Raw genomic sequence first — 132,427 nt, 5'->3', positions numbered from 1 at the left:
CAGCGGTCCCTAGTGGCAGCCAGCAATTCTGCAGCCCCAATTCTGTGGGGGAAACAGGGAATTCTGTGAAATTCTGCATTATGCAGTAGCGCAGAATTCCCCCAGAAGTAAAATGTATGCCTTGATCCTAAAAGTGGAGCTTTGTGGACAGTTCCTTGTACCTGCACATAGTCCATGGGAGTTGACTGTACGCAGCTCCTAAATATTCACTGTAACTAATATGAAGACGTATTCTTAACTTATTTGTATTATCATAGCACCTAGGAACCTTAATCATGGACCAGGCCCCCATTGTGCTTGGTGCTGTACATACACACAACAAAAAGACAGTCCCTGCCCCAAAGAGGTTACAACCTAAGTATAAAACAAGAGACAACAGATGGCTGCAGATTGACTCACTGATGGGAGTTTACAAGGAACAGAGTCAATATTAGCATGATAGGCACATTTTGTAGGCCAGCAGAAGCCACCTTTAAAGTTTTTATTATGATTAAACCTTAGGATCAGCTCAATTTCATATGTAACCATAAATTCTGTAATCCCTTATTCGCTACCCTTTGTTAGTTTCCTTATCCCTGTTCTGACTTCCACCTTTATCTGTGCCCAGTAAAGAATATTTGCTTGTTCACTTTAAACAAGAGCCCATGGAAAAACCAAAAGGGTGAGATTTTCACACTGTTACCATAACTCTGCTCCTGCTGAAGTCAATGGGAATAGTGTTAGGGCCAATCCCACCTCACAGCTACAAATATATGTTGGCACTTGTCTATTGCTGTCAATCTTAATTACAATTTCAACATTTTTAGCTTCACTGATTGCAGTTGACCCTTCTTGAAACATTCTGGACATATACTGTATACCCTTAAAACTTTTTATTTTGCTAAATACTTTGACTATAATTAGAACTTATTTTTACAACACATACAGAGATCAAATAATGAGGGCGGTTTGGAAACAGGTACGCTGTAGTGTGGTTTAAAATGAACGATACCTTTTTAAAATGCACAATAGACTTGGAAAATTGTCAATTATCTGAATTTCCGTTTGTTTCTGCACTTCATTTATTTCCTACTAAATTTTTGTTGAATTAAAAAGTATATGTAAGACTCACATCCACAAAAAACTCTGGCACCTAAAGTCCAGATTTAGGTGCCACTGTGGCCCACAGAATTCCTGCACAGTTGCCACAGAACCCTCTAAGGTGCCTAAACTCACTCCTCACCTAAATTTAATTGTGACAGTCCCCAATGTGTATAAGTTTCTGCCTCTGCCTGTGCATGCACATTACTGCTTCTAGCAGGCATGTGGATGCTTACTCACCTCTTAAGCCCTACCACCATCTTCAAACCAGGTGAAGGTAGGCAGGGCAATGCCTACCTTGCCTTTGAGATGCAATCCAGCTCTACAGAAAACAGATATGCTGGTTTGGGTCATTCTCGGTCTCTAATGTGGAAGCTGTTCCATTTTGTTTAAATATGTATTGGGCTAGAGACAGAATGATTCTAGTCCAATGGTTAGGCCACTCACCGGAGGTGGGAAACTTTTTCAAATTCCTTCTCCTCATCAGGCAGAGGGGAGAAAGTGAACTGGGCCCTCCTACATCCTGGGTGAGGACCCTAACATTGAGCTAAAAATTAAAGAGGCCTCTTTCTAGGCCCCCCAATCTCTTTTGTGTGGAGTTAGGCATGCACTGCCGCTGTTCTTGAAAGAAACGCTTTACGTGCCCAACGTCAGGAATGGGTGACAGTTCATGGCTGTGGATCCTAAGAAGAGATAGGTGCCTCCCTGCAGCCCAGACTTAGGGCTAGTCTACACTTGAAATACTACAGCACAACAGTAAAGCTGTAGCACTTCTGTGTAAACACTCATTACAGCCACGGGTGCGGTCTTCCTATCGGTGTAGTTAATTCACCTGCCCAAGAGGCGGTAGCTAGGCCAATGGAAGAATTCTTCTGTCGACTTAGGGCTTGGCTACACTTGCAAGTTAGAGCACATTAAATCAGCCCCGGGCACCCCAACTCCTGAGGTGTCCACACTGGCAAAGCACTTAGAGCGCCTGGACTCTGCAGCTGAAGCACTTACACAAGAGGAAAGTGATCAGGAACAGTCAGCATGGATTCACCAAGGGAAGGTCATGCCTGACTAATCTAATCGCCTTCTATGATGAGATTACTGATTCTGTGGGTGAAGGGAAAGCAGTGGATGTATTGTTTCTTGACTTTAGCAAAGCTTTTGACACGGTCTCCCACAGTATTCTTGTCAGCAAGTTAAAGAAGTATGGGCTGGATGAATGTACTATAAGGTGGGTAGAAAGTTGGCTAGATTGTCGGGCTCAGCAGGTGGTGATCAATGGCTCCATGTCTAGTTGGCAGCCGGTGTCAAGTGGAGTGCCCCAGGGGTCGGTCCTGGGGCCGGTTTTGTTCAATATCTTCATAAATGATCTGGAGGATGGTGTGGATTGCACTCTCAGCAAATTTGCGGATGATACTAAACTGGGAGGAGTGGTAGATATGCTGGAGGGCAGAGATAGGATACAGAGGGACCTAGACAAATTGGAGGATTGGGCCAAAAGAAACCTGATGAGGTTCAATAAGTGCAGGGTCCTGCACTTAGGACGGAAGAACCCAATGCACAGCTACAGACTAGGGACCGAATGGCTCGGCAGCAGTTCTGCGGAAAAGGACCTAGGGGTTACAGTGGACGAGAAGCTGGATATGAGTCAGCAGTGTGCCCTTGTTGCCAAGAAGGCCAAAGGCATTTTGGGATGTATAAGTAGGGGCATAGCGAGCAGATCGAGGGACGTGATCGTTCCCCTCTATTCGACATTGGTGAGGCCTCATCTGGAGTACTGTGTCCAGTTTTGGGCCCCACACTACAAGAAGAATGTGGATAAATTGGAGAGAGTCCAGCGAAGGGCAATAAAAATGATTAGGGGTCTGGAACACATGACTTATGAGGAGAGGCTGATGGAACTGGGATTGTTTAGTCTGCAGAAGAGAAGAATGAGGGGGGATTTGATAGCTGCTTTCAACTACCTGAGAGGTGGTTCCAGAGAGGATGGTTCTAGACTATTCTCAGTGGTAGAAGAGGACAGGACAAGGAGTAATGGTCTCAAGTTGCAGTGGGGGAGGTTTAGGTTGGATATTAGGAAAAACTTTTTTCACCAGGAGGGTGGTGAAAAACTGGAATGCATTACCTAGGGAGGTGGTAGAATCTCCTTCCTTGGAAGTTTTTAAGGTCAGGCTTGACAAAGCCTTGGCTGGGATGATTTGATTGGGGATTGGTCCTGCTTTGAGCAGGGGGTTGGACTAGATGACCTCCTGAGGTCCCTTCCAACCCTGATATTCTATGGAGTGCTCCTGGTAATTCACCTCCGCGAGAAGCATAGAGCTTGCTGCGCCCCGGCTGAAACGCCCAGGTGTCAGTGTGGACGATGTGTTGCATTACTGCGCTGTGATTGGCCTCTGGAAACATCCCATAATCCCCTGAAGTCAAGTGGCCGCTCTCGTCATTGTTTTGAACTCAGCTGCAGGCATGCGGATATCCCCTTTCAAAGCTCCGTTTCTGACAGCTGGCTGCTTCTCTGCCCCGGGACAAAGCAAACCGTTACTGTGGAATGCTGCTGCTGTGAGTGTGTGAGAGAGAGAGAGAGAGAGAGAGGTGGAGGGAGGGGAGTCTGCTGCTGTCTGAACTTACAAGACAGCATGCTGATACACTCTGCCCCCCAAAACACACTGTCTCGCCCCCCACATACACACAACACGCTCCCTGTCACACTCCACTGCCCCCCATTTCAAAAGCACGTTGCAGCCCCTTGCACACTGGGATAGCTACTACAGTGCACTGCTCTTTGTGGCATTGCAAGAGCTGCTAATGTGGCCACGCCAGTGCGCTTGCAGCTGACTGTAAACACACGGCAGCGTTTTCCTTGCTGCGGTCTCCAAAGGCGGGTTTAACTCCCAGTGCTCTACAGCTGCAAGTGTAGCCAAGCCCTTAGTGCTGTCTACGCTGCGGGCTAAATCTGTTTAACTGTCACTCAGAGGTGTGGATTTTTTACACCCCTGATCAACATAGCTGGGTTGATTTAACTTTTGAGCGTAGATCTGGCCTTAGACACCTAATTCCCTGCGAGAGGCAGGGCTTAGGACACACCCCACACTTCAGCATCTGCTGTTGGTTAGCTTAGGTGCCTCCTTGCCTAGCGTGCTGGCTTTTGTGGATTCTGTTCTCAGACCTCTATCTCTTCCCACTGTGTTTAGAGAGCACTTAACGCAGGGTTTGTGGATTCCACTGGCACCCAAAAGTTACACATTACAACACTGAGTGTGGATCCATCCAGGCCTAGTCTTTTTTCAAATACAGCAAAGTTGTTTTTTATTACTGTCTCGGTTTAATAAACCATTTGCTTCCGATAAGTGAACTGGATTCACATACTGAAACTTAGATTTGGTCCCTGAATGTCCATATCTTGTTATACTGTATTGTTGTACGAGGAGCTGAAAGCCCATGCTGTCAGAAGGGTGTGGCGGTTGAGCCAAGCAATCAGCCATCTGTGCAGTCTTTCATACAACTAATGAAAGTGTTGCATGCATATTAGCTGTAGAGTAAGCGTGGTGATTGAGTTACGTCTGATGTAAGGGTAGACCTATGCCTGGCTGAAGCTGTACACCACAAAGGTGTAATTCGTTAAATCAAAATGGCTGAGGATTTAAAATGTTGGCTGGTAACAGACCATGAATCTCAGTGATGATTGAACCTGGTGATCATTTAAACAGAGTTCTCAGCCATTCCTGTAGCTGTTTCCATCATTTCACACTGACTCAACAGCCATGCTAGGCTTCAGAGTGACACACAGTGACACTTCTGGAATCTTCTTATGTAGGTTCTTTCACTTTCTTTTGAAAGGAGGAAAAATGTAAGTATTTCAAAAGCTTAGCGACCAAGTGAGAAATTAATTTTTCCTCATCTGGCCTCATTATTTTTTCTTAACACATGGCCTGCGCCATCTCAGAAGTTAAGTCAGGGTTTCTGCTGCCCTCAAATGGAATAATTAGTGAATTGGAAAACACATCTGCCCTAGTCTCTTGTTCCTAATTGCGCAGGTATCCAAATCCAGACTGACAATTGTGGAAGTACAGAACACTTTTCTGTCATCAGATTAATCTTTGGAAAGAGTAAATTAAATTGTATCCAGGATTATCGGCAGTAGTTGTGCTGGCAGAAGGTACAAGGTCACTCTTCTTAAAAAAGCAAAATAGTTTTCAAAAATTGTATATTGTACTTGAGCAGCATTTGTTTGGCAGAGATGTCCTTGAAATGCAGTCCATAAATCTCTAGAGGGACTTTGCAACTAATTTATACTTTCCTCTCTCTTTTCTTCTTACTCAGTTGGTGTGCTCGTAATAGCTTGGCTCCATCACTGCACTCTTCTCCGAAATTGCAGCTGCTAAACAGCCTTTGGCAAAGATATTCAAAAATAGGAGCACAAAGTTAGGCCCCAGAATTGATAGACTCAAGGCCAGAAGGGATCATCTAGTCTGATCTCCTGCACATTGCACACTACAAACCTCACCCACTCCCTGCTGTAATAGGCTCATAACCTCTGGCTAAGTAATGAAGTCCCCAAATCTTGATTTAAAGTCTTACAGAGAATCCACCATTTACTCCAATTCAAACCAACAAGTGACCCATGGCCACTGGAGATATTTGCTTATAGCAGTCCCATATGGGCCACTTGCCATTGTAGGCAACCTCATCATACCATCCCCCCATAAACTTATCAAGTTCATTCTTAAGACAAATTAAGTTTTTTGCTCCCACTGTTCCCCTTGGAAGGCTGTTCCAGAACTTCACTCCTCTGATGGTAAAAAATCTTTGTCTAATTTCATGCCTGAACTTATTGATGGCCAGTTTATATCCACTTGTTCTTATGCCAGCACTGGCCCTTAACTTAAATAACTACTCTCCCTCCCTAGTGTTTATCTCCGACGTATTTATAGAGAGCAATCATATCGCCCTTCATCCTTCATTTGGTTAGGCTAAACAAGCCAAGCTCCTTATGTCTCCTCTTGTAAGGTAGGTTCTCCAGTCCTCTGATCATCCTAGTAGCCCTTCTCTGCATCAGTTCCCGTTTGAATTCATATTTCTTAAACATGGGAGACCAGTATTGCACAAAGTATTCCAGATGAGGTCTCACCTTGTATAATGGCAATAACTCTTCCTTCTCTCTGTTGGAAATACCTTGCCTGACACACTTAGGATTGCATTAGCCTTTTTCACAGCCATGTCACATTGCTGGCTCATAATCACCCTGTGATCAACCAGTACACCCTGGTCTTTCTCCTCCTCTGTACCTTCCAACTGATATGTCCCCAACTTATAGCAAATATTCTTGCTGTTAGCCCCAAAGTGCATGACTTTGCACTATTAAATTTCATCCCATTTCTATTACAAATAAGATTGGTCCCAAGATGGATCCCTGTGGAACTCCAGTACCCACCTTTCAGCATGACCCATTGTAGTCTCCCTTTCAAACAGTTCCTTACCCTCCTTTTCAATTCTCATATTAATCTCATCTTCTCCAATTTAACTAATTTCCCATGTGGAACTGTATCAAATGCTTTACTGAAGTCCAGGTAGGTTAAATCTACTGCATTTCCTTTGTCCAGAAAATCAAGTATCTTTTCGAAGAAAGAGATCAGGTTGGTCAGGCACTATGTACCTCTGGTAAAACCATGTCATATTTTATCCCAGTTACAGTTTACCTCTGCCAGTAACTACTCTCTCTTTCAAAACTTGTTCTAAGTCCTTGTGTACAATTGAGGTCAAACTAATGGGCCTGCTGGTTCCCAGATCACTTTTTTGTCCTTTCTTAAATATAGATACCATATTAGTAATTCTCCAGTCATAGGGTACAACCCCTGATTGTATGGATTCATTAAAAATCCTTGCTATCGGGCTTTCAATTTCATGTGCCAGTTCCTTTAATATCCTTGGATGGATATTGTATGGGCCTCCCGATTTGGTCCCATTAAGTTGTTTGAGTTTGGCTTCCACCTTGGATATGTCATTCCTACTTCCACCCTGCCACTGCCCCCAACCTTCTCACTAAAAAAAGTAGGCAAAGTATTTGTTTAGGTGTTGGGCCACACCAAGGTTATCTTTAATCTCCATTCCATCCTGAGTGCTTAGCGGTCCCACTTCATTTCCCCCTGTTTTCTTTTTATTTGTATGACTAAAGAACCTTTTATTTTAATTTCCTTTGCAAGATCCAGCTCTGCTTGGCTTTTGGCAGTTCTCACTTTCCCCCTACACTTTAACCTCCAAGAGGAAAGTTTCTTGCTGATCCATCCTTTCTTCCATTCCTTGTAGGCTTTCTGCTTTCTCTTAATAACTTGTTTGAGATGCTTGTTCATCCAGCTTGGTCTGCAACCCTTCCCTATGAATTTTTCCCCCTTGCTTGGTGTGACAGGTTGGATCACAGAAACCCCCTGGGAGCTGCCACCTGATGTGCCAAGACTACTTCTGCCCCTGCTTTCCTGCCCAGACAGCTTAGGACTTCAGTGCCCTGCCTGGTTTGAGCCAGACCCGCTAGCCTGCTGCAAACCCAGACCCAAGTCTGAACCATGTCCCCTAACAGCTGTAGGCTTAACTGAAAGCAGCTTACAAAAGTGTGCCTGTCTTTAACACTCAGATGCCCAACTCCCAATGGGGTCCAGACCCCAAATATATCTGTTTTAGCTTTATACAGGGTAAACTCATAAATTGTTCGCCCTCTATAACACTGATAGATATGCACAGCTGTTTGCCCCCCCTCAAGTATTAATACATACTCTGAGAATCTGAGTATACATACTCTGAGTTAATTAATAAGTAAAAAGTGATTTTATTAAATACAGAAAGTGGAATTTAAGTGGTTCCAAGTAGTAACAGACAGAACAAAGTGAATTACCAAGCAAAATAAAATAAAACCCGCCAGTCTGAGTCTAGTACAGTAATAAAAACTGAATACAGATAAAATCTCACCCTTAGAGATGTTTCAATAAGTTTCTTTCACAGACTGGAGCTGGACACCTTCCTAGTCTGGGCACAATCCTTTCCCCTGGTACAGCCCTTGTTCAACCTCAGGTGGTAGCTAGGGGATTCCTCATGATGGCTGCCTCCCTTGTTCTGTTCCATCCACTTATATATCTTTTGCCTAAGGTGGGAATCCTTTGTCCCTCTGGGTTCCCACCCCTCCTTCTCAGTGGAAAAGCACCAGGTTAAAGATGGATTCCAGTTCAGGTGACATGATCACATGTCCTGTGAGACTCCCAGCTGGACTCACAGGAAGGCTTGCCTGCAAACAGCCATCCGCAGTCAATTGCCTGGTTGATGGGAGCCATCAAGATTCCAAACCACCATTAATGGCCTACACTTTGCATAATTACAATAGGCCCTCAGAGTTATATTTAATATTTCTAGTTTCAAACACAAGAGTGATACATTTATATAAATAGGATGACCACACTCAGTAGATTATAAGCTTTGTAATGATACCTTACAAGAGACCTTTTGCATGAAGCATATTTTAGTTACATTATATTCACACTCATCAGCATACTTTAATAAAATCATATAGAGTGCAACGTCACACTTGGGTCGCAGGCTTCAGATAGTTTCTGCCTCTTTGACTTAAAGTAATTCCAAGCCTCTTCCACACTGAGATCCTTGAGTTCTTCAATCCAGTCCACTTCTCTAACAGATTCTCTTAACTTTTTAAAGCATGTATTTTGAAATCAAGAACCTTAGTTGCAGACCTATTTCTGTTTATCCTTCCATTTAGTTTAAACTAAATTAACTCATGATCACATAAACTATGGTTGTCCTTTACAACCAGTTCTTCTATGAGATCCTCACTACTTACCAATACTAAATCTAAAATGGCATCACCTCTCGTTGATTCGGTGACTGGTGAAGAAATCTGTCAACTATCACATCCAGGAACATCTGGCCCTACCATTATTAGTAGCACTTGTTCTCCAATCTGTATCTGGGAAATCTCCCATCATCACGTTCCCACTACTATTTATTTCATCAAAAATATTCTCTATCCATATCCAGATAGGCTCCTCAGGGTCTATAGCAGACCCCAAGCACTATACCAGTGGTTATAAAGATAACCTCTGTTACCTTTCTTCCCCAAAGTGATTTTAATCACAAGAAATTCTGTTTTATCCACTCCATCATTTCTAAGTTCTTTACAATCTACCTTGTCATTACAATACAATGCTACTACTCCACCTTTTACTTGTCTTTCCTGAACAGCATATAGCCTTCAATACTTGTATTGCAGTCGTGACTACCATTCCACCATGACCCTGTTATCCCTACTATCCCGCCTGAACCAGTAGTTCTAGTTCCTTCATTTTGTTACCTACGCTCCTGGCACTGGTGCACAGACATCTTAGTTGTTTCTGCTTGGTTTCACCTAGATTCCTTTCCTGATTAGGTACAGTCATTTATCTGCCAGTATCGCCTGTTACTGTCAGTGGGATTGGCACTATCTTCTAGTTGTCCATTCTCTTACATTCCATTGTTCCTTTCTCCATTGCTGTGTCCTCTCTTACTTGATTTTTCTCCTGCTCTCTATTAGAATCAGGTGTGGAGACTGAATGTGCATCTCCCAACTGTCTCCCCCAAATTCCTAGCTTAAAGCTCTTTTAATCAGTTGTGCCAAATTCTATCCCAGACGTCTATTGCCCTCCCTACTCATGTGAAGTCCCATCTCACGAGAACAGTTCTCTGTCCATGAATGTCTCCAGGAGTTGAACATCCCAAAGCCCTCTTTAGAGCACCCTTTGCCTGAGTCATCTGTTGATCTTGTCTTGCCTTCATTGTCCTCCACTAGGTAGAATCCCACTGAAGATCACCTGAGCCTCCATTTTTATTTAAGCATCTTCCCTAGCCTGGTGTAGCCTTCCTTGGTGCATCCCAATAAGAATCTAGCAGTTATAATTTGTCCCCATGTGAAGGGCAATCTGGATTCTTTCCTGCTCCCATGAGGGTCCTCTTCAGCCTTCGGTCTACACTGTGCATCTTCACTCGCAGCAGACCCTTCTGTTCTCTGGGGCTATGTCTACACTGGCAATTGAACGACAAAACTTTTGTCTTTCAGAGGTGTTTAAAAAAACAAACAAACCCTGAAAGACAAAAGTTTTGCCGCAACAAGCGCTAGTGTGAACAGGAGAGCTCTCCTGCGGACAATGCAAATGCCACTCGTTGGGGTGGAGGTTTTTTGTCGGCAAGAGAGCCAATAAACAGCGGCTACACTGCACAACTTTTAGCAGCACGTCTTTGGCGACGCAGCCACGTCGCTAAAGGCTGTGTCACATAGACATAGCCTGGGTCAGTTCTGGTGACAGGCCGGTCTGTTCTTATAGGGGGTCTCTAACACATAGACCTTCCTCTTCCCGGGGTTTGTGTGATTCTCTGGCCTTCCCCCTTCTGTTCTTTTTGGCTGCAAGTCTTCTTGTCTTCTGCTCATGTTTAAGTATCTATAGAAGTAGCCTGACTTTTGAGGAATTCTGAGCCAGAAGGGTGCAGTATCTTTGCAAATCTACATACCTAAATATAGATGTAGGAGCCTCACTTTTTAAATTTTCTTCTCGCTTGTTTTAATCTATCCCACTTTTCTTCATACTGTTCATGTTGCTTCTCCTTCACAAATGTGTCTGTATCTCTGCCTTTACCCACCGCAGCCCCATTTGTCTGTTTTGCCTTATCTGCTCACTGTGGCTTCTTTCATTCTATCTCATCCTCTGCTTGCTACAATACACTCTAGTCCCTCTGCATTGTGAGGCTGCTTAGGATGTTCTAGGTTACCCTTATTAATCCATCCATTAACCTGAGGAGTCAGAGAAAAAGACACCCTCTTGATCTGGCTTGCATAGCTGCATGCCACCCAGTGAGAAAAAGCAATTCACTACCATTCTGTTGGGAACAATTCCTGGCTAACTGATGTTCATTGATGCAAAGGCACCCGGCTACCTCCCTTGTACATCACAAAGGAAAGATGCATGTCGCTATGGAAACTAAAAAGGAAGGGCACCAGCTATGAAGCATACTTATGTATAACAACAGAAACATTCAGTGTGCAAAACAAATGCCTGGGCAGTAAGGGCGCAGACTCCCATGATTAAGCAACGGAAAGCATAAGTGATAACAGGCTGGCATAAGGGCATGGAATTTCGGAACCAACTTTCAGACCTACACTTCTGAGTGTAATTAATAAAAGGAAGTGCCCAAGTATCCATGATTTGATAACAAAGAAATAAGAATTGCTAATGAGCATTGTTAGGGACTGAGAGGGTTTTTGGTGGGCGCGTGTGGTGGGGAAGGTGCTGGCTAAGGAGAGAACTATTATGGGAATACTAATCAAGCTACAGCAATCTCTGACTGTTCCCTTCCCCCCTCTCAAAGTAGTATGAAGAGATAACAGTATCATTTTCATAAGCCTGATAGGTTAGTTAATCCTCAAACAAGTAATTGCAAAGGAAATAAAATGTGGAGAAAGCACAAAGCTAATGGAAGTGATGAGTCTACTCAAAGCTGTGAGGAGATTGATTCAGGGCCTTGTGCAAGTACAGTTTGGAGTTAAGAGCATCATAACAATTGCTGTGATTATGTCCAACAGAATGTGATAAATGCAAAATTTCCCAATGAAATAACAGATTGGACTCAAGTTTATCAAGCCCCGGGCCTTTAGATTTCACCCTCTATCTTAACCTATCTCCCTTTCACTGGCATATTTAGGTACATTTAATACTGGGTGTGGTGTGCCACAATAATGAACAAACATGTTTGATTTCACGTTCAAATTTGACATTTAAGTCATATAGCAATAGTATTAAAAGGCCTGAGTTCTACCTATATTCAGCTTCCACTGTTTCCAACATTAGTGGCCCTATTTTTGGCAGGTTTGATAAGGCCCTATTAAATCTGTATGAGCTGTTAGTTGATCATCACTTTCATATCAAAGCTGCATCTCCTAACAGGCTTTCAACTGATGCATGAGCTTACCTTAGCAGGCAAAACCGGTTAGTCAACTGTAAACTCATTTGATGCATGCTGGAACAGGGACTGTCTTTTGGTTCTTTGCTTGTACAGCACCTAGCACAGTGGGGTCCTGGTTCAAGACAGACTCTTAAGCAATATAAATAATAAACCCAGCCATATAATAGTAGCAGAACTGTACCTCTGTAATGCTATTATGGCTCTTAATAGCAACAATATGGTTGACTTTTTATTCAATCTTTTTAATTTCTTTTGCAATGAGTAGAAAACAAATTTGTGAGGTTTCAGCTCCCCACCTAACATCAAAAAGCAAAACCAAGATTTGATCAATAAAACTTTGCATCAGGTGAGAACTGGCTGAATGCAGGGAAGTTCTGCAGGGGTCATGGGAAGAGTGAGGGAATTCTTTCCCCACAGCCTGCCAGGTGCTATGTTAAGAACAGTTGCTCTGCAAGCAACTGCAGCCAGGGTCCACCAACCAAGTGTCATGGCCAATATGAGGGACCCTAATTAGTCCCCGCCCTTTCTATGGGAAGTATTAGCCAATCAGCTCTGTTGCCAATCACCTTCAAATTTCCTGTGCATGCAGCCTGTCCCAGAGTACTTGCAAAGTGCAACTGCAATAGCATAGTAGGGCACCAGGCTTTTTTGCCTCCATGTTCAGACCTCCCATGTAAGACCATATGGGTTGTTCTATGCTCTCTGGCTGGGGAGAGCAGATTTGCCCCCAGTGTTTACAACTGAATTAGTAGATGTTACTTGTATGTAATCGGCATCCACCCAACACTGGCCTTTAAGGGGTTAATAAAGCCCTAAGGAGGCTGCAAGAAAAGCAGCCAATAGGAGAGGAGCTGTAAGGAGCAGCCAATCAGGGCCTAGCAGGACCATATAAGAAGAGCTGGTGGGCAGAGCAGTCTAAGTGGCTCCCTGGAGCTCAAGGAGGGAGGACTGGCTGCTTTTCAGGCAGAAGAAAGTTAGCACTCTGGACAGAGCAGTATTGGGGAGTGAGAGAGAGCTCCTGGTTGGCTGGCTGCTAAGCCTAGCATGCTGAGGTCCTGAGGTAAGGGTGAAGAAGATGCTGGAATTGCAGGGAAGTGGTCTGGGGAAATGCACTGAGAAGTTGGAGGGGATGCAGTATGTGGCTGTTATCTACAGGGTCCCTGGGTTGGGATCTGGAGTAGGAAGTGGCTGAACAGTTAGACTGTAGTGGTGGCCTCCAGAAGTGGGGAGCACAGATTGTGGCATGGCTGGAGGGCTGTGTCATGAAGAGGATGCTGTGATCCTTAGTGATGTGGATCCAGGAGTAGAATTGGTGGCAGATAAGACACCTCTGGGAGAGGGTGTACCAGCCTGATCCCTAAGATGACCAGCAGGTTGTGCTAGTGTGATGAATGGAGCCCTGTCACATTGTAGTAGAGGAATATCACTTCTATGGGATTTAGGAACTCTTTTTGATGGGTATATTCTCCATGTGTGTAGCTTCCAAAGCTCAGGCCTCCTGAACCACTTAAGTGGTACTGGAATAGTGAGCTGCCACCATGTGGCACCCAGAAGCACCCAGAAATGGTGCTTTCTGCCCCATACCACTGCCAACACTACTAGTATGGCAATTGAATCATGTTTCCTGCAGTCCTGAATTCCAAAGGAGGTTCCTCCCAATGCCTCCTGTGAGGGCAGCCATGTGGAGAACTCACTGAGCAACTTCATGGGGGGAGTGGGGTGCTGATGCAGAAAAACACATCTATGGACAAAAGGGCAAGTTGCAGGCAAGGAAATGATCATTTTTATAGAATTACTGAAGTCTTAGGTAGCATTTTGACAAAGAGGTAAACTTGGATTAAAGCATAACTGTATTTTTATATATAAAATATGATTATGCTTTAATCCAAATTTACCTCTGTCATAAATATAAAGGGAAGGGTAACCGACAAGGCAAAGTTTGTACCTTGGGGAAGTTTTTAACCTAAGTTGGTAAGAATAAGCTTAGGGCGTCTTTCATGGGGGGTCTCCACATCTGTACCCTTGAGTTCAGAGTGGGGAAGGAACCTTGACAACCTCTTTATAGGGACTTGACTAGCTACTGATTATAAAAATGTGGGGTTTTTTTGGGAGTGAGGGGGGAGGCTTTTTAAAATTGTATCCTGGCATTCCCAGTAATTGCCAGACTGTCAGAATTCCTTTTTGACTTGCAATCTCCCCATGAGGGGGTTCCTAGAACTGAAATATAAAGGTCAAATAACATGTGGTTTTCAATTATTTATTACAGAAGAGCACAAAAAATGAAGAGCTCTAATTTTTTTTAAAAATGACAAATTTTAGCTTGACCGACTGGAGCTTCAAGTCCACCTAACAATTACAATTGGAACAAATTTTTATAATTTTGAAGTATAAAAATAAATTATGGGTGCAGTATGTTAGTCAATGCAGAGAAAGAGTTATAGTACTCAGCAAGTAGTATGCATTAGTTACTACCTCAAATTTCTGCTATTTCTTGACTGGTTGAAAATACATACAATAATGGATCAAAGCCCCAGCTACATCAAAGACCAAATTTTGATCTATGAACAACTGTGACAGCTGTGCCACCTTAGACAGTGCAGATCACAAAACCCAGATGAAGATTCTGGGAGCTGCAGATAAAGCATTCTCAGTTGAAGGGATCTGGTTATGGAATAATCTCCCAGAGGAGATCACGGGAAGCTAGAGTCTGACCACTTGTGTGAAACATTGCAAACTTTCTCTTTGAGAAAGCCTCGCCACCATAAGTGACACTCACAATACAAACATCCCCTTTATTCCCAAACTCCTACCACTTCCAAGTAGAGTTTTGATTCCCAGAGAGGGAAAAATGCCAGAAACCCCATGAATTCCACTGGCTTTTGCTATTGATGTCACATGGAAGGTAGGGATGTAAATATCCATTTAAAAAGTTAACTGTTTAAACAATATAATTGTAATAGTTTAATCGGTTAACCAATTAAAGGGAGAGGGGCTGGGGTCAATGGGCTAGGGCTGCTCCGGCTGGCTGGGGTCACTGCAGCTGGGGCTGCTCTGAGTGGCTGGCTAGGGTTGCTCTGGCTGGACCCGGCTTTGGGGGTTAACTGTTAGGGGTGTTTAAGACTAATGCTTACCGGTTAACCATTTAATATTTTACATCCCTAATGGAAGGCGCTCAAGATCTCTAATCTATGGTGATGGGCAGCAGTATAAAACCCTATCATAGACAGATAAAATGCACATGCTGGATATGATTAACAATGCTAATTTAAGCCCTGAAGCCTTGTTTTGCAAGGAGTGACATTCCTGCAAAAAGAACAAGGAGTACTTGTGGCACCTTAGAGACTAACAAATTTATTTGGGCACAAGCTTTTGTGGGCTAAAACCCCCTTCATCGGATGCATGCAGTGGAAAATACAGTAGGAAGATATATATACACAGAGAACATGAAAAAATGTAAACATTGTTATGCTAATAGTGTACTTATGGTCCTATCATTTGTTTTGGGAAGTCATGTCAATGCAAAGGGTCTAAAGGTTGTAGCAGCATCCAGTTCCGCAATCCTTTTCATAAAAAACTGGAGATCCTTCTTCCAACACGGATGAAGAAGCTCTTTGTGGAAAGAGGTCCAGTTATTTATTTTAGAGAGCCAACACATAACGCAAAGCTTCTTCATTAAGGTCCTCAGTTCCTCATGCTCCTTATTCAAAACAAGGTTCACAGCACACACACAAAAAAAAAAAATACAGCATTTAAAGAGTAGCTGGGCTGGGCCTGTTAACAAAATATAGTAATGCATATCCTCTGGAGGCACAGCTATGTTAAAGCAGGATTATCCCAAGAATTAATACAACAGTCTGTGGTGACAGTCATCAAACCTCAAATAGGTTGTCAAGCATCTACCCTGAAGGCTGGTGATGTGGGAAGCGCTTTACTTGACACATTTCCCCTTTCCCACCTGAACCCAGCAAATAATAATCCAAAAGATGGTAACAGAGGAGAACAGCAGAGAGATGAGCACCCAGGAGAGATGGGAGGTGGAAGTTGGGAGAGAGGAGTTCAATGGCACCATCGGCAGAGCCCTTGATGCTCCTTACAGAACCCTGTACTAGAGCCCTGCAGCAGGCCTGTGATCCTACAGGACCTGCTACCATAATAGTGGGGTATGGGGGAGGTAAAAGGTAATTTGTTGCAGGTGGAATTGGGTGGGCAAAAAAACCCCAGACCACAGGTGCTGACTTATCAATGTGCAGGGGGTGCTCCACCCCTGGCTCGGCATCAGGCCCTGCCCCCACCCCACTCTTTCCCCCAGGGCCCTGCCCCTACCCCACCTCTTCCCACCCTGTTCTGCCACTTATCCCAAGTGGGCCGTGCCCTCGCTCCTCCCCCCTCCCATCCCTGCATGCCACAAAACAGCTGATGGCGGGAGTCGTGGGGAGAGGGGAAGGTCGGATTGGCAGGGCCAGCGGGCGGGAGGCGCTGTCGGGAAGAGGGGAACTGATGTGGGGGTTGCTGATGAGTGCTCAGCACCCACTTTTTCCCCATGGGTGCTCCAGCCCCAGAGCGCCCCCAGAGTTGGCGCCTATGCCCCAGAGTGCAATAATTAAATCATAGAATATCCGGGTTGGAAGGGACCTCAGGAGGTCATCTAGTCCAACCCCCAAATTACTGGGGAAACACTCGATCTCTCGCCAGTCTGTCATACATATGAGTTCGGCAACGTAAAGCGAGTTGTTCCAATATTTCGGTGTCCGAGGTGGCTAGGAAGGAGACGCAGTCCTGTGCAGGGCTCTGCCCTGTACCATATTTTCCATGGAGGCAGCACAGGCAGGGAGACAGCCCCTCCCCGGCTGGAAACCCAGCAGTGGGGGAGCATGGAGGCAGCACAGGCAGGGAGACAGCCCCTCCCCGGCTGGAAACCCAGCAGTGGGGGAGCATGGAGACAGCAGGCGGCTGGGAGCAGACCACCCCCCGCGTTCCCTCTGCAGCCCCCTACAGCGGCAGCGCCCCCAGCTCCGACTCCTCTCACTCTCCCAGCCCACCGCTGCGCCACGCCCACTAACACGAACCTGCCACGCCCACTCAGCTAAGCCCCACCCCTCTCCGGTCCCACCCTCCCCTGTCAGTCAAAGCGCTGCAGCCAATGGGCGCGAAGGGGAGGTGGGTTTCACGCTGACGCAGTGACGTAGGGATCGTGTGGCTCGGCGGAGGGAGGCCGCGCGGACGGAGGGCACGCAGCGCCGTCGGTTCCCCAAGATGGCGGCGGCCACCAGCGGCGAGATTTGTTGCGGCGAGGCGCCCGCGGGCGGAAAACGGGGCCACTTGGGCATCCCCGAGGCCGTGTTCGTGGTGAGAGCCGCTCCCGGCCCGCTAGGGGGGGCAGCGGGCGGAGCCGAGCCGGCGGCGCCGTGAGGGAGATGGGCCTGGGTCCGGTCCCGGGGTGGGAAGGCGGCACCTCGCCCATCCCTTCGGCCACGCCCTGGGGTCCCTGCCAGGGCGTGGTTGGCTCTCCCCCACCTGTGGCTCGGGACGGGGGGTCCTGGGGGTGGCCCGCAGCTCCCCCGGGCTCGCGGGTTCTTTTGCGCTGGGGCGCTGCTGGGCCCCGTTTCCGTGCGGCGGGGGTAGGGGTTGGTGATGAGCAGGGAGGCTGCGCTCGGCGGGGTCGGGAGGGTCGCTCCTGCTGTAACCGCCCGCTCGGCGCGGGCCTTGATCAAGGCGCGGGTCCTGCTCCCCCGGCTGCGCTGATAGCGGGCTGGGCTGCTGTGACTCACAACCGCAGTGGTGGGGGGCGCTTTGCGGGGCTGGGAGATAACCCTCGTGGATGCAGTTCTGGATTCAGCGCTGTCGCAACCTAGGTCGTGTCATCTGTGTGCCCCAGACTCGGATACTAATGCAGTTTATGGTGGATGTGAGTGTGCGTTTAGGGAGTGGGTCGGTATCCGAAATCTGAGGTTTTCTTTTGTGTAAAGTTCTGTGAGGTCAAACTGAGCAGACTAGAGTCTTGTATCGTACAACTCAGTGATCCTTGGTTAGCCTATTGTCATCTGCATCCAAAGCAGCAATACTCGGTGCGAAATGCTCTGTCTTTATCTATCTGAAACCTTGCTTTCCCTTAAGGTGTCTTGATATCTCCAGAGCTCTTGGGGAAAACTGGTGTTGTCCTGTACAGAGAAATTATTTTGACTCTAAGGTGGTGAGCCATCTTTTTTCCTCTCAGAAAATTAAACAGAATCATGTATCTTTGAAACAAAGTGTGCTTTTTTGCTATATTGAATTTCCTTCAAAAGTCTGAGGGGGGAAAAATAAATCTGCATTATGATCAACTTGCCTTGATGACAGAGTTTAGACTGAAAACTGACATGACCAATGACTATATGTTGTTTAGTTTAGTCAGTATACTAACGAACTTGTAAAGGCAACCCGGTATTTAAAAAAGGAAAAGTGAGTTTGAAAAACCTTACTGGAAGGACTGAATATTGTGTAATGTGATGTTGTTATAGGACATTTTTTTTAATAAATTCAAAATAATTTTAGGAAGAAGGAAGTTGCATTAATGGCTCCGAGAAGCATACTGTCTAGTTTGGTGTCTAGTCTTCAAGAGTGGCCACTACTAAATGTTTCACAGAAAATTGCTAGAATCCTTGTAATGGATATTTTATTTACAGAATAATCTACTTATTTGGGAAGCGTCTAGTCAGTTAATACTTGCAACCCAAAGCACGAGGGTTTATATTTATCATAACTTTCCTAGTTCTGTATAATTTTACTATGAATGTCCTTTGTATCCATACAAATGGCTAATCCTTTTTGACGCCTAAGACTGAGTTTGATATTGGGGCAAAAAGATTCACATGCATTTTATTTTTAAGTTTTAAACTTATCTTTCAAATTAATTGGCTGTCCCCTCATTCTTGTATTTTGAGAAACTTTGTTTATTAAGAGGGAATGCCTGAATGACCTTCTCTACCATTCATTAAATTAAGTCATATTCCTTCTTATTCACGTCCCTTTTAAAGTAAGCAGTGAGCTCTTTTCCATCTCTCCTCATATAGAGCTCTTCCCATGCCTCTAATCATTTTCCTTACCCCTTTGATTTTTTTATACATATAATTTTGTAGCGTGGGCAGAACTGAACACTGGTCAGGATTTTCAGAGGTGACTTTAGGTGCTCAGTTTGACACTTCTTAAGTGTGACTTGATTTTCAGAAAGTGCTGACAAGTTGGGTGCACGATCACTCAACAGTTTAAAAATTGTTGGCTGTTGTTCAAGAGAAGGTAGTCCATCAACTTGTATAAAGGCAGTACAATTTCAGAATTATTTCACGAACTAGTTCTTTCTATAGCTTGAGCATAAGCTTTCGTGAGCTACAGCTCACTTCATCGGATGCATGAGCTGTAGCTCACGAAAGCTTATGCTAAAATAAATTGGTTAGTCTCTAAGGTGCCACAAGTCCTCCTTTTCTTTTTGCGAATACAGACTAACACAGCTGCTACTCTGAAACCTTTCTGTAGCTTATCACTTTGATGTTTTGACTGCTACTGCACGTTGGACAGAAGTTTTTATTGAGCTGTTGGTGATGACATCTAGATCTCTTCTTGAGTGCTGTAGTTAATTTGAAACCCAGAATGTGTATATATATTTTAAGTTATTTTTCCCCATGTTATTGCCTTTCGTTTTCTAGCAATAAATTTCATTTGCCATTATCTATTCAACTGCCTAGCATTTAAGAAGAGACAAGCTTCTGAGATTCACAGAGCTTTTTTCAGACCTAAGGAAGAGCTCCAGGAAGCTCGAAAGCTTGTCCCTTCCACCAACAGAAATTGGTCCAATAAAAAGGTATTACCTTGCCTATCTTGTATTTCTTATGTCCTAAACAATGTCATTGGAAAATCTTAAACCATTTTGCTCTTTCTCTTGTCTCCCATTCCAATATTAATGAAAATATTAAACACCCCAGTATGGACCCTTAGGGTATATTTCATTATATAGCTTTTGCTACAATAAAAAGTTACTGTTTATTTTCCACTCTTTGCTTTTAGTCTCTTCCACACATTTTCAACGGTATTTAGGCTCCTAGAGATGTAGATAAGTGCCTAATGGGATTTTCAAAAGTACCTATGCACCAGACTCCCAATGATTTCATTAGTCACTTTCAAATATATGACAGAACGACCTCTATGCCATGATTACTTAGTTTAGGTTCCTTTAATCCTTACTACTTCTTGGTGAGGGATTTTGTGAAAGACTTCTTGAAAGTCCAAATCCATTATGTTCATCGGCTCTTTCCCCCAATATCTTGTTGCTTCACCAGAGAACTCTAGGAGACTGAAGAATCATAACTTTTTCCTTTACAGAAGCCATGCTGATCTGACTATTATATTATGTGAATTTAGGTGTTTTATAATTCTTGAATTATTGCCATCAATTCACTTGGCAGTAAAGTAAGGTGCTCACTTGGCAGTAAAGTAAGGTTTGCAATATCCAGGATCATTCTTGCAGCTTGCTAGTGTCTAGTCCTCTGGCATAGTAGCTGATCTTAATGAGAGATTGCCTATTTTGTCAGTAACTTTTCCACCTCCTTCTTGAGTTCCTTCAGAACTCCTGAATGAGTGCTATTGATCCTATTGACTAGTTGCTGTATAATTTGTTCAGCTCATTCTCTTTTGACACTTCAGTCTCTGAAAGAGTCTCCTTTTTATTACTTGAAGAGTAGTCAAGGTAGATATTGCCATGTAGTCTCTTAATTCTTTGCTTCTATTTTGACTTTTAGCTTTGTGTACCAGATCAAAAGTAGTGATTAGGTTTTACAAAGATTAAAAAGTTATGTTTCTCAGTGTGGGAAACTGACCTTTTCACGTACACCTACAGAACCGCTGCTACTTACAGTGTCATGCTACAGTACTTGGAAATTGATATTAACTTGGTACAGAAGGGATCTGGAGATATTTTTCCAAATGAATGAGGTGTCAAGTCTCATTGTATTACAAGTAGTTTTTAATGGTGTTCCATTGGGGGTCCCGTCTTGAGTCTTTCATGTTTTATGGCTATTCTTATTGTGAATTCTTCTTCTAATGATATATTCTTGAAGTGCCTTGAAATTATTGATGCGTCTGCAGTGTCTGGCAGACCATCTCATGTAGGCAACCAATTCTCTGATGTGTCGGTTGATTGAAAAGTGTTAATGAAGGTGTTGGTGACTTTGTACACTGTTGAGAATGTTGTGTATGAATCCATGTCTAAAAAGAGATTGATGTCACTCCTGTTCAATAGGTATGTTGGTAAGGATGATAAATGCACACGCTTTTTGACTTGACTGAATGTATAACACCTCATTGCCAATTAAAAGACCATCAGAGAGCCAAATTGTAACACAGTAGGGGATTGTTTGACAACTGGAAAAGCGATGATCATATTTTGTCATCTCCAGATGGAGAAGGTAAGATGCCTTTAGTGAGCTGCTGAAATTCGCAAGTGAAAGTAAGAGTAAGAACTAGCACAGTTAATGCAGCCCCATGAGTTGGGTGCCACAGCTGGAATCTTTTTGTAAACTATTTACCTGGGAAAGCTGCTTGAAGTCTGTTGTGGGGTTTTGTGAACCAGTTTTACAAGTTGGTCCTAATACGCTTTTGCAGGCTGTCTTCCAGAGGCAGGAATGTGTTTTCCTAGTTAAGGAATTAGTCTGGGAAGATGAAGTTTTTGTGATTATAGATCATGCTTATATGGTGCCTTGCATCCAAAAGGTGCTACATAAATAGAGTCTTTGAAATGCAGTCTCTTGACTCCTGGTCTAGTGTCTTGTCCACGAGACTTTGTAGATTATGTATCAGGAGGCAGCAATGTGAACTCCTACTTCAGATGAAGCTTGGAATTCACATTTGGTTGTTGGCTCTATGCTGAGAAAGCAGGTTGACTGCACTTGCCTATTTGGGCAAGTGCACGGTGAGTCTCGCTAGCCCAAGGGGATTTATGCTGTCAGTGGCATAGTAAACTATAATAAAACCAACCACTCACCTGCCTATTTAAATAAATATCACTGCAATAAAGCACCATAAACATACACAGTCTATATTAATGGAATTGTTGTGGTTTTTTTGCATTAGTAAAAAATGGAAGCCTCTAGATATAAAAGAGTAAATTGAGAACGGGCCTTTTTTTTGGGGGGGGGGGGGTCATCTAGCAGGATATATGTATAAACAAACGCTGTCAAACCAATAGCTTGTGAATGAACTGTAATCACATTTCTTTAACATGAATGTCACTACTTTCCTGACAAAATACTCAACAAGAAATCTAAAAGTAGTGGCCCTAGAAAGATTAATTCTTTGTATTGCAAAAGTGCGTAGAAGTCCCAACAAAGATCATGGCCCCTTTGCCCTAGGCACTTTATTTATATATAGTAAGATGGTCTCTGTCCCAAAGAGCTTACAATTTGAATAGCCAAAGACTGTGAAAAGGAAGTATGATCTGTATTTTACAGATGGGGAAACTGAAATACAAAGAGGTTAGGTGATACTACACTTTCGAATGGAAAAGAAGATACAGTTTCATGTTGCATGTGGCTGAAACTGTAAGGTATATGCACCAACAACTCTAGCATTGTGAAATACCTTCTGTGTCCACTGGACATGGTCTAGGTTCTAGGCAAGCAAAGATCTGAGTGATGTGTCAAGGGAAAATAACGAATGAAGGTATAAAATCACTTTTAGTGCAAAATAACTTTTGTCTACCTAATCTTTCTGATCACATAATTAGATCTTGTGTTTCTGTAAAATTCTTAATTTTATCTTTTTCTTAAAGGAGGATGTAGATTCTTTTATGAAACAGCCTGGAAATGAAACTGCAGATGTAGTGCTTAAGAAGCTGGATGAACAATATCAGAAATATAAATTTATGGAACTTAACCTTGCTCAGAAGAAAAGGAGGTGAGTTACAATTTTTTTCAAAGTTTGGAAATTGAAAATAAGACTTCAAAAAAAGGTTATATTTTGTTTAATATTTCCAACTGCCTTAAGAAGTGACAGGAAGTATTAGCAGTGCCAATAATGCAGTAAATTTAGAAAGGTGCAACTCCACGTTTTTTTTCCCACAGACTGATCAGCAGTGTCAGTAAGCCTGAGTTTATAGCTTGATAGACTTTAAGGCCAGAAATGACTACTGTGACTGTTTAGTCTGACCGCCTGCATAACACAGGTCATAAAATTTCACCAAGGCACTTTTACACCAAGCTGGTAACTTTTGTTTACTTTTTATTTTTATATAAAATATAAACACATAATAAGAAAAAACATATATAAATATAGGCTCAAGATAGAAATAGCATAAACATAACAAAATTTAACATTCATTGTTTGCAAAACCTGGAAAAAGCAAAGAAAAAACCCCAAACCTGCAGAGGTCATGCAAGGCATCAGTTATTAAAGTGACTAAATAGATAAGTGAGAACATAACCTACAAGTGTTGGGACTAGTATATACACTAAACTGCAAAAGTATGCAGTAGTTTCATGTATGATCAGACATCCTCAATTTTTCCAAGTGTTTCTATTACAGTCATTTTTTCCATTAATACAATAGTAGAGCGCTCACTATGCCAGTCTGTATATGAGGGAGGAATTGCAGATTTCCCATTTTTTCAAAATAAGTCTTGTGGCTACTAAAATAGTTACTGCAGTCCATTTCTTAATGTTAACTTGGTAGTACCAACTCATCCAGCACCCTTAAAATTCATAAGCTTGGAGAAGGAAAGAGAGCATCACTTAGTTTTTGAGAGCGCACTGACTATGGTGTTTCAGAACACATGCATTTTTTGACAGGTATAGAGAATGTGTGAAAGCCCATAACTTCTGCTTTAGCAAGTTATCTTTCTAAAAAGACATCAAGTCTTGATTTAAATACTTTCACAACTTTTTGGTGTTACTAAAATTAAATAAGATGCCCTAGGGTCTGGGAACTGCATTGTGGCAGCTTGCCTGCTTGGCTGCCCAGTTGCTTGTGAACCTAAGGAGTTGACTGAAATTGAAATGATTGTCAGATCCACTGCTCCCTGCCACTGAATAGCACTGTGAACTGACCAGGCTTTATTAATTTTACTCAGCTGCTACTTTTGGAGAAAGCTGTGAGCAATAACAGAGGCAGATACCGGGGCTTGCTTTTATTGAGGGGGATCCTTATCTATGAATAACTCCACTGCCTGCCTTTGCAGCCAACCTGGCAAGCTGCTGTGGAGTCTGGGTTGCCAAAGAGATGGAGGCACAAGCTGGGGAGCTGGCAGTAAACCAAGCAAGTTTCCATTAAAGGATTTGCCCAAATTGCCACATTCCCGCAGAACTTTTCAATTTTGATTAATCAGCATTTTCTGATGAATGTTCCATCAGAAAATTTCTGACCAGCTCTAATTTTAATTCTTTGCTCAGAGTAACATGCTTGTTCCATCAGAATTTTCCTTGTATTCATTGTATTGATTAGAATGTTGGAACATGCCAGGTACACCCAGCCTCCCTAGTTAAGTGTACTTGCTAGATATCTTATATATTCAGAAGTGAAGTATTTGTGTTAAATTCTAGGCCTAATTATGACTTTAACAGCTGATTAAAAAGAATAGAGAAGGTCTGTAGAACTTGAGTTTCTAAAATTTAAAAAGAAAAGGTGGATTATATAATAGCTAATTGTTTGGGGAATCTTATCTGTATGTGCAAAATACTAAATTATGACTCTTGTTAATTCACAGGCTAAAAAGTCAGATTCCTGAAATTAAACAGACATTAGACATTTTAAAATATATGCAGAAGAAAAAGGTAAACTATTTTGATTATTTAATGGGGTATGAATAAATAAAGCTAACAGCTTTTCCATACTAGCAGAAAACATTTCAATAAATGTTTTGGAGAGCATACATAATTCGCTTTTATAAGTTATAGTGGAATTATTTTAAGGCATATAACTTTATTTACTAGCTTTCAGAAAGTTAACATTCCCACTGTAAACTTCACTTTTAATAGCTGCAAATGATGCACTAAGCTTGGGCTCCATGGACTGTTAGTCTTTGTAGCCATTTCTAATTTGTGCACAAAATCACCACCTTATAACACGCTGTCCTCAAACTTGGGGTTTTAACTGCTATTTTGAAGTAAAAGTTTACAGTAGTCCCCCAAAAGTTTAATAGTCACATATTACTTAAAAAAAAAAAAAAAAAGGCTGAAAAGTATGTTCTTTACTCTAGTTTCTGTATGCTGTCTTAACCATTTGCAATGCAAATAGCAACTTCAAGTTCTGTGATCTATCTTAAGGAATCCACAAACCCAATGGAGACCAGATTTTTATTGGCAGATAACCTCTACTGTAAAGCATCAGTTCCTCCTACGGATAAAGTCTGTTTGTGGTTGGGGGTAAGTAACTACAGAATGCCTCTAAAATATTTTTAAATAATTGTTTATCTCTACCACTCACAGCAGGACAAAATTCTGTGCAATCATTGAGTTTAATGGAATTGTATGAAGTATAAGGAAAGTTAAGTACCTGGTGTAATTTCTAAAAGTGTAATTATGGTCAAAACTAGAAAAACAGCACATTTAGGTGATCAAGTAATTGGTCCCTACTCCAGCCTCCAGTGGGAGTTCAGTGCAAAAAGGTCTTCATGGAATAGTAGGTACTAGATTCTGGACAAGTAACTTGCATAACTATAGTCTTAATTTACAAGACACCACAAGGCTAAGAAAATGCTGTAAAATTTTCAGTACAATAATTTATGCAATTATACGCTGAAGGGAGACACTGTGGTGTTCGTTTTTGAAAAGCAGTGTCTTTGTTTCTTTTCCCATCTCTTCCATTTCTAACTTATGCCTTACCACTTGTAAGCTCTTTGGGGTATGGACAGGTTTTTTGTTCTGTGTTTATACAGCATCTAGCTCAATGGGGTTTTGGTTCATGACTGGGGCTCATAATCACTATGGTAATACAAATTAATACTGCAGTAATAGACATTTTAAAAATATCTGAGAGAACCCTTTAGATTCAACTTTGGGTCTGAAAATCAAGCTGTATTCTTTTTGGCTTTTGCATCAGTAATTAAGATTCTTCAGCTACCCCTGTGCAGCCCCATTGTCTTTGGAACTTAGCTAAGCTGTGCCAAGTCAGGTGGAGGGCCGACTGGTATGTCAAAGCACAAACCAGAACAGACTCCAACTCTCTCTCCTCCCTAGCTGGTGGCTCTGCAGGGGTAACGGGGAGACCCAAGTAGTTACACACTTTTTCGAGGGGTAAAGTCAAATGGGCTAAAACTGTTAAGGAAGAAGCTGGCATTTTTATATGGTGACTTTTTCTAACCATAATTGTACATTTTCAGTTTGCTTTTTCTTACTTTATGTATAATGACCAACAACTGTCAATAAATTCGGAGCAGTGAATATTTAACTCGCAATCTTGTTGATTATGCTTGCAGCAGAACATGATGTAGCTAGTCCGCAGTTTACATTGACTCTGCTGCTTGCAACAATAAAAACTGTTTTGTCTGTGAAGTAAACCTTACAGGGCAATTTCAACATGTTAGGGACTTAATTTAATCTGTTTTATTTAACGCTCGCACTTTTTTCTGATGAGCCGTAAATTCCAATTTGGCTTTTCTTTAAGATTAAATTAATCAGAATGATTAATTATAGGTATTTCATTATTGCGCTGTGGTTCTGAATACCACTCCACCACTGCCTTGAAGGCACATGCCAAGTAAAACAGTTTGTTTTGACAATTAGGTCTGCTAATATTTTTCTATTTGTCTTCTGTATGGTTAGCCATATATAGCCTCTTACTATCCTATTCACGAAGTATCTACATTGTATTTCAAATGAGGAAAGGATTTGTCTTGTATCTTACATATTTATAGGGCACTTATCAACTTTGTATCTAAGCCCAGATAACGGGTTGGCTGGGTCAAAGGTTTTAAACAAGAGAGACCTCTAAGTACTTAAGCGGTATCAAGCAGGGATATTCTGTGTTCATACCTTTCCTTAACTGCAAAGATAACTAACTTACTAATGTTTATTTTGAGACCACTAAGTCCCTGAACTCCCCATGCCAGAGCTGAGTCTCCTGGTTAGGACAAAAACATGGTCTGCACACAGAGCTATATGATGCTCTCTTACTCAACTTATCTGCACAAAGGCACTCTTAGTATGGAATAAGAGTGTCCACGGGGGCAGTTAGTGCACACTAGCTATTTTAGGCTTTATCCTTATGAAGACAAGCACTTAGTGAGGGCTTGAAGTACGGAAGTTTTGGAAACGTTTAGAACTTCATTCCAACCTGAGCATCCTTTATTAAATGTCAGCTTTTCTGAAGGATTTCTCCCTGGTCCCCATCAGTGTAAGAGCCTGCCTGCAGAATTCATATAGCTTTGGCTCCATGAAAGCTGTTGCAGGCTTTTGGGTGTGGTGTATTCACATTCATTTACAACTGTCAAAATATGGGGCCAGTGGCTTTTTTGCATTGAATATTTGTTGCCATTAACTTGTATTCACACAAAAATAAACTTGCCACAAAAAATTAGTCATGCTAACAATGCATTTTATGACAGGTTTTATGCGGTTTTTGGGCATGCCTTGACCTTACTGCCTCCTCATGGCTTACAGCATATATTGGTTTGTATTGGGCTGTGTATGCTCTGTTTCTAATTGCTTTCTTGAAAAGTTAAGGCTTTCTTTGTCAAGGAAAAAAGAATTACTAATATAGTGCATCCTCGGTCTCATGGGGGCTACCTGTAGGAGTTGTTATTCCAGAGTCATAAGAAGTAACATACACTGATCCAAACCAATGCTGACTTGTTTTTCTGTGGCATGTTTGCTCAATGTTGGTGGTTCCTTTTTTTGCCCCACAATCCTTCAAGAACGTATGTTAATGTTGTCTTCCACTACTAAGTGCCAACCTGCCATTTATGCCTTTGAAAATCACTCCAAGAATTAATTTAATAGTCTGGAAGATAGAAGAGCTCCGTTATATCTCTAACTCTGATTCTGTGAAATTCCACTGAATGACAATGCACTTGACGACTGATGCTAGTCGCTACATAGATGTGAAATTGTAAGCACCGATCTCCAAATAAAGAAAATAATGTTGAAAAACTGTATATAACTCTTACTCAGTACTCACAAAGGACAAAACTTCTCTGGGGTCTTCAGCACCTTCACTTGACATTGTTGGTCTTTCAACATGGGAACTCATGCACCGAGAGAACAACGTATTAGTGATAAGATCTGCCATGTATATGTCAAAAAAGAATTTTGTCCTAAATTGTGTTAGATGGTTTAGTTGATTTGTTGTTGGGGATACTAGGGTAAGAGCATTCTGCTGTTGAATCTGGATGTTTCCAGAAGACTTTATTAAAAGTAGTATATTTTTAACATTTTAAAGATATTTTGGAGAAACTCTTGCTGAGGGAGCCCTCTTCCATTTTGAAAAGAAATGTTAGAATTGTGTTAATTAAAATGTATGTAATTCTGAAAACAAAGTCTTGCTTTTGTTTTTGACTGCTGTCCACAATGCAGCAAGCATCCATTTGTTGCTTAAAATGACATGGGGAGAAATATTTGCAAGCCTTTTGAGGGTTTTACTTAAATACTGAGGTGATAAAGGCCACAAATAGATCCCTGCATTGCACTTCCTTTTTGTTTACATAGCTAGCTTTGTGTATCTGTGAGTGTCTATCTACATAGTAGGTTAGAATCAGTCTGAAACATTTGTAACATTCCCTTTGGAAAGAGTTAATGTTTTCCTTAAGATGTTCAACCTAGAGTAAAAGCTATATTAAAATTAAATATCTTTTCTTTTAGGCCAATGTGATGCTTGAATATGATATTGATGAAGCCCAGGCTCTGTTAGAAAAGAATCTGTCTACAGCCACAAGAAATCTTGAGTCTCTAGAGGAAGACCTGGATTTTCTTAGAGATCAGTTCACCACCACAGAAGTTAGTATCCTTTTGGAGGAAAAAAAAACAACTTTTTATTTAAACACTGGTACAAATTTTTCTCACCTTTCCACAGATAAATATATTTTTAGAAAGAGAGATGCATTATTCAGCTCTGTTTATTTGCTTTCCCTAACCACAGTAGTGGATGGAGGATTAGCAATTAGCTGTCTTGAATGGTAATGGTGAACTTTGTGTCTCAAATTCTGAGCAAGGGAAGGGACAGTTTAATGTAACACAGCTAGTCCCTGTTGCAATTCCATCTCTTAACAGACAGAGCTGGAAAATGGGCTACGAATGCAACTTGTTGTGATGGGCACTGCAGTTCTAAGTGGGTAACTTGAGGACATAGAGTTGGTAGCCAATTGGATTTATTGACGCTTCAGAGCAAAATGGTTCCTTGGCACGACTCTGGATAGTACACAAGTGGTGTTCTTTGTGTTCTCCACCAGCAGAATACCTAATTCAACTGCCACCTTGATGCTCTTGTGAGCAAGAAAGCCAGTGCTGGAACCATGTTAACGAACCTCTCTGGGGAGTCTTGATAGTATCACATTCATTTTGCATTATGTTTTTGGATTGTCTGCTTCAAACCTGCCTTTAGCAATGAGCACAGATTATTTACCTAGTTGAAGACTGATACTTTAGCTATTTATTAGTACTGGAGGGGAGCTATTAGGGTTTCAAATGTTGCCAATGTTAAAGGACATTCAGTGCTGAATAAAGTCATGAATGGCTGAAATAGGTAAACGTTGCAACCAAAAAGGGATAAGTTGTAACTGGAAGCAGTTTTAGCTTTGGCACATAGGAGTGGAAGTAAATATGAAGGGAGAAATGTATGTGCAAAAATATGTAATTGTTAGCATGTAGATCCTCTGAACAGGGGAGTGACCATGAGTAGTGACCATGTATAGCTGTCCTGTCAGTTGTCACAATTTCCACAGCATCAAGGTTCTGCACTGCAGTCAACTGTTCTGTTAATCGGTTTCTATATTGTCTGTCATGCATCAGTGAAACAAGCAAGATTAACTTGGATTGAACATACATGGGTGGTTCTGCAATTAGTTCTCTTTTTTTGCATTATAGCAGCTTCCTTAACTATACCCTCAGATATGGCTAGAGTTTATAATTGGGACGTAAAGAGAAGAAACAAGGATGACCCTTCCAAAAACAAAGCATAGTTCTAACAATTTTAAATGTGCTTACGATTTCCAAATATTTTTATTTTAAACACCCCCAAAATTCATCCTTAAGGGACTGAGTTAAGTTAATCATTTCGATAAATGATAAAAATATAAAATCAGTAATAATGGTGAGCGCCATTTTATTTATTTGTAAACTCACAATTTGGTTTCATGCATGCTTCATGAAATTATGAATTATTTGAAAGGATACCACGTGATCCAACAAAGGACATAGCATTTTTGACCAGTTCAATCTGTTTGTCATAAGTAAATTCTTTACCTGAAGGTTTGTCTAAAAATGTGAGGTGCATGTATGAAATTGAGTTTAGGACATTTTATAAGGTTATTGTAATGTAAGGGTTTACTTGTTTCATGTTTGCTGATGTGTTGTATACACTTGATGAGGTTAAAAATAACTTTAGGGTGGGGAAGACATGTGGCTGATATTTTAGCAAACAGAGAAAATACAGTGAAATCCTGGGTTTTGTTTCTTAGTCAATTATTGCTTTGGCAACATCAACCTATAAGCATTCCCAGAGATCCACTTTGGATAAACTTGATTTTAATCACGTTTGGGTTAGCCAACTGATAGCTACTGAATTTTCTGCACTTTACATACAACAGTTCATGATCTGTCTTCAGAAAAGAACAATTAATGGATTTCATTCAATAAACAGCACAAGCTATGTCAAGACTGCACATCGTCTCACCCCAGGCCCCTTCACATACACGCACACTGTTTATCTTTGCAAATATATAGAACTAGGACTTCAAAATGCTAATATCCTATAATACAAGAAAACCCCCACTTACAGCCCTGAGACAAGAAGATGACTAGTTCAAATGTCTTAACACTTTTGGAAAGCCTCCTAGGTGAAACCTGTATTAAATATGGATGGTCTGTTTGAGCACAGCTTCTGTTGTAAACGGGCTGAATATTTTTTTCAGTTATAATGAAGCCTCACAAGATTGTTGCCTTTACCTCTGCAGTTTCCTCCTAAAACAAAATGCACACATGGTGGTGAAATTAGTGGTTAGTATTTACACTGCTGAGTGACTGGTAATACAGGTTTTGCTAGAAAATAAATGCAAATGTTAACTGTTCTATCTTCATGTAATAAACAATATACCTGTAAAGTTTTTGTACTTTTATTTCATGATATTAAAATAGTGAAACTCAACACTTGTGGCAAACATCTCTTCTGTGAATCTTTCTTTTTCAGTTTAAGATTACAAGTCTTGCACCTAAACTTGTATAACTCTTCAGTCCCTTGGAGGGGGAAGAGAAACTTGGGTGAAGCAACAGGTAAAGAAATTGGCTAGACTGAAGAGGGGAGAGATGTCATAGAATACCAGGATCGGAAGGGACCTCAGGAGGTCATCTAGTCCAACCCCCTGCTCAAAACAGGAGCAATCCCCACTTTTCTGCCCCAGATCCCTAGATGGCCCTCTCAAGGATTGAACTCACAACCCTGGGTTTAGCAGGCCAATGCTCAAACCACTGAGCTATCCCTCCCCCTGACAGGAGGAGGTTACTTGTAGCCTTGAAGAGACACTTCCATGGTGGGAAGCAGGATTTGAGGACTGAATATGTAGAAGGGATAGGTATTAATGTTAGAGGTCCCAGCTACAATTTGGCAGTCTCCTGATTGGGAGTAGTCCAAGCTAATTCCATGATCTCAAGTTTGAGAGCTGGGGAGACAGATTAGGAGAAGGAAGTGAAGAGTTCAGTGTTTATCACATTTCAACAAATCAGTGGACCATCCACAAGGAGATGAGGATAGGCAAGTAGACTGCAATCTTAACAAAGAAGTGACACTCTCTAGGTCACTGACAAGAGACCCTACTTTCTTACTAAAAGAGCACAATAGAATACAGACTAACACGGCTGTTACTCTGAAACCTATATATACACAGGGTTTCCAGTGAGAGTCTGATTTAAATTATCTGCTAGTTCCTAACCTTTCTGAGATCAAGACCCATATTTATGATCTGTACCTGGGCATGCCATAGCTGTTGCAGTTGTTGCATCTTACCTGTTTCTTGTCCTTTTTTTCTTTTCTCTGTACCTGATGTTTTTTGCTTCACCTCAACTGATTTCCTTCTTCTGTACTGTAAAGGAAGCAGTTTCTCATTTCTCTTCCAGCTCCCTCCTAATTCCCTCCACTCCTTCCCTTTCTTCAGTTAACCTTTGGCTCTCGTTTCTCCCTTGGTGTTCCCCTTCCCCCCGGCTTCCTCTGTCATGCTTGGCCCATCATGGTGGCTGACTTTTTGTCCCCAGAATGCAGGCTTCTCTGCTGACTGCTAATTAACTTTCTCCAGTGCTCCCAGCTTCACGCTGCTGATAAGCTGAGTAGCCGGAGTGTGGCTCTAGAACAATCCGCAGAGGACCAGAGCTGGGAGCAAACTGCCTCTGATAGAGAGAAGCACTGGGACACAGTAGCAAGGATTTTGTGGTGGCCTGCACTACCTATGTGATCCTGGAGAAGAGCACGTGATGCCAAATGGTGCGGACAGCTTAGGAGCCACTGCCCTCACTCTGCTTCCTGACTCCAACCTCCTAGCAAGTGACTGCCTCTTCAGGGGCTGGGAGCGGGGGGAAGGAATCTTGTGGTTTACCCACCCTCCTTGACTCTCTCCCCAGGTGGATTTTATATACATGTCCATTCAGAACTACCCTCCTAGCGTGACTTGTGAATGCTTGTGCCAGGCTGGTCCCCTACAAGCCATCTCCCAAGAATTACCTGCAGGAATTTGGTGCACAGCATTTGCAGACTCTGTCTGTTGGGGCATGGTGATTTAATTAGCAGAGATGGGGCAAAATTCATTGGATAAACTGTTAAGAATTAATTGCCTACCTCTAGCTTTAAGAGGCTAGGAGATGCAAGAGAGGAAGTGAGTACGCAGAGTGGGAGTGTGTTGGCCATTGGAATGGGGTTATTATCGCTAATGGGATTAGGAAGCTTCTGCTGTTTGTTCTGCTTTCCTAGCCCCATTGCCCCCAGTCACTGCTAGCTGCAGCATGCTCAGGCTTGGCTCATCTCTCTGTGCCAGACTATGTTTGCTCCTTCTCTATGCTGAATGCAGCAGTAGACAAGAAAGGGGTTAGTGGATTGTTGCTTGAGCTGGCAGCCATAGGTAGTGGAACGGCCCAAACGATGAGAAGGAATCACATGATGTTTCTGGTGAAGTGAGGGGCAACTGCAGGCCCATGCAGTTTTCCACTGTTCTGCCCCGGCACCCTCTCCCACACAGTGGATTAGTATGAGTCTCACATCGGAATTTCTGCCTGTTGTAAAGCTGCTCTCTTTTTGGATGGCTTCAAGGCAGTGATTGCATTTCTCCACTGTGCCCAGTAAAAAGTCAAGCTAAACATTTACAAGCCAGCAAACCTATTATTAGCTAGTGCTTTGGAGTAGAGAGGGATCAGCAATAAAACCCAAACAGCATCCCCACCGGTTGCACCTAACACACAATCCTGAGGATTTGCTTTAAGTGTAAGGAGCAAGCAGAGCCATTCTGTTCATGGTGCAAGCAGTGGGGGCCACCCTGAAAAGAGATTGAAACCTTTACGTAAACTTATAAAATGTCTCTCCACTAAACACAGACCTGCTAAGGGGTTTCTGAACTGCTCCCCATTCCAGGCTAACTGGTCTCTGAACGGTGGAATATATCCTTATGCATACAGCCTACAGACAACGATAACCTTGCTCTGTTTTTTTGTTTTTAAACCGTTCTTTAGGATTTGATTGCAAATCCTAGATATTAAATAATGGTGCTTTGAAGGAAAATACCTACAGATGGTCTAACACTGCAGATTCTGGCTATTTAGTCTCATTCTTCTATCTATAGTCTCAAGTTCTCTTTGCTTTATATGGGGACAAATCAGCAGCTGGTAGAATGTGTTCTAGCTTCACTGAAGTCAGGGGAGCTAGGACAAGTTACACCAGCTGAGGATCTGGCATATGGTGCTTTAATATTGTGGATAACTACTGTAACTGTCACTGGCTGTGAACCAATGAATTATAAAAACCCAATGGATTTTTTTTTTTTAATAAATCCTGTAGAGCTGTATTGACTTTTGATAGACCCCTACTGACTTTTTTTCCACAAGGACAATGAGCGCATCTTAAATATTGGCTACCGAAAGACACATCGTTAAGAGAAAATGCATGGTAGATTTGTTGTAAACAGAGTGCATGTTGTTTATTATTTTGTATTGGATTTTCAGTCCTGGTTGCTGTGTAGAAGTACGGAGTTACTAGATGGCTTACTGATGAAGAATGGGAGTGCGGGGGAAGGAAAAAAACACAAGTTTTTCTTTACAAGATTTGAATTTCACATAATCACATTAACAATTTTGCTAAATACAAGCATGTTTCATTCACATACAGCTAAATACAGCGGGGCGGTTCCACATTTCATTACAGTGCATAACAGAAAGCAAGGAAAAGTGTACAGTATACTTTATTCTGGAGGTTCTGAGAAATTCCAGTCCAACATGCAGATTGTTTTTAATCTGTGACCTGTGCCACAAAAAGTTTTGTTTTTCTTTGTCCTAGAGTAAAAACTCCTGGATGTTTCTTTTGAATGATACCACCATCTGATTTCTCTAATGCCTCTTGCAGTAGTCAAAGCACTAAAACCAGTTGTTAGAAAAGAATGTTTATCAAAGCCTATAAGGTTTTTCATTTCAGAAAAAGAAAAAAACAGCCCAGACTTGTACACATGACTGTATTACGTTGTCTATTTGTTTTTATAAGCTGCCTAGAAAATGCAAGGAATTAGAAAATGGGTGAACACAATGCTCTTTTATTCAATATTAACCATTTCCTTTTGTTTCATTATTTTTAAGTAGTTAGTTTCAGATAGCACAGATTTTTGTCCTCAGACTGTACCTTTTTTGAACTATACTTACAATACAAATTCAAGGCTTACTCAAAGCCTGGACAAGCTTTTTTATGACTTTTCTAAATTTTATATTTAAATACTAAAAACCCAACCCCACTTACCGAAATGTAGATTTTTTTTATCATTTAAACAAAAAAAGAAAAGGAAATGCAGTGAAAAGCTCAATCATTTTCCCCATTAGTGAGATCCTGCTATGCTGGTTCATGAGACTTTGATACAGGAAACATGATAGGCCCCAAGAATTTTACTTCCTTCGATGTTCACAGAGTATTACTTGATTAAACCAAAGTCTCTACATTTAAGACAAGTTGTTGTTTAAACTAGAAAATCTGAGACCACTTTAGAGCTGACTCTGCCTTGAAAGGCTAAAATGGTAGCTTGGCATATTTTCCATTCAGTGAATAAAGGAACATAAATACATTGGACCCGTTTAAATATGTCTGCTCTTGTTCGTGCATGTGAGAGCCTGACCACTCTGGGTAAATGCTGTATGTGCCTCACCATGCTCCACCAATGCCCCTCAGTTCTCGCTGACATCAGTGCAAGCTGAGGGGGGATAGCCTGCAATACCCATGTTGTTGTAGGTCTCTCCTGAGCCAAGACTCCCGATCATGCCAAACTGGGCCATTCAAGAAAGAGGTTTTGTAATGCACGCTGCAGACTGAGGGCCAGATCTACCTTCTCTTGAAATCATTGGAAAGGCTTCCATGGACTTCAGTGGGAGTTGAATGGGGGTCTTAGAGTTAGGTCAGCAAACTGAGTACAGTTATGACCTAATCAAGATTGACCACTGGTATTCAGAAGTAAAAGGCTGTATCGTTTCCCGCAGCCAACCCCCATTTCAATATCCTCTAGATCTACATTCGCTGCCTATGAATTCACAGTGGCATACCATGTTGGCTCTCACCTGCTGAGCTCAAGGATTGCAAATGTTACTAGAAAATTTAAAGGTAAAATATTATTCATTTTAATTTGTTTACAGCTTTTATACTTAAGCAATGGTCTTGTTATTTTTATGATACCATTGGGCTCAAATGGTACAAACGACAAGAACGGATCTGAAGAGAGACAGATTCAACTTGTCAGAAATCATACTCTTATGGAACATGGTACCTTAGAGGAGCAATTAGAAGTACTTTATTCTTGTCTACCTGGAGGCCTGTATTCAAATGCTGGATCTCTTATGTGGTTTGCCTAATCCCTCATAACCAAATTAACATTTTGGCTTGTAAAACTCACAAACGTGAATAAATGTCACTTTACGTTTTTCTAACATGTTGATCCTCCTCGGCACAATGCAGGCGCATTGTTACCCTTCTGCATTCCAAAAGCTTTAGTTAATACAGTACTTACACGAAGCAAAGCTGAAATGGTAGATGGTGTTCCCAGAAAACAGACACTTAATTATAGCCTTTTAAAGTCAGCTACCTGCCCTGTGTAGGCCCCATCTTGGGTAGAATATAAATAAAACAAAGAGAAGACGTTTTCTCCTATGCTTCTCTCTTCTTCCCTTTTCACCCTCTCAGACACTTTAGCTCTATACCCCTCCTTCCACTTCCTATTTCTCTCCTTCCCCAGATGCCAGTAAAGAAAGCAACACAATAAGAGCAGAGACTGCTGCCCCTAGCCCCTGCTTTCAGTACTGGACCCAGCTCTTTCCCTTGTTCTTTAAAAGAAAACTCTACCTTCAGGGATGTATGATGCTCTTGCTTTAAATCTTTTTAGTTTTCTTTTGTTCTTTCCTTTTTTCCTAAGGAGCAATGTAAGTTTACACTGAAATGCTGCCAACATCACCCTACTTCTGACAGTAAGACAGAAATATCTGCATTCCCCACCTGGCTGCTAATCACTGGTTGCCTTGACCCAGCTGTGAGATACTGGATGTGAGGATACACTTAGGAAGCTTTATACTCATGATCTGTTAATTATATTGGAAATCCATATAGTTGAGGTACTTCTACTACAATCATGGAGAGAGATAATAAGTATTTATAAAGTCATCTGATAATTATAATTGGAGCTGTCATGCTGGACTTAGCCCTTAGTCTCAGCTAGGCAGGGCAAGGAAAACACCCCTCTTTAGGGGGATGGTGATGGTTAAGTTTTAGTTATCAATAAAATACCCCTTATTTTCCTGTTAAAGTACCATACTATAGTCTTAGTCTATGTTTTAACGAGGTACAAGAACATGAAGCCCCAAAAGTGTGCGTGCCATATCTGTAAAATATATTTCTTTTGAGTTAACCCTGGAAGTAACATTCATGAATGGCAACCACACTATATTCTAATCTTCCTGGAAATATATTGTTGATGCAAACCAAGATTTTCTCTCTCCTCTCATGTGTGTTGTATTAATAGACTTTTCAGACTGTGGCTTCAACACATGGCACACAACAACAGTACGTGTAAAATTCCCTGTTCTGTACCATCTCATTCAGATCCTCTCTTGTTCTTATGCCTCCTGTCCCCTACAACATAAACATGCACCTTTGTTCATTCTCACATAGGTTTGTAGCCACCCCAATTCTGAAAGAGGTTATTTGGAACGGACCATTGCTTTCCTGGTTCTGTTCCTCTGGTGTCCAAAACAACATGTGAGGCCATTCACCATGCTAGAGTTACAATCCCTTTCCGTCACACTGAGTTCACTTAGTAGAGTATGTTTGATTAGTAGAGTTCATCATAGCTTTTCTCACTAGAAGTGATTAGCACAAGCATCTCCTATCTGATTTCACCACCTCTTCTGAAGAGTGCACTACGTTCGGTACAAACCCACTCTTTACCCCTTCCCAGCCTTCCTGGATCGAAATTTCCCCCCTTTTAACAAGCTCATATATATCTCGAGTCAGGTCAGTGAAGGCCTTCTCCACGTTAATGGCATCCCGAGCAGATGTCTCAATGTACTTCATGCCGTATGCAGCAGCTAGTTTCTCAGCCTCGTGTCTAGTGACTTGCCGCTGTGTGTCAAGGTCGCATTTGTGACCTACCAAAACAAAGACAATCTGGTACGGCTGGACGTGCACCTTTGTCTCTTCGAGCCACTCATGGACGTTCTGGAAGGACCTGCGGTTTGTAATGTCAAATAAGAGGAGCCCGCCTACTGAGTTTCTGTAGTAGGCTCTGGTGATGGATCTGAAAAAGAACCCCCCCGCCCAACAAGAAAGTAAAGATCATTTTAGAAGTTGAACATTCTGGGGACAAGTTTTGTCCTTTTATTGGTGGTGGCTGAAATTTTCCTTTTCCCAAACGTTTTTGACCAGCTCTATTTGTTAGCAGGTAGTTGGGTTCGAAGATTTATAGTCAAAAAGGGGTCATTATGATCATGTAGTCTGACCTCCTGCATAACAGGCCAAAGAATTTCACCTGATAATTTCTGCTTCAAACCCACTTCTGTTTGAGCTACAGCATCTCTTTTAGAAAGACAGCCCATCTTGACTTAAAGACTTCAAATGACAGAGAATGCACCACTTCCTTTGATAGGTTGTTCCAATGGTTAGTCTCCCTCACCGTTAAAATTACTGCCTTATTTCTACTCTGAATTTGTCTAGCTTCAGCTTTCAGTCATTGGCTCATGCTGTGCCTTTGTCTGCCATCTCAGAAGTCTCTTCCCCAGCTACACCACGATCAAGTCACTTCATGTTAAGAGACACTGTACCATACACCATGTACCTTCCCTAAAAGGGGTCTTCTTGGAACCAAGCACTCAGCAGGTTATAGCTTTTTGTAAGGCAAAGAGGGCGTTTTCAATGGCCTGCAGTAGACTTGGAAGCCGGAGCCTAGAAACATTGTGAAAAATCAGAGGCATCATGTGCACGCACAGGCACGCTTTCGTTCTCTTACGGCTGCTGTAACCGCCAACACATTGCTAAGGAACATTCAAGCCGCTCTCTGGTGCCACATCTACTTGAAGCAGCTTGGGGACAGGGATATTATTGATGGTTAGCAATGACACAGTTTAATAATAACGCTGGTTGAAAATATGGGGAACAAATTCCACTGACAATGGGTTGTGCTTTTTTTTTTTTTTGGTCAAAAATGTTAATTTTTTCCGTATACTGGCACCAGCACTATTTGTTCGTTAGAATTTTTGTTGTCCTGCAAGACTTGAACTCACGGGGCTAGAGCCACAGAAGACTTTACACTCCTAACTGCCACTTTTGGCACCTAAGTTCAAAATGTAGCCCCTCAACCCCCTGCTCAGTTGTTGCCTAACCCTGGAGGCACCCAAAGTTCCCGGGCACCGAAGTTTCCACTGCTGAAGTCTCTGCCCGTAGGCATTTGCAAATCCATCGAAGCTCTGCCACTGCTGACAGAGATGGAGTGATTAGAGCACTCACCTGGGAGGTGGAAGACCTGAATAAAAATCCTCAGTCTGCCTAAGGGGGGAGCGAGTGCCCGAACGAAGGGGCTGTCGGATATTCTGGGGTGGGCTCACTCGATCTTTTGTGTTGCAGCTGTTTCACATTGTATAAAATACTTAAATAGTCATTGGGCCAGAGAATGAATGACTCTATAGCCGTGGGGTTGGTGCATTCTCCCCGTAGCCCCAGGTTCCAGTCCCCTGCTCCAAGGACTAGCTAGGTATTTTATACAATGCGGAACAGTTTCAACAGGAGAGACGTGTGATGTGTATGGCCCCTTCCTGCAATATCCTCAGCAAACCTTATTGAATTAAGTTTGTGTCTTTGGAGTCCATTGTATTACATGCAAAGGTTAAGTATTATTCGGGGCTACATTGAACAATGTGGCAGACAAGAATAGGCTTTTGGGACAATAGGTATGACATGGATTTCCTAGGGAATCACTAGGGGGAGGAGAAGGCAAAGTCCCCAGGTCCAGTTATGCAAAAACCCAGCCGTTTGAAGCTCTGCCCTGAGGAGAGGACCGTTGTCTGCTGATTACATGTTCCCAGATCAAAGGGCCAAGCTGGACACAGGAATGCTGGAACTATTCACGGTGGTTCTGGTTCTGAGCTAAGGTGGTTATGAACTTGTAACCAAAGAAAAACCCCTTGATGGGTTTGGAAGGACTGGCACCTACCAGTACCCTTGTTGGCATTGGGGTAGTGATCGTTAATAAAGAACCTACAAGCATGCTAATAAACTGTACTGTTGTTAATGTTTTCTCTGTAATGCTTTTACCTTAAGAATAAATGTGCTTGCTTAGAAAGAGCTATGGGGTAACTTGTAACTGCTGACCATTACAGCTGCTCATGGGCTTCGAAGACAATGGAATGTGCAGATGTTGGCCTGGTTAGGCAGTCTGGGGATATCACAGGGCAGATAGGGAACTGTGCAGCCTGGAAAAATCCCAGTCAGGAGGGCCATAGTCAGAGATGTGGTCTCTGCCCAAGAGAGGTGATGGCTGAGGAGCTGGAAGCCTACAGTGGGTGCCCTTGGTGCACCATGATGGGGAAATAGAGATGGAGTTGCCCTGAAGTGGGACAACCGCCCCCCAGAATACCTATAGCCTGGTGATTAGGGCACTCACCTGGGGTCAGGTCCCTGCTCTTGATCAGACAGAGTGGGGGCAGAAGCAGGGTTTCCCACACCCTGGCTGAGTGCTCTAACCAGTGGACTGTAGGGTAAAAGGCCACCTCCTTCCCCTCACATGTTCATGAGAAAGGACTAACCTGCTTTAAGCACTTACTGCAGGAGAGGGTTCCTGGCTGTGAATCGTGAGTGGAGGGAGGCACCTAGCCACCTTTGTCGGGGCAGGGCTTAGGCCTCCCCCTATTGGCTAGCTTAGGTGGCTCCCTGCTCAGCGTGTTGGCTTCTGGCTCCCATTCTTAGGCTCCTGACTCTCCATCTGCATTGTCTAGGGAGCTTGGAGACTGAGGACTCCAGTGGGCAGCAGGGCACCTAAAGTCAGGCATTGCAATGCTAAGCCTAAGTCCCCTGTGTGGATCTGGCCCATGGTAACTGAAGCACCTGGATTTTCAGGTGGAGGATGAAAAATGAAGGCCCCTATAAATGTTTTACAATCCCCAGGCATTACTAAAATGAGTGTTGTTTTTCTTTTCTGTACAATATGTGGCATACAAGAGTCTGACCCAACTCCCTTTCCTGTCAAATAGGAGTCTCTCCATTGCCTGCAAAAGAACTTGGCTCAGGCAGGCCCACAAAGAATGACTCCTACATTAACACTCACGTGGGCTGATTTGCCTGATGGAACAAGCCCAAGCTTACAACGAAGTGTAAGAAGGGCACTTTGATTGGCTTTAGGCCTCTTACTTTTGTTTCCAGCTCCACTGAATTACGGCATAGGTACTTGAACCTTCTACTGATTTAGGCCCCAATTCAGTCGAGCACCTGTGCACCTGCTTTTGCTTCAGTGCTTTTGCTATTAGACGTCTAGTGGAAAATAGCAAATGCCAATGGACTTGGGTCCTTACATGCCTGAGGTCTGACCATTCACAGGTTCTCTGTTCTCACTGCTGCAAAAAACAACATGCCGGGAACCGTGAGGCACCTTACAAGAGCTTTGTGAGTCAGGGCAACTGCACGTGCAGCTAAAACTGTGACGTGAGAGCAAGCCAATCTGTGTAGTATTCATGCTGTAAACGGAACTACTACAAAACCAGCCCGTGAAATTTAGCCCGAGCAGATGACAACTAAACTTGAGTAAATACCAAAGAAGCTGTAGAATGATTGCTGACTGCTGCTTTCTATGCAGATTAAGGGATCCGTTGTCAATCGGGAAGCAAGTATACACTTCTCCCTGGAGAAGGTCATGCTCCTGAACGCTCTTTCCTTTGTGGGATCATCCTATTTCATGACGGAACGTATTGCTGCTCTTTTATCGTGGGACAGGCACTGATTTCTTAATCTAGAGCAACCAGAATCATAGTGAGGGGTCAGTGGGTCTTGCAAAATCTTTGTGTATCCAGAGAAACTGCCCAACAAATGACTATTTGGGGCTTCCAAGTTTTGCTTTATCAACAGCAAGCAGCACTGCTGTAGTGTGATGGGAGAAGAGCCACAGGGCAGAGAGAGTAGAGAACTGAGAAGAAGGAGGATTTCTTGCCTATGCTATAGATAATCAATGCCCCCCCAAGTCTCTGGCTCAGATTCCCTTTCATGGACACACCCCCTGCCAACCCCAGCTTCCATGTCTTCGCTACAGCAACTCCATTGTTTGCATACACGGAAAAAGTAATTTTTAGGGTAGTATTAAAGACACAGGTGAAAATAAGATCACTCTGATCTCATGGCTATGGCTGCTGGGTTATTTCCTCCGGTTTTGTAGCTGTGCTGCTCATGGACCTGGATTAGGGTTAGAGTTAGGGATACTTCCAGCATCCTGGAATGCTCTTCCTGGACCTGATTCTGATCTCCGTTATTCTGGTGTAAATCAGGAGCAACTCCACTGAAGTCAGTGGCTCAAAGTTAAGCACATGCTTGAGTGCTTTGCTAAATCAGGGCCCAAAACAACATGGTCTGTGGGAAAGCACTGACTCAGGCTGGCTGCTTGGAAAGCCGTATGGGGCCACCTTTTGGGACGCACAATATGCTGTGGAGAAGTCTTACCCAGCGTGGACCTAGCTGGTTTGCTAGCCCAAATGTCTGTAATTCTGTGACTTCATGTCTTTTTGCCTTGAAGGTATTGCTGAAGGCCAAGCGATTGTGTACCATTAACAAGAACAAAAGACTTTGCAACCTGTGTTATGTGAAGATTTGTGCGGCCATCTGCAGCCCAGCTGTCTAATTCCATCAGGCAGCCTTCCAGCCACTTACAGGAGACGGGAAAGTTTCAATCAGCGATGGCCTCCAGCTGGGAGTCTCCTGCCCAGGTGTAGAGCAGAACAGGCAGAGAAGCTAATCAAGAGTCAAGAATCGGTGGGCCAAATTAAGACCTGGTCCAAATGGGTGGAACAGCAGTAGCTGTAAATGGGCTAGAATCAGGGGACAAGTAGCTGAGTGGTGTAATTTGCCCCCATTTAGCATTCGAGTTGTGCATAAAACAAAGGGTAAGCAGCCTCAGTATTCCCACTATTTCTAAGGCTTTAAAGCAAGGAAAAATTATTGTAGGGGGAAAATCTTTCAGGCCTTCTTTATGCAGCATGGGGGGCGCAGTGGCATAAGGTCATTTTTAAAAAATTCCTTAACAGGTCACCTTTACATTCCAAGCTGTAAGGATAGAGTCTGCATCAACTGAAGGCTGGGAACTGCCCTCTCCCAATGGTATAAATCTGGTGTTTCTAGCCCTGAATGGATGCAAGATATCAGACCTTAAACAAGTCACTTGCTAAGGACTGAACATTGTCTATCCCGGGCCACAGCCAGTGTCATGTGAGCAAATGGAGGGAGGGATTCAGCCACTGAAATGTTTCTGAGTCAGGTTAACAAAAAACGGCAGCTTTTTGAAGCTGCTCAGAGGTCTGGAAGGCTGGAAGTGGCCCACCAGGGAGTTGGATGAGTGAGCAGAGCGCAGGTGAAAGAGGTATGATAAATACAGTTATCACATGGCTGCAATTTACCATATGGTTCTGCAGTGAATCCCGTGGATATCCCCACAGATAGTCCTTTTCTTTGCTAATGAAGTCACGTTTGCTACCAATTAGTCTCTTAAATTACTAGTCCCCATTCAGTATTCAGTGCTCGAGGCTGCAAGGCATGCTACCACGGTACTCTCCCTACATGTAGGAAGGTAACTGTTACTCACAGTCAGCCTAAAATCCTTGAACTGGCCTGGTTGATCTCCATCCCATAGTCTAGAGCCTTCAATGGAGCTGCTGCACTTTTGACAATCCGGTTGCATATTTAGATGCCTCAGCTAAGGCTGTAGGAACTTAACTTTAGGCAACCATGTTAGAAACGCTTGGCTGCTGTTTCTTTACACCAGCCTGTTCCATGTTCTTCCTTCACCTTCCTGCTTAAACTGCGTTTTTGATGTGAAGACGGTAACAATCTGCACTGAATTTGCCTTGACTTTCTGTGCTTGGTGAACATTTATGTCTGTTCCCATAGCTAACATGCAGAGATCTGTTTTGATTTATTTTCACTTGGGCCAGTGGGAGGCAAACAAGCCTTGATATGTTTCAAAATCTTCCATTCATCCTCCGCAGTACAGAGAGAGGCTGCGTGCTTCTGTATAACTTGGGCAAACGTTAATACACGCTCAGAATGTGTATTTTGCCCACTACATCTTTTTGGGCTCAGCAGAAAATTAAAGACGAAACCTTCTCTGTGCCATTGACTTCAGCGGGAGTCAGACGTGAACAAAGCAAGCAGGATTTGGCTCTAAATGGAACTACATCTGGGTCTCTGTGTTACAATTTATAATTTTGGCTTGCTCAGTATATTGCACAGATACTTACAAATCAAGTCTGAAGATGGTATGTTCGGTGCTACATCTTGCTGCTCGATAGACTGTTTAAGAATTCCAGTTTGCATAAAATAGTATCAATGGACAAATAATTCATAATGACACCAAGGGACCATATTTCAAGGCAGAGGCATTAACTGCATTTCCTGGCTTCCAAGGGCCTGATTTCTCACCTGTCACATATGAACAATGCTGGCTTTTCTAATCGGAATTGTACTAACTCTTTCGATTTCATTCATTCCACCTCTGAGGTTTGAACGTATTGTTCTGTTGCGTCAAAAACCAGAGCAGGCTCATTGAATGGAAACCCACCTAGTTCTTTGTGCAAAAGGCAAAGGCCTCACAGAAAAAGGTGAACAGCTGCTAGCTAATTTCGTTCCCTCTGGGCTGGGCAACACTCCCGGCCAAAGGGGAAAATCTACAGATTCCTTCCACCTAAAAAGCCAGCTCTGGTCTCCGGCCCAACAACCAGGGACCAGCATTTTCTCCGTGTCCAGATGTCCGAGGGTTGCATTAGGGGCGAGCCCTGGGGCAGCCAGGCCAGTTAGATTTGCTCTAGCCCGGGCGGGGCTTGCGGCCTTCCCTGCCCCAGTGTCAGATGGTTGCCCAGGCCCGCCTAGGGTCACAGGGAAAGAGGGAGGCCTGGGATGCGGCCCCTGCAGCCTGTGGGCGCTGCCTTGCACACAGGCGCTGGTGGCTCCCAGGCTAGGTGCTTCCATCCCCTCCAGCTCAGCCCCCCGGAGGCCGCGGCCAGGGTGCGGCGAAGGGCCCTGAGCCAGGCCCGCGGGTGGGCTCCAGCTTTGCGGTCCCGCCTGGCGCGGGCCGGCTGCTCTCCCCCGGGCCGCCCCTGCAGCCTGCACCCCGCGGCCAGGCTCCGCCGCCCGGCCAGGGCAGAGCAAGGAGGCGGCGCTGGCTGGCGGGGCTTCCCTCGGCAGATCTGCAGGCTGGTTCCCGGCGGGCGGGCTGCCGACCAGATCCCACCGGCCCTCCCTCCCGCTCCTCTCACCTGAATCGCTCCTGCCCGGCCGTGTCCCAGATCTGCAGCTTGATCCTCTTCCCCGGCTCGATCTCCACCAGCCGCGAGAAGAAATCCACGCCCACCGTGGGGTCCGAGACCTGGGCGAAGCGCCCCTCGGTGAAGCGGCGGATCAGGCAGGATTTGCCCACGGTGGAGTCTCCGATCACGATCAGGCGGAACTGGTAGAGCCAAATCGCTTCCATGCTTCCCCCCGCGGCTCGCCCCGCTCTGGCCTCGCCCGGTGCAATGCAGCCTCTGCCAAGCGCCTAGCTCAAGGCACGCGCCGCCCAGCCCATGCCGAGCCCGGAGCGGATGCGATGGAGGCTCTGCGGCCAGCAGGTGCCCCGCGGTTCTGCTCCCAGTCCTGCAGCCGGGTCCAAGGTAGGCACCCAGCAGAGGGCGCTGGAGGGACACTGCCCACCAGAGGGCGCGCTGCCTCGCCCGCACCGCCCACCAGAGGGCGGCCCAGTCTCACCGCTGCTGCTAGGTTCTGGAGCTCTGATTTAGGAGAGAAATACAAGCGCTACAAGGGCAGGTCTGCGTGGAAGGTGGTGATCAGGGATGCCTTCAGAATGCATGGGATCCGTCTTCCCCTGTTCAGTCATGGTTTCTGGCTGCTGGGAAATCTTCTTGGGGGAGAGGCGGGTGGCAGGAATGCACCCCTTCCCCCTCCCTCTGCCTCCTGTTCTGCAACACACATATAAGATGTCTCTGCTGGAAATACAACGGTCAGATGGTCTCCATTTTGCCCCAAGCCAGTCTAGATTTCCCCCTTCGCCAGCTTGTTGTTTTGCCTTTTAAATCAGGATCCGACATGCATTTTGCTACTGATCCGTATTTCCTTTTGCAATTGCAGAGAAATGCGTTTGTAATTCACTGAAAAGAACTTGGCAGTGGCTGGCCTAGATACAAAAGCAGAAAAGGGGTTGGATTGAATTTCCAGCTCTCATTCAAGGGCTCCAACCTTTCCCTCCCGCCCTCCCCCCGCAGTGTTTACACAAATATCTAGAGCTATAACTCAGCAGCCTAAATCCAGGTCAGCAACGAAGGACGCCAAGAAAAGGCTCTGATCCCCCCCTTCGTTACCCCTCACCAAAACAGACTCCACCCTGCATACAGGAAGATCAAAGCCTCCAGGCTCAGGAAGTCCGATCTTGATTAAAACAAAAAAACAACCCGATGCTAGAAGGCTTCCTAGGCTCTATTATTCTGTGCCTCCAAGCAGGCATTACCAAGGGGATGGTCCTCAAGGGCACCTGACTAGCTCCAGAGAAGAGGTTTCATTTCCCTGCAGCCAGAAGAATTGTAGCCCTTCCTCCAGTGTGGACTTTAGTCGCAGAGATGCCCAGGGTTGTAAAGATGGAGAGCTGGCGAATAGGGGATGCTGGGGATCACAGAGCTGATGAAATGGCAGCAACATCAGCACCAAACACTCTGACTCATCATTGGCATCAGCAGCTACTGTAATCCCCAGGATAGAAGAGCAACCGCCTTCTGTCTTACTCTACCACATTGACTAGAAAAGAAGCTACTCAACCAACAAAACAAAACAAAACAAAACAAACAAACAAAAAAAACCCAGCCCGAACACAGCAAAGATCCAGATTTTAGCTGAAGACAAAGGAAATTAGCAAATGGATCAACCTGGTAAAATGAGGAGACACGTTGTGCAAGGCTCAGCCACCTAGAAATGCTGGCAGTGAACATCTAACGGTATCATGATTTATTATTTTTATCTTGGGAATACCCATAATGTGCTAGGGGCTGTCCTCATGTGTAGAAGCCACTGTCCCTGGCCCAAAGAGCTCACAATCTGGATAATGATGATTTTAACTGGGTGACTAATGGAACACTTTGTACTTGAAATAAAATAGCTATACTGGTCTATCTTTGCAAATGTTCACCCCTAAAACAAGTGGCTAATGAAAAACATTTAAATATCACAAAACTTAGCCAACTCATTGATTAAATGTGACCACTTTTATTTTAGCAATGTTTTGAATGAGCATTCCTGTCTGTTACACAGTGCTGAGCATAGTGAGGCGTTAGAAGCAACAAACAATACTCTTTTGAGCAACATCAGCGTGCTTAATGCTGTCCAAACAAAACTACAGAAACAAGCATCTTACCCTGTATCTCATAGCTTTCCTCCTGAAGTTGCACACAGCATTTTACACATTTAGAAGTAGATCCACCCATCACTTGCAATGCAGCCATCTCTGGAGTGGAACATGGCAGCTCTTTAACACCTCATAGCTGCATCATACATCAGAGCCACTTAGGACAAGCTAATTAGATTATAAACTCAGGGTGGAGACTATCGTTAACTCCGGTGTTTGTACCTAGTACAATGGCACGTTGAGCTTGACTGAACCCTTTAAAATGGAAAAACAGTATACTGAAAATGACAACAAAAATGTTGAGTGAAATTTTTAATGTAGCAAATCATAAAAAATTCAAATTTTGAAAGTATAGACAATTGGTGAATAGTTTTGACAAAGAAAAAGGGACTTTTTTGACAAAAAGATTTGTTTTTGATCACATTTCAGAGTAGCAGCCGTGTTAGTCTGTATTCGCAAAAAGAAAAGGAGTACTTGTGTTCAAAAAATTCCTACTAACCCTAACACTGACCGGGTAATAAATAATGATAAGGGAAGAACAACTATATCCACGTGACACTGCAAGGGCATTTATTTTGGCAGAAGTGAATTCCCTAACTTGAAATTTTACCAGGATACTTACTTTAGTGTTTTTATTCCTGTGAAAAATGTCAAGCGATTTTTAATGGGCTTTAAAATATAATTTATTAATTTGCAATATTTACCCAGGAAGTTCTCATTTCAGTAATATCTTGGGAATGGGGGAAAGGATGCTTCAAGTAGCTACAGAAATAGGGCAACAGAGTGATATTAAAAACATTAATCAAAGTTAGCTTTAAATTAACCAGAGCATTGTTAACAGTAATACTCGGCACATATCAATTGTATTTTACCCAACAATTTCAAAGCATTTTGCAAATGTGAATTAAGCCTCACAACAGAGCTTGCTGTTTATCACTGGTTTTTCACACTCCCCCCCGGCCATGCACGTCTTTCATTTGGACATTACAGAAAGCTAGTGAATCTAATGTTACAGTTATTATTAGTCATTATTGTAGAGCACTACACAGTGTATTAGCCAGGTTAAAGCAGTCCTAAAAGACAAAGACCTTGCCTCTGTCCTTACAGGATTCCTAGCACACAGCAATTGAAGGACATGGCAAACAAACGAGAAGGGATGAGCTAGGGCAAGGGTCACAATAATAAAACCACTTGGTTACTCAGCTGCAAGCAAATGCACAGCTCTAAGGTTGCTAGGGTGTGCCTGTATTAACTTATTTCCTGTACGTGAAACAAGAAGAAATGTACCTAGGAGAGCTATGAAGAAGGAAGAGGTGGCATCATGAACTGGGACTGGGAGGATGCTCCACTAGTGGGCTCACTGCAGAAAGAGGCACAATTGTGAAGGTGGGTGAAGCTAACAAAGAGTTCCCAGGCCTGATATCGTGGGTGTGGCAGGTGACAGCAGAAGACCCAGGGGTGTGAGCCAGGGCTGAGCTCACAGTCTGATCACTGAGCTCCAGTGTGGCTTTCTTTGACGCCGTGGGACTGAATCCCGAGGAATTCCCTGAGCATCAGGGCCAGACGAACCCGTAGGGTCACAGGAAATATCCTTATTTTTATTTCCTTCAGACACATGAATATAGATGACCATAAACGGCATGACTAGGCAGCCCAGGCGTTAATTAGTAGCAACCGAGAAAGCAGAAGACAATGAGAGCCTCTGAGAAATTTTGTTCTGTGGCAATTTTAGAATGTGGTAAAGCTGGTGCCTAAAAGAAACATAACCTATATTTAATGCAACATACATACTCCGAGGAGCTATCTAGAGGATGTGAACATTTGCAGTCGGGTCAGTAATCTGCAGAGAGAGCATAAATGGACAGGAGAGATCTTAACAATGCCACGTAGCGTATCAATGATCTGTGGATTTAAAAAAAACCCTTAAGGACTCTTTCCCATTGCTGTAATGACTTAAGGAGTACTTAAGGAGTTCTTTTAAAAAATTCTGTTCGATAGGTCAGCGGAAGATTGGTGAAGTGCATGGGGCAGCCTATGGCAGAAAGTTTCGAGGCTGCCCTGAGGCACCATTCACTTCAGCACACCTGGAGAACCCTTTGGCAATAAGCTAGCCACCAGTGTGATTCAGGTTGCCTTGCTATCGCCCTTCATGTCCCTCACGCTATCTCTTTAACCCGAGCCTGGAAAGCCTCATGCCAGCTTTGAAAATGGCCTTAAGCCACGTTCGTGAAGCCAGCTTAGCACGTTGGCAAACAAGGGTCTAGCTCCGTCCCTCACTTTTGCCCTGGCAGCTCACTGAAATCAAAGGGTAGAAACAAGGCCAGCGTTTGGCTCGAACTAACTGCTGTTAGCCTCGGAATTGGGCTGACAGTTAGCCCCTTGCAGGCACCACTCCGGTGCTGGCAGAGCTGAACAATTATGTAGTGCAGCCTAAGTTCAAGGCCTCTCTGTCGGGTGGATGGTGCTTGCCATGTAGTCATTGTAGGCCGGGATGCCCTTAAAGCATACATTTGTTTAGTGACTTTAGACTACAGAGGACATGCCTTAGTCAGTAACTTGTTTTAAAGCAGGAAAATCCAAGGGCCTGAGGAGAGGCCCTTTTCCTGTCTATGCTGCAGCATGACTGCTGTTATTGTCATACTGATGGCTGAGGCTTTAAGTGTATTTTGCAGGCGGAGGGCTTTTAAAATACAATTCTAGCCCCATTTCCAATCTGGGCTGGGCTAGTGTTGCTGTGCACTGAATCTCTGTGCCACTCCAGAGGCAGCTGCACTTCAGTGAAATGAAGCACTGAGAGCTAGTTTCAAAGCCAGTTTAAACACATAACGTCGTGCATCCAAAGCCCATAGGCACCACTGAAACTTTCCGCCCTAATCCTTAACTCTTACACTGCATTGTTCACGCATAGATTGTTTTATTATCCCCATGTTGCAGACAAGGAAACAAAGCCAGAGTGCGGTAGCAGGACTTGCCGTATCTCCTACAGCAAGACGTGCTGTCGTCTATTCTTCCCCATTGTGGCAGGGGCTAAGCTGTCTATCTTCTGGGCAAGATGTCCCTGCTGGCAGGAGTTTGCAGGAATTACTCTGCATCGGTCTGTAAATTGCTAACACCTGTGCGGATGGTAGGTCTGCCTTCCTGCGCGGGGTCTACCAGCTGCCCTGCACGCCTAGTGCCTTGGAACGGAGTGTGGGGTACAGAGGGGAGGGGAGCAGTAGTTCCATGGCATAGTCTCCTTCCCCCAGATCCTGCACATGCCCCTCTGCTCCAGGGGCAGGGCCTGCTCTACTCTGATCCCAATGGATATCCCCACGGGAGTTAACACCGTGCCAGGCAGCACTAACACTGTGCCGACTTTGGGGAGGGGTCTTTTCACGGGAGCGGGGCTGAGGGAGTTGTGCATGAGCTGCCATCTCTGCAGCCCTGCCGTGGCTGAATCATTCCTTTTTCCTGCCGAAGATTGGCATGCATTGGGTTTGGAGGCTGCCCGCTCAGGCTCCTCGCTGGGCCCCAAACTCCCTCCCTGAGGGGCACATGCAGAGGAAACGCTGTGACATGAACCTGACAGAGTTTTCGGTGTTCCCCCACAACACACACACAGCCCCTGCGCTCTATGGCTGGCAGGTAGGACACTGGGAATCACTCCTGCCCTGAGAGCTGAGTGAGTTTTCCTCTGCCTCGCCCAACACTAATGAGCTGAATCACCCAAAGACTGAAAATAGCAGAAGTGAATTGTGAGTAACTAGCCAGTCATTGAAGGGGGTGTGTGTGTGTACATCCTTTCTGCTCCTTGACCATGCAACGGGGTAAACACCAAACACTGGGAGTTGCTTCTGCTCTTCCCTCTGCTCACTGGGCAGCTTTGCAAGGCATGAACTGGAGCTCCTGGACCATGCACTCCAACAGCCTGGAAGCCCCCCACGCTGCTGATTGACCAGCCTGCCCCCCCGGGGCCGGTCTCCCTCCCATTTCAAAATTCAGCCAACTCTGCCGCTCATTTCAGTGTAGTGGGTGGGAGCGTTTGATCAGTTGGTACGTAGCTGCACAGAGCTCCTTGGCAGATGGCTCCTTTGTTGCTGGCCCTGCTATTGCTCTGGGGCAAAGACCTGGCCACGATGGTGCAGTGCTATGCATTGCTATTCAATGTAGCCCTGAGAGAGGATGTCACGAAGGGTCAGGCTTCTCTACGTCCCACACTGCATCTGGCGCCTGCAGACATCTTCAGGCTACGCTTCTTGTAATGTTGTCTTTAGATAGTCTACAGACAACGAGCCTGTCTGAAAACCCAGCCCAGTTGCCTCTGGGCATGGGTCAGTGCAGCAGAGGGGCAGGGGCTGAGCCAAATGAAACAGGCAACGGAGGAAGATGCACACTTGCTCTCTTGCAGTATTCTTGCTGCGAACAAGGGTCACGCAGCTCGGCCATTTCAGGAGCAGCTTGGAGCAGCTGGGGTGCAGTGCTTGTCTCAAACTGCTCTCGGGGGACAGGGAATGAGGGCTCCTTTTGGCACAGGGACCATCCCAGATCTGCCTGTCCACTCAGGTCCCAATCCTGCTCTCCTTGGCCTTCATGGGAGCAGGAGCAGGTCTGGGGCACCACGGCTGAAGAAGACATCTTACAAGTAAATAAGGAGTGAACGTTTCCTGCTCAGAAGAAAGAACCAAAATGGGGCATAACAAGGGGGCCCACTACTCACCTGTAAATGAAAATCCCTCCCTCGCCCCCCGGCACCCCAAATGAACATTTCTCATTGCAACCAACTAAATCCCCCAACCTCCCAGCAGTGGAAGCCTCCGCTTGGCTGTTGTCACATCATTAAGCACACTCATCCTGCGAGTGTCCAGCCATGTGCCAGCGCGGCATGCCGCCGCTCAACTCCCAGTGTTCCAGAGAGCCAAACAGCTGGCAGAGGTGCTCTGGAGAGTCCAGCTTATCCTGCGGAGATGGCACACGGTAAGTGCTATGGGGACACGTTTAGAGGGAAGGTATTTGCGCTGAAACTGTAAACAGGCCCATTCGGAACGCCTCTTGCTGCTACTATGCGGGGCCCAGGTTTTTAGAGAGACAAGGTGGGTGAGGTCATAGCATTTATTGGACCAATGTCCTTTGATGAGAGAGATGTGCTTTCAAGCCGCACAGAGCTCTTCTTCAGGTCTCAAGAAGAGGAAGAGCTCTGTGTAAGCTCAAAAGCCTGTCTCTCTCACCGACAGAAGATGGTCCAATAGATAGGACCTCACCCACCTTGTCTCTCAGATGGCTCGCTGTGAGGGTAGCAAGCAGCCGTGCTGTAGCAGTTCTCCTCAGCCCTCGCAGCCCTATGGCAAAGGAGAATTCTCTCCGATTTAGGAACACCGTACGTACACTAATGAGTCCAGCAAGCGTGTCCCCACCGTTCTGTAGATAACGTGCTGTGTCTTCCCCAGCGGCTGCTGAGCTGCAAGTTAGCTCAGGCAATGGTCAGAATTGGTGCCTGTGCTACTCTTCCTGTGGCCAGTGCTAAGGGGAAACCCCCGTTTTCTGAAATGAAGCTGGTTTCTCTAGGTGAGGCAGAGCAAGGGATAGCTGATCCTGCGGTCGCTTTCACACATGCATACCTCGGTCACATGAGCAGTTCCATTGTCTTCAAAGGGCCTACTCCGGGGAGCAGAAACAAACGTGTGTAGAGCTTTGCAGGCTCAGAACCTTGTGAACAGCTACTGTGTTTCTGAAGCTTTTCCATTTTGTGACCCCCCCCCCGCCACATAATACAACATCTAGCCAGCGAGAATAGGAGGGTGGCATGACCCCCCTCTCCCTGCCCCCCAAAACCTGTTTGTGATGCCCTGGGAGTCACAGTTCCCAGCTTGAGAACCCAAGATCTGCTATCAGTTTATGATGCTGCTGAGACACTATTAATGTCTGAGTTTAATGCTTTTGTTTAATAACATTTACAGTATTTGGAAGTGGTATTTGAAAATTAATTTAAAAGGTTGATTAATAAAAAGGCAGAGTTATAATTAATTGCAGCTGCTAAATTGACAAAACTTGATTGACGACACACTTTTTAAAAAGAGCACTGGAAAAACAGGTTTTATATTTTTTTTTGCAGAAATTTGAGCATAAACACAAGAATGCGGGGAGATGCCACACTGACATCAGACACTCTAGGCAGACCTGTGCTAGGCTGTCTATGAAAACGAGGGGCACAGCAAAGAGCTGCAAGGGTGAGGGAGCTCATTTCTGAGCACTATTTTACATCGGTTTGCTTTTAAATTTGTTAATTACACTAGTAACACGTGAGGGTGGTGTCTGGACCCCAGTGAATACTGGGGCGGAGAGAGGGCATCTTCCCAGGGTTAGCCCTCAAGGAGCGTTCATGGAGTCTGCTCCTGAGATTAGTGCTTACTCCAGTGGGATCACTTAGGTGAGTAAAGGTATGTGGGTTGGGTCCTTTGACAGCAGAGATGGGAAGGCGCCATGCTTCATTCTGGGGGAGGCGCACAAATTTAATCATCCCGGTCAAAAAGCTGGGAGTGAAATCCTGGCTCCCTCGAAAGGAGAGTTTTGCTCCAGTGGGGCCATGATTTCCTCGTGGTACCTATGGTGTTGTGGCTTGCTTGGCCACCATCACTATGTGCCTCTGGAGTAATGAGAACCCGTCTCTCACTGAAAGGGCAGTGCCACCGTGAGCACTGTTGTTAGCACTGTGATTGTTTGAAATGAGAGTTTCCTTTTAGAAGGAAACCACTTTCTTTGACTCCGTTACAGCACGGTGCATTGCGGCAGTGCGGTAAAACCCTATCACCGCAAGCGGAGGCGCTACTGAACCATGGGCAGCAATGGCTAAAAGCCAGAGCCCCAGCACTGATATTTACTAGGGCCCTTTGCTCCAAATATTGTACCATTTAGCCATGATTTATGGCCCTCATAAACAGGCAGTGCTTTTTACACCCACTAATTGGCAGCTGGAGATTTAAGCCATCTCCAGTCTGATGGCAGAACTACAACAGGAATACATAAAACCCTGCTCAGCACCGTACACGCCATGCAATTTTAATGCCCTTTCAGTTTCCAAGGATACTAAAAAATAAAATCAATCAAGCATACATTTCTGCTGCGCTGTTTGTGCATGAGCCTCACAACACGGCACCCTGCTCCTCTGCTCCCAACGCCGCCTGGAAAAGTCCAACTTTATAATTCAATGTTGCTTTCAATGGTCTAAGGAATAGAATAACCAGATTCCACAACCGGGAAACACAGGACCTGATTTTGATCTCTTTTACACCAGTGTAACTCCATTGCCATCCGTGGAGTTACAGCTGATTCACACTGCTGAGAGTTCAGAGTCGGGCCTACAGGGAAAAGCTGTGGTGAGTCTATCCTCTATTCTCCACTGCCTTGGATAGTCAGTTATACCCACTCAGATTACACCCACTAAGCAGTCAGGCTGCTCAAGCTGCACCTTCCACCGGCTCTGAATTTGGACGCTGATGCTCCTTTCACTTACACTAAACTCTATGGGATTTCATCCTGGTGTACATTGGTGCAAATCACAGCAGAATCGGGCCCTATGTAGATAATGACTGACCGTCTGGTGGTGCATTATAGACAAATAGATCAACATGATGGATTTGATTAAAATTAACTATATGCAATTGACGATTTATTAGCTAGTTACTCAAGTAAATCCCCTGTTAAATTAGACATGTCCTGGCAGCTGTGAATCCAAGACCGATTACAGTACTGCAAACGGTCATATACGAGAAGTGCTAACTGTTGCATGCTATTGTGAAAGCCAGAAGCAGCAGGAAGACGTTAAGAGGATTATTATTTCGAGGACACCACCAGTTTGCAGGGCCTTTACTGACAAGTCTGAAGACAAAGGTACAATGGCGCCCTAAAGCAACTGAGAATTGAACCCACAGACTCCACTAAACTTACTGTTTTTTTTAAAGAGCATTTTACAATGGTTGAAGGTGCCAGAGTGACAGCCCTGGAGCCTGACGGGCTCACACCATCCCAGGACAGGTATAACGCGATTGACAGCGGTAGCACTACACAAGGTGTCAGTTTGGCCCTGTCTCTTTTTTAGTACTATAACTTATCGTATGGCGCCCTGACATACCGAGTGCTGCCTTCGTTGTAGTCTAGCCCCATTCGTCAAATAAAGGAAGGACTCATGGTATGTTTTCTCAGAAAGAGCCCCAGGCTCCCTAGCAAAACACTGGTGTCCCTGAAAATGAATTAACAACCATTGCTCAGTGTATTGTAGGGGTGTGCTCAGGGGCCTTATTTCAGAGTATGCTACACTTCAAAAGGGCACAGGCTGATTGGGCTACATGGCAGTTTTCCCATTCGAGCATTCCAGCTGAGCAGCCAAAACTCAGATTAAAGCCAAGAGCAGATCCTCCAGCAGGAACTTTATGCCCTTGTAGCCCTACAGGTCTTTCCAGTGAGAGCACAGGATCTCTTCATGCCCCATACATCAGGAAGAATTAATAATGAAGGGACGGGAGGGTGTAGCAATTTTTCTCAATGCAGCCTGCCTTTAGCTACTGCCATTGTTAGACAATGGTTCTGTGGTTTCCCCCCTTGAGACTTGCCATCGATCACTTGTTTACAGCTGAAACACGACTTTGACTTGCTGGCAGCCTGCAAGGTCGGTTTAGGGATGCTGCGCATACAGAGTCTGCTTTTGTTCGACTGAAGTCCACGGCAGTATTGCGATGAGCTGTGAATGGGCCCTACTATGGGCTAAGGGATAATGAAGCTGGCATGCGTTTTGAAATCCTGGTCTGAGACTAAACACAACACATGACTAGTCCATCAGCTACACTTTTATCAGAAGCTCAACTACTTGGTTAGACACAGTATTGGGGGTTTTGTGGCTGTATTATTAATATTTTTCCATTTTACAAACGGTGTTGTAAATAATGAATTACAACAGAAGGCCTGAAAAAAAATGCCCTGAGGATAGCCAGCAGAGCTCTGTACTTTGGTCTCCCACCTTTTGCCTTTGGACAGGCCATTAAAACGCAGCGGGCATGCGTAATTCTGAACCATGAGAGGGATTTCATTGCCATAAAGGCGTGGCAGATCCAGCTGCGCAATTTTCCATTTTAATAAGAAGAAAATATTTGCCTGCTTATTTAAACCCATTTCCTAGCTCAATGGCTGTGCCACAGATTGCAGATGTGCTAAGTAAGCCGGCAAAGAAATGAGCCTTCACTGGCTCCTTGTTACATTTTTGATTAACCTGATTGTATTGTGGTAGCGTGAAGGGGCACCAAATAATAAATGTTGAATCCCCCCCCCTTAGGGCCTGATCCTGACTTTACTAGGAGGGGAAGAAACTCATCACCTCCCCGGATAGGGCCCTTATTGCTTGGCTTATTGTTCAGTCTCCTAACTTCCCGATGCACATGCAACACAGTGCTAAACCAAGCTCAGCATCTGATCCACTGCTCACTAAAGTCCATGGCAAAGCTCCCATTGGCCTCAGTGGACTGATTCAGGCCCTCAGCCCATGGTTCCGTGAGGTGCCAGTGGGAGGGGAGGGTGCCCAGCAGAATCACTGCTTGTCTCATTCCAAATGTTCACCTTCGCTGGGCACCTGCCACCCAGACCCTGGTTAGATTTTACCAATTGAATCCAGGGGGACATTCACCTGCATGAACATTAAATAGAAGCCAAAAAAGGCTGTGACCCAGGGATATTAAACAAGTCTCTTGTACCAGCCACCTCAGGAGCTCTGCCAGGCCCGGCCTGTGCCCCTCAGCAGCATAATGAGATCATATATCCACCCTGCATAGGTGATTTTTCCTCCCTAGGAATACAGTTCTGCCTAGCCCCCTGGTTAGTTTAGTGTTCATCCCGAGGCTCTGACTAGCAGTAAATATTCATTTGTGCTGGGGAAGGGTGGAGGAGCAGGCTTGGCTTTAGCAATGCTGTGATAAATCCATGAGCTACAATACCACTATGGGGCTGGCCGTGGGAGAATAATCAGGATGATTGAAAGGGAAAATGAGAAGTGTGACAAACCTTGTAGAAGATCTGCGCAGCCAAGCTGACAGGTCAGCTGTATGCAGCTCTCTCTGGCATCTCTTCTCCCCAGGTCAATTATTAATTGTTACTATTTACCAAGGGCCAGCTACGTATACCTAAATATTGGTTAACCACATATGCCCCAGCAGTCCCCTGGCTTCAGGGGGACTGTTCGTGGAGTGAGGTGAGGAGGGGAATAAGAATCTGGCTGAATTGTTTATGGGAGCGTGCACAATATGGAATCATAGACATGGAGGATGCGAAGGGACCTTGCACAGTCATCAAGTCCAAGCTCCTGCACTGTAGCAGAACCAAGTGACCCTAAACCATCCGTGACAGGTGTATGTCCAACCTGTTCTAAAAAACTTCCAGGGTTGGGGATTCCACAACCTCCCTTAGGAGCCTCTTTCACAGCTTAACTACCCCTAATGTTAAAAAGTTTTTCCTAATGTCTACCCTAAATTTCCCTGACTGCAGATTAACCCCATAATTTCTTGTCCTATCTGCAGTGGACATGGAGACCAGTTGATCCCCATCCCCTTTATAACAGCCTTTGGCACATTTGATGACTGTTATCAGGTTCCTCCGCAGTCGTCTTTTCCCAAGATTAAACATACCCAGTTTTTTCAACCTTTCCTCATCTATCAGGTTTTCTAGCCTTTTATTATTTTTGTTGCTCTTTTTTGCATTCTTTGTCCACATCTTTCCTAAAGTGTAGCATGCAGAATTAGACACAATACGCCAGCTGAGGCCTCACCCCGTACTGAGGAGAGTGGGACAATTACATCCCATGTCTTACATGCAACACTCCTGTTAATACACCCCACAATGAGATTAGCCTTTTTTGCAGCTGTATCACATTGTTGACTCCTATTCAATCTGTGATCCACTCTAACCCCCCCGATCCCTCTTTGCCTAGTCAGTTATTCCCCATTTTCTAATTGTGCGTATGCTTTTTCCTTCCTAAGCATAGTTCTTGGAATTTGTCTGTATTGAATTTCATCTTGTTGATTTCAGACCAGTTCTCCAATTTGTTAAGGTCGTTTTGAGTTCTAATCCTGTTCTCCACAGTGCTTGCAACCCCTCCCAGCTTGGTGTCATTTGCAAGTTTTATAAGCATACTCGTCTCTCTCTTATTCAAGTCATTAATGAACATATTGAACAAATAGCAGACCCAGGACTGACCCCTGAGGATCCCACTATATACACCCTCCCAGTTTGAGAGCGAACGATTGAGAACTGGTCTTTGAGTACGATCTTTCAATAAATTGTGCATCTACTTTATAGTAATTTAATCTAGACCACATTTCCCTTGTTTGCTTATGGGAATGGCATGTGGGACTGTATCAAAACCTTACTAAAAATCAAGATTATTACATCTACTCCTTTTCCCCATCCACTAAGCGAGTAGCCTTGTCAAAAAGGGAAATTAGGTTGGTTTAGCATGGTTTGGTTTTGATCAAGGCATGCTGGCTAGTCCTTATAACCTTATTATCCTCTAGGTGCTTAGGAATTGGTTGTTCAATAATTTGCTCTAGTATCTTTTCCTGGTATTGAAGTTAGGCTTACTGGTCTATGATTTCCTGGGTTCAGTTTGTTCCCCTTTTTAAAGGTAAGTACTTTGTTTGCCCTTCTCCAGTCCTCTGGCACCCCCAAGAGTTCTCAAAGATAATTGCTAATGGTGCCAAGATTGCTTCAGTTAATTCCTTAAGTACCCTAGGATGAATTTCATCACGCAAGGGCCCTGAGGCCTGATGCTTTCTAGACATATAAGAGCACATCATGCAGGAGCCCAGACCACATCTAGATGCAATCTCCATTTCAGAAATGGTTCCATCATTCAGTAGGATTTTGCCTTCTTGGTACTTTTGAAACAGGAATCGTTCACGTGTTGGGCCTGATCTCACACTACTTTTATGCTGGTATAAACGTCAGTGGAGCCACTTGCCATAAGATCCAGAATCAGGCTCACTGTCAGAAGCCTGTATCTGAACATTGGCAGGAAAACCAAACATGACTAAGATACCAAAATGTAAATAAATGGGGGAGAAATTTGTAACTCAGGGCGTGGCTACACTTGCAGATGTAGAGCGCTGTGCGTTAAACCCACCTTCGGAGCGCGCAGTAGGGAAAGCACTGCAGTTTGGCCACACTGACAGCTGACAGCACACTAGCGTGGCCACATTTGCGGCACTTGCAGCGGCGTTGGGAGGGGTGCATTATGGGCAGCTATCCCAGCATGCAAGTGACTGCAATGTGCTTTTCAAATGGGGGGTGGAGTGTGACAGAGAGTGTGTTGTGTGTATGTGGGGGGGAGAGAGTGGGTTTTTGGGGTGCTGAGTGTGTGTCAGCATGCTGTCTTGTAAGTTCAGACCCCCTTTCTCCCCCCATTCACTCAAAGCGAACAGTAAATGTTTGCTTTTTCTTGGAGCTGATAAGCAGCCGGCTTCTCCAAAACTGAGCTTTCAAAGGGCATTTCCGCATTCCTGTAGCCGATTTCACAACAATGACAAGAGTGGCCACTTGACTTGAGGGGATTATGGGATGTTTCCGGAGGCTGATCAGAGCGCAGTAAAGCACCACCTCATTCACACTGGCGCCGCGGCGCTCCAGCTGGGTCACAGCGAACGTTATTCCACTCACCAAGGTGGAGTACCAGCAGCGCTGTAGTCGCGGAGTCAGAGTGCTCTACGTACCTTGCCAGTGTGGACTGGGAGTGAGCTAGTGCACCCGGGGCTCCTTTATTGCGCTGTAACTCGCAAGTGTAGCCAAGCTCTAAGAACAACTACACTGAATATACACTTATCAGAAACTGAAGTGTGGTTTATTGATTTTGTTTCTTACACACAGGTCAGTTTTACAAATTCCTTTTGGTTTATTTAACCAGCTCACAAAATACAGTATTTCTTCTTTAAGCACATCTTATTACATAGATTTATGTTGTTGGGTGGACACCCGCTCGGGCCCAGAGGGGTTTAAGATAGCCCTGGGAGAGGGCTGGGGCAGGGGAAGAGCTGGGCTGATTGGCAGAGCTGGGCTGATTGGCAGAGCAGCCGCAGCTGGGGGCCACGCCCCAAACAGACCCAGCAGGCCTTATAAAAGCCAGGAGCAGAAGAACGCTCTCTCTCTAGCTCTGAGAGGGAGGGACCTGGCTGTAGAGACTGGAATAGAGGACCTAGTTGGGAGCAGGGCTGGGGAAAGGCCAAAGGAGCTAGAGAGCTCTGGCCTAGGAAAGCCCCAGGCTGTAGGCCTGGGAAGGCCTATTAGGTATGGGGGTTGCGGGGCAGCCATAGGTAGGCAGAAGCAGTGGGTCCAAACTCAACCTTGCCTGTGATGAGTGGCTCATGCTGCAGTATGCCCCAGGGTACAGGGGCTAGCTGGTGACTGGCAGGAGCCTATGACTGATGCAAGGTAGGGATAGTGGGTGGGGGGTTCCCCTGGGAGGGGGAGACCCAGAACTGTGGGGTACCGTCAGGAGGCAGCACCCAGTGAAAGGGGCATTGGGATCCTGGGAGGGACACAGGAGCCAGCAGCAAGGGGAGTCTACTATTATTTCTCTCTGCAGCTTATAAGTTTCACAATAAGATCAGTTTTGCTTTTCTCTGTGTCTTGGTCAAGAGTAGAGCTGGACAAACACCTCGTAATAGATACTTTACTTCACCAACGTTGACTTTTCCAAGTACAGACAGTGAACCCTGGATACTCTTCAAGATTACCAACATTAATTTGGTGAATAATTTGTCCAAAGATTGTTCATGAGCTATTTGTTCCAAGTAGTTGGTTAACAATCTGAGCAGGTCTGATTAGACACAGGTCACATAGTATGCTTCTGTTTCCTGACTGGAGGAGCAAAGCTTCTTATAAGCTGACTTCTTATACACGTCCTGCTACTGGTGAATTAGAAATCTGCTATTTGAGCAAAACACTCCTGCTTGTAAATTCACTCGCAAGATATCTGCAAAAAGCAGATATGAAAGGGGCATGAGCACAAGGAAAGCACATGCACTCATGAGTGCAAAAGCTGCATGGGAAGCTTTTCCCTGCAGAATTTGCCCAGCTCTACTCACATTATTAACTTTTTTCCATTTAAAAAAAGGCCAGATCCTGTAACCCGGGTAGGCCTACTCCGGACAATAGGATTACTTGTGTCCCACCAGTAATTGGTGGTTGCAGGATCTAGCCCTAAGGACAATAATTTTGGTTTCAGCTGCATACAAAGACATAGAATCATAGACTATCAGGGTTGGAAGGGACCTCAGGAGGTTATCTAGTCCAACCCCCTGCTCAAAGCAGGACCAATCCGCAATTTTTTCCCCAGATCCCTAAATGGTCCCCTCAAGGATTGAACTCACAACCCTGTGTTTAGCAGGCCAATGCTCAAACCACTGAGCTGTCCCTCCCCTCCAAGACATACCTGACTTCAGCAAAGTTGCATGTTTACATCCAGGGGAGTTATGGACCTAAATATATTTACTATGTATAGGAAAAGCCCTGTCTCGTGAAGGGAGTTTGTTTAGTCCATCATACAAAAAATAATAAATACAATAGACTCCTTTTGGTATACTATTTCCAAATTAATCTGCAGCACATGTTAACATGGACCTGTGCTATAGCAGCCTATAATATTTAGATACTTTACCTCTTGCAGGTAGCATTCACAGACTACAAATGTCAATGTAAGACACATACCAAAGGCCATTAACCTTTTATTTGCTACAGGTTCCTCCACTCCTATGTATGACACTGACATGTGACAAAGTGCCTTGCATTTTTGCAGATAAAGTGCTTTTTCTGTTAAGTGAAGCAGATATGACCTCCTACATAACACGTGACTATGCTACCACTATATTATGCTTGGCGGTGTAATCTTTTACTCTGATGCGCCAATAAATACTAAAAGCTTCTGAAATTAATCAGGGCTTAATTTACCAAAAAAACCCACCAAAAACCAATGCAACCTTAAAACAAAAATATCCAGATCACAATACCTTGGGCCAAACTTTGACACCAGGGATGAACTTGGCCCTGTAACAATGATTATTTAACTTTGTTGGCACCATATTAGGAAATAACTGAATCTTAGGTGTGGCGCTAATGCTAATATGAAATAAATACTTACTTGAACTTTTCAAATTACTTTTTGTGTGTGTAAACAGCAGTTTTGGCACATTCACCACAAATGTACAGACACTGTAAATCACTGAAAGGAAAAAATAGATATGCATTTGCATTATGGCCCAAAATGTTGATACCCATTATTCACAATAAATAGCACTTCACTCCACAGATAGTAGTCCCACTGACTGTGGGACTCAGAGTAAGGTACTATTCAAATAGTAAGAGCATCAGAATCTGCTCCTATGTAAGCAGAAAATCAGTATGTTATAGGCCAGATTTTCATACCCGTACTCAGGTTTAGTAGCACCTTAGCCAAGGAGTAATCAATCTCAACTTTGATGGCACTATCCATGGAGTAAAGCATTACTCAGTGTAAAAGTATCTGAATCCAGTCTGAAAACTTCATTGAAACCAACTTTACTACTGTGAGTAGCCTTAAGATTTTAAATTGAGCAAATCCCACTGTGGGGCCAATCTAGCTCCTTTTGCTCACACTTCAGAGACAGTCAATGGGATAACTTGTGTGAGCGAAGTGAACCAGATTGGGACTCAGACAATGTGTATCTCTTCATTTGATCTTGTTTACCTATGGGCTATTTCTTAGTGCTTCAACACTACAGTTGGCCAACATTTTTCTAACATTGGTCAAAAAATGATTGTTTTACTAAAATGAATTTTTTAATGAAAAAGCTACCAACATCAACTTTTTTCAGGGTTTGTGAAAAAGTGTCTATCACTTACTCCGATTTTTTTTTTTTGTTAAGCTGAAAGTCTGTGGTAATCTAAGACGGGTGTTTTGGTAAACAAATTTAAAAAAGAAAATTAAGAGCCACAAAAACCAAAAAAAGGATCCATTTTGAATGCTTCAAAAAGGAAAACAAACTTCAAATGTTTTCATGATTCCCCCCACATTTCTCAACAAGCTCTACTCAGCCTTGCAAATTGCTTTTAAAGGTCAGATATCTAGAGAAGAAATTTCGCCAAGAGTAACCACTCTGGACTAGGCAAGTAGGATTCTTTTTAGTGCGGCATTGCCTCTAATTTACAGGGTGTATATGTATAGATGGCTACTCAGACCATGCTAATGATAGGTATAAGGAGATCATTTGGTATCTGAGGGAAATCATTCTATTTAATTAGAACATGTACATTTAAAGAGGAAATTACAAAGCTGCATTTAAAATGGTTGCAAAATCTCTACTGACATGCACTTGATAGATGCAAAATCCCCGAAAGCTACTATTTAATGATAACTCCAACATAGATCACAACTTATTGACATCAGTTGAGAGAAAGGAAGATCAAAGTGGTAGCCAGAGGTACAGGGAGCAGTGGGATATTTCACCAGCTCTTTTTACTATGTAACTTGTTTGTACATACTGAACCAAAGTAAGGTCATGGAATACTTACCTTTCCCATCAGTTCCAAAAATCTCTCTCCTTTCCTTGTTTTGTGGCTGCAGTTTTGACCTCTCGATACACCTCATCAGGCTGACACAAAGGCTGCTTGCTACATATCATAATTTCATACTTAATGTTTTATATACACAAGGCATTTGAAAGAACTGATTTGGCCCAGCAGTGATTTAATCATATTTTGTATTTGGCTGAGTGCAACCTAATTTATATTCCACTGCAGTTTTCCTTTAAGTAAGTGACTTGCCCAAGGTCACAGAGGAAGTTTGTGGCAAGGTTGGGAATAGAACCTTTATCTACTGAGTCCTGGGCTGGTACATTAGCTGCAAGATCATCATTCCTCACTTCCAAATAAAAGTAGTATGGAATTAAATTTGTTGAATTCTTCTTGGATATCTTAGTCATGTTGCTACATTGTCTGCTCCAAACAGTCCTCTTTCTGCAGGTTCACCTTGGATCTCAAAGCAATCTAAAGTGTTTTTTTTTTTTTCCCCTGAGTCATAGCCACATTATCAGTGACAGATGGCAAGGTCCCATTTTGAGATGATGCTTTCAGTGCTGCATCCAGTATGAAGCGTACCACTTGAAAGGGAATATGGATAACGCCAAGCTGCAGCTTTATTACAACTGTCTCACTGCACAGAAAAACAGCACAAAATCCAGTAACAAAATAAACCCTGTATTAAAAAAAATATATTTACACTTCTTCCCTACCAATATACTGAGACTCTAATGAAATCTAAGAGTATATAAATGATTAACAAAAAGTAACCAATGTGTTTTCTTGGCTTTTTGCTAAAATCAAGCATAGCATCAGTTTAGCATCTTCTAAATCCTCTACTGGGAGATTAACACCACTTAGCACCTGCCTTCTTTAAAGCACAATGCAATCATTATCTAATTAACCAGACACCTGTGCAGGTAGGGGAGGGGCTCCATTCCCTGCTCATGGGGAGCTTCCCAATTCTAATGAATATGCTCACACTTTTAATTGTATAACAGAAGTTTCATTTCAGTTTCCTCCTCCCTGCCAGTGAGCGCAGCGGCAGTGATCCTTCAATCCATTCATTGGAGGCTGACATCATTTCCTGCCAAAAGGCCACTTCCTCCTGCGTGGAGTCCATCCAGTCTACAGAGATACCGTAGCTAGTGCCTTAGAAAGAACAAGGACATGATCATGGCAAGAGCTGCAGAAGAGGTTTCTACTAAATTCTTGCATGTAATCTAGTCCTTCATTTTATGTTTGTATTTAATATACATTAAAATAAATGTAGCATGTATTAAATGTACTGGTGTATGATTTGATTATATTTTTGCTAGCTATTTTTTTAAATAATAAAAAGGAATGGCCTAATGCATAAAAATATATTAGCCAGAATTTGTGTCTGGATTGATTTTTAAAGCCGTACTAGACTTTTGAGGATTATTGTTGTAGGTTTAGCATCTTAAAATAAGTATTAAAAAAAGCCATAATTGTTTGTTTTTTCTTTTGCATTGCAATTTAATTTTCCTGTTCAAAATGTTGTGTAAAATATTTGTTTTTATATAAATAAAAAATATACAACCCCCCCAAACAAACGCAAAAGTGCCAAAAAGCTCTAACATGCCCCTATTAAAGCATTTAAAAAAAGGCAAATTAACAACTCTAAAAATAAAACAAGCATCTATCAATAAAAACAAAACAATCAAAACCAGCATAAAATAACTCCCTAAAAATTAATAATAAACCCAAGCACTCAAACAATTTTACAGCATAACAATGCAAAACTCATTGGTCCCAATTTAAAAAAAAATTATATAAACAAAGTGCCTTGCCATAAAACTTTGGGTTTGTCCTACCAAGACTTCCCCAAAGCATCATGTTGCAACCTACAAAACCTGGCTCCTCCCTACCAGTAATCAACCTAGCTGGCCACTAGGTTAATCCAAAGTCTAAACCAATAACTATAACAAACTAGCAGAACAGTATGTGTATATGTAATGTAATTAAATGCATATGCTAATTATTGTATCTTCAATAAATGCAGTGTACCGCTCCCCCCCCCCCCCCAAAAAAAAAAAAAAGTCCCATGAGCTTCTTATAAGCATAATACAAGTGCAAAAAAAGTTAATGGAGGTAAACGTGAAGCCTTAGCTGGAATACCGTGTCCAGTTCTTGGTGCCAGACTTTGAGAGAGATGTGGGCAAACTGGAGAGAGAGCAACAAAAGTGATAAGATGTTAAGAAAACCTGACCTCTGAGGAAAGGTTTAAAAAAGCTTGGTATGTTTAGTCCTGAGACAAGCCTCAGAGGGGACCTGATTAACAGTCTTCAAATATGTCAAAAGCTGTTGTAAAGAGGATGGTGAACAATTATTCTCCACGTCCACTGAAGGTAGGACATGATGGAATGGGCTTAATCTGCAGCAAGGGAGATTTAGGTTAGATAATAAGAAATGTTCTAACTATAAGGATAGGTAAGTACTGGAATAGGTTATCAAGGAAGACTGTGGAGTCCTTGTCACTAGAGGGTTTTAAAAAACCAGTTAGACATATGACTGTCAGGGATGGTCTAAATATACTTGGTCCTGCCTCAGCATGGGGGTGTGGTTGAAATGGACTAGATGGCCTCTTGAGAGCCCTCCCAGTCCTATATTCTATAACACTGCCAAGCAGATAAATGTCTGAATTTGGACCAGATCATATTGGCAACAATGAAGCCTGAATGTGATATTTTTATATCTCATTTATTAGCTGCTATTTCACAGTTGGGAACTTCATAACTCTCTTGGTGACATGTTAAGAGACAGAAAACAGAGGGTGTGCTGGCAAGTCCCACACTGTTAAGTACATCTGAGAGGAAGATCTTTTCAACTGCTACAAATGTTTTCCAAACAACCCCTGGGGACTGTTCATCCTGTATTATAACCCATTGAGACTTCCTCTGCCTCTTCCCTCTCAGCAAGGCCTCCTGTAACAATTTCCTGGTCTAATCATAAATGAATGCAGTTTAGATTTCTTTGAGTTATACTTGTTGCACTTTGTATTTTTCTACATGAAACTGTCAATCTGCCAAGGCCTAAATGTAGGACATGCTGCAAGCTAACCCACAATGAGCACCATCAGAAAAAGGCATAGAACAGATTTCAGCAGAATGGAATTCATTTCTTTGGTGTCAATAATGTTGATTATAATCTCTGCATTAGGAGGCACCATTGTTTAGGTCAACTATTTGTATTAAAGGCAGGAGGACTGGGATAATAGAGGGGAGAGTGTGCTTATAAAATATGCAGATGACACCAAGCTGCGAGGAGCCATACGCACTTTGGAGAACAGGATTGGAATTCAAAATGACCTTGACAGATTAGAAAAATCTGTCTGAAATCAACAGGATAAATTCAATAGAGACAAGTGTAAAATACTTCACTTAGGAAGGAACCCCCTGCAAACAAATGCACAATTAAAAAATGGGGACTAACTGCTAGCTGGCTGTGCTGCTGAAAAAGGATCTGGGGATCACAAATTGAATATGAGTCAACAGTGTGACAAAGTTGCAAAAAAGGCTCATGTCATTCTGGGGCCTATGAACAGGAGTGACATGTAAGATACAGGCAACTCTACTTGGCACTGGCAAGGCCTCAGCTGGAGTACTGTGTCCAGTTCAGGGAACCACACTTCAGGAAAGATGAGGGGTTGGATAGAATCCAAAAGAAAGCAACAAAAATGATAATAGGTTAGAAAACCTGACCTATGAGGAAAGATTAAAAACATTTGGGCATATTTAGTCTTGAGAAAAGAAGATTGAGGGGGTGACCTGATCAGTCTTCAAAACAGGTGAAGGGCTGTTATACAGAAGACAGCGATCAGTTATTCTCCATGTCCATTGAAGGGAGGACAAGAAGTAATGGGCTTAATCTGCAGCAAGGGAGATTTATGTTGGATATGAGGGGGGAAAAAAACCTAACAGTATGGGCAGTTAAGCTCTAATACACACTTCCAAGGGAGGTTGTAGAATCCCCAACACTGGAAGTTTTTTAGAATCTGTTGAACAAACACCTGTCAGGGATGGTCTAGATCAACTTGGTCCTGCCTCAGAGCAGGAAGCTGGACTGATGGCTCTCAAGGTCCCTTCCAGCCATTCATGTCTAAGATTCTGTGAAGATCTCCCCCCTGAAAAGGAGCGGGGGGAAGTAAGACTGGAACAGAAGCAAAGAGGCAACAAAGGATGACTATCCAAGTGAAGGGCATCGAAGCAGTGTGTCAGAAAACACAATTTCTAATGGACATCCATATAGAAATCTTGGTACAGAAACTCTGACATCATCTATATCTCACCCTGTGGGTATCTGGTCTATTTAGGAGCCCCATTGGCAGAATATATCAGCATATCCCTGACCTTAAGGGTCATAATCCTGCTGAAATAACACACTTGAAGTTGGGCACATGTGTAAGTGCTTGCCTGAATTGGGACCTTAGACTGTAAACTTTGACTGTCTCTTAATATGTTTATACAGCACCTAGCAAAATGGGGTGCCAATCTCAATGGGGGGTTGTCGGCACTACTGTGATCCAAATAAATCTAACAATATTTATGTCCAGCAGACTATACTTTTCCATTTTGTGCTTTATTTCTAGCTACCATAATCTCAGAACTGACTGTGCACCATGAGTACCCAGTATGCATCCAACGCCATTGTAAGGTATTCATTATTGGTCTGTCTTGTAAATGTCAATATATTGTTTCAGAGGGAGTTACTCGGTAGTGCTGATACACATTAAGAAAAAGGACTTGTGTAAGCACTATTCAGTCAATGAAGAAGTGCTGTACTTTATTTGGGGGAGCGGTTGCAAACAGAAGGAGCGTTTCCTCTCTTTCTCAAACTAGAGCCAGTTCTTGGGGGGGAGTTGCTTCCTAGGATCCAGGTATTCGTGCAGACCTCCCAACAGTCCCAGGTTTTGCAAGACTGTCCTGCTTTCACCTATAAAACCCCCTGTCCTGGTTGAAATGGCTCTTGGCTTGCAGGGCTGGCTGGGCTTGACTCCCTGCTCCAGGCATTGCAACCTGCTTCTTCTCTTCCTGTGCTCTCTAATGTGCTCCTTGCTCTGAGACCATGTATGCCTCCCTACGGGCCTTTCCTGGCCCCTGTCCAAGCCTGGCACATGCTCAGAATGTCGGAGCAGAGCCCAGCCAGCCCCTCACGACAGGAGTTGCTGCATCAGGGTGAGTGCAGGATGAGCTCTCTCTGCAACTCTCCCACTCTCTGGGGGCAGGTCCAGCCCACTTTAGCCCATGAGAACATTGGGAGGGATATTGGTGTTTGGGCTGAGATTCCTGAAAGAAGGGTTTGCCAGCATGCCATTTGTGACCACCTCTGACCTAGGACTGGTGTGTGCATGTAAATCCAAGTTACACTTGGAATACACCCACGCTCCTTGTCACTGACGTCTCCTCCAACATGAAGCAGACCTGGAAGGCCCCATCATGTTCTATGGCTTAGTAGAACGGCGACAATATTGAACAAAATTTAGTTTAAAGAAAAAAAAATTCTCCTGACTCAAATAAGGATCCAGTTACCTGTCCCAAGGCCCAGCCTGATCCCTCCGAGGAAGTGATTGGTTAGTTTTTCATGATCCCACACAGTCAGCTCAACACAGGCATCTTTCAGATCTTCTGTGTGGAACCCATCATACACAATAGTGTGATTAAAAACAGGGTTTGGGTCTCTTTTAATAACTCTGGTCTTCTGGTAACTCTTCTTACTGGTGTCTGGAAGCACATAGCTTAGAGAGGAGAAAAAAAATCATCATGTAATGCAGAGTTAAACAATTTTTAAAACTATTTTCTGGTTTTGTTTTTTGGAAAGGATGGATCTGAACCAAATTTCTGGGTCCACAGACTCCTCAATTGTGAGCTTAGGGGAAATTTGGTCTCAATTTAACAACTAGTCTCTAGAGACATTAGAATAGTCAAAAGTTTTAAATAAAAGATTTTTTGTCATAAGATTCCATCTTAAAAGTGAAAGTTTTCATGAAGAGTTTCCACTATTTTAAAATTTGATGGTTTTGGCAAAGATTTGGTGAGCACTTATAAAAATTATTCATTTTCAGTTTATATTTATAAAAATAAATTTGATTTTTTAAAATAAACAATGTCTTGAACGGACATTAGCACAAGAACCCAATTACTGTGATACTTAACAATAATCCGGTACCAATCCTAATAATAGTTCTGGACCACATCTCAGCACAAATTCTAAACAAGACTGAAAGTCCTACAGGATCCGACCCTAACACAAACTCAAAGATTCCTACAAGAAATACACCCAAGGGTAGCATTGGTACAATTATTGACCTTAACCCAAAACGAACACCTACTGGTCCCAACCCTACACCTAGCATGGTGAAACGTACCATGGTTAGAGGTTCCCCATTGGCCACAGTCCTACCCTAGGTTAGGCCCTGTTCCAGCCACAACTCTAGATCACAGATCTCTTCCAGTCCCAATCCTAATGGCTCTAATCCAAACCCTAGCCTGGAAAGCTCTACCGATCCAAACCCTAACCATATCCCGGAGGGCCCAACCAGCCCCAAACTCTAATCCTAGCCTGGCAAGCCCTACCAACTCCAAACCTAATAGGCCAGCAAGCCCTACTAGCTCCAACTCTGGCCCAGTGAGTCATACAGTCCCCACCCCTGGCCTTAGACTAGCAAGACTTACCAGCCGCAACCGTAACGTGAGCCCAGGGCCCTCTGCTGGCCCCAACCCTAACCTGAGCCTAGGGAATCCTACTGGCTGCAAACCTCAACCTATGCTGGGGTGATTAGGGCTAGCCAGGCCAGGGTTTGTGTTGCAGTCAGCCAAAGGCCCCACCCCTAATCCTAGCCCAGGGCCTTGTATTAATTTAGATGGAACATATGGGCCCAAAGGATCAAAGGTGTTAAGGACCTTGTCATTGTCCAACATTAAAGAAGGTTTGGGATAGAGAAACCTCAGCCTGCTTAGTATCATGGCAAACACCTTTACAAATCTTTTAAAACCATGTATTAAAGATACAGAAAAGAAGGAAAAACAGATAATGCAATTGAAATGTAAAGTATTAAACAAGGCTTTCATTTTAACACCATCCCTTGTTCCCTTTCCCTTTAGCTAGAGAGATTTTAGAAAGACTATCCCTCTTAGTATCTTAGATGGTAACTGTCCTTTTTGGGGAAGAGAGAAGAAGTTAGTAGAGTTGGGCTGGAATGGTCATTGCTGTTATTAAAGTCTGATCCTGTTTCCTAGAAGAAAAAACAAGATGAATGCAAAAAGAGGAGAAACCAAAAAACACCAAAGATAGAAAATGTAGCTTCTGTTTCCGGCATTGATTCTTGCAACCTCACAGCTGGAAAAAACACAGGCACAGCACACAGTCTTACCAGCAACTTTGAGACTGGAAAACTTATACCAGCATCAAGCTGGTTAGGGCACTGCTTTTAGCAGCTTCACTCTGCTCACAGGCTTACAGAAGTGTTGCAAAATATACAGTCTTAGCTGACTAAGCCAGACTCTTACCAGACAGAAGGAAAAAGGAGAGGAATAGGAATGAGAACAAAGATGGAAGGAAAAGAATAGAAAGAAGGGGGACAAAGTCTCACATCGCAGTTGGTATTCAGGATTTAGCTGAAGCCCGCAAAGGTGGGGATGTCATTTTTCTCCCTCTCTGACCCAGTCTGGTCAGGACATCTCTTAGGATTAGAATAAAGAAGGTCGGGGGTCCCAGGAAATGGTGGGAGTGGCAGGCATGATGGTGAAGTTCACTCCAGTAGCGAATTTTTCCTTCCAAAAAAATCTTTCTTTAAGGATCCCCCCACCCCCAATGGAATAGCCCATCCTTTCACTATTTTGTCCACCAATAAGGCCTAATTTCTGACACATCAATTTTGATTTTCAGCCTCACATGGTCTTGTTTACCAGGCATGATTTTAACACAGTCCTTGAGTTATATCAGTACACCTTTTTGTTTGGAGCAGTTCAATCTGTCTTCCTTTTGCAACTTTCCCCATCAACATTTGCTGCTGCAGGTTATTGAGACACTTCAAGAACTTTCACTCATTGTGAGCTCAGCTGTGAACAATTAGCATAAATCTGTAGGCCCAACTGTCACAACAGCCCTCTGACAGCCCTAACCCTAACCTTAGCTCTAATCCTGGGGCCCTCTGCCAGCCCCAAACCTAACTGTAGGCAGGCAAGCCCACAGATCCCAATCTTAAACCAAGCCTGAGCCCTCTGTCACCTATCCTCTGGGGCCCTCTGCTGGCTCCACCTCTAACCCTAGTCCTGGAGCCATTGCCTGCCCCATTCCTAATCCTTATCATAGCCCAGGGCCCTTTTCTGGCCTAATTGTAGCTGGGCGAGCCCTGCAAGTCCTAACCTTAACCCTAGCCTGAGGCCCTCTGCTGGCCCCATTGCTGACCCTCAACTCTATCCCTTTCCTCAACTTTAACCCCCATTTGGGGATCATAGCCTTACCATTCCATCAGCTCTCCCTTCAACCATTCAAAAGTCATTATTTAAGCTCAAAAAATTGTGACATTGGACTTAAATTCATGAAATTAAAAAAAATATATATTTGTTTTTTTTCTATTTGTCATCTTGTTTGGGATTTTAACGTTCATGTGTTCACACTTGTCTCCCCAACAAGTAGGCTAAAAATCTTTCATTAAGAAAAAAGCAAGGTAAAATTCTGTGTAATCACTTTTATTCAGGAGCTAGGGCTCTATAGAAAACATTTAAAACTGTGTGTTTTGGCAGCACTCCAATCCACATCAGCTCAAACACTTGCCCCAGAGTCCCTTAACGGCAACTCACATCCACATCCAAGGTGCCCTACCCACCATGAACCTAGGGGACCAACCCCTAGTTGAATGACACTTATGATTTCAAACCTTAAATCTAGTCTGTGGTCCTCAACCAGCCCTATCCCTAACTCTACTAGTCTACAGTACCCCATACCTTACTTGAAGGCCACTTACAGGCTCCAACCTTGAACATAGTTCAGAGACAGAAATCCTATACAACAACATTAACCTCTCCACAGTCAAACCATAGCTTGAGCCCCCCAGTTTTGCCCTTACCCAGGGTCTTGAATTAGGCCCCAAGTCAAACCCAACCCAGCAACCACCACCAGTTCCCATGGTAACCATTCACCCATAACTCTAATCCTGGGTACCTAACAGCTCCAGGCCTAACCCTAGTCCAGAGAACTCTACAGGCCCCAATTCTCACCCTATAGCTCAAGGCCAGCACTGGTCACAACACATTTAACTACTACCCTGGCTACTCCAACTTGTTCCAATTGTAACCCTGGTCTGAGGACCACTATCAGCCCTAACTCCAACCTTACCTGGGGCCCACTACATGTCCCAACACTCACCTATCCCTGGGCTACAACTGGCCCCAACTGTAACCCTAGCCCATAGACTTGTCAGAACATTTTGAAGGGAAATGTTGAGATATGCTCTTTTTTCCATAAAACAGATAAAATTTGAAAAGCCGACAATATTTTGGACATATTTAATAGATTTGTAGATTGTTAAGCTCAGCGGGGACCACTGTGATTATCTAGTCTAGCCATCTGTGTAATACAGGCCAGAGAACTTCCCTGTATTAGTTACTCTTTCAAGTCCCACAGTTGTGTTTGAAATGGAGCATATCTTTTAGAAAAACATCTCATCTTAATTTAAAAATTGCCAATGGCATAGAACCCACCACAATCTTTGGTAAGTTGTTCCAATGGTTAGTTACCTTCACTGTTAAAAATTGCAATTTATTTCTAGTCTAAATTTGTCTATCTTATTACAGACTGAAAAGCCCTCTATTATCAAATTTCTGTTCCCCATAGAAGTACTTCTAATCTGTAATCAAGTCACCCCTTAACCTTCTCTTTATTAAGCTAAATAGGTTGAGCTCCTTGAATCTTTCACAATAAGGCAGGTTTTCTAATCCTTTAATCAGGGCTCTTCTCTGAACTCTCCCCAATTTTTCAACATCCTTCTTAAAATGTAGACACCAGAACTGATGCAGTATCCCAGTAGTGATTGCACCAATGCCAAATACAGAGGTAAATATAGCCTCTCTACTCTGACTCTACACTCTCTTGTTTATACATCCAAGGATCACATTAGCCCTTTTGGCCACAGAACTGCACTGGGAGCTCATGTTCTGCTGACTATCCAACATGACCGCCCGCCCCCGAGAAAACACAACACTTCACTCTTCCCCATCTCAGCTGCCTTTATAAACTTGAACACGTTTTGCTGAGACCAAGACTGAAACTATGGTTCTGTACTTTACATGCTTATGTGATGATTAGAGTGGTGCAGCCACGCTGTTTAAGTATATCAATCTTTCACGCAAAAAGGAGCATACAAAGACAAGCCTCCCTTACCTCCGTGTGTGTGTGTGCGCTTTGATACACAAAATTCTCAATTTCGCCTGAACGCACAAGGTCAGACCCAGAGGCCCTCCCTCCATTTTTATTCAGTCCTCACTTAGGCAAAACTCCCATTGATTTCAGTGGGAATTTTGCCAGAGTAAGGACTTCTGGATATGCTCTATGGTGAACAACAAAAGGCAATTCACTCCAGATGATCCTAGAGAACAGAGCACTGCACCTAAGATAGCGTGCAGCTATTTATAAGTGCAAAGAACTGATGCACTGCTAGGTATGACCGTTAGAAGAAAACGCCTCCAAAAAGACGTCTCCAGGAAGGTGTGTGTGTGAGCCCTGCATCTAAACTAAGATTTTCCCCACTTGTGTATATGGGAAAAAGCTCATACAATTACCATTTCACAAAGGAGTCAACTCCAGAAGGGCGCAACTGTGGGAGGTCCTTGCTGTCTTTGACCCAGATATGAACTTCCCCAGATGAAGGATTCTTTGGACCTGCCATTTCAGAAAATAGAACTGTTTTCAATCAAGTCCTAATAGTAGTCAGCAAGCAGAGGAGCAGCTTTCTTCACTAAAGTGTGAAGGGGTGGATCCAGGGCCCAACTCTGTCCCCTACTTCCCACAACACAGAACAGCTAGATACCAGTTGTGCTGGTGTGCAGCCGCTTATCAGCTTGTTAGTCCCAATGAAATACTCCTACTAGAGACATTAAAACAGCACTTCCTCTCACGGGCCAACAGAAGGTGCTACACCCCCAGAAAAGCCATTTTATCAGGACAGTCTGGCTGTGTAGCAGCTTGGGAGGTAGAGACAGTATGTGCTCACAGCCAGAGGCAGAGGCACTGGCAGGACTGAAAAGCTCTCTGCAGCATGGAAGAGAGAGGAGACACCTGATCTGCATTATTGAGGGGAGATAGCAAAGAGTACAAGGGTATGTTCTATCCTCTTTTCTGCTCATTTCATCCTAAATCTGCTGTTGTCCTAGTGCTAACCCACACCGCTTCTTCCCACTTCAGAGAAAGATTTCCTTTGGACCCTATCAGAGGTCCAAGCAGACTGTAGTCCCCTGGCTAATGAATGTTCCACCCAAGACTAACACAGAAGGATTTCCATCCCCTTTCCCTCCATAACACCCCACGTTGCAGCGACCAGCCCCCATGGTGGAGGAAGTCTAAACAGGGCTCCATTCAGAGCTTGCCAGCATGGCTGTCTTAAAACTGTGGGCAGAGTGCACTGATGAGTGAGACCAAGGCTCCTGTCTAACCCGGAGCTGAGCACAAACCATACACAACCTGCATACTGAAGTACACAGCACCTGCGGCTCTTCATTCACGCAAATCACAAAGGCCATCTCTTGCTCTAATGAGATTATCCTTTAATCAGGCCTTAAATAGACTGGGTTGCAAGCTGCATGCCCTGTAGGCACGGCAATATTTCTTCTTAATGTATAAAATATATTTTACCTAAGCTTCCTGGTGGGACATATTTAATAGACAGATTCATCACGCCTCGATGATCCACACCATTAATGGCAGAGAGGGTCTGAAAAAGAAAGATCCAAGATGTGCTAATACAAGCGCATGTTTAGCCTAAAATACACTGCAGCATTTAAGAGCAGTCGGGATGTTCATACGGATAGTCCTAGGTATTCATGGCTGGGGCAGTCTGTTCTCAGGGGAGGGCTCTTCACTCTGAGGCTTTGCTTCCTCACTTGGAGTGTGAGAACCCAAAGGCCCAAAATTGGTTTGTGATTTCATTAAACCAGTTTGAGACACACTAAAGGGGCTTGATTTTTCAGAGGGCAGGTGTTCATCACTTTCTGAAAATCAGGTCTCTTGAAAGGGATCTCAAACTGGGCATCTCAACATGGCGGCACCAACAAGTCCATTGTCACTTGATATCCAAGTTATCTGACTGTCAGGGTGTGTTGCAATGCCTAGTTATAGAAGGAAAGAGGCTGTAGCCTTGAGATGTTCCAATAACTTTCTCCTCCATGCAGTATGTGAAGAAAACAGAGAAATGGAATGACACTTTTTGCTTTGCCTTTGTCTGGACCGCCTTTTGATTAATTTCCAAGTGCAAAGTAAGCTGTTGCTTTTGACTTAGAAATTGCCACGTGGTTTGGGCCTTGCCTCTCTGCCTACTGCGGCAGTTAGAGATCAGATGAGGCACTAACAGATCCCAGGTTTCCATTGGGCAGTTACAGTAACTTTGCAATGGATGCCCCACTCTGGCTCCAAAGGCCCCATTTCCAAGTGGAACGCTGTGTCCTTTCATTGGTGCTGTGCCATTTTGTCAAGCTGTTACTTAAGATATTGAGTTCAACATTTTGATAAAATATTCACATCAGAAACTCTCAGTCATAATTAACAAATTAGTAGGATACCAGCTGAGACATACTTACCCGTGGCTTCAGCATGTACCAGTTGAGTTTCTTGTTGCTCCAATCCCAGCTAGCTAGGTCTATTTCTATCTCTCCCAAGAAGCTGTTACGTCCTAGTGGGTCATTGTGCCACACGGAAAGATTTAATTTTTGGATCAGCAACACCATTTTCTCTATTTTATACTAGAGAGGAGAAAAAGAGGGTTGGACTTGTCAAAATATTTTGCTTTTGTCTGAATGTTAAATATAATTTTAAGATAGTCCTAGTTTTTTATCATTGCAAACGCAAAGTAATAACCTGTCTCAGTCCAGCCCAAAGAAAGAAAGAATCTATAGAAAACAAACCAAAAAGACACCCGCTCAATGCTTATTTCAAAGGACTGGGCCCCCTTCTTTGGAAAATTATAAATCCCATGTCAGCCTAGACTTGTGCTGCTTCATACTTGATTCAGATATTGCTAATGCCTTTTTCTGGGAGCAGGGAAACAATGACTTCTGTTTTTATAAGGATGCCCCAATACATTTACAATAATTATTATACAGGATTTTTTATTTTAATTAATCCTTCGAGCGCTCATCAGTAAGATCATAGTGGTGAATGCCGAATATTCCTATGTTATGAATGGTAGCCAGTGCAGGGTAGAGGAAATACATAGCTCAGGCACAGCTGGTCATAGGGGCTCTCAGAACTCATTAAAACTCCCTCTTCCAATCCCAGTATTGCCAACCCTAAACATTCAAAAATCATGAGTCAGCCCTCCCAATAAATATAAGACTAGCTTTAAAAGCCATGAGATTTGTAGAGAGAATATACATTTGGGGGTCTTTTTATTGGCCCTCTGCTTTTATATTTTCAAATTTTCCTTCGCAACCAGCTAGAGTTTTTTGCCTTTCAGAGGAAGCAGAGATTCTCATGTTATCACAGGCCTCCAGCACCTGTGGCTTTAAGAAACCCACCAAATTATCATGCGTCTCATGATAGAGTCGTGAGGGTTGGCAACATCTCAATTCTCTGATTTTGGGGATTAAGAAAGGTTTTAGCTAATTGCCACTTCTTTTGCATTTGTTTAAAGTAAGTTTGTAGCCTCTTGTTCTTGCAAAAAGCCTTGAAAGTGTAACCCAAACAACAGGGCTGGATACCGGCCACTGATTTTTCCAAAAGATCTGAGGTTATCTGCAAGCCACCCCTTCTCCTTCCCTATCCCCTCCTCCCCAGACTTTGGGGTCTGTAAAACTCTCACGCACAAGTCCCTTGAAATTTTGGAGGATCCCAGACCTATTTATGCAGTGGGAATCGTGCCACCCTGGACATTACTGATGGCACAAGGGTCACTACCACAAGCTCCCTCCAGGCCAGTACCTACGCATGAACAGGGTCCTTTGCTAAGCTGCCAGTGTTAAGAGCAGAAGGGAACCAGCAGATCTAGTCTGCTTTCCTGTATATCACAGGCCAACAGCACCAGCCAGCACCCCCGCACAAAACCCAACCACTGAAATGAGACCAAAATGTGATAGCCCACAGGAGACTAGTCTATTACGTGCCACGGGCAGAGAACAGGAGGGACCGAGGTGCACCAGTGCCAGAGGCTCCTGTAATAGCAGGGAAATGATTAGGTGAGATGAGGAGGGGCTGTTGATAGCCTGGTCTAGTGGACACACAAGCCTGACAGCTAATGACTAGAGTTCTCATCCCAGTTTTGACAGGTCTCACTCTGTGGTCTTGGTCAAGTCACTTAACCTGTCTTAATTTCCTCAGTCCATGAGGGTTTAATAATAATTACCAACCTCATAAAAGTGGATGTGACACTTCAGTAGTTACCGTTTATAAAGAACTAACATTCACCAGAATGCACACAGAGAGTTAGTTTTATCCAATGTTGCTTTTGTGAGCTGTATAGGCCTTCTAGTTATCTATCCACATCACAAAACCCAATATAGTATCCTTGCTGGCAGCCTCACCCTAGAGGTCAAAGCATGAATGCGCATGGTGGCTGGGCTATCTTCTCAGTCATAGATTCATAGATACTAAGGTCAGAAGGGACCATTATGATCATCTAGTCTAGTAATGGAGGTAGCCTGCTTAGACCAGGGCTGGGTGACATTGCAGGGAACACCAAGCTTGAGGGCCACATCCAAAGGGGTTAGGAGTACCCACAATTCTGAGTGAAGTCAACAGGGGCTTCCAAGTGCTCGGCACTTCTAAGGATCAGACCCTGGTGTTGCCAGCAAGATCCAGGTGTGCTAGAATAAAGCTCGTCAGAAATGTCCTTACTCTTAACACTTCGTTGTAAATGGGATTCACTGTTCTCTTCTTCACCGAAGTTTTTCTCTTGCCCATTCTAGCTTTGTCTGGGAGCAGGTAAGTTTTGACATACCTGGAAAAAAAAGAACTCCAGCTGAGTAACATTCCACACTGCCATACTCCAACAAACGGGAGATTTCTGAATGGTTACATGGAATTTATGCTAACAAAAGACCTGTAGTTGACAATCTGGAACCAAAACTAAGAAACCGGTTAGAATATTAACTTGGCTTCTGCATGAAGTTATAAATCATTCAGTGGAGATGGATGAACTCTAATGAAACCAGAAGAAGGTGGCTCCCCAGCCAATATGTAAAACTGGTAATGATTTAGAAAGCATTAAAGACCATTTTCTGTAACAATAAATGGGGTAGTGGATCAGCTGTCATACCATAAGATATCTGTATGTGCAAGATCGCAGTGACATTGTGCAAGGGTGAAATAAGAGAAGAGAGGAGGAGAGGTGGGATGTCTCAAGGGGACTGAGCCTGTCACCATGTTTGAGTCCGAACTGTGTTGGTGGTAATCAGAAGCTATCACCGTCTGAAACCATCCAATTGCTAGTGGAGAAGCATCCACATCAGAAGAACCACCATTACAATTAGGACCAAAGTGCTCTTTTTTTAGGGATTCTCCATAGAGAGGCCAAGGATTGATAAGGCACAAAATGGACACAGGAGAATATACCCCAAATATACTGTGAAGTTCCATCCTAGCCAAATGCTCTATTATCTGTATTGATCTCCAGCAGGCTTAAGGTGAGGGATGTAAGGTCTTCTGAATGCTTTATGCTTTGGAAATGCCTGTCTAGCTTGTCATGCCAATACAGTGTTTGGAATTTGCCTGAGAAAGGAACTACCCTTTTGCTCCCAGAAGTAATACCTCCAGGTCAGGATTATGGCACATAGGTGTGAGGGAAATTTGTAAATTATTGCTTGGGTGACAGAGGATGATCGCACAGATAGGGTACTGGATTAACGGACTTGGGTTCAATTCCCAGCTCTGCTTCAAACTCCTGGTGAAGTCATTCCGATTCTGTGCCGCAGCTCCCCATCAGTGAAATGGAGATTAATAATTCTTGCCTGCCTCACAGGATAATTTATTAATGTTTGCAAGTCATTCAGATACTATGGCAATGGGGCCACATATGCAGATAGATTTCCTTTCAGTGTATGGGGCACCTCTACACCAGAAGGAACGTACACTAGGTTCAAAATTTGCTACTGCAGAGTATTACTTGTGCATCACACCAAAAGTGTTTCTTAAAATTTCCCCCTCCCCCAAAATTGTACTGTGGGTTTTGTCCTACGCTGTAGATCCAGAAGACATCCACTGAAGGTCCTATAAAGGTTAAAAGGGAGATTATCCTTTTCAGCTTCACATGATGGAGAACCATCATGGACATCCACAAATATGTTTGCAATGTTGTGATGGAGTTTTTGCCACTACATGCCAAAGGTCTCTAGGAACCAAAATAAACAAGAGTCTGATCATAAGGAGTATCATGCACCCATCTAAGTTCCCTCTAAGCTGCACAACAGGCTATCAAGCAGGTGAGGAGAGGCACCTCTCCCCCAGACCCAGCCTCAGAGCCGCTGCGGCGAGAGAGGGCTGGGGGGAGTCCTCTCTCCCTGCCGCAGCCGTGGGGCAGCTTGCACCCCAAACACCTTATCCCTGGCCCCACCCCAGAGCCCACACTCCCAGCTGGAACCCTCATCCCCCGCTGCACCTCAACCCTCTGCCACAGCCCTGAGCCCCCTCCAACACTCCAAACTCCCCAGCCCCACCCCTGCCACACATCACCACCATATCGGTGCACATAGCAAAATTCATTCCGCACATGGATGTAAAAAATTAGAGGGAACTTTGGCACCCATATCCCCTATTGTCTTCAACAGGAATTCCAGGTGCTCAGGTCCTGGTCATGACCAGGGCCTGAAGTTTCAAAATCCCATTCAAATTTAAGTCAGTGGCAAATCCCTTATCGATTCCAGTGAGTGCAGGGCTGGCAGCCAGTAAGGCAGTACTGCCAAGCCAACGGGAGAAATCTGGAGGAGGGAGGGAGGAAACCAATACATTTCTAAACAGAAAACATTAAACAGGTAAAGCAAGAATCCCCTAGGGAAAATGATCAAGCAATTTAGAAATAAAACCAAAACAAATAAGCCTCACTCACGGGTCAGATCTGCCTTTCTTCTCATCCACCACAGCCAGGTCCTTGCACTGGGAAACACAAATCTGGAATTCTCGGTTTTTCTCATCATAATCCAGAGCAAACTGAACAGTCCCTTGTGCATCAACGCTCCCAAAATCACCACTGTAGACGCTGAGAACGCTACCACTTACCTGTCCAGGCAGAAGAACAAGGTTAGTGCTAATAAGGTAGGCAGCCTCATTATGCTGGGAAAAGCAACAATTAAAGTACATTCACAGCAAAACACGCTGTAAAAACTCTGTACTTGATCTTAGCTGGCTCCTGGGTACCAACATAACACTGGCCCAATTCATGTGACTAAGGGCTGTGGGATCAAGTCCTTGTGGAGTGCGGGCCAGGTGCAGATGGGAATACTCTTTCAGGGCCATGCTATTAAGTACTGGATGTCTGAATTCACCAAATGACACAGAATTTTTTTTCATCCTGAGACCTCAAAGCGCTCTGTGAGAATGAGGGTAGCTGGGTCTCCTGACCATGGCAGACCGAATGAGCCATTTTACCCCAGCACACAACAGGACAGCTGTCTGTTATTCTAACCCAATATCACCATTGGGTTTTTCAGAAAAGAAATAAGTTGAGACTACCAGAACTCCTTGCATGTAAATCTACAAAAAGAAAAGGAGTACTTGTGGCACCTTAGAGACTAACCAATTTATTTGAGCATAAGCTTTCGTGAGCTAGAGCTCACTTCATCGGATGCATACTGTGGAAAGTGTAGAAGATATTTTTATACACACAAAACATGAAAAAATACCTCACCCCACCCCACTCTCCTGCTGGTAATAGCTTATCTAAAGTGATCACTCTCCTTACAATGTGTATGATAATCAAGTTGGGCCATTTCCAGCACAAATCCAGGTTTTCTCACCCCCCTCCCCCCCACACACAAACCCACTCTCCTGCTGATAATAGCTTATTTAAAGTGACCATGATAATAGTGACCACTTATCTAAAGTGACCGTAGATAGCTTATCTAAAGTGGCTATGTAGACTCCCTCCTCAGGCCCTACGCTACCAGCACTCCCAACTACCTTCGAGACACCACTGACTTCCTGAGGAAACTACAATCCATCGGTGATCTTCCTGAAAACACAATCCTGGCCACTATGGATGCAGAAGCCCTCTACACCAACATTCCACACAAAGATGGACTACAAGCCGTCAAGAACACTATCCCCGATAATGTCACGGCTAACCTGGTGGCTGAACTTTGTGACTTTGTCCTTACCCATAACTATTTTACATTTGGGGACAATGTATACCTTCAGATCAGCGGCACTCCTATGGGTACCCGCATGGCCCCACAGTATGCCAACATTTTTATGGCTGACTTAGAATAACGCTTCCTCAGCTCTCGTCCCCTAATGCCCCTACTCTACTTGCGCTATATTGATGATATCTTCATCATCTGGACTCATGGAAAAGAAGCCCTTGAGGAATTCCACCATGATTTCAACAATTTCCATCCCACCATCAACCTCAGCCTGGTCCAGTCCACACAAGAGATCCACTTCCTGGACACTACAGTGCTAATAAACGATGGTCACATAAAACACCACCCTATACCGGAAACCTACTGACCGCTATTCCTACCTACATGCCTCCAGCTTTCACCCTGACCACACCACACGATCCATCGTCTACAGCCAAGCTCTGCGATACAACCGCATTTGCTCTAACCCCTCAGACAGAGACAACCACCTACAAGATCTCTATCAAGCATTCTTACAACTACAATACCCACCTGCTGAAGTGAAGAAACAGACTGATAGAGCCAGAAGAGTTCCCAGAAGTCACCTACTACAGGACAGGCCTAACAAAGAAAATAACAGAACGCCACTAGCCGTCACCTTCAGCCCCCAACTAAAACCCCTCCAACGCATTATTAAGAATCTACAACCTATCCTGAAGGATGACCCAACACTCTCACAAATCTTGGGAGACAGGCCAGTCCTTGCCTACAGATAGCCCCCCAACCTGAAGCAAATACTCACCAGCAACCACATACCACACAACAGAACCACTAACCCAGGAACCTATCCTTGCAACAAAGCCCGTTGCCAACTGTGCCCACATATCTAGGGAACACCATCACAGGGCCTAATAACATCAGCCACACTATCAGAGGCTCGTTCACCTGCACATCCACCAATGTGATATATGCCATCATGTGCCAGCATTGCCTCTCTGCCATGTACATTGGTCAAACTGGACAGTCTCAACGTAAAAGAATAAATGGACACAAATCAGATGTCAAGAATTAGAACATTCATAAACCAGTCGGAGAACACTTCAATCTCTCTGGTCACGCGATTACAGACATGAAAGTTGCGATATTACAACAAAAAACTTCAAATCCAGACTCCAGCGAGAAACTGTTGAATTGGAATTCATTTGCAAATTGGATACAATTAACTTAGGCTTGAATAGAGACTGGGAGTGGCTAAGTCATTATGCAAGGTAACCTATTTCCCCTTGTTTTTTCCTACCCCCCCCCCCCCAGACGTTCTTGTTAAACCCTGGTTTTGTGCTGGAAATGGCCCACCTTGATTATCATACACATTGTAAGGAGAGTGGTCACTTTAGATAAGCTATTACCAGCAGGAGAGTGGGTTTGTGTGGGGGGGGGGCGCGGTGAGAAAACCTGGATTTGTGCTGGAAATGGCCCAACTTGATTATCATACACATTGTAAGGAGAGTGATCACTTTAGATAAGCTATTACCAGCAGGAGAGTGGGGTGGGGGGAGGTATTTTTTCATGCTTTGTGTGTATAAAAAGATCTTCTACACTTTCCACAGCATGCATCCGATGAAGTGAGCTGTAGCTCACGAAAGCTTATGCTCAAATAAATTGGCTAGTCTCTAAGGTACCACAAGTACTCCTTTTCTTTTTGCGAATACAGACTAACACGGCTGTTACTCTGAAACCTGTAAATCTACAGTTATTGGGCCAAATCCCAAAGTTCCTTACTCAACTGTTATACAGTTTTTCATTCAGATTGATTCCCACTGATGCCAGGGAATGCCCTACCTGAGTAAGGACTGATGAAAAACTGAGCAAGAACCTCAGGATTAGCCCCATTGTTATTACATTGTTGAAGCACTCTCAATGTGCATGGTGCTGTACAAAAGAGAGGCAGACAAAACCCCTGCCCTGAGGAGCTGATGTACCATGAGATACATTCCTTTGTGTGCCTGGTTGCCAGGACTGCACGTACAAATTGTGCATCTGCACAGAGAAATGGATAGCTAGACACCTACATAGTCTTCTGCACTCACAAACACTGCTGTGCAAATGCTCACTGGCTTTGGGCCTCCATTTAAAAAACAAAAAACAAACAAAAAAACCCCCACAGCCCATCCCATTGCCTTCAATAGGAGCAAGTGATTAGGCAGAAATAAAACACAAGCAAAGGGGTAAGTTCTATTACACCAATTACTTCGATTCATTGAAGGCATATGTTGATGGCATTGCAGGATACAAAGCAAGTCATTAACCTTCACAACACCCCTGGGCAATATTTCACTCCCATTTTATAGGGAGTTTTCCCTGTTATTCAGCCTCCCCTTTCTCCCTTCTTGACTTCATTTCATTACCCCTCAGGAATCCCCTAAATATTTCCTCTCAGTTTTTGGAGCCAAATTCACTGCCCTAATAAGGTGCTGCATTGGCTTACCCCAGCAGAGAGTTTAGAGTTGGATTTTCTAAAGCACCTTAGTGAGTTAGACACACAAGACCTGTTGAAAGCTCCTGAACTCAGTTGGTCAGTTTTTAAAAATCCCACCCAACATACCTTTCCCATACTCCTCTCTTCACCTAGCTAAATATATTTAGATCATGTAATCTTCCCTCAGATCAGTTCCCTTAGTCCCACTTTTATTGTGCTTCTCTGAACTCCCTTCAATTTATTGACAACGGAAAGATGGTCTTGCTGTTGGGGCACTGGACTGGGACTCAGGAGATCGGAGTTTGGTTCCCAGCTCTGTCACATATGTCCTGCGTGCCCATGAGCAAGTCACTTAATCTGTGCCTCAGATCTCCAGCCATAAAACCAGGGTAATAATCCTTCCTTTCTCACCACATCGTCAGTTTTCTCTATTTAGACAGTAAATAGCTTGGAGCAGAGATTGTTTCTTATTCTGTGTTTGCGTAACACCTAGCACAATGGGACCTTGATCTTGGATGGGGCCTCTAGACACAAACTATAACATACATGCATAAATAATAAAAAGAAAATACAATCACTACAGTAATCCTCCTCCTCACAATAACATAATGCCCAGAAATAATGGGAGACTCCAGGTGCCATAGCACCAGAGCTAAATGCAGCGTCACTGCATCCTACCGCAAAACCTCTTTTTAGCACGATGAGCCCATTAAGTACCTACCGAAGAGACTGATGCCATGTCAGAGGAGTGGCTGCCAATGCTAGGAGTCTTTTTGTGTCTGTTAAACTGGAAGCTGATTTCTGAAGCAGTGTCTGATTCCGTCTGTGCAGAAAGTAACAGGCATCTTTAAACACTGCGGTACGAGCACTCTGAAGCACTATGCACAAAAACCAATAGCTCAGCAGACTCCCATTAGACGTAGGTTAGAAGAAGATTTAAAAGGAATGTAGTGCAGGGAGTCTCCTCAGGGATATTCCCTCTGTCTGACTGAAAGATCATCATTAATTGATGACCAATGGAGTGGCATGCAATCTCCCTTGCTGAAGAGATCACCACAACGTTATGGCTTGGGGGAGAATGACCAAGGAGAAGTTCTGGGTATCCTTTAGGACTAGTTCTGTTAAAAAGGATTTTTGATTCAATCTCCCAAACCTAAGGCCTAGTTTAGGATTATTCAGGGCTGGCTTTAGGGAAAATGGCACCCTGAGGAAACTTGCATTTTGTCATCCCAGGGCCCCACTCCCTCCCCAGGCTCCCCCCGCCCAGCCCCCACTGCCTCCGTACCCCACCCCACCCCCTATCCTCACTGCCTCCCCAGGCTCCCCACCCAGCACTCGCTGCCTTCCCCACCCCTTTGCCCCAAGCTCCCTTCTGTGGCCTCGCACCCTGGGCCTGCCCTGCTCCTTGCTTCTTGACCACAGTGCCCCACTGACCACAGTGCCCCATAAGGCCAGCCCTGGGAGTGCTCCAGTATCATCTCCAGAGTTTATGGTTCAATCAACACTTAAAGAGAGCATTTGCAACCATGTATTTTACTGAGATGTTAAACATGTTATTCATGTTAAAGTTGGTGGAGTTTGGGCTACACGCACACCCCTACCTCAGATAGAAGGACAGGGGAAGATCTGCTCAGCTCTTTGGTTCGTTGGGGCTCAAGAAGTTGATGAGTTATCATTTGCGGCTTATTGTACGCTGTAGGCACAAATGGGGGAAAAAAGGCAACAAGTTGTCCTATAGGCTGAGGCAGGAAAACATAATGAAGACCGAACCAGTTTCCATTAACTGTGGCATATACTGTACATAGGGCTTGGGATGACCTAGGGAAATGATCTTGGAAGTCACTGGAGTTCTACCCACTTACTTCACATCTGAATTTAGCCCTATAAAGTTGAATGGTATCCCTGAAAATAGCTCAGAAAAGTTAGCTAAAAAGTATTTCAATGAGTTTTCATTATATTTTTCAGAGTGTGTAAACTCCCTCTAGTGGCTAATTTAATTTAAATATTAGCCTAAAGAATTGTGTGTCACTTACTGTCTTCAGTCTGAACAACAACAGTTTATCTCCTTGTTAATTTATGATAGAATATAAACACAAAAACAAAATTATTGATATTTTCATCTCAGTGTATTGCATACAGCATTCACGGTTTGCAAAAAATCACTAAGTATTTGTGCCTACAATTTAGGAGTTGTATACACTCTCCTTTCAATACTTTTGATAAAAACAGACAGATGCTTATTTTGAATCCAGCTTTCTCTTTGCAATTATGTAGGTACCTGATCCAAAGCCCACTGAAATCCATGGGAAGAATCCCATTGATTTCAGTGGGCTTTGAATCAGATCATAAGTTATCAAATTCATTATTATGATCTAATTTGATCTTGATGCTGCATGAGATATGGGGGGAAAGTCATCTCACTTCTTCATTATTATTAAGAAGAGTGATGTTGGTCACGAACATCTAACGACAAGTTCTGCTCCCAGTCAACTAGTGTAAATCAGGGAAACTCCACTGACTTAACTCAGTTCCTCCTGCTTTACGCTGGTGTAACTTGGAGCAAAACTTGGTCCTGAGATTTTGGTCAGTCTTCAAATACATGGTATGCACAGATTCTTATTCACATTAAAAAACCCCCACAGTTACAGCGTTGGCACTGACTAGCTGGTTTTTCAGAATATGTGGCAACATCTCAGGGGGAAGATCCAAACTCCAAAATTAAACAAACAAGGGTGGGGGGGAAAAAGCCTGTTGTGTTTTAAAAATGTACCACATTAAAAAGAGGGTTAGGCATTTAAACAACCAAGTTAAATAAAATAGATTTGATCCTTAACTTCTCTTTCCAATGACTAACCCCTTTCTAAAACAATGGGCTTGATTTTAAGATTATACACACACAAAACATTTCAGTCATGAAGGCCAATACACCCCACCAAGCTACAATGATCAAAGGGCCCAAGCACCCTCTCAGTAGTATAGAAACCTACATGTCATTTTTACCTCTAAACTGGAGTAAACACAATAAGCTGCTGATTCCAACCCTCCCTCCAGGTTTATTATTTTGCAAACAAATTACATCAAAACAACACTACATAGTTGGTTTTGCTATCTTCAGGGCTTATGGCTCTGAACAAAACTCCATAGCAATCTTAAAATAGAGGCTGAAATCCTGATCCTCTGTGCAAAGGCCAAATAACTGAGTTGTGCAGCGTGTAGGGACCTCGTGCAGCCAGTCTAGAACCACTACTGCAGCATCACCTCTTCCAGCCTCTCCCAACACAGAAACTGCAGCCAGCAGATCCATATTCTGCCATAGTCCCAACCCCATTATGCCACTGATTGGACTGCAGTGCACAGACAGCCAAGTTATGGCCTTTTCACCAACCCCCTGAAGCTCCCAAGGTTTCACCTAGAAGAATGTATGACAAGCCAAAGATAAACATCAATTTGGTTAGAAGTTTACTGGGTGTGAATCAGCTTTCTAATTTGATGATGAAACATTCTTTGCTTAGTCCCCGTACAAGAACCCAATGGCTGCAAGATCCAGGCTGAAAGTATGAGCTTATGAAAACGTAAAAAAAAGAGGAAAGACAGACATTACTCACTCTCACTGGTTGTGTAAATGTTCACCATGCTCTTGGCTAGATTAATGCTATTCGCTCGTGCCAGAGCCATGGCAACAGGGGATTGATCCCCGCCTTCTTCTGAAATAAAATTAAACACCAAAGCACCAAAATAAGCAAATGAATAAAAAGAAAAAATAGATCCAGGGCTTGTGGGTCTCACCGTCGGCATGTTAATTAAATAACTAGGACACTAACTGGATCAAATAAAGGAGGAGATTGAAAAGCACACACGGCAGTTTAGGCACTTGACTCTCACTGACTTTCAGTGGGAGGCAGGCATCTAACAGCCATTTGTGCCTTTGAAAAATCTCCCCCAAAACAAAACAAAAATGTATCTCCATCATGGAAAAGGCAAACGATAAAAGATTAATCTAGTCCCCAAAATAGACCATCACAGGCACAAAGCTTCCCACACAACTCACACCACCTGGCAGGCTCATTCCTGTGATAACAACATGTAGACAAAGAAATTTAAATATATCTTTGAAAAATTGCCTGGTACCTACATCAAACACTTCTATTAACTGAAAGTGCAATTCGGTATTTCTATGTTGGGAGAAATAGGGACTAAGCCATGACGTAGCAACAATACTTGAAAATAAGTGTAGGTGAAGTTTAAAGAAAATGTTTTTAACTAGATCCTAACTTAGTACTGTTCTAGGCCATGATAAAAGTAGAAGGTGGCTAGGGAGCCTTCCACTTCTGTCCATAGGAAGCCAGCCCACGTTTTAAGAAAAACAGCTCCAGTATTGCAAGTATTGTTTTTCCACCTTCCATTACACGCTGGCACAATTCATTTTCCTTACATGCCTCAATGGGTGCTGCTGGGGGGCAAACTCACACCTCAGGCAGTTAGGTATAGCAAAGCATCATTACCATGAGGAGGAGCAGGGTATAAAAATCCAGAGAGATGAAGAATGGCAGTGCAATTAGTTGTGGCTGCAATTTTGTGCACAAGTTTAATTGTGGATAAAATCTTGGAGGCCTGAGAAATGCTCAAAAGTCATTAGCATCTGAACACTCTTTGGTGGCCTCAATCCAATTCCTGATGGAGAGGTCTCCATATCACCAAAGCAAAAAGTCCAAATAACCACCGTACTAAATTAGGCGCCTGGTGTCTGATATTTCTAGCAACACTTCAATGGGAAGAACAAAAGTTTCCTGTAATAAACCCAAAGGCCTTACACAAGGACTTGCATCCCGCTGGGTACCGAATTAACATGAAATCTCTGGGTAAAAGCTCTCTAATGGCAGCCTCCAGAGAGAGAGAGGGAGTGGAATGAGCAGACAGACTGAACTGTCCTCATCCACAAATTAGGTGACTCCAAGTCAGAGATTAGGTCCATTGGTGGGATGATGTGAGGGAACTGTTCAGTACTATTGCCCATTCTACAACAAACCTGTGGCCAAACAGAGGACTTGTGAGTCTCCAAAGCTGTTATCCTGGCACATTTCATAAGCACAAAAACTTTATGCAGGAAGTAAAGGGGGAGGGAAAAAGGGCCTTCAGGAAGAGAATATGCAGGGAAGTAGGAAAAAACCTACTTGTTAGGACTTCATTGGGGATGTAGTTGGAGTTCTCAATACCTGAGAATACAGCTGAGTCAGTTCCTTGAATCGCTTCTCTCTCCGTGGCTGGTTCCTTGGACATTAGGTTTTCTACAGGCTCACGTGTCTTAGCCTCAGGCAGCTCTCCATTAGTTTCCATGTTTTCTTGAATGCCCAAATCAGACCTTTTATCCCTATCACTGTCTGAATGTACAGGTTCTATTAATATCTGAATCCTACTCGCCAATGAGTCCACTTTGCGCCTGCTTTCTTCAGGCATGACATACTCATCGGCAGGCGTTTCTGGTTCAAATGTGCTGCTGGGCCCCTCTTTCGTGGGCGATTCTATTTTGATCGAAGGCACTCGCACAGGCAGTTTGGATCTCCTCAAGCAGCGTTGGGCCTTTCTCTCCTCCTCCTGCCTCCCATTACTTTCAGTCAATGAATCATTTCTAGCAGCCACAGCCCCTTTGCTCTTGCCATATGTAGACCTGGCCATAGAGGAGGCCGAGACCTTCCTTGAATGGGCTATGTAGCACGGTTCATCTTCACTAGAGGAGAAGGTTACTGTTCTTTTGTAGGGAATTCTGGTTTTCATGGAGACATTGGACTTTTCTTCACCATTTTGGCTTTGATTAGACTGTACAGAGAGAGAGCGACTCAATATGAACGGTCTCCCATTTGACTCTACCATGCTGGGTTTTTCAAAGGACTCCTCTGAAACATTACCTGCTACTACGGTATCAGCACCTTTCTCCCAAAAGCTTCTCAGGTTCTTGAACTGTTCATGATCTAGGCCGATTTCCTCATCTTTATGGCTCATGGAAAAGATGGTATAGTTGGCTCCTTGCTTCAGAACCAGATTGTTGTCTTCCTCTCCAGACAGAGATTTTGAGCTTTTAAGTGACTCTCTCTTTGCGTGACTGCCCTCCGTCTGCTCTGTGGGATTCACAAGAGTCTCTGACCTGAACAGGCCTTTGCTTGCTTTCCTCTTGACTGGTATCTTGCTGGCAATATTAGTGTCTATGGGGGGAGCTTTCTGCATTGCTGGGGTGCCACTGAGCACATCAGGAACCTCCACCCCAGAAGAATAGCTGGACTGAACCATGTCCTCTTCTGAGAGCTTGGCAGGCAATGGAGGTACACCATGACCTACAAAAGCAAACAGTCACAGCCTATTCCAAGAGCTCGAACAAAACCTCACCAGAAGGTTTGTGCTACAGCTGATTAAAAAGAAAGGGAGAAAATTTTGGAGAAGTGCCCAGCATTCCTTCCCTCCCCTTTCCCCTGCCCTCAAATTTTGAAGTTTCAAAAACAAAAAATTCAAAAACCCACCCAGCTCTAGTTTGTCCCTGTGAGGCAAGGTAAGCAGCACTGCTATCACAGCTTTGACCCTATTTAGATATTATTCATATGCACTATTTGTGATGCCCTAACAGTGTGCTTAGTGCTGTTCAAGAGACAGAAGACCGGTCCTTACCTTGAGGAGTTTACAAGCCAAACAGACAACATATGACACACTGGGGGATCCAAAAGAAGATTTAGTCATAGGGTTTCTCTCCCTGCTTCCTGTCTTTGACATAATGTGCTGGAGGGTTAATGTTTGTGCGTTTCAGGAAACCCATTCCTAGGTGCTGAGGTAAGAACTGCCCTTCATCATACATACCAAACAATGCTTTGTACCTAGATGCCTTCTATGCTGCATAATAAAAGTCATATTGCTGAATAAACAACAAAAAACCCCTACCTTTTTCAGACAGCTGCCAGTTGTCTGTTGTACTTACTCCAGCGTTGCTCTCTCCTGGCGAGACATCATTTACACTCCATCTCTGCAGGGAAAATAAACCCCATCAGTGTATATGAACTGGCAAAACATCTGGGTCTCTCTCACCAGATCAATTTTCTGCCATTGTAGAGGAGTCAGGCATTGGTGCACCTCAGTACATCCTGTTCTCTGCTTATGGCACATAATCGTTTAGTCTCCAGAGGGCTTTAATACTTTAGTCTAGTCTAGGTTATTGGGCTCAATACAGGGAAAGCTGGGTGCGGCTTAGTAATTTGTGATACAAGGTCAGACTAGATGATTGGGTGGTCCCTTCTGGCCTTAAACACTATAAAAACTGGAAAGACATTGTCTTGTATCTCAGCATAAACACCAAGCAGCCTTTGGAGCCCTTCAGGTCTCTCGCTAAGCCGGTAGCAATTGGCATAGGCTACGTACCGACCCCAAGGATAATCAAGCAAAATATAGAGGTTGCGTGTACACTACCTCATTTGATGAGGGTGGCAGCATGACATGTCTTGGTTTTGGCTTTGGCCAGGTTTTATGTTCCTCTGAAGAATCCAAAGCAGTTGTACTGGATCTGCAGAAGATGAGAGATGCCTTAGCAAAGATGTAGATTCCAACACCTAATGTGAAGGCACATTTTGTGGGGAGATTTTTCAGGGTGAACTAACCTTCTTTCAGGCCTGCTCAGTTCTGTTGAGCTACTTTTGTTACTTTCATAGTGTGTCTGCTTATGCTGACACCTCTCTGCTCAGATTATCCAGAATCAGTGGCTTCATTTATTTCCTTCATAAGCATTTGGAATGACTTGGTGCATGATAAAGGGCCTGACCCTCGACTCTGGGTTATACTGACAACTCACCCATTCCAGTCAATAGGGCCTCTAGAGACGTCTCTCAATAAAAATAGAGGGACAAATCCCCAGGTTTCCATGGGGTCAGATTTTCCCCTTCTGCGGGAAAACCTGAGGGAATAAAAAACTATGGCGATTCCTCCAGTGGAATCTCCTTCCCGATATGTTCCATCGGAGGGGTAGGATTGGCACTGATGCAGAACAGATGGTGGGTCCATCTCCTAAGACCCTCATATTTCCTAGCTGTGTCCTGAGGAGTCACAGGAGACCAGAGCCATCTGTGAGAAGGCCTAATGCCACTGCACTGGTCTTTGTCAGCTAGCCCTCCATCCCTCCCTACCACCTGGCACTGAGACTTCAATGGAGTCACACTGCCGTGCCTTTCCTAGCTGAAAACTTTCCTGAAACCTCGTCTTAAATGGAGGCATCAATGTGTATTTCCTCCCACCCCTCAATGCCCACTCCTTCCCAGCCCAGCCAGTGCAATCTGCTGCTCAGACATGGCTCTCCAGACATAATGCTGCCAGAGAGGCAGATGACCTTTTCTGCACAGGAGAGGGAGGCCCTTCTAGACCTGGTTCTGGGAGGCACTGGCTATGATTGGGCCCCCAGTTCTTCCTCATTTCAGTCCAAAAGCTTAGTGGGGTTTAGACATTTATACTGACAATGGGAACAGCCACAATTATATTGGACAGGATAAAAACAAATCCTATGGAATACAAATGCTTCAAGGAATAAGTCAATTGCTAACTGCCTGCAGGTTAGGAAGAAGCTTCCCCATGACCAGGCTATGTGATTGCTTGCCCTTTTCTTGGACAGTTCTGGCCAACGTCAAAGACAGCATGGTGAACTTCCTGACTGCTAGTCAGATCCAATACAGCAATTCAAGTGTTCAGGTTTGACTCCCAGGGGACTTTTGCCCAAACGAGGACCAGGAAAAACAGAGTAAAACCCTGAGGATTTGGCCCAAATGAAATTTAGAGAACTTCTGTACTGGCAAAGAAAGTACACAGAGAACATCCTTCTACAAGGAAATGCTTTTAGACTGTGTCCTTTATTAAACAATCCCCCTGATAAACTGAATTGAGCATGGCTGCATCATTGTGCCACATGTTTAACAATTCATTGCCTTCCTGTTTCTAAGAATGATTTCTTATTTTGCTGACCGAAATGCAAATGAGATGGAAGCAACAAACAGAAATGCAAATATTTTAATGGTTTATCCAGAGCTTATTAATACTAAGGCAGTCACCACTTTGCTTGTACTTTGATGGAGTATTTTTGCCCAATCAAGCTTCGATAAGACATACTGAATTGTTAAAGGGGTGGCAAGGAACTGCCAAGAAATGAGCAATGTTCCCAAAACAGCTTCTTTTGTTAATGATGCTCAGCTGCAAAAAGTTAAACAAATATAAAACCACCATTTATCTGAAAAGTTATCAATAATATTCTGAGATTGGCCATTGCTGCCTTTTTGCTGGTCCCCTATCAAATCATGCAGGAAAAGCCTTGATGGAATAAACACATTACCAGACATTTATTAAGGGAGGTTAATATCAAAATACTTTTCAAAGAATTGTTAAAGATATCCCTTAGTAACCAAAAGCTCAGTTAAAGAACCGGGATCTTGCTTGTTACGTTTAATTTTCATGAACAATAATGGAAAGTCTGTGCAGCCAATATGCAGCACTGAAACTGTTGTCCTTTGTCAGTTACCTCTCGGCTCCCAAGTCAGGAGTGAGTTCAGGGAAGAGAGGACTGGTTGCGTCTGATGGCAGTGAAGCTGCTCTGCCTTCCAGGCTCTGCCGGATGTGTTCATTAGGTTCATCTATTATATAACAGAGGGGATTGGGAAATGACATTTAATTAAAACTGTGACAGCCGCTATGTTTTATTTTGGTGCAAGCAAACACTTGTTAAATGATTCATACCAGAGCTAAACTGTGAAATTAACTCAGGGTAATTGATAGAGAGGCAGGCTGGCCGGCTCTCCACTCCCACACTCTCGCTCAAAAGATCTGCCAGTTTCAATGGGGGTGGACACACACACACACACACACACACACACCCCTTTCAAAAGCAGCATTGTCAAAAGCATGTCCCAGTCCCCCGTGATTTGTCAGCGTAAACAGACCTGGCTAAAAACTCTACTAATGACAGAAGCAGTCAAACCAGCTATAAACCTTAACAGGACACTGCAGTGGTGGTCAATAAAGTTAATCCATTCCAGGATTTGAATTCAGCTATTTCCTGTTTTGACTCAAAGTCATCTGATCTTGGCAAACAGAGGAGGCGGCCAATCGAGTTAATAAAAGGAGATCCCTATTGTTTGTACTGGCACAGGGCTAAACTGTGTCTTCTGTGTTTTACTGAACCAACCGACAGGAAAAAGAACAAGAGAAGACAGTAACATTTAAAGCAACATGTCAGGGTACAAAAGCTGCCTTAGAAACTCAACTGTCAAATATATCTACTGTACAACAAAAAGGGTTAAACTCTCAAACAGGGATGAAAAAGTCAACTTGTTCTGAGCAATAGAAGCTACTTGGTATCTTAATATATTTATTCACCAGCCAGCAAGGTCTATTGCACAGAGACAATGTACCTGTTACTAAACCTGCCAGCACTCTTTAGATTATATTGTATGAAACAGACCATGCAAGGGTTCCTGTTCAAAGGCCCGATATACCATATTACAAAATGTGGTATCCCTGGCTGTTCAGCTATTGGTTTGCAAAGACGTGGGTCAAACAGCAGAGAAACTCTCTATGGACAGGTTATGATACAGCTGCTTTCTGCATCCACTGGGATTATTGCACCTTCCTTGGAAGCATTTGGTGCTGTTCAGTGTCAGACCAATCACTGGACCAGGTGGATGACTATCCAAGCCAATATGGCAACACCTACATTCCTAAGATCTGAAAAATCTGTGCATTATCACATGTCAAAGATCCTGCAGGCCAAATTCTATCCTCACCTGCATCTATGTAACTCTGTTGTCTTCATTTGCGTTGCACAGGTGTAAATGAGGGCAGAATATGGCCCCCGCAATTGGAATTTAAACAACAGTTCTGTTGGTGATGCGCAAACCATAACTTTCCTAGAGAGGATGTGGTTCTGCCATTCTTACAGGAATAACGTGAGCAGATATAACCCACATTCAGTGGCCTGCTCCCTGTAGGTAAGAATGTGCCATTTTTACACATGCAGTGCCGTGTAGCCTCACCCACCGTGTCTCTCCATTTTTACATAATCTTTTTTCAGAGAACGGCACAAGCAGTAGCATTTAAATGTACCAAGAAAAGCCACAGAGCTGTGACGTGGTAAGAAGTCTCCTGTTGGCTGGGCACATGCTGAGAACTGGCAAATGACAAGCAGTGTATGTAAAACCAGGCCGATGGGCAGAAGCAAGAGCTTCCTCCTCCTCCACCCTAAAATTCTTGCACCTGAGATAGCAAGACACAAACAGGTTACTGTTCTGGAACCAGAAGGAGAGGGGGCAAACACAAAAACCTCTCACATTTATACTTGGCCTATTCAAGCCATGAGAGGCCTCGACAACTACAGTTGCATTCACTTTGCAACTCACAATGAAACCCATCGCATTATATTCGCACTGTTGCCAGCTGAGGACTCTGAGGTCTTCATGTATTCTCATACAGACCATCTAGATTTCTCCCTCAAATCAACAGTCATAATTGTTTTTTTTAATTACAGACAGGTTGTCAGGGTATTATAACCCATGAAAGCCAGTAAAGTGGCCTTGGTAACTTTAAGAACAGATACAGTGGGAGGCAAGTTCCACCCTGAATTAACAGTTGTTCAACCAGTTTAGCTTGCCTAGCTATTTCTTTAAAAGAAAAATACATAGGTATGGCTTAATCATATGGCTCTAATGCTTCACCTGTTACATCAGCTATCCTTTCCTTATTGTGTTAAAATACAGACCTGCATTTGACAGAAGATGAAATTGTACTATAGGGAACCATCCTGCATTGGCAGGGAAAAGAACTGGCTGCTCAAGCAGGTGTTTTGTTTGTTTGTCATATATTGATTGTCACAGGATAAAGAACAAAGAAATTATCAATAAATTAATGAAATTCCCTAGTCTGAGAATAAGCTAAAACAGCTGACTGTAGGCTCACACTTACCATCACATTCCTCCCAGGATTTAAAAACTAGTTATTATCTCCAGGACCTGGGAAATTCACTAAATGCCAAGCTATAATATATATAGCTATATATAGTCGGTCTCCTTTAGGGCTTTATGCTGCTGCCAATCACCACAGTATCAGAGCATCTTCCATGTCGAACAGCAATACTGAAAGTCCCCAGAGGACTACATGGAGTCTCTGGCACTTTTCCTTTGGCGTCCAAACTCTGCTTGTAGTAGGGCTGTTAGGAATATTTTAGACTTTAAAAATTTCCTCTTCTATTTCCCTTTGGTAGCAGCTAAGGATAGAAGGGACTTCAGTGTCCAGCTGGGTAGGACCTTTCCAAGTAGAGGTTCTCTCTTCTCTCTTAATAAACAATGCTCAGAGCTTTAAATCAGGATTCAGAGCCCTAGACTCATAGAAGCATTGCACTAATCTTGTTAAATGAACACCTACCTCTTCCAATCAGACTTAAGAACTGATGGCAGGGTGAACAATTCTGATCTCCAGAGGGAAGAATAAAGGTTGGCAAGACAGCAATTGAATGCCCTTATCTCACTGATTTCAGACTCCACATAAGCCGTAGGGTATGTCCCATTCTGAGAAAGTTTAGTCCTACTTACTTGCACGGACCAGGTTCTGCTCTCAATGACACCAGAGTTATTCTGGTGTAACTTCATCAACAATGGAATCACACCAGTGTTGGTGAGATCACTGTTTGCCACTTACAGCTGAGAGCAATTGGCTAATACATTAATACACAGTAATTTGAGAGGGGAATTTAGCATCTGGCTACTACTAAAAGAAGCCTTTAGTAGAAATAATGGCTCCAGTGCCTGACCCCTAACCTATAGAATGGCAGTGGGAAGGTTAATAGGAGAAATTCTATTTGGAAATAATAAAGTCATATGCTGCTTCAGTGATTTGAAATCAGTTGCAGATTAGAAAGAGAAACAAGGAGGAAGGGGAAGAAAGAAAATGGGAGAAGGAAGAAAGGGCAAAGTCTAACCACAATAATACACAATATGAAAGTTTAGCAGCATTTGCAATGTCCTGTTTAAACAAATATTGATCACACTGCTCAAAACACACAAGCAAAGACACAGCCTTTGTGGAGTCTGAAATCGGCGAGATAAGGGCGTTCAATTGCTGTCTTGCCAACCTTTATCCTTTGCCTCTGGAGAGCAGAACTGCTCACCCTGCCGTCAGTTCTTAAGTCTGATTGGAAGAGGTAGGTGTTCATTTAACAAGATTAGTGCAATGCTTCCATGAGTCTAGGGCTCTGAATCCTGTTGTAAAGCTCTGAGCATTGTTATGAAGTGAGACGAGAGAACCTCGACTTGGAAAAGTACAAGACACATGTAGTCTATGGCACTTTTCCTTTGGGGTCCAAACTCCGCTGTTGCTAGGGATGTTGGAATAGCGCAAAGGAAAGAGCAACCCCCTCTCCTGGAGCATATCAAGAAGGAAATGCATAAGGAGCCCAGTATGGAGAGTAGGTGGATATGAAGTCAGGTGGAGCAACACTATAGATAATTTCGAAAAATTGGAAGGTGACAACCTGGGTTCTGCAAAAGAGCAAAGCACAAGTATATCACCGAAGACCTTGGCAGCTCTAATCAAAGATTGCCATCAGGACCATGGCTTCCTGGAATCTGCTGGAGCCAATAATTAATCAGGCATGTCTGTAGATCTGTGATTTCCCACCCTAGCAAAATAATTAAATCTGCAGATTGCACAAGACTGGCATACAGTCCCACAGCGTTTCTGCCTAGTCTTACTTGGCTCATATTCATCAGAACTGGATGTGAATCATCCCCAGTATTATTTTCCCACAAGTGTTCAGTAAAAAGTGCCAAATGCAGGCTGGTTATATTTGGACTCAATGCATAGCCCTACCCATCTCACAAAGGGCCACACTATTCTCTTCCCTGCCCTTAGCAGTCATAGGAGATTTGTTCTGTTCCATATACAATGATGAATTTATACATGCGTGTCAAATGAACTACAGTGCATCTTGGAATTAGTGCATGGTCCCAGACACACCCTTGCCTTGGTACTAGTCAGACATTTTCAGCACTGCCTCAGCATACTTTGTTGTTCCCTTGTAAGTGACTAGACCTGCCGAGTTGCCTTGTCATTCTCTTGTTAGAGGGGCAAGGATTCCCCCTCCAGCAGAAGTGGCAGAGAGCACAAGGAAGGAGGCAGCCATCCATATGGAAGCCCTGAGGCAACTCCCTTCCAGCTCCCTCCCTGCCATATGAACCCCACAAATCCCTCTGAGGGATGGTTCACATCCTGGAGGAGGAACCTTAGCAACGTAATAGTGATGGCCACAGTGCTGACTTACTGTGCTCTGTAGAGTCCCACGGGACTGAAGTGGGGGGGAACAATGCCATGAAGAGCAGCCATCACTTCCAGCCCACCCCTCACACATCTGAGCCCTGCCGGGCACCAAAGTGTCTTCAGGGAAAGAGAGGAATGATGCCAAGGAGGAAGCACTCATCTCCACTGAGCCGAGAAGCACCAGGACTCTGTCCCCTCTACTTGGGGAAGTGGAGAGGATAAGCTGGTCCTAACTCACACTGACATTACATTTACTGCATACATAACTGTAGATTTAGACTGTAAACTCTTCAGGGCAGGGACTGTCTCTTGATATGCATTGTGTTATGGGGCCCTGATCTCAAGCCACTAGAGGAATAAATACCTTACAAAAATCCATAGTTTAATAAGCAGGGAGGGTGAGGTGGGGAGATGTGGAGAAACCATGCCACTAATCTTGGGTTTCCTTGGTCTATCTAACAAACAGAATACAGTACATTATTCCCATTCTCACTACTCAGTCAAAGTGAAATCACACCAGAAACAGTAAAGCACATTTTCAGGTTGTAGTAAAACAGAAGGTCTTCAGCACAAGCCACCTGCCTCTGGTCCCCACTAGCTGTGTCTGGAGAAGGCACACTAACTAAGCCATTTCTAAATGGATTTCCTGTGGGGCCTTTGGACCCAGTTTATTCAGGCTGCGTTTTTATGGTTAACAGCAGCCCAGTGCTGAGGATCCAAGTCAGGTACTATGGACCATTTAGTCCTAGCTACTTCCCCAAAACAGGGATCAAGTGCTCTTGATCTCTGCAGCAGCGTAAATCTCACCTGTAAGCCCTAATGCAGATCGTTGTATTTCCTAGTACTGAAAACAGTTCACAAAACCCCTGTTGGAATGTAAATGTCAAGTACACAAAGGCTAGTACCCCAAAGGCATGGCACCTAGGAATCACACCATGCAGTGTCTGGGGCTCACCTTTTTCTGGTTACCAGCAGATTGCACAGTGATGCGCAGTAATGTACTTACTTTCCGGTTTCTCCTTTTTCTTTCTAATGGATGCTCGAAGCAGGTCTGGCCCCTCTAATTCCTCTTGAAAACGTTTTGCCTTCACTTCATTAAACCATTCACCAGTCACAAACTTTTTCTTCTTTTCATCCTTGAGAGAGCCTTGTAATCGTCTAAAAATCAAACAAAGAAAAAAAAAAAACAACCCCCAAACAAGTGAGGCACTAAAAATACACTATATTCACAAATATTTTACTGATGCTGGCCAGAAATCATGTAGGAACCCTGACTCCAGCCGACTGAGCTCACTGAGACTTTATAAAGCCTCACAAAGTATTCTCAACACCGGTTTCAGAGCAGCAGCCGTGTTAGTCTGTATACACAAAAAGAACAGGAGTAATTGTGGCACCTTAGAGACTAACAAATTTATTTGAACATAAGCTTTCGTGGGCTACAGCCCACTTCATCGGATGCATAGAATGGAATATATAGTAAGAAGATATATATACACATACAGAGAACATGAAAAAGTGGAGTAAGAGGCTAATTAATTAAGATGAGCTATTAGCAGCAGGAGAAAAAAAAATTTTTTTCTCAACAAAGTATCCAAAACCTCACACAGTATCCAAAACACTCTGCATGTGAAAGTCAGATATTCTTAGAGGGTTTTTTTTATTTATTTAAAACCCAGCCTAACATGGGATTTTTTTAATGTATTTCCAAAATGGAAACCTGCTGATAATACTAATACTTTTCGCCTTCCATATGGAGGATCTCCAGGGCTCCTTTACAAACGTTATTCCCACCGCACCCCACCCCAAAAAAGCCCTTCCTGTGAGGTAGAAATCACTTCAACCCCACTGAAATGTGGCCAGGATGGATCACAGCAGCTGATTTAAAAATTAAGGACAGGAGGTGAAGAATACCACACCCAGTTGAACAAGCAGGGGAATTTAGGTGGGCTGAATATAATTATTTATGAGGGAATTCAGGAAAGACACTGGGCTTAAAAAAAACCTCTGCTCTTACTAAATGTGCCACAGGATCATGCGTGATTGCAAGGGGACAGGAACCTGGTTTTACAACTCAGCTGCTTCCACCTGCCTAGCCAGGGCACTGGTTCAGTTCTGGTCGAGAGGGAAGAGTGCCATTCACTGAATCACCAAAAACATTTTCTGCAGCAAGTGCATAATCCTAGATGGTCTCCCATTCAGTTACAGACCCACCCTATTCCTGCTTAAATTGTGGATTAATTGAGATCACAGCCCAAGGGAATACAGCTGCAGGTTCATCACATTTAGATGTTCTAATACTGTAGGCTTCTGTGTTTCCTGTTTAAAACTCACCCAATCAGTATTTTACTCACTGGAACATACTGTAATCTACTCTCTCTCCAATTTTATAGCTGTCTGGCCCAGCCAACTGGTGACTATTCAGTAGTGCCTGTCCATAACGAGTTAAGACCAAGATTACCATCCCTCCCATCAGGAAATGCATATTTTAATAAAACCTCCGTAGGCAGCAGGGTAACTTATATACATAGGCAGCAGGTGAACAATTATGGACCAGCTGTTGCCGTTCGTACTCACAGTGAGTAAACCTTTACTTCTTGAGTTGTCCCATTCATTTCAATAGGATTATCTGCAGAGCAAGGGTGGCAGAAGCTGGACCCATATTGGGTGACACTTCTGCACACCATTTTTTAAAATACAATCGACAGTGAAACTCTGTTTCCTTATGGTAGTTTCTTTAATACTGGAAAAAGGACAGAGACACAGTAAATACTTTTGTACTTTTATAAACAAAACACCAGACTAAAAATCTGATACTTTTGTCTTGCTTTCGCGGAAGCCTGCATAACTACCCTCAAAGACTAAAAATCACTGTGTTACAAACAGAAAGTCAAAGCGTGATGCTCACAATATGAGCAACAATGACTATTTATGAATGAGATTTAAGATGTTATTAAACAAACACTAAAGGGCTGGAGGTGCCTGCTCTTAGGTACACAGGCCATGACCCTGCATGGAAACGCTGTTGAGTTTGAATATGGTGTTTGGTGCAAACACCCTCCGGACACAAAGGGATGGGTTATAAAGGCTTAAACAAACAGCAGAACTTTGAGGTCTCTTTCGGTCAACTGAAGCTACTCTCTTTATCCCAGGAGATGTCTACGAGGGTGAAGGATGGTGAAGCAACTTTGTAGTTTCACACCTTAAACAAAAATCTCCAGCCCAGTGATGGATGGTGACCCTTGACCAGGGAAGCACAAATCACAAAAAAATAGTTATTTCCACGGCTGCCCAATGTACCATTTAATAGCTATGAACAGCTTGCCTTATTTACAGTGAAGCAGCTGCAGGTGGACCTGGAAGCTGGAACCACCCGTGTTGGTTCCTCAGGCACATACATGTGGCCCCACCCCATGGGGGAGGGAGCCAGAGGGCACAAGCCTGGGTTGCAGAGGGCAGGGATGGGGCCTAACTGCTACAATCCTGCAGTGGCCTCGCCAAACAGTGGTAACCATAGCAACGCCCTTATAAAGGGACTCCTAGGCATGGTGAGCTGCCATAGTGACAAGGCAGCTTTGCGAGGCACTAGCTATAACAAGATTTGAGCCTCACGCAACACTACACTCTTCATACTTTCTAACGTTCTATTCTGCTACCGGAAAGCGAGAGTTGTGACATTTAAATCAAATCACAATTGGTCCTCAAATCTGCATATATTTATCCGTTAAATAAAAAAAAAAAACTATGTAAAATGTATTTTGTAACTTCTGGGAATCCTTGGTTAGGCTGTGCCTCACTTGCTGAGCTGATGAGCCGCCCCTGCTCCAACCATATGTGACAAGCTAGTGCATGGTGACAGCTGGCCCAGAAAGGCACTGCAGATCCAAACTCCCTGTATGACAATCCTTTTCCATTGAGTGGCCCAAATTTTCAACCAAGACTTAGCCAAGTCTCTCTTTTCATGTCTGCTAATGAATAGCTGCCACAACTATAAGAAACTGGACAGTTCACTTGATTTGTGCCAGTCAGCTAGGCAGTAAGGGGGCGGGAGGGGATCACCTTGGTCGGTTGGCCTGGTAACTAACCTTGCTCATTTGGTAAGTCAGACGCAAACAGGAGTATTTGTCCCAGGGGAGATGCAGTCACCATGAATGTGTGAGCTCCCCAATAGATGAACATTATGTGTGAGGCCTTTCCCTCCATGAGTTTCGACACTCTGAACTGCACAGAGATAAGAGCTGGTATGAAGAGCTAGGGCTGCAATTTACCTCTCGAAAGGGCTCTTTGAGGAATTGATTGGCTCACCCAAGCTCTTTCTCACTATCAAATATTCTATGGTATGAACTGGATTAGAGACTGACTGAGCATGCTCCCTGGGGCTGCTATGCTTCCCAGACATTGCAAACGTTCCGTGACTGAACATTCCTATGCAGCATGGCCAGTCACATCCTCCCAGTACATATTGGTCTAAGTGGAAATAGCTCAGAACACGAGACTGAAGAAAGCAGACAATGGGCCTCAGATTTTCAGAGCTGCCAATAAAATTAAGGGAAAGCCAGTAGCTATTTCCCCTGCTCAGGTTAGAAAATCCCAGCATTGTACTTCCCCCATTGACTACTTCAGTTTCTTCCCCACGCAAATGCAAATAAAGATGGTCATAGACAAGAAGGAGGGAGTGAACTCTTGTAGTGAGATCAAAGAACTGGGATCTACTTTAAGCTCTGCCCAAATAAATCCTTCAGGAACTTGAGCAAACTCTTTTCACTCTCTGAGCCTTGGTTCCTATCTGCAAAATGGCATCGTAATATTTTCCTTATGGGGCCACTGTGAGGCTAAATCCATGAATGTTTCTGACTCAGACTGAGGGCCCTATAAAAATCCTATGTATTGTAACAAACCTGTGGTCACCCAAGAGCTGTATGGTTATCAGTGTTGCACACCATGGCCATTGGGAACTTCATGATGACAATGGGGAAAAAACCCTTATCTTCCTGCTCCGAGGACTTGAGATAAAGGAGAATCTCCTTAGCTCTTAACAGTATAGTGCCCATGACACACAGATGAGCAGTTGTGATCCCATCCACTAGCAGGCTTTAAGGGATATGCACTAGCCAGTTCATTACAGTATCAAACAGCTGCACTCCCTCATTATTAATGCAGCAAGTAGCTGAATCATGCGGCAGGAGTTTGAAACCATTCCCCTGCCAGCTGAAAGAGGAAAGTTAGTAAAAGGCACTCCTAGTTGGATAATATCAACGAATGCCAAACACAAAGATCACAGCACCTGTGTCTTTCTTCATGATACTTTTATAACTTCCTGCCCACAGAGTGGGCAATTTACCTGCCTAGCGCTACAAAGGTTAGGTCAGAACAGCAAGAAAATTAAGATAGCTTCATGCATTAACTGGACAGGAAATCACAGTGAATGGTACATGGGGAACATGGGTCTTCAGCTGTCCCCACATATGCAAATCCAAGCTGGAGGCACTGGTCACTGCATTTTGGCAGTTTGCTTTGAGGGAGCCTGTTTAGGGTAGGTTTTACAGGCTCTGCACTTTTCTTTTACCTTTGTCTGTCAATCCCACAAGTACCTTTCATGAGCTCCAGAACGTCTTGAGTCAAATGCATCCCCCGTTGAAGTTACACACGAGGGATTAATTTGGCCCCTCAACGTCCTCTCCGGACAGCCCTTTTTCTCCTGGCCACCACACCAAGCAGATTTTTGGCATACAAGTACTTAGCTGTCCTTCCCGAGCACTCCTCTGTACTGTAACTGGCCCTGGCACACCCAGCTGACTTTTTTGGCACCCCAGCTAGTAAGTTTTTTGTTTGCTAACCTGTACATTTACAGGACAGAAACTTTGCCGAGTTAGCTGGCTCTACCTCCCGGTATTCAATACAATTCAAGGAAAAGGTTTTCCAACCCTATGGAGATTGCTGAGGGTGCCAGAGGAAAAAAAGCCACCAAGATCAAATTACCAACAAAAGAGGGTGTTAAAAACCCAGAGGATACCGATACAAAGATATGAAGGGTCAAATTTGACCTCTTGTTTCAGAGCAGGTGTGGTGGGTAGAGGGCGCAGACCCTGCTTGCTACAGTACATTGCTTCCTAACAAAATGTCATTAGAATTTACTGCTTCTGTCAATATTACAGACTCCCTATTATCCCCTAACCATCAGCACAGCTAGCAGAGTTCCCCAGCACTAGGGGTATACCTGGGTTCACCTACATTGCTACTCTTCCTGCAACAAATCCAGGGAAGGGTAATGCTTTATCCAAACTCGAAGAGTTGGGAGCTCACATCCAAAATTCCCATCAGGTAGGAGGACAGAGACAAGGGCCACAAACTCAGAGAACACCCCAGATCACCCCTCTGAAGGGCCTTGCCCTGCCTTTAGTTAGCTGGCCTCTCACTCCACCCTGTAGTATAAAGCAGAGTCCATTGAGAGTGGAATCCTCTGGACTCAATGCTAATATGTCCCCTGAAAGCCTGTGGATCCCAGAACACATGGAGTAGCATGCTTGGGAGAACACACAATATTAAATCCACCGCTCTCCCCACTTAGGATCTAGGTCATTTTGTGGCCTAATTTCCATTCCTTTTCTCCCCCACTTTGGTGCGTACAATGGAGAAAATTTTGGACCAAGGACTAGTAGAGAAGTAATAGTACATAAAAACTAGGAGATGTATTCTGAATTCACTGACAGTAGTGGAAATCCATCGTATCGCCTCTGACTTTACTCAGCTTCTCCCAACTACCACCAGAGTTTTGCTCAAAAGCAGGTCAGACAGTGAAATCAACCACGGACATCCCCTACAGAAAAGCACTGAACCAGGTCAATTGTATTAGAGGAGGGCCCACGAACATCACCACAGTTAAAAATCTGTTACTCTTTCCAAACTAAGACCTTATGCACTGGAGTTTAAATGTGCATAAAAAAAACCCAACACCACTGCAAATGGAAACATTGCCAAATTTTAGCAAAGAAAGAAAGAATACCACAAACTAAACAGTATGGCCAATTTATTTTGCATTTTAGGAGGGCAATCATGATATTAAAACCATAATTTGGATTAATGCCAACCGTGGCTTTTGCAGTCACATGTTCTTTCTGTCTAAATCCTAGTCTACACTAGAAAAGGTTTGTTAATATATTCCCTTCAACTCTCTTCATGCAGATGCAGCTTATGCCAGAAAAAAATTGCATTTGGTATTGCTTACTCTGGTTCCCTGCACAAATGATGCTAGGCTGGTATAACAGCCTCTACACTAGAGCTTCTGCCAGTATAGAATCACAGTGAAAACAAAAATCACAACCCTACCCAAGATTGCTATGCTAGAAAAGATTAGACTGGACTCCAGTCATGCTTTCTGACATTCCCACCCCACCACTATCTGGTCTCTGGAGCAAATTTCCTCTAGCTGGAGGGCAAGACATACAAAGGCTCCTCAGAGGCTGCTGTAGAAGTGCTACCCACCCATCATCCTAGACAGTGTGTCTTGCCCTCATGATGGGCACAGGCTTTTCTGACTCAGCAAAATATCAAAAGGTCATATCACTAGTGTAAACTTTCATAGAGCCAGGTTGGCTGCCCCAAATTTTTAAGCCTTGTGCTTATTGCCAGTCAGAATAACTTAATGGCTGGCATTTTAGAAGTGGCAGCAGCAACAACTAACAAACCAGCCAGAATGCAAATGAAAAATCAAAACAGCAGAAGGATGGTGTTCTGGTTAGGGCATTGCAGATCTGGTGTCTCTTCCTGGTTCTGCCACAGCTCTGTGTGTGGCCTTGGACAAATCACTTAGCCTCTCTGCCTCAGCTCCCCATCTATAAAATAGAGATCATATATTGCCCTCCCTCACAGGGCTGCTGGGAGGATGTGGTCATTAATGTGCATTGGCACTCAGGTACCACAGTGAGAAGCATCATGGAAAAGCCTTGTAAGTGGACAAGGTAGAGATTTAAACTCCCATTTAAATAAATCCTAGGAAACATCTACACTCCAAGGGGGAAGACTCACTTCAATTGCTGCTCCTGTATTTTCACTCCCATCACTCAAACATGACTCCAAGCATGTGAGAGTTATTGTTGGAATCAGAGACAGTTGTGCCCGGCTCTCCTGGTGGCCACAGCAGCGTGGTAGAAAAGGCAAGAGGGGAAATAGAAGGATTCTTCAGGCTCTGACAGTGAACGGGGGGAAAAAGAACCACTGTAGCCTACAGCCCTCACACATGCAAACCGCTGGGAAGTGGGGTGGTGGGGAGATCCTAGGCTGATGAGCCTCACAGATCAGCATTTGTGTGCACTCAAGCTCTCTTACCTGATACGATCACTGTCTTTTTTCTTCAACTCTGCATCTCTCTGCAGAACCTTCATAAGCTTCTCATACTCCTCTTCTGTCAGAAAGCTTAGGTCCAGCATCTTTTCTGTAATGATCTCCAGCCAGCTGGAGCACCGACAGACCAGAAACTATTTGAGAGCCGATTGTGAGGGTGCCATCAGCAGCTCCCTGAGCAGAGGGGCTCAGTGTGCCAAACAGTATTAAAGCTTGAAAGCATGGCTTGGAGGGAAGTTGCATTAAGATTTTGACTCGTACTTCAAGGCACTAAGCAGTTCTCTGGCATGGTTTTCTATACAGAATGCCTGCTTGTGCCAAGGGAAAAAAAAAAAAAAAACCTCAAAACCTCTCTCCACAGTTATGTTCCTTCCTTTGCCTCACACACAGTCAATCAAATATCCAAATATAGAGACGAGAGCTTCCCACTGGCTTTAGCTGCCTCAGAAGGGATGAAGGACCGACTCCGACATTAGACATCAATCACCAGAACTTCTGGCATGTGTCCTCCTCAGTATAGAAGTCATCTCAAGAGCAGTTCAGTTGTCCCTGCAAAGAAATAGCACAGAGATGCTTTTATAGATAAACATGACATATGGTGACTGAATGTGTACATTCGGGGTGTTTATTTGTTCTTAAGCACAAGTCCCATAGCAAGCTGTTCTGTCTTTCTCCCCATCTCTGACAGCTCTTGATACGGTATCAGTCTAACCATGACACAAGCTTATTTTAGTCAGCTTCATGGGAACTGGTAAACAGCTTCCCTAGCAAACTGCTTCTAAAACAAACAGGTAAGAAACACAGGCAAGGTATTAATTCACATCACCTCCATTTCCCCACCTGTAGAAGGAGGTGAATGTCAGACACTTACCCACTTAAGAGATCCAAAAAATGGTTTGTAAGTGCTAACTGTTATCGCTGGTTAATCTACAAAAAGAACCTTAATGCTGATCATTTAGTAATGTGTGTGCAGGTCTCCTTACACTGCATTTGTATTTGCTATTCAAACAGTAGGATTCTTAAATCATTCTGTGGTCCAGCAGGCACTGAGCACAGAAATGGAGAGGGAGAGTAGATCACATATTGCTCTGTTACAGTGTGCCCCACGCTCTAGCCAATTTGAGGGTAAAGAGGTCCCTGATCACCTGTAGAGGGAGTTATCTCCAGGTTCTTTCAAATGGAGGTCGCTATGAAGCAGCAGTAAGGGAAGTTAAAGGTGGTCTCCAGGTAGTGATGAAAGATGCTCGGTGGATATTACCTACAGCACAGAATCACCTGCTTTGCACACATGGAAAAAACAAAAACAAAAACCTGTCTATCCATGGAATATGGCGATTTCTACTCTAGTCCTTTAAAGTGCTTTCTATTTAAACAGGCAGCTCACAGAACCACATGGAACAAGAGCACTTCTCCCAGTGTTGCCAACCCTTGTGATCTGATCATGAATTTTGTGATATTTGTCATTTCTTAAAGCCTCAGCTTTTGAAGTCAGGTGATAATGGGAGCAACTCAGCTGTCATTTAAAAGAAAAGGAAAAAAAAGATTTCTAGCCCTCATGGTTAGAAAGAAAAACCTGGGGAGAAAAAAAAAAGAAACCTAAAGGTTCAAAAGCCATAAAATGAACTCAAAAGGTATTGTTTGGAAAATTCCCTGACCTAAAAAAACCACACTCAATCTCATAATTTGGAGGGGAAGGGGGGAGAAAGAGGGCTGACTCAAGTTTTATGTATATTTGGGGTTGCCAATACTGTTTTTGTCTGACCAACATCATATTTTCTTACCTGTGTTACCAGTAGCACTTTAGAGGATTAAAACAGAAATACTTCAAAAAAATTCACCACTTCTGCATGAAATGTACATTTAATCAGCAGCTTGGTATGAAACTGCACAGAGCAATTTCATGTTTGTTTCCAGTCACTTTCCCCTACTGGTTCTCATGCACTATCACAATGATGAGTTTAACCAACATTTCCAGGACATGTTTAAGTTCAAATAAAATGCACCATGAAATATTTGTTACTCTTTATTTTGTCAAAACTTTTATTTAATTTTTAACAAAACCTGAAATTTCGGCCAAAATTACTTGAGAATCTCTCCAGCAATGACTCACATTTACTCAGCAACCTAGTAAACTACGAACAAAAAATTACCTACATATATAAACAAAGCATCTACTAGTTAAAGTGTCCTGTTTTACCCTCTGGAGATTGTATTTTAGTAAATTATTTCATTATGGTATAGGAGGTCAAAAAAGGAAGTTAAAGCCCACCACAAACAAACTGCCAACACCCTCTTTTTGGAAAACAGGTTTAAAAAAACCCCCCAAACTACCTGAAGCGTTTACTGTGGAAAAGTTGTTTTGTTTTTAAATTGTGAGAAATCTCCACCTGCTGTTTAGGTAGCTGACTTCAATGCTGCTAAGCCATTGGGACCAGCCACGCAGAAGTAAACAGAAATTATTGGCATAGGAGCTAAGCAAAACTGTCACCTTTATGATTTTAGTCAAAGCATTTCTTGATGTTTGCTCTGCATATTACTACACCTCTGTTGCTGTGGACTCAGGCTTGAAACAGGAAAACCTGCAGTTATTCACCACAGTATTTTAAGATAAGGGCAATAGCGTGTAATTTGTTTACTAGTATCTAGAGACACAATAAACAGGAATAAGATCAACTGAATGTTACCAGGCAGGAACACTGCATTCTGTAACATATACCGCTTCCATAACGTTTCTTACCATAGATGTCCTAGGTCTCATTTGTTCTCTCTCTCTCTCTCATTAAAATATTTTTCTATATTGGAAGTAGTCCTCTCTCCTCCCAAATCTGCTATGGGAGAGGGGTGACAATATGTTGTAACGTTCCCCTATTCAGTAACAACAAGGCCCATCCCTGCATTGACAAAGGGAACGTACTAGATGTTCAAAAGCGTCTTTTACATCTAATTACCTTGATAGGAAAATCTCTGAAGGAGAACCTCCTAGAAAGATCAACACGAGGAAGGTTTGTTGTGCAGAGAAATCCAAAGAGGTCAAATTGGAATAGTCTGTTTCCAGGTCCACGGAAACCCCACAAGTTAAGTAGAGCGTGACCAACATGGAGGCGGCTATCTGATATGTCTACTGCCACACTCCTTCCTTAGGGCCATCCTTCCAGGCTGGCTGCACCCTTCACTGCAGTAGCTTCTGTCTCAAGTTCAATGGAGCTGTGCCCATGTATACCAGCTGAGGATCTGGTCCAAAAATCAGCAATCAATTAACTTTCCTCCAATTAGCCCTGCTATCTCTCTGTAACCAATGGCACTGAGCAGACATAATTGGTATGCCCCACACACCAGCTCAAAATCCCAGGACCAAAAAAAAAAAAAAAAAAGGGAGAGGCCAAACACCTAACTTTCTCTGAAGCATTTTTATGCTTAGAGGGTTAATAAACTGTTGTGACTTGAAGGGAATATATTTGTAATCTTAAGTGCCATGCTAAAGTACATTTAGATCCTCTATGGTCCTGGATCATGCTGGAGAGCTTTTAATTGCTCCTGTGCCTTTTGCGACTTGACTGTTTGCTGTGTGTTATAATTTGTATTGTGTATGCACAACTGAATTACCTCCACCCCGCCCTCCAGGCTAATCTACTCAGAACTCAAATTACCAGTTTATTCAAGGGTTTGAACAAGGGTGTACAAATAACCACCTGTGTAAAGAAGGCTTAAGGGCTCAATTCTTACTCAGGGAACCAGTCCAACAGACTACAAATAGGAGAACTTGCAGGAATAAGGATTACTCACACGCATAAGTGTTATAAGGCTGGACTCTAAAGTATTGTAAGCTACTACCTTCAAGTTATTTTACCTTTTCTTTACAGAGGAGCCTGCTTTCTTCGGGGATTTTTTTTTTCTTTTAAATAAACCAGTTTGGGGGAAGACTTGTGTGAAAATGAAGCTCTTGTTAGCCTAGTTATGCATGAAACCACCGCTCCTTTTGGAAAGTTGGCTACTAGAGGAGCTGCCTTCTTGTGTATGCTGCGCTTTTCAGCTATGCCAATGGGCTTCTTAAAGAAGCCTAATATAAGCCATTGAGATAAATGGTGCCAGAAGAAGACTGTTGCCAGTTAGCTGTTTACAGACATTTGTCACCTATAGATTATCTACAGGGCACTCCAGCCTCAGATCTCCTTTCACAGTGTACATCCTGTTTCTGAGTGTCGCATGTCTTCTTCCTCAACATTGGTATGTGCCGAGATTAACGATACCACACACTGCAGGCTAAGTGGATTCCATTTATTCTACGGTGCTCTGCACACGAAAGAGAAACTGAGCCAAATTAGAAGCTTTAATCTGCAAATTTGGCAGACAAATCCCATTTCAACAGCCACTGCTAATGCTGGCTGAATATTTGACAAGTCGATACCACACTATCACCTAGATCAGTGGTCTCCAAAGTTTTTGGATCACGCACCCACATGGTGCCGCCGAAGAAAGGAGAGGGGAAGACATGCCACAGGTGTGCCGCCAAAGAAAGAAGATGGGAAGACCTGCTGCAGGCGTGCAGAGCTGCCGCCGAAGAAAAAAAACGGCGGAGTGCTGTCCAGCGGCACTCCTCCTGCCGCACACCCCCTGGGATCCTCTGGTGCACCCCCTGGGGTGCGCGCACCCCACTTTGGAGACCACTGACCTAGATCAACACAGTCATCCAGATCTGGACCACACCACCTTACAGAACAAAAATGGGATATGGAACATATACAGTTTTCCATACTAATTCAATAAAGATATAGGAAAATGTCAGTTTAACAAAATAATCTCCATCCTTTGCCTAACACACAACAAAACCATTAAAAGGAAATAATTGTCCCCTGCAAGACTATTCATGGCAAGATGAACATAGCAGCATGCTGCAGCATCACCTATTCTAGCCCCCCCTGCCCCCACTACCAAATAACCTGTGACAACGTAACAGAATTACAGACTGTAGAGCACCAAGAGGTAAGCACTTCACAACACATCCATCAGTTAAGATATACCTGGTAGGCTGGGACAAAAACAAGGAAATTGCACCATATTTAAAAGCAGAAGCAATAGTAGCAATTAGCAATACACGTTTGGAAAAGGTAAGACATTTGGAAGACTCATTTCGCTTTCATCAGCAGAATGGAAGAAAAAGCCAACCTGTTACTGATAGAAAAAGACCACTTTCTTTAAAGGAGGCAATCTTGAAAACCCATATAAAAGGCTCTAACCATTAAGGACTCGGCCGATGTCCACAGATGTCAATGGAAGTCTTGCTAGTGCCATCAGGGGGTATTGGATTGGCCCTAACTGAATTCTTAGATTTCAGTGAAGCAAGATTTGCAGTCCAAGGCAAAACTTCCATTGACTTCAATGGGGCAGAGTTTCACCCTTAGAAGAGATAAGCTCACAAAGACCCATTTCAGGCTCCACCATTGTTGACAGACATGGAACAGTTCATGGAACATATTACTATTTGTGAAGATCCCAGGCCAGATTCTTTGCTGGTGTAACTCCACTGACTTCAGTAGAATTCTGCCAGCAGAGCCCATAGCCCTCTCGTGGAATTGAGCCCACAAAGACACAGGAGTTCCAGATGGGGCTATGAAACAGGTGCAAGGCTACCCTTACCCAAGAGAGTCCTGATTGTATTAGTTAGAATTACCACTTCATTCAACAAATCAACCAGAAGACAGACAGGATAACTTGGGAGTGTTTGTCAGGACAAGCTTGAGACACTAACAGGGAGCGAGCTGGGACTGGGAGTTGCTGGCTCTTCCCTAACCCCAGCTGGACTGTCCTGCACCGTCACATAGCCACACTACTCAAAAAGGGGCATGAGAAATAATGCGTTTTCCATGGTGACAAGAAGCCACAAGGACAACGTGTTTCCAGGATTGCGTCCTCAGCAAGCAACAACGGGGAATAAAGAGGAACTCAGCACATTCAGGGATGCCCAGATGACACCATTATTACCAACTTGCTGGTTTGTTTCACTGTACTTTGTTCAGCATTTGCACATACCTATGCTCCATTTTGTCTCTGCAAATGTATCTTAAAATGAACTGTACAGTGCAGATACAAAGAGCTGCAGAGGGAGAAAGTAAGTAATAAAGGGAAGGGATTGGGGCTGAGAAGTGAGAGTTCTCAGATGAGATTTAAAATTGAAATGAAAAGAACATGGAGAGGAGAAAGGAAAACTGTTAAAAGTGGCCGGCGCTGCACAGAAGAAGGCTCTCACCTACCAACTGTGTCCTCTTCAGCTGTGGTGTAACAGAAGCTGGGAGGGTGGTTACAACAGAGTCTACAGAGAGCAAGAGGTTTTTGCAAATGCAAAACAGGCTCCTGAGCTGCCAGGGGAAGTAGAACCTCAGTCAGAGCAACCCTTGGAATCTAAGGGTATGTCTACACTATGAAGGAAGGTTGAATTTATAGAAGTCGATTTTTAGAAAGTGATTTTATACAGTCGATTGTGTGTGTCCCCACTAAGAGCATTAAGTCGGCATTAAGTCGGCAGAGTGCGTACCAAGGCTAGTGTTGACTTTCGGAGAGTTGCCCTGTGGGTAGCTATCCCACAGTTCCCGCAGTCTCCGCCGCCCATTGGATTTCAGCAGACGGTGGAGTAGGGCTGCTAACCGTCATCATCGAACCACCGCTTCTGCTGCCATTCTGCTCTCCTGCTCTTGTCTCGATAGCGAATTTCTCCATGTTGTCTCTCATGGGTTCCCGCTTCCGCTGCAACTCTGCTCTCCTGCTCTCATGAATCCACCTTGCTGGATGTCAGCCACTGCTTCCGCTGCCACTCTGCTCTCCTAGTGGTCTTGCAGGGTCGTTTCTGCTGCAACTCTGCTCGGCTGCTCTTGTCTCGCCATAACACGGCAAGTGTGCAGCCCGCTCAGCTGTTGTGTCCTGGCAGCAGACAGTGCAGTAGGTCTGCAAACCATCGTCACTGAACGACCGCTTCCGCTGCCACTCTGCTCTCCTGCAGACGCCATACCACAGCAAGCATGGAGCCCGCTCAGATCACCACGGCAGTTATGAGCATTGTAAACATCTTGTGCATTATCATGCAGTATATGCATAACCAGAACCCGCAAACGCAGGCGAGGAGGCGATGGCAGCGCGGTGACGAGATGATGAGGACATGGACACAGACACAGACTTCTCTCAAAGCATGGACCCCGGCAATTTGGCCATCCTGGTGGCAATGGGGCAGGCTTATGCTGTGGACGCCGATTCTGGGCCCGTGAAACAAGCACAGACTGGTGCGACCGCATAGTGTTGTAGGTCTGGGATGATTCCCAGTGGCTGCGAAACTTTCGCATGCGTAAGGGCACTTCCGTGGAACTTTGTGACTTGCTTTCCCCTGCCCTGAGGCGCAAGAATACCAAGATGAGAGCAGCCCTCACAGTTCACAAGCGAGTGGTGATAGCCCTCTGGAAGCTTGCAAAGCCAGACAGCTACCAGTCAGTCAGGAATCAATTTGGAGTGGGCAAATCTACTGTGGGGGCTGCTGTGATCCAACTAACCAACGTAATTACTAAGCTGCTGCTACCAAGGGTAGTGAGTCTGGGAAATGTGCAGGTCATAGTGGATGGCTTTGCTGCAATGGGATTCCTTAACTGTGGTGGGGCGATATACGGAATCCATATCCCTATCTTGGGACCGGACCACCAGGGCAGCCAGTACATAAACTGCAAGGGGTACTTTTCAATGGTGCTGCAAGCACTGGTGGATCACAAGGGACGTTTCACCAACATCAACGTGGGATGGCCGGGAAAGGTACATGACGCTTGCATCTTCAGGAACTCTGGTCTGTTTGAACAACTGCAGCAACGGACTTACTTTCCAGACCAGAAAATAACCATTGGGGATGTTGAAATGCCTACAGCGATCCTTGAGGACCCAGCCTACCCCTTAATGCCATGGCTCATGAAGCCGTACACAGGCAGCCTGGACAGTAGTCAGGAGCTGTTCAACTATAGGCTGAGCAAGTGCAGAATGGTGGTAGAATGTGCATTTGGACATTTAAAAGCACGCTGGTGCAGTTTACTGACTCGGTTAGACCTCAACGAAACCAATATTCTGATTGTTATTACTGCTTGCTGTGTGCTCCACAATATCTGTGAGAGTAAGGGGGAAGACGTTTATGGCGGGGTGGGAAGTTGAGGCAAATCGCCTGGCCGCTGATTACATGCAGCCAGACACCAGGTTAGAAGAGCACAGCAGGGCGCGCTGCGCATCAGAGAAGCTTTGAAAACCAGTTTCATGGCTGGCCAGGCTACGGTGTGACAGTTCTGTTTGTTTCTCCTTGATGAAAACCCACCCCCTTGGTTACTCTACTTCCCTGTAAGCCAACCGCCCTCCCCTTCCCTCCCCCCTTCCATCACCGCTTGCAGAGGCAATAAAGTCATTGTTGTTTCAAATTCATGCATTCTTTATTAATTCGTCACACAAATAGGGGGATAACTGCCAAGGTAGCCTAGGAGGGGTGGGGGAGGAGGGAAGCACCGGGTGGGGTGAGGGAGGAGGGAAGGACAAGGCCACACTGCACTTCTAAACTTCTTGAATGCCAGCCTTCTGCTGCTTGGGCAGTCCTCTGGGGTGGAGTGGTTGGGTGCCCGGAGGCCCCCCGCCCCACGTTCTTGGGCATCTGGGTGAGGAGGCTATGGAACTTGGGGAGGAGGGTGGTTGATTACACAGGGGTTGCAGTGGTGGTCTGTGCCTTTCCTGCACCTCAGCCATATGCCGTAGCATATCCGTTTGATCCTCCAGCAGCCTCAATATTGCATCCTGCTTCCTTTCATCATGCTGCTGCCACCTTTTCTGTTGCTCCAGCCATCTATCCTCTCGCGTGTCCCTCCTGTCCTCGCGTTCATTTTGTGCTTTCCTGGACTCTGCCATTGACTGCCTCCACGCATTCTGCTGGGCTCTTTCAGTTTGGGTGGACTTCATGAGCTCAGAGAACATTTCATCACGAGTGTGTTTTTTTCTCCTTCTTATCTGCGCTAGCCTCTAGGACAGAGATGCTAGTCGCAGCATTGAAACATTTGCAGCTGCGGGAGGAAAAAAAGGGAGATTAAAATTGAAAAAGACACATTGGCCATTTAAAAGGAGGGGCTGATGTTTTCGGGTTAATGTGCAGCACAAACCCAACTAATCCCCTCCCCCACACACCCAATTCTCTGGGATGATCGCTTCACCCCTCCCCCCACCGCGTGGCTAACAGCGGGGATGATTTCTTTTCAGCCACACGCAAACAGCCCAGCAGGAACAGCCACCTCTGAATGTCCCCTGAATAAAATTCCCCTATTTCAACCAGGTGACCATGATTGATATCACTCTCCTGAGGATAACACAGAGAAATAAAGAACAGATGTTGTTTGAATGCCAGCAAACACCAGGACCACACGCTGCCATGCTTTCTTATGCAATGATTCCAGACTACGTGCTACTGGCCTGCCATGGTAAAGTGTCCTACCATGGAGGACGCAATAAGGCTGCCCTCCCCAGAAATCTTTTGCAAAAGGCTTTGGGAGTACCTCCAGGAGAGCTTCACGGAGATGTCCCTGGAGGATTTCCGCCCCATCCCAAGACATGTTAACAGGCTTTTCCAGTAGCTGTACTGGCCGTGAATGCATCCCAAATCTTCAGGGCAAAGTAATCATTAAACACGCTTGCTTTTAAACCATGTATTATATTTACAAAGGTACACTCACCAGAGCTGCCTTCTCTGCCCTCAAGGTCCAGCAGCCTGGGTTGGGAGGGTATTGGATCCAGGGTGATAAACAGTTCCTGGCTGGCAGGGAGAACGGTTTCTCCGCTTGCCTGGTGTGCGCTATCATCTTCCTCGTCCCCAAAATCCTCATCCTTGTTGTGTGAGACTCCCTCCTTGCAGGAGTCCACGTACAGGGGTGGGGCAGTGGTAGGGGCACCCCCTAGAATTGCATGCAGCTCATCATAGACGTGGCATGTCTGGGGCTCTGACCCCGAGCGGGCGTTTGCCTCTTGAGTTTTTTGGTAGGCTTGCCTAAGCTCCTTAAGTTTCACACGGCACTGCTGTGGGTCCCTGTGATAGCCTCTGTCCTTCATGGATATTTTTTCCAAATATTTTGGCATTTCGTCTTTTGGAACGGAGTTCTGATAGCATGGATTCATCTCCCCATACAACAGTCAGATCCACTACCTCCCGTTCGGTCCATGCTGGAGCTCTTTTGCAATTCTGGGACTCCATGGTCATCTCTGCTGATGAGATCTGCATGGTCACCTGTGCTGATCAGCTTGCCACACTGGCCAAACAGGAAATGAAATTCAAAAGTTTGCGGGGCTTTTCCTGTCTATCTGGCCAGTGCATCCGAGTTCAGAGTGCTGTCCAGAGCGGTCACAATGGAGCACTGTGGGATAGCTCCCGGAGGCCAATACCATTGAATTGCGTCCACACTAACCCAAATTCGACCCAGCAATGTCGATTTCAGCGCTAATCCCCTTGTCAGGGAGGAGTACAGAAATCGATTTTAAGAGCCCATTAAGTTGACAAAAATGGCTTCTTTGTGTGGACGGGTGCAGGGTTAAAATCGATCTAACGCTGCTAAATTCGACCTAAACTTGTAGTGTAGGCCAGGGCTAAGTGATGAGAAACAGGATGGCTGCCCTAGACTAGACTTGAGGAGCTATTTGTAAAAGAAAATACCCAAGGACATTGTATGACCTGGGGCCAAAACCGAAAATTTAAAAAAGCAAAGGCAATTTTTGTTAGGTCTCCAGTCATTCCCAAAGCCACAATGTCCCTTTATTAACAAAGTGGCTTTATATGGATTAAACCACACACACAAGTAACAATTACAGCTGCATCCATTAAGTTCACTCCCTAGTTTTTGAACTGTGCCTACATTAGAAACCGCAGTACCTATATTACAGCAATAGGCAGAAACTGTGCAATTGTACTAGTGTAGATCAGTCTCAAGGTCCTTACACTAGCACTTACACCACTAGTTCCCCCAAAGCTGCTGCACCATTGGTACTATTCTTTGTAATAGAGATTAATAGTCCTCAATGTGTAAGTATGGCCTACAGTCTTTCTTCCTAGATCAGGGGTGGGCAAACCTTTTGTCCCGGGGGCCACATCGGGGTTGGGAAATGGTATGGTGGGCTGCGTAGGGAAGGCTGTGCCTCCGCAAACAGCCTGGCCCCCGTCCGCCCCCTCCCACTTCCTGCCCCCTAACTGCCCCCCTCAGAACCCCCTACCCCTCCAACTCCCCCGTTCCTTGTTCCCTGACCGCCCCCTCCCGGGACCCCCCCGCCCCTAACTGTCGTCCTCCCCTGGGACCTCCCCCTCTATCCAACCCCCCCGCTCCCTGTCTACTGACCACCCTCCCCCCCGAACCTCTGCCCCATTCAACTGCTCCCTGACAGCCCCCCGGGACCTCCTGCCCCTTATCCAACTCCCCCGATCCCCGCCCCCTTACCACGTCATTCAGAGCGGCAAGACAGGCTTATTTGAAAGTCTGGGAGGTGGGCAGGTGCAAGCCGCGCTGCCCACACGGCAACACAACTTTGGAGGAGGGGGGGTCAGCGGGGGAGGGGCTGGGGGCTAGCCTCCCTGGCTGGGAGCTCAGGGGCAGGACGGTCCCACGGGCCATAGTTTGCTCACCTCTGTCCTAGATGCATAAATATACCTGTCGCCATATTAAAAACACATACTGTCTGCTTGCCCCCAGCTTATAGAGCTATGTAGATTGCTTCGTATCAGTGGCCTGTCCTCTTCATTATTTACCACTTCATCTGTGATGATTTTATGGTTTCTTCCAGATCCTTAATAAAGTGTTAAATAGTGTAGGACCAAAAAACAACCCCACCAGAACACACCCATTCAATGAGGATTCCCCATTTACAGTTACATAATGAGACCCATCAGTTAGCCAGCTTTTAAGCCATTTAATGTGTCATGTTAATTTTATGTCTTTCTAGTTGTTTTTTTTAAATCAAAATGTCATGCAGTACCAAGCCAACTGCCCTACAGAAATCTAAATATATTATGTCACTGTTAACTTTATCAACCAAACTTGTAATCTCAAAAAAAATATCAAGTTAGTTTGACAGGATCTATTTTCCATAAAGCCATGTTGAATGGCATTAATTACATTACCCTCCTTTAATTCTTTATTAATAGAGTCCAGTATCCACTTTTCCATTATTTTGCTCGGGATTGATGTCAGACTAACAGGCCTGCTTGGGTCATCCCATTTACCCTTTTTAAATATTGGCATAACATTAGCTGTCTTTGAGCCTTCTGTAACTTCCCTGGTGTTTCAAGACTTACTGAACAAAAAAACCCAAACATTAACAGTCCAGCGAGGTCCACAGCCAGCTCTTTTAAAGCTCTTGAAAGTTATCTGGACCTGCTGATTTAAAAATGACTAATTTTGGTAACTGCTGTTTAACAGCAAGATACAAGTGGAATGGAAAGCATGTTATGTCCCCCTCTCCCCCACAAATCTGGACCAGAAATATTTATTGTAATAGACAAATACCATTGCTGGGGTTTTTTGATCCTAATATACTTAAACTCCTTCTATTGTCCTTAGACAAGGCCATAGATTTCTAGGCCTGAAGGTATATTAATACAGATGCAAAGTTCCAAACTGCACATACCAGTTTCTTTTTCAAATAAGACCAGTTGGGTGATAGGGAGAGTTGACAGCGTGTCATGCCTAGAATGTAAAATTTAGAGCTTCCTAAACTGCCGACATGAGCACAATCTAGTAGCTAATGCACAGGTCTGGAAGTCAGAATATCTAGATTCTACTCACAACACTATCACTGACTCGGTATGTCTACACAGCCATTAAACACACATGGCTGGCCCATGTCAGCCGACTCAGGCTCTCAGGGCTTAGGCTGTGGGGCTGTGAAATTGCAGGGTAGATGTTTGGGCTCAGGCTGGGGCCCAGGTCAGCTGACAAAGGCCAGCCATGGGTGTTTAACTGCTGTGTAGAGCAACCTTCATTATGTGGCCTACAACATGCCCCTAACTCTGTGCCCCAGTTTCTCCCCCAACTGCTATGAAATAGGGATATTTTTCTACTTCACCAGGATGTTGTAAGGTTTAATTCATCTGTATGTGTAAAGTACTTTTTACATCTTCAGGTGGAGTGCTTCACAGAGGTGCACAATATTCTTTTTAAAATAAGATACAGCACCAATAGTGACTAAGCCACCTTAGCTTTGGCAAACAAAGAGTGGGTGTAGGCTAGTGTGTGGAAGTTGAATTCAATGTAATAGTTTTCTGAAAAATTACATTAGAAACATCTCTCCTCTCACTCAGACAGCAATATAGTTGCATGAACTGTAATGGAATTACACCCTTGTGAAAGGACAATCATGCCCAGTGTTTGTAATAATAAAACCAAGTGATTGAGTTCTGTAGAAACAGCTGTAGGAATAGCTGATCGGATAAAGAATATACTTGCAACAAAGAAGGCTGTGTGGTTTTCCACATCAGTCTCCCGTGAGAATGCCTTCTTTACAGCTGTACCTTTTCTGCATTGGTCAAGGCCTAACTGTGAACATCTCTCACCTTTCAGAGTTGCTTCCGTGAGGGGTTTTATTGGTCAAGTTCCCCAGTCTCAACATGGAAATCCTGCAGCACAGTAATTTATTTACCTCAACTTCCCATGGATTTTTTTTTAAACCCACCTTCTGTACATGACAGAAGTTGTACGTGACCCAATTAGTCATTCCCATTGAAGGCACAAAGATGGGTAAACAGGGAGGCACCAACGGAGGAACGTAGCTCTGACCAGATCAATGGCTTTTTATTCTCAGAACTACTCATGTTACCTTTTTTACCCATATCTCCTGTATCACTTTACTAGACAAGAGTACGACCTTGGGTGGACTCATAGTTTCAGTATTGCCTGCCATTATATATTTATACACACACACACACTTTCTAATAACACTTGGTATGATTGAGACTCTCAATAATTTATTAATAGAAAAAAATTCTCTTACATCTCCATAAACAGCTTATAAAGGGTGTTCAGTAACAAATGATGTCACTGAGATTAGACCTGGGTGAGATTTTTCAGGTGAAACCTTTTTTTTTTTGGGGGGGGGGGGAAGGAGGAGGGAAAAACATTCAGTGTCAATGAAACATTCTGCAATTCAAATTGCTCAGGTTAAAAAAAAAAAATTCCGGGGGGGTGGGGAGTCAAAAATTTCTACATTTTACAAACGAAATGTTTATTAAAAAAAACAAAAACAAGATCAAAACAAAACATTCTATTCAATCAAAAATAAATGAAAACATTTCACTGAAGATTTTGAACTGAAAAATTGACATTTCAGGTAAACCCCAAAACAATTCACAACCCTCCCCACCCCCCACAATTTTTTGGAACTGCCAGTGAACCATAAAGACTCCAGTTATTTGCACAGCTCTTGCTGAAATGTTCTTTGTAACATGGAAATTGCCATAATGGATCATGCCAATGGTCCATGGTAGTTCAACCTTTGACAGAGACTAGTACAGTAACTCCCCACTTAACATCCTCTTGCTTAACGTTGTTTCAATCTTATGTCCCTGCTCCATTACAGAACATGCTTGTTTAAAGTTGTGCAATGCTCCACTATAATGTCGTTTGGCTGCCTGCTTTGTCCACAGCTGGCAGCCCCCCATGCCTCCCCCCAGCACCCCCTGCCTGCTGGTGGACCCCATGGATCAGCGTCTTCCCCCTGTTCCCCCCACCTCCTGCCTGCGGCAATCAGCTGGTTTGCAGTGTTCAGGAGGCAGGAGCAAGAACCCCACACCCACGCAGGCTCCCGCTCCCTCCCCTGCCTCCTGAATGCCGCAAACCAGCTGTAACTGGATTTCTAATGCTTCACTAAACTCTACTCATCTCTCTCCTTGAGAGATATTTTGCGGCAGAGAGCTCTGCAGGTTAATTTTGCATTAGACATATTAAACAGAATTCCTTTTATCAGTGTCAAATGTTGCCTTTTAATTGGCATAGGTGATCCCTAGTTCTTTTATTATGAAAAAGAATATGTAGACCTAATAGGGTTAAATTAAAGAGAACAACCTTATTTTATGACAGGTTTCAGAGTAACAGCCGTGTTAGTCTGTATTTTATACACATCAATGCCTTCAAGAAAAAAAAATTTACAGGAAAAAGGTGACTCAGAATCCACAAACCAAAACCCATTTTCTGTTAATAAACTGTTAACTGGATGCTTTAGTTTAAATATTTGAGAGTTCTGTTTACTTCATAGGTGGGGAATATTTGCAAAGCTTTTATAGGATGTAGTTCATTGTAACTGTGTAGTGTTAGAACACAAATAAACAAGCACTGCTTACAAGGGATACAGAGTAAACCTCTGCTATTCCCCTTTAATATGCATGGCAGTGTCCCAAATGAAGCTGAGGATGCTAGCATTTTAAAGAACTTGCTATTACTGGAGCCACCCTCTTGTGTCACATGGCTAAGTCTGTTCGGTCTATCAAGTCTTCAGTTTGGAATCCCTTGTAGATGCCAGGGACAGAACGTGGGCGGGGAGAATGGGGTCGAGATGAAAGTGAAGATGCACTGAAAGTGAAGAAGTTTGGTGGGAAAGTTTGTACAGTGCCCACTGTGTAAGGTAGGTGAGGCAATATCTTTTGTTGGACCAACTTCAGCTGGTGAGAGAGACAAGCTTTTGAGCCACACAGAGCTCTTCTTCTGCTCCTACACTGCACAAGGACATTTTCTGGACTTTCAGAGAATTTGGATTTACACCCCCAAAATAAAGAGACTTTTCAGAAGACATTCCTCCTGCCACCTTGCAATTACCACTTTTATTAATTGGTAGTATTTCAAAACTCTCCATCCTCATCAGGAGCTCCCCATGAAATCAAGCCCGAGTTCTGTTCTACTTAAACTTCCATTATGGAAACATCTTGTTTTCCGTCACAACACTTAATAATGCCACTCTTCACCAAAGAAGAAAAAAAAAAACAACCCCACATCATATCTATGCATTAAATATGTGGTTGCCTGTTTTGTAAGTGCTTCAGAGAAAGTGGAAGATGCCCTTTAAACTGCGTACGCTGTTCATTTGTGAGGCAACTTGAAAAAGGTTGTGTAAAAAATAAAATGAAGAGTGCTAGGAAAACATCTGCAGGTGAGATCTTATCAGTACAAAGCCCAGGAATGATTCATTTGAACCACTGCAGGAGGAAGGCATGTATTTAGACAAATTATCTCACATTCCTGTACTTTGGACTTGTCCCCTCCTGTTTGTCCATACTCATCTTTTTTAAACAGTTCGAATCTGCTTTACAGTGCCACCTTTAAACAAACAGGATAACGTAAATTACAGACTTGTTCTAATGACGAAACTGCAGGATGGGAGGAGGCCAACGACGACGGTTGCTCATTACAACTTTTGACTTTTTCTTGACCCCAACAGACACCTGCACACCCCAGGGCTTCTTTACACCCAGAAGGATTTGCCTTCATTTCCTTTTGCTTATTACACAGTCAGTCCCTTCCCTAACCTCACTTGTTATGAGCTCAATGGCATAACAACCTCTTGGCAATCAGAGAACGGGTCAGATCAACCAAGACATTATAACTACACTGTAGTTAAGCCTCTGTCACTGCATGAACTCCCATTGTCATATACCTCATCCCACCAAGCTCTTCAGCAAGTAAGAGTCAGCATTCAGTGAAGAGCATCATAATGGAAGCCCTATTTTCTTCCCAAAAATAGGAATGAAAAAAAAAACAACAAAAACCTTATTTGGCTACTTCTAATGAAGCAGGAGCTCATATCAGGCTGAACACCCTGGGGGCCAATTCCTCCCACACTTCTCAACTTGTCAAGATCTAAAACGTGGGATGCAATGTAATACAAAGACCCAACACACAAAAAGTTAATCATGCAGCAAATTTAGGATGCCACAGGATTCCTTCCGTGTCAATAACTTTCCGTAATCTCAGTTTCATGATTCTTTATTTGTGATGTAAACGACAAGAATGAAAGAGAGGGGATTCCAATGTAGTAAGGTGCATAGGTAACTCGGACTAGAACGAGTGACTTGAAATGAGCTACACTTGTGAGGTAGGATTCCTTTACATTGTAGGAGTTAGGTCCAGACCTAGTGCTGTTTTAGATATTGGACAGACATTAAATATTTAAGGCTTCAAAAGAAAAAACAAACACTTTCACTTTCATTTCTTACCTTGCAAATCCCTGAACTGCAATACAGTGAAAAGAAACTTCATGTACAGTAATCCAGTTAGCTATGGTTACACCCTTTCCTAGCTGACATTCTTCTGTGGGAAAACAAATCCGTACAGGGGAATATTTTTGAACAAATCAGCTCTGTTTGGGCACCCATTTTCTAGGTTTGATGCAACTCTCCAATACAAACACAAACTCAATCACACATTCATTTACTGGAGCAGGTTTCATTTGATCAGGCTGGATGGGGAGAGCTGGCAGGACACACATTTTTGGCAGTGCTTGTTAACCAAGAACATGGAAAAACAAAACACTTGGGCCCATTCCCTCCCTTCCTCAATGCTCCACTGTTAACTTCAAAAGTCCCCAAGTTAGAGTCCATCCAGTGAAGTGTGATCCGCAATATCTGAAGGGGCAGGGCAGCTCACACAACAGGAAAGGGTCAGACTGAATTTCATACTGAAATGCAAAATAAGTGCAACATTCATTACATAACGAAACCCAAGTTGTCCCCACATTAAGGCCTTGTTTACACTAGAAAGCTACACTAGCTTAACCAAAGGTGTGATTTTAAACAGGTTCAGGTAAACTGGTGCAAACTCCTGTGAGATGCTCATTTCAGTTTTGCTTAAGATGTTTAAGTTTCTGATTTAAACCAAGCTGAAATTCAAACAAGGATTGCAACCAGTTGAAATCAGTTTAGTAACTAATTTAAGTTGAACAACTGGTATGACTTTTCTGTCTAGCCAAGATGTTCTTTACATCTGTGTAACCCAACAGACATGCATTAATGTTCCAGAGAGACGGGGAACAGGACATTTCAGATCACAACTGGTTCACTTGCGTCATTGAATAAACTTTCTTTATTTTTGAGTGTTCACATGGAAAGCTGTCGTCCTCTAAAACCTTTTATTTGAATGGCAGTGGCCAAAATTCTGCTGTCAGTTCCCCCCATTGCAATCCCATTGACCTAATTTACTACTGCAGTGCAAAACTGCACCATATATTAGACCGGGGCCTACTGTCCCCTTCCACGGAGAAGCCTACAATAGAGATAAATCCCATTGCAAACTTTGAGATGAGCCTGGCCAGTTTCCTCTGAATTGGCTCTCTGCAGCAGGGGAGAGCTGAGGGAGATCTTGTAGTGCAGGCTAGTTACAGAGGCCTATACACACTGCTTCCCACGTTCTTCTCCATGGGTGTGCATGTCTGTCAGGAACCATGCTTGTGTGTGTTCTCCACAAACAGCTGTCCCAAATCTGCCCTCAGGGAAGTTTCAATTTGTAGAGAGAGAAACTGCATCAGATAATGGTGATGAGGTCAAGACTGCCATTCTCTTCTATCCTCCCCAACACCTACAGAGTAACCAGGAAGGGGCTACCAAGGGGGAAGCATGCAACAGCAGAACTATTCCCCCATTCTGTGTTTGGGGACCTAGTTCCACTGGCTTGGATTACTCTTCCCACATGGTAACAGGAGGCGGCCTGGAGTCCTGCCCATATTTAAACACCTGCCACCCCAGTGACAGTTGGCCCAGGGTTCCAAGGTGTAGTAAGTGCAAAGGGTTGCACAATTATAAGGGCAAATTGGGGCATATACTGGATGATGCACATTATTGTGCATTGTAGCATTAAATTAACGCAATAGGGTTGCACAGGGGGAACTGAGGGTATAATTGCTCAATGTCAACAGCTTGCAATGAAGTGAGCTTATTCAAGTACACAGGTGGCATATTTGTCAGTGTAACAGGACAGCCACTGAAAGTGAATGTCAGTAAATTGTTGTCCTGATCTATGTCATCTCTGCCCACCCCCCCCAAGATTAATTGTTCCATTAGATTTAAGCTATAGAACGTTGGTTCCCAAACTGGGGAGCATGAAAAAATTCCCAGGGGGGTGCGAGGCTGCCTGGCCCTTGAGCTCCCAGCAGGGGCGGCTAGCCCCCTGCCCCTTCCCTCCTGTCCACCCTCCCCCGCAGCCACACCACTGCACGGGCAGTGCAGCTTGCACCTGCCCACCTCCCAGGCTTTCCAATAAGCCAGTCCTGCTGCTCTGAGCAGCCTGGTAAGGGGGCAGGGAGCGAGGCGAGGTGGGATTGGATAAGGGGCAGGAGGTCCCAGGAGGGCAGTCAGGGGACAGGGAGCAGTTGGATGGGGCGGAAGTTCGGGGAGGGGGCGGTCAGGAGACGGGGGGGCTGGAAAGGCATGGGAGTCCCAGGCAGGCCTGTCGGGGGTAAGGGGGTAGATAGGGGTCGGGGCAGTCAGGAGACAGGAGGGGAGTCCCCGGGGGGTGGGGGTTCTGGGAGGGAGCAGGCAGGGGACAAGGAGAAGGGGGGATTGGATAGGGAGTGGGATCCCAGGGGGGCAGTTAGGGGTGAAGGGTCCTGGGAGGGGGCAGTCAAGGGACAAGGATCGGGGGGGGGGGGGAAGGTGTTGGATGATGGTAAAGGAGAGGTGGGGGGCATGAGGGTTTCTCAAAAATTAAGAAGGGGGCGTGATGTCGAAAAGTTTGGGAACCACTGCTATAAAAGGTTATTTGATGTTGATTCCACAATCAACAAGATCAGTTCTTACAGCTCTGTGCAGATCTGCAGTTTACTGACAATGGCGGAAAGGGCTTTTATTCACTTTGACCTTACTACCACATTACTTAGATAATTTGTTACTGTTCCATTCTTCCCATAACCTTTTGAATTGTAGATAACAGTATTGATTTAAAATGCAATGAAAGCATGCCTGCCCTACAATGAACACATTGTCCTTGCTGTGCCGTATTGTGTGTCTTCTAAGGGCTGCCTACTTGCAAACTATTGGGGGCGGGGTGGGGGGACCTTTTGACTCAGTGTTGCAGGCTCATTAAATGGACAGGGTCAATTAGTTTGGGGCAGTGGTTCTAATTTTTTTATTTGTGTACCCCCCTAAAAGATTTCAAATGGAGGTGCAGAGCCCTTTGGACCATCTGTGGACTCCAGGGGTCTGCAGACTTCAGATTGAAAACCACTGACTTAGGGTGTAAAAACAACAAAAACACACCACAACCAACCAACAAACAAAAAAACCCATAGATTTACACTTCAACTACAGAGCCATATGGGCCCCATGTAGGAGACCGGAAACTCAGGGAGGGCCCCCTTTGTGGGGTTCTTCCATGGGGGAGGGAAGGAAGCAGGAGATTCAATCCTCAAAACCAGCAAATCTCCCCCCCAAGATCCATGAGGAACATGTGGAAGACAGGGCCATCTTCATGGAGGATCTGTGACTGTCCAGGCTCCTGTCAACACAGCTCCTTCAGAGCAACTCCCCTCACGTTCTGCTAGACCTGTAATCCCTCTTCCCCCTGAGAAAGAGGGGTTATCCCATTCCCCCCCTCCATGTGTATATGAGCAAGTTAAATGCTGAATGAGTCACTATGAACTTACTCACAAAAGTTTGGTGTCCTGCTACATCTGGGCCACACTGACTATGTCCTGTCCCCTCTCTTCTCTCCCATCCCAAAATGATCACTTGTGGGGGTTGGGAAGTGAAGAACAATGCCATACGTAGCCTGTCCCTTGAGTGCCCTGACAGAAGCAGAGGGTACAACGTAGCTTATGTGATCTGGCTGGGGAGGTGAGCTTGATTCTAAATACGATATTCACTGCTAAGGAAAAAAATACATTATTATTAATAAAATTAATGGGAATAGCCAAAAATAGACATTACTCATACAGAACCATTGTTTACATAGAGTGATCAGCTGCAGAGGGAACAGAAATTGCCAGCACAGAGTAGGGCTTATTATTACTCACAACAATGGAGCATGAACAAGGAAGTAAATAAAACAGGCCCAGAGGAATTAAGGATCACAGGATAGAGGGAAGGCCTAGGAAGACAAAAGGAGCAGGAGAAATCCAGTGGGGGGCGGGGGGAGAGGGTTCTTCTATTCCAGGTTCTAAGAAATTTCTGAAACAATACAAAGCAGAAAAACAACAAGACAGTGTATTAGACAGCATCCCTTAGAAATAGCTATTGATGTAGCTGTCAGGGAGATCCACCTACATGATAAAAATCTCTGTATTTTAGGAGAAGCCACCTGGAATGTTTTTCCTACTATTCCAAATGCATCTTGGGACTTTCTTTTTTTGGTTGTTGTTGCTGTTCATTCCCCCCCACCCCCCTGCGCCCGGCAACCATGCTTGCCTCAATCTTATTCTTGATACTGGCCATAAACCATTCTTTAGAATGGATTGCCAAAGGCCTTGACAACAACTCATGAAAGTAAGTTTTATTTAGGAGGTATGATTTAATGGAATGAAAATTTGTATGTCCGTAGTGCTGACCACGTTCATGAGAGGTCAAAAAACCAAAAGACATGACATCATTGTTCTTGTTCAGTGACAAGGCATTTGGAATTGGCAACAATATGAAATCATATAGGGCCTGATCTAAGTCTCAGTGAAGTTAATGGAAAGACTCTCATTGACTTAAGTGGTAGTGAGAGCAGACCTATACTGTACTTTTATTGTAAGATACAGTTCCTTATCCCACATACATCATATAAATGTGTACTATAGTAGACTGTCAAAGTCTGCAATGATACAGTCTCTCTATATAATAGTGACAGTATTTCTATAATCACTTTACAATGCTTAGAAGTTAGGATCTTGACAAATGTCACACAGGAAGACAGCAATAGACCAGGGAATAGAACTCTGGAGTGCTGATTCCCCATCTTTATCCACTGGATCATACTGCCTCAGGATACATCAGGATTTGTAAGCCAACATTCTTTGCAACAAGTGAAACAAATACAGGGCCCTTTACTGTATGAAAAACAAAAGTGTCATACCAACTACCACACACACACGCTCGGTTAAACTTCTAACATTGAGGCAAATTCTCATAATCAACTTCTAACACTAAAGTTTAAAGCCACCTTTGCAACACCCAGATTTTAGGCTGCTAACAGGGCTAAAAATGCTTCTGGCATAAATTAAAGCAGTTGTGGGGTGCTCTAATTTACATCAGCCTCCCCATGGCTGCCTATGGGCTGCACAGAAGCCCCGTGTCCCTGGGGTGATAAGCACAAGCCACACACACCCTCCCACCCCTAGCATAACCCCTGCACTGGAGCCTGTGAGGGGACGCATAGAACATTTACAGTAGCCATATTCTGCTGAGCCCAGGGCATACTGTGGTCCTGGAATGGCACACAGGGGCCAGAATCAGCCCCATTATTCTTCCTTGTTGTTAAATCAGATATTCTTGCCAGGCCACCCTGATTTGATTTTCTTGCTAACCCTGACTGCCATTCATTTTATTCCACCCATGCACATTTTCCTGAACCATCTTCAAGATATTTCCTCTTGTATCAGGGAGCACATGTTTCTGCATTCTGGACTGAGGAACGACATACCTGCTGACAAAGTTACTTCGCTATTATCTCTAATCTCCAGAAAGCAGGATTTGTTAATCCACATTGTGACAACTATTAAAATCAACATGATTTTGCAGATGCACCAGCATCACATTTGCAGTTGAGATAGGATTAAGTGGCAATAAAACAGTAGCGGGTGTGTGTGGAAATAGCAGACAATCTCAATGGCAACCTGTTTCCTGGTGACCAATACACTCTTCGTACTTTGTTTAAAAGTGAATTGGTTTGTCATTCCCCCCCCCACACACACACCCTTCCCTTTTCCCAAAAGCAACATGAATTTCAAAGTTTGGATTGTTAACTTGCAGAGAGCAGAATGTCTCCAGTTTTCTGCAGATAACTCACAGATCGGCTGAGCTCTCCATTTTCTCTTCTGGCCATATCTGCTGGATGGTAACTTGTAATACTTTTTAAAAGGACAACCTTCAACTTTTCAAATAAATATGCTCTATTCAGTGCATATTAATTATAGTGAAAGATGAGTGAGGCTGAACAGAAAAATGGATTTCAGTTTCAACCTTTCTTCCCCACAAAGTTTGGGGCTGGTCATAAACTAGATTTACTTCAACTCAGAGATAAGCAAGGCAGCCGCAAAGCTGGGATCAGGGGTCTGATTCCAAAGACCTCCACTCCCAAAGTTTAGGGGGCATTTGGATCTGAACTTGTCCATGGTATACTTGTTTTCAAAGGAAAAAAAGTTTACATAAACTTCTTTAATCTAGCCAATTAGAAAAAAAAAGTTATAAGCTAGGTTCGGGCAGTGTCCTTGAATCCCCATTTCCATTTCTGTAGTTTTACAAACACATTTTCCTGCTTTTAAAGATATTTTTCCTCTCCCCTGTTGCAGTGGGAGCTACTCACATAAACAAACATGGGGGGCGGGATAGTGGGGACAGTAAATTAAGGCCCTGATCCTGAGATCGGGGTTGCTGGCATGCACCTAATTACAGGATCAGGGCCTAACGGGAGAAAACAGACGTGGGCTACACAGAAAGGGCCTGATCATGTCCTTCCTTGAACCTCAGGGAGCCGTTTACACCTGTGCGAAGTGAGCACGAAACTCTAGTGATCTGATCCGGTACCATTTTACACCCCGTTTGCACACGTGTAAACAGCACAACCCGGTGCGCGCCGACGGGGAGTCACCCCAGTATGTGCTGGCCGGTGCACCAGGTACACGAACGGGACACAAAGTAAGGATCCGAGTGTGTGTGGTGGGGGGTGATTTCAGACAAATGGGGTCAGGCTGATGGCGCTTCTCCCGGAGCAGCCAGCGAGCCTGGTGCGGCTCGGATGCATCCTCGACCCCACTTGCCAGTGCCGGGGTCGCAAGCAGCTGCCCAGCCGGTCCAGAGCCGGTGCAGGGCACTCGCCGGGGCGCAGGCTCCCTGGGAAGCTGGGCACCTGGCAGCGGCTCCGCCTGAGCGCGGGCGGACGCGGAGTCTCTTACCTGGCGGGCGGCGCGGGGCAGAGGCGGCTGGGCGCGCGCGCGCGCGCGGCTCTCCCCTGGGGAGCTCATCGCACCGGCAGCATCAGGACAGCAGCTGAGCCCCGTGCCCGGGCAGCCGGCAAACCCGGACTGGATCTCGCACGCGCCCTGCCCCACACCAGTGCTGTACCTAGGCTCCCGTCCCTTATAAAACCCGGACTGGATCCCAGCCCAGTGACCAGAACAGCTGCTGGGCCCAGGCCCCAGCAGCCTGAACACCTGGCCTGGATCGTTACACAGTGACCCACCCGAGCTCCCCCGGGCTCACACACAGCGCACCTATTCGACCCACAGGGCACCGTGCCCAAGGACTGGCAGCCTTCATGCCAACCGAACCAGCCTCCAACAGGGAACTGAAAAACCTCTGCCTGGCTACCGTAAGGGACCCCGATGCAGGGTGTCACACCGGTGTTGTGATACCCCAGCCCCCACGTGCCTAGGAAAGTGCTGGGTCCGCCATGAGCTTGGAGGCAAGTGTTGTAAGTGCTCCATGCACTAGGTTCTACAGGCACTGCCTGCGGAAGGAGGGGGGTCCCCATAAACTGTCAC

General features: G+C 44.2%; 3 protein-coding genes across 9 annotated transcripts; 1 reads left to right on the top strand and 2 right to left on the bottom strand.

Annotated features, from left to right (window-relative positions):
* Positions 1-17,220: 17,220 nt before the first annotated feature.
* VBP1 (VHL binding protein 1) lies at positions 17,221-31,368 on the top strand. Its single transcript, XM_074962510.1, has 6 exons — positions 17,221-17,400; positions 22,850-22,974; positions 24,779-24,845; positions 25,338-25,436; positions 28,869-29,007; positions 30,114-31,368. The coding sequence occupies exons 1-6, from the start codon at positions 17,308-17,310 to the stop codon at positions 30,182-30,184; spliced, it is 594 nt and encodes a 197-aa protein (XP_074818611.1). The 5' UTR covers positions 17,221-17,307; the 3' UTR covers positions 30,185-31,368.
* Positions 31,369-34,372: 3,004 nt separating this feature from the next.
* Positions 34,373-46,899, bottom strand: RAB39B (RAB39B, member RAS oncogene family). Of its 2 annotated transcripts, none has more exons than XM_074962508.1 (3): positions 46,676-46,899; positions 45,432-46,345; positions 34,373-38,230 (listed from the first exon to the last, which is right to left on the bottom strand). In XM_074962508.1, exons 2-3 carry the CDS (start codon positions 45,644-45,646, stop codon positions 37,804-37,806), a joined length of 642 nt encoding a protein of 213 aa, XP_074818609.1. In that variant the 5' UTR covers positions 45,647-46,345; positions 46,676-46,899; the 3' UTR covers positions 34,373-37,803. The 2 variants fall into 2 exon arrangements, with proteins under 2 accessions (XP_074818609.1, XP_074818610.1); XM_074962509.1 differs by having other exon boundaries at positions 46,700-46,899.
* Positions 46,900-62,980: 16,081 nt separating this feature from the next.
* Positions 62,981-131,899, bottom strand: LOC141993154 (synaptotagmin-like protein 2). 6 transcript variants are annotated; one of them, XM_074962504.1, is made up of 17 exons: positions 131,840-131,899; positions 107,732-108,295; positions 100,416-100,567; positions 94,626-94,737; positions 92,540-92,633; positions 92,018-92,099; positions 90,268-91,422; positions 88,702-88,800; positions 86,698-86,789; positions 85,818-85,919; positions 81,390-81,559; positions 79,184-79,286; positions 76,933-77,094; positions 75,992-76,070; positions 74,923-75,022; positions 69,673-69,878; positions 62,984-65,272 (listed from the first exon to the last, which is right to left on the bottom strand). In XM_074962504.1, the coding sequence occupies exons 2-17, from the start codon at positions 107,830-107,832 to the stop codon at positions 65,127-65,129; spliced, it is 2,955 nt and encodes a 984-aa protein (XP_074818605.1). In that variant the 5' UTR covers positions 107,833-108,295; positions 131,840-131,899; the 3' UTR covers positions 62,984-65,126. The 6 variants fall into 6 exon arrangements, with proteins under 6 accessions (XP_074818608.1, XP_074818605.1, XP_074818604.1 ...); XM_074962503.1 differs by lacking the exon at positions 131,840-131,899 and adding an exon at positions 108,892-109,054; XM_074962501.1 differs by lacking the exon at positions 131,840-131,899 and adding an exon at positions 108,618-108,867.
* Between the last annotated feature and the right edge of the window lie 528 nt (positions 131,900-132,427).

Source organism: Natator depressus, chromosome 9 (genome assembly GCF_965152275.1).
Source record: "Natator depressus isolate rNatDep1 chromosome 9, rNatDep2.hap1, whole genome shotgun sequence".
NCBI classification, from domain to species: domain Eukaryota; kingdom Metazoa; phylum Chordata; order Testudines; family Cheloniidae; genus Natator; species Natator depressus.
Note: the sequence above shows the minus strand (reverse complement) of the source record. Positions and strands in the feature narration are given on the sequence as shown.

Bases quoted from the DNA above. Each gene is read 5' to 3' on its own strand.
- LOC141993154 (XM_074962504.1), bottom strand. From the start codon at position 107,832: ATGCTGGACCTAAGCTTTCTGACAGAAGAGGAGTATGAGAAGCTTATG. The intron at 92,634-94,625 runs GTAACTGACAAA...CATCTTCTGCAG, and splicing joins CCTGACTTGGGAGCCGAGAG to ATCCAGTACAACTGCTTTGG. The intron at 92,100-92,539 runs GTAGTGTACACG...TTTTCCCTGCAG, and splicing joins TGCCACCCTCATCAAATGAG to AGATGGAGTGTAAATGATGT.
- RAB39B (XM_074962508.1), bottom strand. From the start codon at position 45,646: ATGGAAGCGATTTGGCTCTACCAGTTCCGCCTGATCGTGATCGGAGAC. The intron at 38,231-45,431 runs GTGAGAGGAGCG...GTTCTTTTTCAG, and splicing joins GCCGGGCAGGAGCGATTCAG to ATCCATCACCAGAGCCTACT.
- VBP1 (XM_074962510.1), top strand. From the start codon at position 17,308: ATGGCGGCGGCCACCAGCGGCGAGATTTGTTGCGGCGAGGCGCCCGCG. The intron at 22,975-24,778 runs GTGAGTTACAAT...GTTAATTCACAG, and splicing joins CTTGCTCAGAAGAAAAGGAG to GCTAAAAAGTCAGATTCCTG. The intron at 25,437-28,868 runs GTAAGTAACTAC...CTTTTCTTTTAG, and splicing joins AAGTCTGTTTGTGGTTGGGG to GCCAATGTGATGCTTGAATA.